General features: G+C 46.5%; 3 pseudogenes across 3 annotated transcripts; 1 reads left to right on the top strand and 2 right to left on the bottom strand.

Moving 5' to 3' along the window:
- The first annotated feature begins 1,991 nt into the window (after positions 1-1,991).
- On the top strand, positions 1,992-17,082 carry LOC144738200 (uncharacterized; annotated as a pseudogene). The gene is made up of 2 exons (XR_013589170.1): positions 1,992-3,448; positions 15,413-17,082. The product of XR_013589170.1 is annotated as an uncharacterized LOC144738200 (transcript).
- Positions 17,083-33,701: 16,619 nt separating this feature from the next.
- On the bottom strand, positions 33,702-101,852 carry LOC144738225 (uncharacterized; annotated as a pseudogene). Its single transcript, XR_013589185.1, has 5 exons — positions 101,790-101,852; positions 101,253-101,456; positions 73,231-73,412; positions 48,664-50,185; positions 33,702-34,599 (listed from the first exon to the last, which is right to left on the bottom strand). The product of XR_013589185.1 is annotated as an uncharacterized LOC144738225 (transcript).
- Positions 92,946-139,944, bottom strand: LOC144738197 (uncharacterized; annotated as a pseudogene). The gene is made up of 4 exons (XR_013589169.1): positions 134,006-139,944; positions 132,056-133,062; positions 117,011-117,485; positions 92,946-94,799 (listed from the first exon to the last, which is right to left on the bottom strand). The product of XR_013589169.1 is annotated as an uncharacterized LOC144738197 (transcript).
- Positions 139,945-144,179: the final 4,235 nt, after the last annotated feature.

Raw genomic sequence — 144,179 nt, 5'->3', positions numbered from 1 at the left:
GGGTTGTCTCACGGGGTCCCAGAGGCTCCCTCGTCCCCCCCCCCCCTCACCTCCTCCTCTGGAAGAAGACTTACAATGGTGCTATCCCGTCCGAGCCGTCGGAATTCCACACGCTCGCGAGCAAATCTCTCACACACACACACGTGCGCGTGCTCGGCAAGGGTGTTAAATGGGGGATATGGACAGTTCGCATCTGGCTGACACCCCGTTGTGCTTGTCAGATACTGCTAATTTAGTTTATTGGGAATACAGTACAGTACTTATTTCAATTGTGATGTATATTTTATATGCCGTTTACCTAACCCCATTATTTAGGTAAGGCTTAAATATTAAATATCGGCACTTTCCAAGAATGTAACCTCCGTGCTATTCAAGGGGCTGCTGTATTTTCTGTCCATCAACTATAGCACAGGAGTACGGATTTTCAGCAGCAACTAGATCTCTGCTTTCTTGGTGTAATTACGGCCTATAGTACCATAAAGAAGCTTGGGGTTTTGGATTGTTTTTTTGTTTTCGATGTCTCTGCCTCTGCTCACATTCGATGAGGATTTTTATGATTTTAGGCAGGCCCATCTAAAGCTGTGTGACCAGGAGTCAGGGCCCTTTCCTGTTCAATTTGGCTTGTGGCCGAAATTCCCTCTGGCCTCATGCATTACATTACGTAGCATTTTCAAATAATGATGTGTTTTGAGAAGCTCACAATGGCCCTATAAAAAAAGTTGCATTTCATAGAGTAATTATGATACGCTAATCGGTGCCTGGTTATAGTCAAGGGATTATCCCCTGCTGGTCAACCATGTTACGCATGTTGATGATCTGGTCATGGCTACTCAATGATTGAGTTGGAGAATCGTGTTCTGTACTTGGAGAATTCCATGACGAAATGGGGCCTTGCATATGTTCTACAAAAAGATCACCTCCCTGGGAAAATCTTGACTTAAAGTTTTCGTAACTGCAGGAATTAATATTCTTTGGGTCTTTCGGTTAAGTGACGTGACTTAACCGAATGACCCAATGAACACCTCCCTGGGAATTTAATGTCATACAACACTGCACCTACTCAGCTCTCCATGAATAATCAGGTCGTTCTACACGTGGTGGAGGAGCTCCTATACCTGGTTAATGTGTTCACGACCAGCTTTGGTTTGGCATCCAAAGTCTCACTTCAAATTGGTCTAGCAGCATTATTTCATTAGGCTCTGTAACACTATGTGGAAGCTGCCTGGACTTTTTTACATACAATGCTGTGAGTGTCCATCGCCAAGGTCTAGTCCATTGCAAAGGTCTCCTAAAAAAAACAGGCAATAGTCTACATCATAGACTGCCAATACACTCACCGAGGTTAAGAACCAGGCTACAGTCTACATTATAGACTGCCAGTACGCTCACCAAGGCTAAGAACCAGGCTACAGTCTACATTAGTCGTTTTTTTTTTATTCTATTCACTTTATTTGTTTTATTATTTTCTATCTACGTGACTTTACCGAAATAACCAAAGAATATGAATTCCCGCTGTCACTAAAGTTTTAAGTCAAGATTTTCCCAGGGAGGTGATCTTTTTGTAGAACATATGCAAGGCCCCATTTCGTTATGGAATTCAACAGGTACAGAACAAGATTTTATAAGAATGTAAATGGTCAGGAAATTAACACTGCACATATGCAGCTGAAGTTATATCTGTTCATCCTCGCATTCAAGCTCATTTGAGCCTGGCTTCACACCTCTAAGTTGCAAATGAACATTAATGTATACATTTCTGCATAATGCAAATAATATTCTTTTCAACAGCCTTTGCTATGTTAGCTAATTTTTCTTAAATAAATATTCCTGTCGTAGCTAGACAACCAAAATTGTGTGCTTGGAGTTTTTGGTAAACATTCATTTTGAAGACACTAGGGTGTCCAGGCATATTTATGACCATTTGCCCTCTCATTGTGTGCCTTAACAGCCCTTGTGATGGATTGGGGAATCTCTTTCACTATATGATGAAAATATGAATATGTATAGATGTGTAAGTCATGTGTGACTGTGTTTATATGCATTCCTCTGTGCCTCAATACTCACATAGATGGTGTGGACATGCTTTTCTGTCTGCAGCTGACCCTCGCTCTGCAGAATTGGCCTGATGGAGCAAAGGCACTCAGCGCAGCTCAGTACAAGAAGGAAACAATGCGACCAGCATGTAAACATCACGGATCGTACTGGAAAATTGACACAGCACCAGAGAACACACACAGGAGAGATGCCCTTCAAGTGCAGTGTGTGTGAGAAGGCATTTTCAGATGCATCTTCTCTTAAACAACACCAGAAAACACACACAGGAGAGAAACCTTTCAAGTGCACTGTGTGTGAGAAGGCGTTTGCAAAGTCATCAAATCTTTAGACTCACCAGAGAACACACACAGGAGATAAGGCCTTCAAGTGCAGTGTGTGTGGGAAGGCATTTTTTGATTCATCTACTCTTAAACAACACCAGAGAACACACACAGGAAAGAAACCTTTCAAGTGCACTGTGTGTGAGAAGGCATTTGCACGGTCACCACATCTTCAAAGACACCAGAGAGCACACACAGGAGAGAAACATTTCAAGTGCACTGTGTGTGGGAAGGCGTTTGCACAGTCATCACATCTTCAAAGACACCAGAGAACACACACAGGAGAGAAACCCTTCAAGTGCACTGTGTGTGAGAAGGCATTTTCATGGTCATCATATCTTCAGACCCACCAGAGAACACACACAGTAGACAAACCCTGCAAGTGCAGTGTGTGTGGGAAGGCATTTTTTAATTCATCTACTCTTAAACAACACCAGAGAACACACACAGGAGAGATGCCCTTCAAGTGCAGTGTGTGTGGGAAGGCATTGTTTTATTCATCTACTCTTAAACAACACCAGAGAACACACACAGGAGAGATGCCCTTCAAGTGCAGTGTGTGTGAGAAGGCATTTTCAGATTCATCCACTCTTAAACAACACCAGAGAACACACACAGGAGATAAACCTTTTAAGTGCACTCTGTGTGGGAAGGCGTTTGCAAAGTCATCAAATCTTCAGACCCACCAGATAATACACACAGGAGATCAACCCTTCAAGTGCAGTGTGTGTGGGAAGGCATTTTTGTATTCATCTACTCTTAAACAACACCAGAGAACACACACAGGAGATAACCCTTTTAAATGCACTCTGTGTGGGAAGGCGTATGCAAAGTCATCATATCTTCAGACCCATCAGAGAATACACACAGGAGATAAACCCTTCAAGTGCAGTGTGTGTGGGAAGGTATTTTCAGATTCATCTACTCTTAAACAACACCAGAGAACACACACAGGAAAGAAACCTTTCAAGTGCACTGTGTGTGAGAAGGCGTTTGCAAAGTCATCAATTCTTAAATCACACCAGAGAACACACACAGGAGAGAAACCTTTCAAGTGTACTCTGTGTGGGAAGGTGTTTGCAAAGTCATCAAATCTTGAAAAACACCAGAGAACACACACGCATCAGAAAATCCACAAGAAGTGTAATCTGAAATCAGCTTGTGAAAGTCAAAGTGCTGCAATGACCCCATTGTTCATGAAACAAGAACCAGAAGACAACCCCAGCCTGGACACTTTGAAAGGTTTCAAGGTGAAATATGAAGAGGCGAAGGTGAAATGTGAAGAAGTAACAGTGAAGAGCGTAGAAGTGAAGGTTAAATTTGAAGATGATTCAACTCCAAAATGGGACCTTCACATAGATGGAGGCAGTGTGAAGCAGGAACTAAATTCTGACTGAGGCAAAACGCGGCAACTCCCAGGAGTATGTGGATGTGGAGGTGTGGGTGGACTTCTTAGACAATACAAAGTCAAATGGAGACCAGGTAGATGTGCAAGCTTCAGACAAATATGCTCCAATGGATGCACCTCTGTCACAGGCCTTTCTAATGAATATAATGTGAAGTTGAACACTCAATTTCTAGGTTCAAACTGCAGTGTAAGAGTGGCCAGTATTTGTGAACCTGTGGGTTGGGGCGATCTCTAACCAGGAGTGACTCAAGTGTTTTGTATCATATCTCATCTTAGACACTCGATGGGTGCCCATAATGGGCATCTGCCCCTGTTTGTCTCAATTTGACCGTTCACTGGCCTGCATGTGTATATGAGTTTGTAAGTCCAGGGCGATGATTGATATGCCAGTCGTATTTGAACCTTGAACCTCTGCAACAAATAGAGAATGTACTACTTGGCTTCCCTCTATGAGAGTGCTGCACATATAGGCCTAATCTCGTCAGATCAACTTCTAAATACGTTGCAACATGACGCAGTACATTTCAGTATAGTAATAAAATGTTGCCAATGTGCCCTTTGATTATTTTGAATCATAATTGAAAGAATACCTGTCTGATTTTGTACGTACATACAACATTTTGTGTATTAATGTCAAACATGGAATATGTGATGTCAGGACAAAGTATCTGTTTTGGTGATAACCTGTACAAAAACTCACGTGAGAGCTCTTATTTTTGTGATACGGGTCAAAGGGTATTTTTATGAATCAGGACGCATCTGACTGGGGCAACTCATTGTCTTTGAAATCGGGAGCATAGTCGGATCATTCATCAGTTAAGGTATGCCACTTACAAGTTACGTATAGGAGATACATTCTCCACAAGAACACGAATTATTATTTTGTATTACGTATACATTTTGTCGAACTGAGACTTGAAATGGACCTTGCCGATGAACATCAGTTGAAGCAAGCCGGACTGTTGAGACATTGTACACCAAAACCAGTCCACAAGTGGCTTGTACTGAACACATGTGTAGTGCCATAAGAGGGGAGGGGCTGCTGGGGGCTCTGGGATCCTAGGCAGATAAGCCCTCGGCGCCAAGCACTAGGATCCCAGGCACCCCAAACAGTTAAGCCCCTTGGCGCCACCAACGGGCGGGCTGTGCGTGCTCTGTGGGATATCTGGGGGCGCACACAACCCCACCCCTCGTTGGGGATGAGGCATAAAAGGGCAGCTCCCTGGCCGATCGGGGCCAGTTGCAGCTCAAGACCCAAGACCAGCCAGCTTAGGACCCTGGACCCCCTCGTCCCTCTTGTCCTTGTAAGGGCCGGGACGCTGTGAGGGCCAGTGGTGGGACTCTGGGACTCCCGGCTCTACGTCCTTGTAAGGGCGAGTTCCGAGGAAGCCAGAGTCCAGACCCGCACCTTGGCTAGGTCGGGTCAATTAGCCTCCCCTAGGATAATTGCAGCCGGAGGACTCCAGAGCGTAGCCAGAGTAGTGTATCTAGGCTGTGTACCTAGGCTGTAGCAGAGTATCAGGACTGTTGGAGTGTTGTAATAAAGAAGATACCTCTACAAGTGTCTCCGGAACCCATTACACATGCATTCCTAAAAGGCCGTGGTATTCATAGTTTGTGTAAAACATTCCTTTGTTTCGTGTAGAAAATGTTCAATGAAAGATGTCTGCCGATCTGTTTTTTTGCAAGGAGGTACTTTAAAGAGGACATTTGAAGGCATCGTGGATTTTTGTTACAGATTTGTATTCTAGCCTAGGTTTTATTGAATTTTAACTTCTATTTAAATAAAACTTTAGATATATCTGTCTGCATTGATATCCCACCTTGTTTACCACATGTTTACTTAAATATGTAGACGCTCCCTCTGAAGACGTCACCTCAAATTAACGAGTGGGTTACGTCAGGGCCTCCCCCTCTCTCTGGCTTGTGATGTCACCAAGAGCAGAACTCGCCTCCACGGAATCTTAACGACTGCACTGTCTTGGAATGCATTTACACAGTAATCAAATCTTCACAACTGCCAGGGAACACACATTAAAAACCACTTAATGTACACTTGGAAGGCCTTTTGAATTGTCTTGAAACTGAAACACGCGTAAGGAGGTCTACAAGGAGCAGAGTCTGAGATTGACCTGTGAAATTTGAAGTTCCATAAGCCCATCTTTTGTGATTCAAGGACCCAATACAAATGGCAGCTGGGAAACGTCACCATTCGTGAAGGTGACCTGTGAAGGCTCTAGGGTTTGACTTCCCGGTCGCTAATGGAGCCCGAGACGAATCACAGCCATTTGTGGATGTGGAGGTTTTGGAGGACTTTTCGGACAAGGTCGAGTAGAAGCAGACAGCATGTGTGACCATTAGTGTTGGGTTGACCTGTAACCAAAAGCACGAGACATGGTTTCCAAATGTTTATTTCAATTGTTTAGTTTTTTGTTGATGTGGAATACAGTACTTATTTCAATTGTGATGTAAATTTTAGTTGACGTTTACCTAACGCCATTACTTGGGTAAGACTTAAGTATTGAATATCGCGTTTTTAGCAGTCTCGCAGAACTTTCCAAGAACGTAACCTCCGATATTCAAGGGGCGGCTCTATTTTCTGTCGATCGAGTACAGCAGAGTAGTACGGATTTTCACCAGAAACTAGATCTCTGCTTTCTTGATGTAATTAAGGCCTATGGTACCATAAAGAGGCTTGATGCTTTGGGTTCCTTGATTTCGATGTCTCTGCCTCTGCTCACATTCGTTGAGGATTTTTATGATTTTGGGCAGGCCCATCTAAAGGTGCGTGACCAGGAGTTGGGGCCATTTCCTGTTCAACTCGGCTTGTGACAGAAATTCACTCTGGCCCATTGCATTAAATTACATAGCATCGTCAATAATTATGTAGTTTGAGAAGCTCACAATGGCCATATAAATAAATTGCATTCGTTACGGTTACAATAATACGCTTATCGATGACTGGTTATAGTTAAGGGATCATTCCCTGCTGGTAAGCCCTGTTGCATCTGCTGATCTGGTAATGGCTACTCAATGAGATGGAGTTAGGGAATCTTGTTCTGATGCCTGGATACTTCCATCATGAAATGCGGCCTTGCATATGTTCCACAAAAATAAATCACCTGCTTGGGAATCCATGTCATACAACACTGCACCTGCTCCGCTCTCCATTAATAGTCAGGCAGTTCTTCAAGTGGCGGATAAGTTCCCATACCTGGCTCATGTGTCGAGCAGCATTATTTTTTTAGACTGTGCAACACTGTGGAAGCTGACTGGACTTTTGCTGCATACAGAGTTGTGAGTCCATCGCCAAGATCAAGTCCATCTGAGACCATCCCTCTCCCTGCCATACTGGCATCACACCCGCCCCTCACCCTTCGTTCTGCAGATGGCGGGCGCACTGGAGGGTGCCACGTAGCCATTTCAGGCTAGGCCAGACCAGGATACGTGGATCACCCGGCCACAAGGTGCTTGTTGGCGAACACAACCCTTGGGCCGGGCCCCAGGGATGATATTGTGATGCCACAGCGGCGACGCCGCTCTGCCGGCGCCACACCCGCGATGCCCACACCACGGAGCGGCCTGGCCGACGCTGCTCTTCCCTCACCACCCCCCACATGAACACACGCACACACCCCCACCTGGAGCCTCGTGGGAAAGTCACCTGGCCTACAGGTTTTCACCCAGGAGCCCTCGTGGGGAACCTTCACGGTTTCCTGGGGCCAGGGGATTGGCCGAGGCTTCCCCGAGATTAAATGGCACTGCGGCGCCATGAATTAACGTGAAATTACACGGTCATGACGAGGCTACTCAGAAACCAGCACGATATCAGGTACGCCTGAGGCCGTTCCACATTAGTCGGACGAACCAGCTGGTTGGGATCGACCTACAGGGGCCATTTCCGCGATCCCGCCGGGGTAACCAGTATATCCTCGTAGCGGTGGAGTACTTCACACGCTATCCCATGGCGGTGGCCATCCCCGGCGGCCCTTGTGGTCGCCCAGGAATTTGTGGAGCACTACGTACTTAAACATGGGATCCCCGAACGAGTCATTACCGACCAAGGTAGTGAGTTCGAGGCAGAGCTGTTTCTGGTGCTGTGCCGGGAGTTCAGAATCCAGAAGGACCGAATCACGGCATACCACCCCCAGGCGAACCGTATGGTGGAGCGTTTGAACCAGACCACCAACCAGCAGGACTGGGACGAACACCTCCCTAATGTCCTGTTCCCCTATGCCACCACAGTACACACGTCGATGGGACAGACCCCGTTCTTAATTATGTTTGGCCGTGAGTTTCTTCTACCCGCAGATTTGCTGTTCGGCGTTCCCCCACCACAACCGGAGCAAGGGAGCCGCCCCGTGGAGCACTTGATGGAGACTCTACGAGGGGCCGTGCCTACCCGCAAGGGGAGGCCGCGCATCGGTGGCAGGAGCAGGGCGCCCGACCCCGTATGGAGCCCCCCTTCTTTTCGGAAGTCTCTAAGGCGTGGCTGCACACCCCTCGCCTCGGGGCGGGACAGGTGGGGAAACTAACGACCTACTGGCGCGGACCCTGGACCGTGGTGCGGCAGATTTCCCCCTGGACGGTGCTGATCCAGGGTGGGGAGAGGGGCCGAAAGATAGTGGTCAACGTCCGCCGATTAAAACTATGGAAGGCAGCCCCGGCGAGGGAGGACCCCGCCATTTGGGTGCCCCGAAATCCTGTTGTCCCCACACCCCTCGTGCTCGGGGGCCTCGCACGCTACATGGGCCCCGCAAGGCCCTGGCCCGGCCGGGTGATGGCGGGGGCGACGGCCCCTAAACCCTTCGGCCTCTGAGTTTGTTCCCCAGCCCACAGGTGCCGAGGGACAAAAGGAGCCACTGGAGTGGAGAAGGAGACCACCGCGGGAACCCCCGAGGACGGAGCCACCACTCCCGAGGCCAGCCATGAAGGCCGGGCGAGTCCCAAGGACCCCGCGGCGCTACCTCGTGGGGGCAGCCCAGGCGAGGTGCTCCAGTCAACCCGGGACGGGGACAGGCACCTCGGGGGGCTATGTGATGCCACAGTGGCGAAGCCGCTCTGCCGGCGCCGCACCCGCGATGCCCACCCCACGGAGCGGCCTGGCCGACGCTGCTCTTCCCACCTGGAGCCTCGCGGGAAAGTCACCTGGCCTACATGTTTTCACCCAGGAGCCCTCCTCGTGGGGAACCTCCACGGTGTCCTGGGGCCAGGGAATTGACCGAGGCTTCCCCGAGGTTAAATGGCACTGTGGCGCCGTGAATTAACGTGAAATTACACGGTCATGACGAGGCTACTCAGCCACCTCGGTTAAGACAAACAACACAGACGGGTTAGCAGGCAGGTAGGGGGCGGAGCCACGAACAGCGGAAAACCACAGAAAGCATCTGATTGAAATGGTGGCTGATTTGTATAGCATATGTTAATGATCCACGTGCAATGTATGTGTATGTAAGACTTTATCTATGTGAGGAGTGGTGGCGCAGTTATATCACTGCATTATGAATTCAACAATTAGAGTTTGATAATCGTCGACAGCAAACATCATTAATAAGTGAAAGTTGAACTTATTATGGACTTCTATGTTGATTGATCCTCAATTAATTACATGGTGAAGTGAGGAAACATTAATACTGAATACTGAGCAGATGAAGGCGGCCAGACATGGTTCTGGACACACCATCACATTTTTACCATGCCAGTGTGTGAGAGTGTCAAGTTTGTATCTGTTGTAAAGTATATTAACTCCATTGAACACGCAGGTTAAATCAAAACAATTGTTTATTTCTGTTTTCTTCGGGAACTTTTTCTAAGAATGAATAAAGTCAAGAAATTAACACAGCACATTTCCAGCTGAAGTTAGATCTGTTCATCAAAGCATTCAAACAATTCTGAGCCTCGCTTCACGCCTCTAAGTTGCGATTTAACATTAATACAAATAGTATTATGTTCAACATCCTTTGCTATGTTTGCTGAATTTTTGTTATAAATATTCTCTTTGTAGCCAGACAGCCAAAATTGTGTGCTTGGAGTTTTGGTTTGACATAAATTTTGAAGATACTAGGGTTTACAGGCATATGTATGACCATTAGCCCTCTCATTGTGTGCCTTAACAGCCCGTGTGATGAATTTGGGAATCTTTTTTACTATATCATGAATATATGAAAAAGTATAGACGTGTAAGTCATGTGTGACTGTGTATATTGCACTTCCTCTGCAGAATTGGTCTGATGGAGGAAAGGCACTCAGCGCAGCTCGGTACAAGGAAACAGCACGGATTGTACTGGAAATTTGACACAGCACCAGGGAACTCACACAGGAGAGAACCCCTTCATGTGCACTGTGTGTGAGAAGAAATTAGCATGTTTATCAGTTCTTCAGAGCCACCAGAGAACACACCGAAAAATTGCCCTTCAAGTGCAGTGCGTGTGGCAAAGCATTTTCAGTTTCATCTGCTCTTAATAAACACCAGAGAACACACACAGGAGAGAAACCCTTCAAGTGCAATCTTAGACGTGGTTTAGTTGTAATATATTGAAGGTGGAGGGCTTACCAGCCCCTCACACCCATCCAGAGCCCCCATTTAGCTGATGTGGTAGCTACGAATGCCCCGAGGGGAAAGGCTAATCGGAATTGGTCCTCCCCCCACAGCACTGTCCACAGTTACAAGAACAACAACCGCCATTCGCCACTAAGTGGCGGTGACGTCACCATGGCGTTTGTGCCAGGCCATGTGCACGGGATAGACCCAGGTGCCATGGGTCTACTGACTCAGTTGACTGGCCAATGCACCACCTGTACCCCCGACTGTGCAACACACAGTGTACACGCACACACACAAGTGTGTACACATACACATTGCATACACAGTGTACACACACACAGTGTACACACACAATAATGTTCACGTTGTTGTTGAGCTCACGCACCCAAGGGGTCTCTGTTCAAGAGAGGCAACAATATAAATGTAATCTAAATAAACTTAAACTCTAACTCTGATCTCGTTCTCTGACGTCACCACTCATTAACTTGGCGTGAGACGCCAGGGAGAGCTGTTCCCTGCTAGTGACGTCATGTCACCAAGGTATTTAACCCCCCAACCCCCCCCTCTACCGCGCTTTTGAGCGTGACGTCACGTCTAGTTGGTCACTGTCGATTTCGGTTCCAGTAAAAATCCTTTTTTGCTAAAAGCCACGCCCAGTCACTGGCGGTTCATTAACATAATTTATTCAGGAATACCGTCGCTAGTTCATTGCAACGGGTTTACCAGCCAAGCCCAATCACCCCACATGGGCCCGGCTTATTAACATAAATTATTCAATTACACCGCTGTTTGTTGGGGGAGGGGATTGTGTGATGAACTCCGCTAGTGACGTCATGTCACCTCCTGCTGCCGCGTGACGTCACGATATATCCGGAAGCTGCTGCACCGCGCGCGCTCACTGAGATCCGAGGTGAGAAGTTCACATCGTGGTTGTTGTTGTCGTTGTGGTTGTTGTTGTCGTGGTTGTTGTTGTTTACCCAGGTAGAGCCTCGCTCCTCTCGTAGGGATATCAATTGAGTAGCAGCGAGTATGGAATCGATGTCCATGTTGGAACATTACAACGCGGGGCCTAGCCATGCGGGGCCTTGCCTCCTGCCCTCGCCTGATTGCATTTGCTTTAATTCTCTGCTTAAGTTTTATTTGTTTTCATCTGGCTCACTACTTTGGAACTTTGTTTCTTTTAAATATTTCGACAGTTTTTTTTTTTTATCTTACCAGGCCAAGCCCACTTCAGCTGCTATACCGCTCTTGTTTTCAGAAGCGACCAGCCCACAACAAAGTGGCTTATCAACGTGTGGAAATGTCTGTCGGTCAAATACTCTAAACGCGTGGTGATGTTGACTCTTAATGTGGAGGGGAAAACCGGAGGAAAATCCACGCGACCACGGGGAGCGAGAGAGACACGCAAACTGCCAATATACAGGAGGGGTCGCGATCGAAACCACCACCTCCTGTAAACCAGGAGAGGCAGTTAACATCTCCCAGCCACCATGGTGCACACTCGAGTACATGACCACAATGAGTCTCAGCACTCTAATTCAGGAGCGTTCTGCCGAGTTGGTTTTGCTGATGCACCCTTTAGACCGATGGACAACTATTTTTATGATAATTATTTTTTTACCCTTTTATCTGGCAACAAAACTGACACCTTTTTTACGAGGAGTCATGTTTGCATAGACCACAATACCTGTAGTGTCATTGATTTTTCTCCACATTTAGAAACATGCATTTTGAGAATTTGGCTGCAAAACATTTCCATATTATAACAAAGTAAGTTGAGCTATCATTTGTGTCCAGGTCGATTCTGAAAAAGAGCTATGCAGCTCAGATGGCCTCACCTGGTAAAATAAAAAAAGTGTACTGTGTTTGAGGGTTTTCCAATTTAACTTCTTATTTAGCAATTAAAGATTATTTTTCAGGAGGGTCTTGCATTGGACTGTTTGACCACCACCAAATATATTTTGAGTTTAGGTTTGGGAGAAAAACGGAAAACCCAGTGGAACACCAATGCTGACGGTGACGGCCGACGCCAGGATAGCGGCCACAGGCTCGAAGCGAGGGCAACCCGGCTCTTGTCCCAAGAAAGGAATCCGCTCCCCGCTGCCCTCCACGGTGGCGCATCGCTGGCGGGGCTGCACGCTGAGCCCCAACTTTCCCAGGAGGTCGGTACCTGCAATACACTCGTGGCATAACACGCTTGACACGTATAACTCCTGGTTACACACCGGGTGTCCGAGGCGACCCTTAAGGGTGACCCTCCCCAGCAGTCCTATCCCACTTCCACTTGCAGTGTGCAGCGCACGATCCGGGGCCTGTCGGCGGCTCACGTCAACCCCGACCACGCTGCAATGTGTTGCACTCACGAGTGACGTTACCGCCCCCCGTGTCCAGCAGAATCCGGGTACGCCGCCTGTTCACCTGCCCTTCCACGAGTGACGTGGCCCCCATTATTCCTGCCACCAGTTCCCGCAGCCAGTCACCCGCAGTCATCTGGCGCACTTTTGGCATCATCTGGTCCAACCCATGTGAGACTAGGCTCTAAGGAAAGCCGTCTCAGGTGTGGACCAATCAACTTCAAGGATAGTGCACATGACTCATTGTAAAAAGGTGTCAGTTTTGTTGCCAGATAGAAGGGTAAAAAACCAATTATCATATTTTTACTGGCAAATGAGGTTCCCATAGTGTGGTAGTTGTTGTTTACCCAGGTAGAGCCTCGATCCTTCTCTGTCTTGTAGGGAAGCCGCTTTGGATTGCACCACTCTTCGATTTCACATTAACATGCTAATTTATTACATTAACATCACTAGCCCCGGCCACTTCTTTATGACCCTTGGGCTACACCCATTAGCAGCAGCGGGGTGTTGGAGTGTGCAGGTGTTACAGGTGTTGAAGGTGAACAGGTAAGCTAAAAATTGTGTGAAAAACATAATAACTTACCCTTGAGTACGCGTGGAATTTTTGATGTGTGTATGTTTCAAAGTGTTGGTGCAATTGGTTCTAAAAAAAACACAAAGTCTGCTTTATTTATATACAGTTATACTCATCTTGGAATGTTTTGTATACGGTTTCTCCACATTTATTTCAGTAATTTAGTTTCTTGGGAATACAGTACAGTACTTATTTAAATTGTGATGTATATTTTATATGCCGTTTACCTAACCGCATTTTTTAGGTAAGGCTTAAATATCGGCATTTTAGCTTTCGCACGGCACTTTCCAAGAATGTAACCTCCGCGCTATTCAAGGGGCTGCTGTATTTTTTGTCCATCAGCTATAGCACAGGAGTACGGATTTTCAGCAGAAACTAGATCTCTGCTTTCTTGGTGTAATTATGGCCTATAGTACCATAAAGAGGCTTGGGGTTTTGGATTATTTTTTTGTTTTCGATATCTCTGCCTCTGCTCACATTCGTTGAGGATTTTAAGATTTTTTTGGCTGGCCCATCTAAAGCTGCGTGACCAGGAGTCGGATCCCTTTCCTGTTCAATTTGGCTTGTGGCCGAAATTGCCTCTGGCCCCATGCATTACATTACATAGCATTTTCAAATAATGATGTATTTTGAGAAGCTCACAATGGGCCTATAAAAAAATGCATTTCATACAGTAACAATGATACGCTAATCGATACCTGGTTATAGTCAAGGGATCGTCCCCTGCTGGTCAACCATGTTACGCATGTTGATGATCTGGTCATGGCTACTCAATGATATTGAGTTGGAGAATCGTGTTCTGTACCTGGAGAATTCCATGACGAAATGGGGTCTTGCATATGTTCTACAAAAAGATCACCTCCCTGGGAAAATCTTGACCAAAAGCTTTCGTAACTGCAGGAATTCATATTCTTTGGGTCTTTCGATTAAGTGACGTGACTTTACCGAAAGACCCAAAGAACACCTCCCTGGGAATTTAATGTCATACAACACTGCACCTGCTCAGCTGACCATACATAATCAGGTCGTTCTACACGTGGTGGAGGAGCTCCTATACCTGGTTAATGTGTTCATGACCAGCTCTGGTCTGGCATCCAAAGTCTCACTTCGAATTAGTCTAGCAGCATTCTTTCATTAGGCTCTGTAACACTATGTGGAAGCTGCCTGGACTTTTTTACATACAAAGCTGTGAGTGTCCATCGCCAAGGTCTAGTCCATTGCAAAGGTCTCGTCAAAAAACAGGCAATTGTCTACATTATAGACTGCCAATAAACTCACCGAGGTTAAGAACCAGGCTACAGTCTACATTAGTCTTTTTTTTCTTCTATTGACTTTATTTGTATTATTATTTTCTATGTACGTGAATTTACCGAAATAACCAAAGAATATGAATTCCCGCTATCACAAAAGTTTTAAGTCAAGATTTTCCCATTGAGGTGATATTTTTGTAGAACATATGCAAGGCCCCATTTCGTCATGGAATTCAACAGGTACAGAACAAGATTTTATAAGAATGGATACAGTCAGGAAATTAACACTGCACATATGCAGCTGAAGTTAGATCTGTTCATCCTCGCATTCAAGCTCATCTGAGCCTGGCTTCACACCTCTAAGTTGCAAATGAACATTAATTTATACATTTCTGCATAATACAAATAATATTCTTTTCAACAGCCTTTCCTATGTTAGCTAATTTTTCTTAAATAAATATTCCTGTCGTAGCTAGACAACCGAAATTGTGTGCTTGGAGTTTTTGGTAAACATTCATTTTGAAAACACTAGGGTGTCCAGGCATGTTTATGCCCATTTGCCCTCTCATTGTGTGCCTTAACAGCCCGTGTGATGAATTGGGGAATCTCTTTCACTATATCATGAAAATATGAATATGTATAGACGTGTAAGTCATGTGTGACTGTGTATATATGCATTCCTCTTTGCCTCATACTCACATAGATGGTGTGGATATGTTTTTCTGTCTGCAGCTCACGCTTGTTCTGCAGAATTGGCCTGATGGAGCAAAGGCACTCAGCGCAGCTCGGTACAAGAAGGAAACAATGCGACCAGAATGCAAACACCATGGATCGTACTGGAAACTTGACACAGCACCAGAAAACACACAAAGGGGAGATACCCTTCAAGTTCAGTGTGTGTGAGAAGGCATTTTCAGATTCATCTACTCTTAAACAACACCAGAGAACACACACAGGAGAGAAACCTTTCAAGTGCACTGTGTGTGGGAAGGCGTTTGCAAAGTCATCAACTCTTCAGACCCACCAGAGAACACACACAGGATATAAACCCTTCATTTGCAGTGTGTGTGGGAAGGCATTTTCAGATTCATCTACTCTTAAAAATCACCAGAGAACACACACAGGAGAGAAACCTTTTAAGTGCACTATGTGTGGGAAGGCGTTTGCACAGTCATCAAATCTTCAGACCCACCAGAGAACACACACAGGAGAGAAACCTTTCAAGTGCAGTGTGTGTGGGAAGTCATTTGCACAGTCACCACATCTTCAAAGACACCAGAGAACACACACGGGAGAGAAACCCTTCAAGTGCAGTTTGTGTGATAAGGCATTTCCAGGTTCATCTACTCTTAAAAATCACCATAGAACACACACAGGAGAGAAACCCTTCAAGTGCAGTGTGTGTGGGAAAGAATTTTCAGATTCATCTACTCTTAAACAACACCAGAGAACACACACAGGAGAGAAACCCTTCAAGTGCACTCGGTGTGGGAAGGCGTTTGCACAGTCATCAATTCTTCACACCCACCAGAAAACACACACAAGAGAGAAACCCTTCAAGTGCAGTGTTTGTGGGAAAGCGTTTGCACAGTCATCAAATCTTAAAAAACACCAGAGAACACACAAGCATCAGAAAAACCACAAGAAGTGTATTCTGAAATCAGCTTGTGAAAGCCAAAGTGCTGCAATGACCCCATTGTTCATGAAACAAGAAGACAATCCCAGCCTGGACACTTTGAAAGGTATCAAGGTGAAATATGAAGAGGCGAAGGTGAAATGTGAAGAAGTAACAGTGAGGAGCGTAGAAGTGAAGGTTAAATTTGAAGATGATTCAACTCCAAAATTGGACCTTCACATAGATGGAGGCAGTGTGAAGCAGGAACTAAATTCTGACTGTGTGGCAGAGCGAGGCAACTCCCAGGAGTTTGTGGATGTGGAGGTGTGGGTGGGCTTCTTAGACAATACAACGTCAAATGGAGACCAGGTAGATGTGCAAGCTTCAGACAATTAAGCTCCAATGGATGCACCTTTGTCACAGGCCTTTCTAATGAATATAATGTGAAGTTGAACACTCAATTTCTAGGTTCAAACTGCAGTGTAAGAGTGGCCAGTATTTGTGGATCTGTGGGTTGGGTCGTTCTCGAATCCGGAGCGACTCATGTGTTTTCTAACATGTCATCTTAAACACTCGAAGGGTGCCCATAATGGGCATCTGCCCCTGTGTGCCACAAGGTGACCGTTTACTGGCCTGTATGTGGATATGAGTTTGTAAGTCTGGGACGATGATTGATATGCCAGTCGGATTTGAACCTTGAACCTCTGCAACAAATAGAGAATGTACTACTACTTGGCTTCCCTCTATAAGAATGCTGCACATATAGGCCTAATCTTGTCAGAGATCAACTTATAAATACGTTGTAATGTGATGCAGTACATTTCATTATAGTAATAACATGTTGCCAATGTGCCTTTTGATTATTTTGAATCATAATTGAAAGAATGCTTGTCTGTTTCTGTACGTACATGCAACATTTTGTGTATTAATGTCAAACATGGAATATGTGATGTCAGGACAAAGTGTCTGTTTTGGTGGTAACCTTTACAAAAGCTCACGTGAGAGCTGTTATTTTTGTGATGCGGGTCAAAGGGTATTTTTGTGAATCAGGAAGCATCTGACTGGTGCAACTCATTGTCTTTGAAATCGGAAGCATGGATCATTCATCTAACCTATAAGACTAATTTTTCGTCTGTCTCTGTCCGTCCGTCCGTCTGCGTACGCTCGCGGGGGATATGGCTCACGGACCGTGGGGTTTGTCGAGACGTTTTTTTTGCCGGGAGGCACGCCCCGAGCCCCACGGTGGGAATAGGCATTTCCGTTTTTCGTCCCTAAACTTTAAAGCGATTTAATTATCGATTTAGTGCGATTTCTCTTAATTTATTTATTTAGCACGCCGTTGCGCATGCGCGAGACGCTGACCGAGGGTTGCCCCTGGCAACGGGCAGCGCGCCGTCACTGCAGGGTGGACGCCATTTCTCACTCGCGTTAAAAATATGCGCACACATTTACACGCGACGCTGAGGTAAATACATCAAAGTTTCACGTCCTCTTCTCCTCCCACCCCAATGTGTGCAATTACTATTATAGGGTCGGTAGATGATAAAATTATAGAGATTAGACTTATTCTAGTGCGGGGGGAGGGGGGGTAGCGGCCCAGCCCCCAGCCTCGCCCGACTGGGCAATCTAGGCGAGGCCGAAGGCTCTGCACGGGACTAGGCCTCGACACCCCACACTTGTTAGAGTCGATATACCCAGCGTTGCCCGGGGGAAAAATACATTTAAAAACTTCTGAAAACTTTAAAACATAACAGAGCAATGAAAATAAAACTCAGTAAATTAAAATAAACCCGAGCGCGCCAAGAATCGATTCTTTAAATATAGACTGTACAAATAGTTATTAAGCTGGGTGAGTGTACTGGCAGTCAGGAATGTAGACTATAGCCTGGTTATTAAGCAAAGTGAGTGTACTGGCAGTCTATAATGCAGACTGTCGCCTGGTTATTAAGCTGGGTGAGTGTACTGGCAGTCTATAATGCAGACTGTAGCCTGGTTATTAAGTAAAGTAGCAGGTACCACCACAGTCAGTATGCACTGCTGTAATCATAGCAGGTGCCACCACAGTATGCACTGCTGTCATCATAGCAGGTACCACCACCACAGTACTGCTGTGATCATAGCAGGTACCACCACAGTCGGTATGTACTGCTGTCATACCAAGTACCACCACAGTCGGTATGTACTGCTGTCATAGCAGGTATCACTACAGTATGTACTTCTGTCATAGCATGTACCACCACCACAGTATGTACTGCTGTCATCAAAGCAGGTAACACCACAGTATGCACTGCTGTAATCATGGCAGGTTCCACCACCACAGTATGCACTGCTGTGATCATAGCAGGTCGCCACCACAGCAGTATGCACTGCTGTATTCATAGCCTGTACCACCACAGTCGGTATGCACTGCTGTCGTGAAAGCAGGTACCACAGTCAGTATGCACAGCTGTAGTCATAGGATACCACCACAATCAGTATCCACTGCTGTAATCATAGCAGGTACCACCATAGTCAATATGCACTGCTGTAGTCATAGCAGGTGCCATCACTGTCAGTATGCACTGCTGTAGTGATAGTAGATACTGCTATCGAGTTGGTAGATACTGCTATATAGAGTTAGTAGATACTAAAACAGTCAGTATATACCACTAGTCAGTCAATACTTCTACAGTCAGTATATACTACTATACAGTCAGTACATACTAGTACGGTGAGTAGCTATTAGAGTCCATAGATACTACTATAGAGTGAGTAGATCTTGCTATAGAGTTAGTAGTTACTACTATAGTCAGTGGATACTACTATAGTCAGTGGATACTACTATACAGTTGTTACTACTATAGAGTCGGTAGATGCTACTGTAGGCCCAGTAGATACTACTACGGTCAGTCGTTACTACAATCAGTAAATAATACTCCAGTCAGTAGCTACTACTGGCTCAGTAGATACTACTGTACAGTCAGTAGATACAACTACAGAGTCAATAGATACGACTTCCTCTGTTGTATGTAGGGTGGTGTAAATATAAATTTTGAGGGGGGTGTCCACAATTTTTGGAAACCTTTTACATCAACTATTTACCCCACAATTTCTACAACTTTTTGGACTTTTGCAAGCTTCTTATAATTTTGTTGGTGGAGAAATGTACAAACGGCCCAGCGGGCTTTCACAATACCTTAGTATCTGTGTGTGTATATGTAAGGTTTTTAAGAGACAACAAACTCCGTGATAAGAAGGCTCAGCGAATCGAGTCTCTCACCTTTCTGAAGAGATGCCGCGACTCTAAGGTAATACCAATCGCATTTACTCTAACCTCTGCTGCTGTAACTCATTCCACAAGTAGTGACTAATCCCATATCTGCATTTCCATAAATATGCTAAATTCCTCTTGATATGCAAATTCCTTTGTCAAGGCACTCTTCCCCCTCCAACCCAGCTTAAATATACGCTGCCAAGCCTGGTGGTGTTCATTCAGACGCTGTTTTTCCGACAGACCTGTTCTTCACCTGAGGACGGCTGCTTGCGTTGTGGCCGAAACGTCGTGAGAATTCCCTACTACGTGACTTTACCGAAAGAACCAAGAAGATGAATCCCTGCAGTCACGAAAGCTTTATATCGAAATTTTTAAGAGAAGTTTTTAAAGATATTTTTCGCCCGGGCAACGCCGGGTACTTACCGCTAGTACCTAATAAATGAAACTGAAAGCTTAAAAACATATTCTGGAACAAGCGTCGTGGGGACGTCACCGCCACTTCGTGGTGAATGGCGGTTGTTGTCTTCTTGCGGCTTCCGAGGTGCTGCGTTCCTTGTAACGAAAATACCTCAGGTCCCCAGCAGGGGCGCTCTCGGCTGCTTCGTCAGTCTCTCTCCGAGCTGAGGTGCTTGCCGAGTCGGCACGCTGGTCACTCGTGCTGGCAGGTGTTGTATGTGTCGGGTTATGAAATTTTGATGGAAATTAATGAAAATTAATAATTTTGCGAAAAATGCGCAAATCGCATTAATTATGTTAATGTGTGTATTAACATGCATAAATTATGATAATGCGTGTAATGATATGCATAAATTATGATGGTGTGAGTAATTGTATGCATAAATTATGATAATCGCGGAGATAATCGTAGTAATTTATGCGGATGCTTGCGATGATGTTAATGTGAGCAGTTGTGGTAATTAGGCTCAGCTTCGTTTATCCAGAGTTATGTCAATCCGGATAACACGATGATCAATGATTAAACGTTTACCGATTATCCTAGTGTGTGTTATGATATTTAGGTCTCCATTTTCATATCTCATCACAGGATACAGTTATCAAGAATAAGATGGTTTTGCATGGACTTGGAAAGAAGCACTCGAACAGTTGGTGTTAAGCAATTTTATTCTAACAAGCATGTGACATTCTATCATGCAGGTCGAACATGCGTCAATAATTCATGATTAACCAAACCCCTATGCATTTTCGATATTGTGCATTCGACTAATATGGATAACTAAAATTCTTATGCAATTACGAGATTAAGCATTGACTAAAATGAATGAATAAACACTTATGCATTTACTAAATTGAATAACTCAAAAACTCTTATGCATTTAACGAACTGAATGACTAAAGAAAAAAAAACCTAACAACCAGGCATCTCATTAGTTCGTTTTGGTATCGATCACAATCGGCGACTGGCCGAGTTTGAAACCAAGCATGACACACTTCATTTTGCGGTAAGAAAAAGCACTTATTGTATCCCAGAGGCGAAAGTATATGTCAATAGATTCGTCGGCAAGTGTGAAATCCTTTTAACGGAAGGTTGGAGTCAATGGTGGGTGCGGCGTGTTGCGGGAGAGCGAATTTGGCTCGGTTTTAATTAATTCTTCCGCGAGACTCTAAGACAAAGAAAACTGGTTTGACAAGATTTTCTCTCTTTGTGCACGGTCGATTCGCAATGAGGATTTCGAGGGTTTTAGTTTGCATCGACGAATCTATTGGTCGTTTATGCGATAAGAGAAACAAAAAAAAGGCAAGAAAAAAACTTCACCCTCTTATAACCGACGGATTCTTAATTACTCAGAGGGCCACGATTCCTTACGGCCAGCTGGTGTTCAAACTTTATAATTAGTCTTCTGATGATTGTCTAGGGTTGGTCCCATTGTGAGAGAGGTGGATTGTCTCTTGGATAAATTCTTGCATGCCCCGCGGGAAGTAGGTGTGTGCGTGTGTGTGTATGTGCTTCCTAGAGGTTGTGAGTGGGGGAGGTGATACGACCCTGGTTCGCAGATTCCTCTCGCCCGTGCGGGTTGCAGCCGCGACTTTCTCCGCAGGGAGGTGAGCGGCGGCGCTTGGCGGCGCTTGGCGGCCCTCGGTAGCTGACGGCGCGGTGGCGCGTTCTTTGTAGCTGACGGCGCGGTGTCGCGCTCTCGGTAGCTGACGGCGCGGTGGCTCGCTCTTTCTCTCCACTGCTGGATGACGAGTCGGTTCTCGTTGGTTGTCGCTCTGGCGATGAACGATGCTTTCGTTCGTTGCTGGTATTGACGTTGGGTTGAAGTTGTTGGCTCGAGAGTGATAGCTGGAATCTCCGTCCGTTTCACTCGCAGCTCGGCGGCTCAGTGTAGTAATTCTTCTTAGGTGGTGCAGACCTCAGCTTGTCAATGCACGTCGCTACCCCGCGAACCTCGTCATTTTGGATGACGGAAGAGCTCCTTCGTTGTTGGCGACGAGATGAGATGGGGGGCCTGAGCCCCGGTGAGAGAGATGGAGGCCTGAGCCCCGGTGAGGATCTGTTTGGTGGGGCCCGTGGCCCGGACGAAGTGTGATGGGGCCAGAGGCCCTGACGATCTGTGATGGGGCCAGAGGCCCTGACGATCTGTGATGGGGCCAGAGGTCCTGACGATCTGATGGTGGGGCCCGTGGCCCAGACGATCTTAGTTGAATGGATTTTTTTCCGGCTTATATTGAGAAAAATCCCCTCCGTTTCCCGAGTTGTTCAAAGTCTGTCATAAAACCTTCCTGTGTGTGACCATCTGCATCCGTGTGTGTGTCCGTCCGTGTGTTTCGCGTGCGTGTTTGTCCGTGTGTTTATTAGCTTTGAAGACACAGCTGTTGTCGTTCTGGAAGGGGGGGGGGGGGGCTCGTGACGGCGCCAACGAAGTTATACATTAGCCAGACCGATGATTCGCGTCGAGTTATATATATATATAAAGAGATATTCGAATCCATGTTTTTGTTACTGAATAATATTTGTCGCGAAAACCTACGCGTTAAGCGAGCTTAATTATTTCCTCCCTCGCTCGGGGATCATATCTTTTGTCTCACATAGCTTAAGTTGTTTTGGTTTGGAAGTTGAAATGCGACTTATTCCATTATGCCCCAGTTATGCCGAAACCGTGTTCCCGATGTTTCATCGTGACCCGATCTCTCATGGAGATGTTATTCCTTGCGTGTGCAATTTTTGCTGTCCGTGTTGTGGGAAGACAAAGACGGTTGTTTGCAGTGTGGAAGCACCCGGCGCATGCTTTTATTTATTTATTTTCTGAGAACGTGTTAATTTCCTTTGAGCCATTGCCCGGGAGTTTTATTGGTGTCATTCCCCGGCTTTGTGCCTGTGTGTGGAGATCCTCTCGGAAAGAAAAAGATGGCCGTGATTACCCTCTTTCATGCCCTCTTTCCTTTGAAATGAGGTGTGCGCACATCTGTGTTAGTGTGTGGGGGCGTGTCCGTTCTCACGTTGCCCCGTGTCTATTAAAAAAACGATATTATCTATGTTGGCAGAATAATTCTTAAAAAAATATTAATTTTAAAATTAAAAAGGGGGGCATATACACAACAGTCCGCCCTTTTGAAAATTATCAGGGGTCGATTTGGCCACTGGCGAATTTTCAAACAAAGTAATGCCCCCTTTTTATGTCATGCATCCCATCAGCCGCCCTTACTCTCGGCGGTTATTTCTTACAACGCGCGTGCACGTATTACAATCTTAATCTGGTTACATCTGAATTAGCAAAGGAAATAACAACCGTTAACATCGATATTGCGTTACATTGGTTCTCGTACATCATAATTCCGACGAATATTCATTTTTGTTTTTGCTTAACATGGTTACATTTGAATTAAGCAAGGAAAATAACAACACGTTAAAACATCGATATCATCAGTTACATGGTTCCCATACATCATAACTCCGACGAACTTCATCTTTGTTTTTGTTAAATCCTGGGAAACGCTAGGTAGCGGTTTCGAACGCATTTATGCGTTACCTTCCTCATGTTGCCTGGTTTACCACTTATCACTTTGATAATTCGATCACGGTTTTCGGGTTTGTTTTTGTAATTTCCTCTCTCACTCTCTCGCGTCGTGGGAGTGTGTGGTGAAAAATTGTGCTGTACATAATCAGAATTCGTGCACACAACCCACTTTGACACTTGGTTCGTGTCATTCGCTCTCTCTGCGATTACATGCACATTTGCCGAGTTTGTGTGTCGATTTAATTCTGTCCCTCGTAATGTTGCCCTCTTTGTTTTTACGAGTGTGTTAGATTTTAACACCATTCCCGATATGTCATGAACATTCGTCTCCATTTTAGCACTCCGATCCACATACATTTTGGTTTCCCTTGGATATTTTCCATTCAAAGGCTCACGCCTGCGCTCCTCAGGGCGTGTCTCTGTGTTCTCTCTTTGTACTGTCCGATCACGCTTCAATGCAACCCTGTCCTTGTATTCGATCCGCGCGTCATTTACAGGAGCACTGTCCGCGTTTTTGCCCGCCCTGTCACTTGCAGCCTGCCTGTATTTCTCATTGAGCTCCGGGTTTAATACCTCGGCGGGTGGGGCGCGTGTTGGCCGCTCGCTCGCGCTCACTGTGGGTTGTTTATCATGTATTTGGACCGCATTCTGTGTTATTCCTCTATTCCCTCCTGGTATAGCCGGTGGAGGAATTGGTCGGAATTGGATCGATTGTGTTTGACCTCCCATCCTACGATTCTTCTGCATGTTCGCATCCATACCTCCGCGGTTTGTGTAACACCTTCCCGCTAGGTGGTTATCTTGCCATCTCTGTGCGTAATTTGAACCTTGCGTGTGTCGTGGGATGGGGTGTTGATATGGTTCTGTTCTGAACCTCTCCCTCCTACGATTCTCGTACATTTTTGGCCCAGTGTTTTTCCCATTTGGGTGCCAAATTTTTTTTGGATTGTTACTTCGCCATCTCTGTGGGTAATTTTGACCTAGTGTGTGTCGTGGCATGGGGTGTTGGTATGGTTCTGTTCTGAACCTCCCCCTCCTGCGATTCCTCTGAATGTTCGGCTTTGTGCCGCTCTCATTCTCGTGCCAACCTCTCTCTGGTTTATTTTGCCACAGGTACGTGTGTGTTTGCTCTTCTAGGCATTGTGGGACTGTTCGGTGATTTTTATTCCTCTCCGAGAGGCTGGGTTCCTTATCCCTCTCCCTGTGTTCTGGATCCGAATTCTGATTCTTAGCTCTGTATAACCATGCCATGTACGCCTTGCTCTCTATGCGGCGTAAGGATGCGGTTTCTAGATTCAAAACCATTCTCACCCTTTCTGTAATCTCTGGGCTCAAGGATTCAAAAAACATAATTTTGAACATTTTATCTCCTTCGTGGTATTGATTCACATCGCCTGCGTAATACGCTCTTTTAAATTGTACGAGGTAGTCACGTGGATCTTGGTCCATGCCCTGGGTCATCGATTTTACAGCATAAAACCCTTCAGTGAGTGTCGAATATTCTCCAAACTTCCGAATCACTGCCAGGCTCAGTTGTTTAAAATCATTTCTAACCTTGTGTGGTAGTGACTTTACCCATGGAATAGAATCTTTATGTAAGCTTCGTTTCAACAAACTCGCTTTTTCATCCCGTCTCATCAGCCCTCTAATCATTGCCTCCTCTTCCACTGTCGCGATATGTGTGTGGATATCCATAGTCTTATTGTGGGGGTCAAAATCGGGAATTCTGACTAGAGCCTTGTCCATCAATTTAAGGGTTTTACTGTTGAATAAGTATTCCGAAAGTTGATCGCCGTCAGCGTCATCATCAAACAAGTTATCATCAGGCAATCTGTCACTTTTATCTGTTCTGTGTGGGGCGTGATTAAGCGGTGTGCATTTTCTGTGTGCGCGCCCAGTGCCGTGTCGCTCGTGTTGCCATTTCCCTTCAGTTTTTGCCTCTGCCCTTAGTGGAGCACGTCCTGTCGACTTTACTTTAACATTTTGCTTCCCTCTATCTGTGAAGTTGTCAATCTCACATGTTTTTGTTTGCATATGGATCTCTCCATCCCTTCTCTCGAATTGTGAGGGTTTCTGTTTGTCAAGGATTTTTTGTTCGATATCCATAATTTTTTTGCGATTAGTCCCTGGACTCTGTCCACGTACACAAGAGTGTGATTTACTGTTACTTCCATATTTATTCTGTGGATCAACGTCTGTGAGTTTCGCTGGTGTCGCGAGCACTGATTTCTCCTCCCTTACGATGGTGTGAGGACATTTTTCCTCGTTTATTAGAGACGATTTCTCTCCTGTTTCCTTTCCGAATTTTCCTTCATTCCACAATCCCTGTCTGTATGCCTGTGTGAAAAGGAATGAGTCCTGTCCTGCCTTCTCTGCAGCTTTTGCATCGTGTTCGCCTTCGTTACATTTTATCCAGTCAATTAGTTTCCCCCGAGGTGTGTTCGTGTTATCGATACAGCTCCCTTCCCATATGTCTCTCTGACTGTACTGCTTTGTAACAGATTGGTCGGTACGTTTTAATACGAGCTCCCCGTATCCCGTAACCCATTCAAAAATTATTCTTAATCCTAGCATCTTAGGTATGGCAAGAGTTACTTTGACAATTCCTTTTAGAGTGCATATAAAACAATTATCTCACAGAGTGTAGTCAGTTTGACTCGAGCTATTGTTATTTTCCGATTCAGAGTGCGTACCTCTAACACCATTTATCACAGGATGCAATCGGTTTGATACGATATTATCTTAATTCCACTGTCTCTGTTTCAACCTGCTATTCTGGGTTTTAACCTTAGAGGGCGTTTTTTTTGTTTTACGCCCGTTTACAATCACAATGCAATGTTTGGTCACGATATTCTGGTTAACACGAAGTGATTCATTCCATCATCCATGCAAAACACTGTCTGTGAGAGATCACGGACGTGCCACCCATTATGTTGTATGTGTCGGGTTATGAAATTTTGATGGAAATTAATGAAAATTAATAATTTTGCGAAAAATGCGCAAATCGCATTAATTATGTTAATGCGTGTATTAACATGCATAAATTATGATAATGCGTGTAATGATATGCATAAATTATGATGGTGTGAGTAATTGTATGCATACATTATGATAATCGCGGAGATAATCGTAGTAATTTATGCGGATGTTAATGTGAGCAGTTGTGGTAATTAGGCTCAGCTTCGTTTATCCAGAGTTATGTCAATCCGGATAACACGATGATCAATGATTAAACGTTTACCGATTATCCTAGTGTGTGTTATGATATTTAGGTCTCCATTTTCATATCTCATCACAGGATACAGTTATCAAGAATAAGATGGTTTTGCATGGACTTGGAAAGAAGCACTCGAACAGTTGGTGTTAAGCAATTTTATTCTAACAAGCATGTGACATTCTATCATGCAGGTCGAACATGCGTCAATAATTCATGAATAACCAAACCCCTATGCATTTTCGATATTGTGCATTCGACTAATATGGATAACTAAAATTCTTATGCAATTACGAGATTAAGCATTGACTAAAATGAATGAATAAACACTTATGCATTTACTAAATTGAATAACTCAAAAACTCTTATGCATTTAACGAACTGAATGACTAAAGAAAAAAAAACCTCCTAACAACCAGGCATCTCATTAGTTCGTTTTGGTATCGATCACAATCGGCGACTGGCCGAGTTTGAAACCAAGCATGACACACTTCATTTTGCGGTAAGAAAAAGCACTTATTGTATCCCAGAGGCAAAAGTATATGTCAATAGATTCGTCGGCAAGTGTGAAATCCTTTTAACGGAAGGTTGGAGTCAATGGTGGGTGCGGCGTGTTGCGGGAGAGCGAATTTGGCTCGGTTTTAATTAATTCTTCCGTGAGACTCTAAGACAAAGAAAACTGGTTTGACAAGATTTTCTCTCTTTGTGCACGGTCGATTCGCAATGAGGATTTCGAGGGTTTTAGTTTGCATCAACGAATCTATTGGTCGTTTATGCGATAAGAGAAACAAAAAAAAGGCAAGAAAAAAACTTCACCCTCTTATAACCGACGGATTCTTAATTACTCAGAGGGCCACGATTCCTTACGGCCAGCTGGTGTTCAAACTTTATAATTAGTCTTCTGATGATTGTCTAGGGTTGGTCCCATTGTGAGAGAGGTGGATTGTCTCTTGGATAAATTCTTGCATGCCCCGCGGGAAGTAGGTGTGTGCGTGTGTGTGTATGTGCTTCCTGGAGGTTGTGAGTGGGGGAGGTGATACGACCCTGGTTCGCAGATTCCTCTCGCCCGTGCGGGTTGCAGCCGCGACTTTCTCCGCAGGGAGGTGAGCGGCGGCGCTTGGCGGCGCTTGGCGGCCCTCGGTAGCTGACGGCACGGTGGCGCGTTCTTTGTAGCTGACGGCGCGGTGTCGCGCTCTCGGTAGCTGACGGCGCGGTGGCTCGCTCTTTCTCTCCACTGCTGGATGACGAGTCGGTTCTCGTTGGTTGTCGCTCTGGCGATGAACGATGCTTTCGTTCGTTGCTGGTATTGACGTTGGGTTGAAGTTGTTGGCTCGAGAGTGATAGCTGGAATCTCCGTCCGTTTCACTCGCAGCTTGGCGGCTCAGTGTAGTAATTCTTCTTAGGTGGTGCAGACCTCAGCTTGTCAATGCACGTCGCTACCCTGCGAACCTCGTCATTTTGGATGACGGAAGAGCTCCTTCGTTGTTGGCGACGAGATGAGATGGGGGGCCTGAGCCCCGGTGAGAGAGATGGAGGCCTGAGCCCCGGTGAGGATCTGTTTGGTGGGGCCCGTGGCCCGGACGAAGTGTGATGGGGCCAGAGGCCCTGACGATCTGTGATGGGGCCAGAGGCCCTGACGATCTGTGATGGGGCCAGAGGCCCTGACGATCTGATGGTGGGGCCCGTGGCCCAGACGATCTTAGTTGAATGGATTTTTTTCCGGCTTATATTGAGAAAAATCCCCTCTGTTTCCCGAGTTGTTCAAAGTCTGTCATAAAACCTTCCTGTGTGTGACCATCTGCATCCGTGTGTGTGTCCGTCCGTGTGTTTCGCGTGCGTGTTTGTCCGTGTGTTTATTAGCTTTGAAGACACAGCTGTTGTCGTTCTGGAAGGGGGGGGGGGCTCGTGACGGCGCCAACGAAGTTATACATTAGCCAGACCGATGATTCGCGTCGAGTTATATATATATATAAAGAGATATTCGAATCCATGTTTTTGCTACTGAATAATATTTGTCGCGAAAACCTACGCGTTAAGCGAGCTTAATTATTTCCTCCCTCGCTCGGGGATCATATCTTTTGTCTCACATAGCTTAAGTTGTTTTGGTTTGGAAGTTGAAATGCGACTTATTCCATTATGCCCCAGTTATGCCGAAACCGTGTTCCCGATGTTTCATCGTGACCCGATCTCTCATGGAGATGTTATTCCTTGCGTGTGCAATTTTTGCTGTCCGTGTTGTGGGAAGACAAAGACGGTTGTTTGCAGTGTGGAAGCACCCGGCGCATGCTTTTATTTATTTATTTTCTGAGAACGTGTTAATTTCCTTTGAGCCATTGCCCGGGAGTTTTATTGGTGTCATTCCCCGGCTTTGTGCCTGTGTGTGGAGATCCTCTCGGAAAGAAAAAGATGGCCGTGATTACCCTCTTTCATGCCCTCTTTCCTTTGAAATGAGGTGTGCGCACATCTGTGTTAGTGTGTGGGGGCGTGTCCGTTCTCACGTTGCCCCGTGTCTATTAAAAAAACGATATTATCTATGTTGGCAGAATAATTCTTTAAAAAATATTAATTTTAAAATTAAAAAGGGGGGCATATACACAACACAGGGATGATGGGTCCGGCTCCGTCTGCGTCGATGTGCGCGATCATCCCGTCACCAGAAACCACTCGCACCAGACACTGTTGATCCTTGCAGACTGTGGAGCGAGTTGGAGAGACAGCGCCCGTCGTCTCCCCCCCCTCTTCAAGAGAGTCCTCTTCCAGTTGTTTGTACGACTCGTGCTGCACAGAGGACACGCTACAAATCAAGTTACTGTATATCGTTCCGTGTCAGTTTCTGATCCGACCCTCAACTAAACTTCGCCTGTCGGTTGCGATTTCAAGGGGCACTTGCACCAGTTTTCCCTCAAAGGGTTGACTTTGATCTGAGCACAATCCGAACGATTGTCACTCTATGATCAGGTTTGCTGTACAGAACGATCTCGCCACCGGGAATAGTAATGCTTGGCACTCTTCCCCACGTCTGTATTGCAATACTGCGAGCACCAGCCATGGCTGGCAGCCTCAATGACGCAACAAAAAAACTCTCCGTGATGCGTGGCTTCTGACGATGCAGAGCTCCCTATCAATTTGCCAGTCATGAGGGCAATCCCCGGTGCCGACCACTTACAGTACTTCTTTCATATGGCATTGTGAAAAGCAAGTTTTTATTTTAAATGATCGTCATGAATGAATGCATAGGTTTCTTATCCAGTCCAATGATGTGGTTGATGCAGTGTGAATTTTAGCGATACCGCCAGGATGTGCATGGATGGAGCATTCATCGGTGATGTGCTTGATGGTTTGGACTTCTCCAGTCGTAGTTGGGTGTTTCGTTGAGCAGTGCTGATTTCTATTCTTGCATTCTTGCTTATATATATTTTCCACCTGTTGTATATATTCGGTCTGAAAAATTATAAAAATGTAAAAAATGAAATGAAATTTTTTAAAAACTGTAATGTTCCCGAAATTATGCTAATTTATTTAATCATGAAAATGTTGCATGTATGCTAATTAGGTAGGTGTAATTGTATTCAGTTATGCAAGTGTATGTAATTATGCTAATGAATTCAAATATTATCATTAGCTTCTGCTTTGTTGTCTAGGGTTGTATTATCACTGGTCAACAAAAAACACGTTTTTTTCTGGCCTGGACTTTTGCAGCTGTTCTAGACTAATTTCAGGGTGCTGATTCCAAATCTGATCTCAGATTTGCTCTATCACATCTGATTTTATGCTATCGGCATACCCCATTTTCATTGATTTTACCCGAAATTAACTGTCACATATGATTGCAAGTTGTTGCGAGTCAGTGACTGCTTTAGTGTTAAAATATGGTGCTGTATTTTTAGGATAGTGTGTTTATAATAAATGTATGTAGATATCCACATTTATTTAATATTTTTCTTATGCAGTTTTTATTGAAAATGCAATATTTGATATCTCAAAAACCTGATGTGATAGACACAAACTGATGTCAGATTTGGAATCAGCGCCCCAAAATTACCTTAAGACCATTGGAATACCTTATGCCAGAAAAAGTGTTGACCAGTGAATTATCAATCAGGATAATACAATGATTCTCACTTTAACTTTTACTGATTATGTCTTAGTGTGTTATATCAGGTCTCAAAATTCAGATCTCTCCGCAGGATATAGTTCTTATAATTAATATTATTATGCATGGACTTAGGAAGGCACCACTCAGACTCTTCTGTGTTAAGCAACTTTAATCTCTAAAAAACACGTAACATTCTAATATGTGAACTCTTATGCAAGGAATGCCAACACAGTACTCCTGGAGATGTCCTCATTGAACCGTACATTTAACCCTCAATAATTATGTTTGTCAAACTGGGTAACAGAACAATTGGCTCATTCTTCAGAATAAGGTGATCATACACAGCGACAGGAAATTAATGTGACAATATTCATACGAACAGTAATAAAGAAACATGTGCCTAAGCAAAGGTAGACCTCAATGAATTCATTTTTTAGATTATGCAATTAACGCAATGCCTTGGAACAATGGTGTGCGGTAGTGTGCTTGCTTGTCTAACAAATGTGCATTAATTGGCTAAGGGCTTTAATACATTCGCCGGCAAGATTATGTGATGAAAAGAAAGCTTTTAACACAATTGTATCCCTGTTTGTGTGTATTCGTTTTGGGCAGCGTTCCCCACAATTCCATCACGGGTTGGAAGTGTTTAACATTTTTTGCATCAGACTTGCAGTCGCTGTCAAAAAGGGGCGCTGTGGCCTTTGAAGTCGGGAAGTCGTGACCTATTGTGCAAGGGTGTGCTTGCTGTCACCATGTATTCCGTCCTCGCATCACGGGTTGGAAGTAAAAAAAAAAATATTATTTACAGTGAGGGAAAAAAGTATTTGATCCCCTGCTGATTTTGTACGTTTGCCCACTGACAAAGAAATGATCAGTCTATAATTTTAATGGTAGGTTAATTTGGAGAGACAGAATAGCAACAAAATCCAGAAAAACGCATGTCAAAAATGTTATAAATTGATATAGATACAGTAATCCCTCGCCACTTCGTGGTTCAAGTTTCGCGGCCTCAGTGCATCGCGGATTTTTCAAAAATATTCATCGAAAAAAATTCAAAAATACCGCCATACCGGCAGCCGTATTGCGGAAAGCAGCGTTGTTTCATCGTGATGCGCGAGAGAAACAGTTTCCCAGGATGCCAGACAAAGAGAGAAACTCTCTCAGAGGCTTTGTACATACCCACGGGCACTCAGACAAGGCATGTGATTGGTTCCCGGCGCGAGATCGACGAATGAGAGCACGGGTGGATGTATCCCGTGAGCTGGTTGGCTGCGCATCATCGTTGTCATTGTCGTCGTCGTCATTACTGGAGTCAAGTCTCAAGATATTACTGTCATTGGTGAGTGTAGAACACCATAATACGTATCGTATGAGAGAGAGAGTGAATGTATAATATTAAGGTTTTATAATTAAATAGATTTAAGTAAAATATATATATAAAGTATAAATATACATATTTTAAACATTCTGGTACCCACACACACATATACGGAAATTCCTAGGGGGCCAATCCTACTTCGCGGATTTTCACCTATCGCGAGGGGTTCCGGTCGCCATTAACCGCGATAAACGAGGGATTACTGTATACCCAACCCACAGGTCTGCAAATACTGCCCCCTCTTACTCTGCAGGTTGAACCTAAGAATTGAGTGTTCAACTTCACATTCTTTCATTAAAGGCCTGTGACAAAGGTGAATCTACTGGGGCTTCATTGTCTCAAGCTTACACATCTACCGGGTCTTCATTTGACTTTGTTTTGTCTAAGAAGTCCACCCACACCTCCACTTCCACAAATTCCTGGGAGGTTCCTCGCTCTGCCTCACAGTCAGAATTCTCCTCCTGCTTCACGTTGCCTCCATCGATGTGAAGGTCCGATTTTGGAGTTGAATCTTCATCTTCACATTTTACCTTCACATCTTCGCTCTTCACCATCACATCTTCACATTTTCCCTTCACTTCTTCTCTCTCCACTATTGCCTCTTCACATTTCACCTTGATACATTTCATAGTGTCCAAGCTGGAATGTACTTCTGGTTCTTTTTTCAGGAGGGTTGGGCTCATTGCAGCACTTTGACTTTCACAAGTAGATTTCAGACTACACTCCTTGGGGATCTTCTGATGCCTGTGTGTTCTCTGGTGTCGATGAAGAACTGATGACTGTGCAAATGCCTTCTCACAGACAATGCACTTGAAGGGTTTCTCTCCTGTGTGTTCTCTGGTGGATCTGAAGACGTGATGACCATGCAAATGCCTTCTTACAGACAGTGCACTTGAAGGGTTTCTCTCCCGTGTGCGTTCTCTGGTGTTTATTAAGATGTGATGAATCTGCAAAGGGCTTCCTGCACAGAGTGCACTTGAAGGGTTTCTCTCCTGTGTGTGTTCCCTGGTGTATTTTAAGATTTGATTCATCTAAAAATGCCTTTCCACACACACTGCACTTGAAGGGTTTCTCTCCTGTGTGTGTTCTCTGGTGCCTTTGAAGATATGATGACCGTGTGAACGCCTTTCCGCACACAGTGCACTTGAAGGGATTCTCTCCTGTGTGTGTTCTCTGGTGCCGTTTAAGATGAGATGAACCTGAAAATACCTTCCCACACAAACTGGACTTAAAACGTTTTTCTCCCGTGTGTGTTCTCTGGTGGATCTGAAAACTTGATGACCATGCAAATGCTTTTTCACAGACAGTGCACTTGAAGGGTTTCTCTCCTGTGTGTGTTCTCTGGTGAATCTGAAGACCTGATGACCATGCAAATGCCTTTTCACAGACAGTGCACTTGAAGGGTTTCTCTCCTGTGTGCGTTCTCTGGTGTTTTTTAAGATGTGATGAATCTGCAAAGAGCTTCCTGCACAGAGTGCACCTGGAGGGTTTCTCTCCTGTGTGTGTTCTCTGGTGTTTTTTAAAACAAAATGAACTTGAAAATGTCTTCTCACACAAACTGCACTTGAAATGTTTCTCTCCCGTGTGTGTTCTCTGGTGGATCTTCAGATCAGATGAACTTGAAAATTCCTTCCCACACACACTGCTCTTGAAAAGTGTCTCTCCTGTGTGTATTTTCTGATGTCTTTTAAGAACAGATGAATCTGAAAATGCCTTCTCACACACAGTGCACTTGAAATGTTTCTCTCCTGTGTGTGTTCTATGGTGTTTTCTAAGATTTGATGACTGTGCAAATGCCTTCTCACACACTGCACTTGACGGGTTTCTCTCCTGTGTGTGTTCTCTGGTGGATCTGAAGAACTGATGAATCTGCAAATGCCTTCTCACAGACTGTGCACTTGAAAGGTTTCTCTCTCGTGTGTGTTCTCTGGTGTGTTTTAAGGGCGAATGAATGTGAAAAGTCCTTCCCACACACATTACACCTGAAGGGTTTCTCTCCCGTGTGTGTTCTCTGGTGTTTTTTAAGAACAGATGAATCTGAAAATGCCTTCCCACACACACTACATATGAAGGGTTTCTCTCCAGTGTGTGTCCTCTGGTGTTTTTTTAAGAACAGATGAATCTGAAAATGCCTTCCCACACACACTACAACTGAAGGGTTTCTCTCCAGTGTGTGTTCTCCGGTGTTTTTCAAGAACTGATGACCATGCAAATGCCTTCTCACACACAGTGCACTTGAAGGGTCCATCTCCTGTATGTTTTCTCTGGTGCTTATGCAGAATTGATGACCGTGAAAACGCCTTCCCACACACAGTGCACCCGAAGGGTTTCTCTCCTGTGTGTGTTCTCTGGTGTATTATAAGATATGATGACTCTGTAAATGCCTTCTCACACATAGTGCACTTGAAGAGTTTCTCTCCTGTGTGCGTTCTCTGGTGTTTTTAAAGATATGATGACACTGTAAATGCCTTCTCACACACAGTGCACTTGAAGGGTTTCTCTCCTGTTTGAGTTATCTGGTGCCGTGTCACACTTCCAGTACAATCCATGCTGTTTGCATCCTGGTCCTATTGTCTTTTTGTACCGGGCTGCGCTGAGTGCCTTTGCTCCATCACACCAAATCTGATGAAGCGTAAAAAGCGTCAGCTGCAGACAGAAAAAATATCCACACCATCTATGTCAGTATCGAGGCACAGAGGAATAAATATATATATATATATACATAGTCACACATGACTTACACGTCTATATTTATTCATATATTCAAGATATTCCCCAATCCATCACACGGGCTGTTAAGGCACACAATGAGAGGGCAAATGGTTATAAATATGCCTGGAGGCCCTAGTATCTTCAAAATAAATATTAACCCAAAACACCAAACAGACAATTTCGGCTGCCTGGCTACAAAAGCAATATTTATTATAGTAAAATTCAGCTAACATAGCAAAGGCTGTTGAAAATATTACTATTTGTATTACGCAGGAATGCATAAATTAATGTTCAATCACAACTTGGGGTGTGAAGCCTGGCTCAGATTTGCTTGAATGCTTGGATGAACAGATCTAACTTTAGCAGCATATATGCTGTGTTGATTTCCTGACTGTTTCCATTCTTACAAAAAGTTCCAGAGGAAAACTAAAATAAGCTATTGTTTTGATTTAACCTCCATGTTCAATAGTTAATATACTTTACTGCAAATACAAACTTGACACTGTCACACACTGGCATTGTAAAAAGGTGGTGGTGTCCAGAACCATGCCTGGCCACCTTGATCTGCTCAGTAGTAATGCTTCCTCACTTCATCATGTAATTAATTTAAGATCAATCAACATAGCAGAGGACCACAATAAGTTCAGCTTTCACTTATCAATCGTGTTTGCTGTCGGCGATAGTCAAACTAATTGTTGAATTCATAATGCAGTGAAATAACTGCGCCACAGCTCCCCACAAAGATAAACTCTTAAATACACATTTCACATGGATCATTACATCTTACCTATACAAGTCAGTTTTTGTTTGTTTTTCTGTCCATCTGTCTGTATACGAAACTTGTGACGGATTTGACTCACGAACTGTGGAGTTTTGTTTAAAAAAAAGTACCCGTGTACCATGCGATAAGCCCCGTGGTGAGCCAGCGCTAATCGTATTTTGCATCCGTGAACGTTAAAGTAGTTAAATTAACAATTTAGTATAAGAATAGGTTTTCCCATTTTTTTCTGGCAACAAAACGGGTGTTAAGATGTTCAAACACCAAACTTAAACCTTTTTCAAGGAATCATTTCTGCATAAACACGATATATATTTGTGGTTAAAATGCAAAAAAAACATGCTCTGATAGTATGTGCATTGTCATAATAATAGGGTTGTTCCCCTTTTATCTGGCAACAAAACCGAAACCTTTTTACAAGGAGTCATGTCTGCATTAACCACAATACTTGCAGTCAAAATGCAAAAAAAAAACACTGATAATATATGCATTGTCCTTGAAACTGATTGGTCCACACCAGAGACAGCTTTCTTTAGAGCCTCGTCTCAATTGGAAGACCAGATGACGCCAAAAGGCGTACAGCTCAAAGACAATGCACTATCAAAGTAATGAGGGCTCAGGGTAAGCATCTACATCATTAGACCTCCTTTGCCAGTACCAAAATATAATAATAGGGTTGTTCCCCTTTTTTTCTGGCAACAAAACTGAAACCATTTTACAAGGATTCATGTCTGCATTAACCACAATATTTGCAGTCAAAATGCTAAAAAGAAATCACGGATACTATATGCATTGTCCTTGAAACTGATTGGTCTACACCAGAGACAGCTTTCTTTCGATCCTAGTCTCAAACAGTGTTAGACCAGAGGACGCCAAAAGGTGAAGGAGGTCCCATGGTATAACAATTTAGTACTATTAATGATTATATTACTACGCTGAGCGCTCGCCAAAGCACACACCTGCGCATGCGCGAGGCCGGGGCCCCTGCATGGGACTAGGCCTTACCACGGCACTGTTAAGTACTATATTCTTGGTTCTTTCGGTACAGTCACGTAGATAGAAAAATCTTAATAAAAAAAGAAGTTAATTAAAATCGAAATAGTAAAAATAAAAAGAAACACTAATGTAGGCCTGGTTCTTAATCGGAGTTAAGTGTACTGGCAGTCTATATTGTAGACTATGTTTAGGGACAGCCTAGCTCTAATCTCAGAGAGAATAAGATTGCTCCGATTTTAACTTGATAATTTAGACAAGACTCTCTTACAATCACACTTAGCATTAACAGATAAAATGTCCACATCTGATTGGGACCATGTAGATAACATGACAGTTTCTTCAGCTACTTTAATGCAAACTAAACGTAAAGTTAACTTGATTGCTAAATTCAATCTCCTGTCAAAATGAAGCCCAAGCCACACATTAAAAAGTCAGATGTTAACAAGATTTGTATAAATCAGAGTAACAGCCCAATTTCTGACAGCCTAAAATCGGTACTAGCTAAAGGGTTGAATTTCACAGTCTCCCCTAAACACATCCCAGTGTGTGACATCATTGCCCAGGTCGACATAGCCCTCAAAGGTTTGGGACACATCCCGGCAGACGATGCAAGATTTGAAATCGCTGCTATCCTCAAAGACGCTAAGAAACCCTTTAGCAACATCAGCAAGGACGAGCGTTTTGAACTCGCTCAATTAAAAAAGAGAGGTGACATTGTTATCCTCTCAGCCGACAAAGGCAATACCACTGTCATCCTGGATAAAACCACTTACAACAACACAATTCAGGACCTTCTTAATGATGGCAGCTATACCAAAATCAAGAGATCCCACCAACTGCCTAGCCACGAAAACCAACAATATCATCACTAATCCGACTTCTCTAATCAAACCGACCAAGCAGCTCTCTCTAAAACCTTCGGCTGCTAGACCACCCAGATTTGATGGCCTTACAAAAATCCACAAAGTATCGTCTTCACCATTAACTCACCCACCCACAAACTGCCCCGATTTCTGTCTGAGACCCTGCTTCCTTTCATGGGCACGACCACCTTAGCTGTATTTAACTCAGCTCACTTGGTTTCACTAATCAAGGACATCTCACTGTCTCCCGATGATTTGCTTGCCAGTTTCGATGTAGACTCCCTGTTCACCAAGGTACCTGTACCTGACACCATTGCAATCATTGAAGACTTGGTCCAACAGTGACTGAATCCAGATGTACCAACTTTGGTAAGGCACTGCCTTACCAACACTTACTTCACCTGGAATGGTACATTCTACAAACTAAATGAGGGTACCCCAATGGGTTCTCCCTTACTACTACAGCCAGGACACACTGCTTTAGAGTTAGTATAGCTACTAATACAGCCAGTACACACTGCTATAGAGTTAGTCTAGCTACTACTACAGCCAGTACACGCTGCTAAAAAGTATAGTAGCTATACTAACTCTATAGCAGTGTGTACTGGCCGTAGTAGTAGCCATATTAACGCTCAACCACATCAATTCCAAACACCCATCTATCAAATTCACCATAGAAGTGGAAAATGATGGCAAGCTACCATTCCTGGATGTTGTGATCGAGAAGAGACCTGGTGGCTCGTTGGGACACTGTATACAGGAAAGCCATCCACATGGATGCCTATCTAAAGCCTGACTCCCACCACCGTCCAGCCCAGAAGAATTCCCTCATCAAAACACTACACCATAGTGCCCGGCCCGTTGCATCTCCGACCAGCGCCACCTAGCTAGTGAGCTGGAGCACGTACACCAAGCCCTCAGGATGAATGGATATTCTGACACTACAATCCGCAAAGCTGTCTCCCCAGCCATGGGGAGACAACGATCTTAGGATCCAATCAAAACCATCACTTTGCCATACATAGCAGGGGTTACCAAAAATATTTCCAAAAATCGTAAACCAACACAAGATCAAGGTTTGTTTCAAAACAGTACACAAAATCCGTGATTTGATCCCATCTAGTAGTAGGTTTTTACCCTTTTAAACTGGTACAAAACTGACACCTTTATACAAGGCATCATGTTTGCAATAACCACAACACAAGTAGTCAAAAATGCAAACAAAAAGAAGCAACTCTGATGATAATAATATGCACTGTCCTTGAAGTTGATTGGTCCATACCCGAGACGGCTTTCTTTAGAGCCTAGTCCCCATTGGTGTTGGACCAGATGACACCAATACTCTGATATTGCACTGCGTTTGAGTTGTACGCCTTCTGGTGTCATCTGGTCCAACACCAATGGGGACTAGGCTCTAAAGAAAGCCGTCTCGGGTGTGGACCAATCAACTTCAAGGACAGTGCATATTATTATCATTATCAGAGTTGCTTCTTTTTGTTTGCATTTTTGACTACTTGTGTTGTGGTTATTGCAAACATGATGCCTTGTATAAAGGTGTCAGTTTTGTACCAGTTTAAAAGGGTAAAAACCTACTACTATATTTTGCCACTGGTAAAAGAGATCTCATAGTGTAAATTGATCCCATCTGTGAAGGATGTGATTCCTGACATGCAATACTCTCGTGTCTACAAACTAAGTTGTGGCTGCGGCAGCAGTTACATTGGGGAAACGAAACGACATGTCTCGGACCGTGTTCGTGAACACAAGGCAGATCTGAAACACGGTAGGATCAATACCTCTGCCATTGCTGATCATTGTTTTAACGCTGTGGGCTCACACGAAATCGATTTTTCCAAGACGAAGGTACTCTGCAAACCCACCGGCCATCATCAAAGATTTGTTCATGAAGCCATCTAGATATATAAACACAGACACAACTTCAACTGAGAAGATGGGTACAAACTGAGCAATCATTGGAAGGACGTTATTCGCCAAGTAAAGTCTTAACTGACTGTGATGTTTCCATCCTACCTGCCTATGTGAGTTGTTATTTCCGACTCTGTGTCTCTCTCTCTCTCTGTGTCTCTCTCTCACCATGTGTACCTCTTGCTCTTAAGGGTTTTTTGTTCCTGTTGCCGGGCTCTCTGACAATGACATGCTAATCTTCTCATTGGCACACCCCCGGTGGCTGGGCCGTCTCACATTGACATGCTAGTCTCTCACATTTACATTTATGTACAAATTCCTTCTCTAGCTCCGCCCACTTATCCTTGGGTTGGGCCCACCAAAATCCTATGTAAACTCTTGTTGCAGCAGCTCTTTCTCCTACGTCAGCAGTCGTCCTGCTGTTTGTTTCACACCTGATGACAGTTGCTTGAGTTGTGATCGAAACGTCGTGATCTATTATTTTTTCTACCTACGTGAATTTACCGAAAGAACCAAAGAGTATGGATTCCTGCAGTCACGAAAGCTTAAAATCAAGATTAGACTATAGCAATGGTTATTAAGTTGGTTGAGTGTACTGGCAGTCTATAATGTCGCCTGGTTCTTAACCTCGGTGAGTGTACTGGCAGTCTATAATGTAGACTGTAGCAATGGTTATTAAGCTGGGTGAGTGTACTGGCAGTCTATAATGTAGACTAGCATCATTCTTAACCTTGGTGAGCGTACTGGCAGTCGATAATGTAGACTGTAGCCTGGTTCCTAACCTCGGTGAGTGTACTGGCACTCTATAATGTAGTCTGTAGCCTGCTCATTAAGTTTGGTGAGTGTACTGGCAGTCTATAATGTGGATTGTAGCAATGGTTAAGCTGGGTGAGTGTACTGGCAGTCTATAATGTGGACTGTAGCCTGGTTCTTAACCTCGATTAGTGCACTGGCAGTCCATAATGTAGACTGTAGCAATGGTTATTAAGCTGGGTGAGTGTACTGGCAGTCTATAATGTAGACTAGCATTATTCTTAACCTCGGTGAGTGTACTGGCACTCTATAATGTAGGCTGTAGCCTGCTTATTAAGTTTGGTGAGTGTACTGGCAGTCTATAATGTAGACTGTAGCAATGGTTATTCAGCTGAGCGAGTGTACTGGCAGTCTATAGACTTATTCTTAGTTATTAATAACCATTTCTATAGTCTACATCATAGACTGCCAGTACACTCACAAAACTTAATAACCAGGCTACAGTTTACATTAATGGTTATTTTTATTCACGTTATTATTCACTTTATTTGTATTCTTATTTTTCTATCTACATGACTCAACGAAAGAAACAAAGATTACTATTATAGAGTTAGTATAGCTACTACTACAGCCAGTACCCACTTCTATAGAGTTAGTATAGACACTACTACAGCCAGTACACACTGCTATGAAGTTAGAATAGCTACGACTACAGCCAGTACACACTGCTATATAGTATAGCTACTACTACAGCCAGCACACACTGATATGGAGTTTGTATATCTACTACAACAGCCAGTACACACTGCTATATAGTATAGCTACGACTACAGCCAGTACACACTGCTATAGAGTTAGTATAGCTACACAAAGTGTAGTATAGCTATACTTTGTTGTGGGCAGGTCGCTTCTGAAAACAAGAGCGGTATAGCAGCTGAAGTGGGCTTGACCTGGTAAGATAAAAAAACTGTAGAAATATTTAAAAGAAACAAAGTTTCAAAGTAGTGAGCCAGATGAAGACAAATTAAACTTAAGCAGAGAATTAAAGCAAATCCAATCAGGCGAGGGCAGGAGGCAAGGCCCCGCATGGGTAGGCCCCGCGTTGTAATGTTCCAACCTGGACATCGATTCCATCCTCGCTGCTACTCAATTGATATCCCTACGAGAGGAGCGAGGCTCTACCTGGGTAAACAACAACAACAACCACCACGACAACAACAACCACGATGTGAACTTCTCACCTCGGATCTCAGTGAGCGCGCGCGATGATCGGCAGCTTCCTGGTGTCTCGTGACGTCACGCGGCAGCACGAGGTGACATGACGTCACTAGCGGAGTACACCTCCCCATCACACCGATGAGGTAATGCAGTGGTGACGTCAGAGAGCGGGGTTAGAGTTTAAGTTCATTAAGATCCCTATTCCATTGATCCCTCTAGTGAACATTTACACTTTGGGTGCGTGAGCTCAACAACGTGAACATTGTGTGTACAAACTGTGTATACAGTGTGTGTGTGTACAAACTGTGTAAACGGTGTGTGGGGCCGACCATAAATGACGTCACGCAACTGTGGAGGGGACGGTCAGACATTTGTGACGATTTGTGACGATGGGGGGGGGTGTGATAAATGTGACGTCACATCAAAATGCTCAACTTAAATATAGACAACACGTTCGACTTAATTAAATAGACTTTTTAATAAATGTTTTCTATTACAACATCAGAGTGTAGCGCCACATTAAATACGCACTACAATGATAATAGTTTAAAGCGATTTGAAGCATGTTTTTTGGGGGGAGGGTGAGCAGAGCTTTGTGACGTCATATTTGAGGGGGGGGTCTGACTTTTTGTGACGTCGTGTGACGAAGGGGGGGGGGGTCACAATCGTCCAAAATCGCGTGACGTCATTTATGGACGGCCTCTGTATACAAACTGTGTACACACACACTGTGCGCGCGCGCACACAATGTGTGTGTACACTGTTGGCACAGTAGGGGGCACAGGTGGTGCATCGGCCAGTCATCTCAGTTGAACCATGGCACCTGAGTCTGCCCTGTGACTTCCTGCCGGCGGGAGTTCGACACTTGACCTGGCCTTAACGTGCACATAGCCTGGCGCAAGCGCCATGGTGACATCACCACCACGTATTGGCGAATTACATTAATTGTTTTTGTTAGTGTGTTTGTGTATACAGTGTATGTGCAGACTGTGTGTACGCTGTATATACATTGTGTGTACACAATACGTCTACCCTGCGTATGTGGACAGTGTGTGGGTGGTCCGAATCAGTCGGGCGGCATTATCTTTTCATCAGCTCTGCAATGCTGTGTGGAAGCTACCTGGCCTGTCGCTCTGCATGAAGCTTTGGGTCTTCTCGGCAACAGTCATGCCCTCCGTTCTCTAGGCATGTGAAACGTGGACCCCCTCTAAATGGAACATCTGCGCTGGTTAGAAACACTGGCTGGCATGCCTACACTCAGATTGAGGGAAGCCAAGTGGTAGAGCATTCTCTATTTATTGCAGAGGTTCAAGGTTCAAATCCGACAGGCACCCCTGGCTACTCCAGTAACATAAACCAAAATATGCACCGTCTGCTTAAAGAGTGGATGTAAAACATACTATTCGGTCATTCAAAACACATAGGTCTTTGCATGTTGGTGTCATTGTCAAAATTTTGGAAATTCCAAAATATTATCCAGAAATTGCACAACTGAAATTACACATCAATTATCGCCCCTGACTGACAGACTCATGCCCACATGCAGACTGGTGCTGGGCCACCTTATGCCACACAGAGGCAGCTGCCACTTATGGGTGCTCTTCGAGTGTTTGTGATGAGATATGATACAAAACTCCGAATTGCTGAGGCAATTAAGCAAGTTTAATGCGTAGGCTTTCGCGACCAATATCATCTATAAGATTTTTTTTGGGTTAGATCGCGTAAATATAAATGTGCTCTCTCTAGTCGTCTAGCCTAGCCTAAACACAATTCTGACCGTGTAACACCAATGGCGCTGACCGAGACAGCCAACAACTATCCGGCCGTGCAATATCTAGCGAAGACGGCATTGACGAAGGTGGCGAAGATGACAGCCACGACGAGATGAGCCCACTCCCAAAACTGACAGCCATGAGCTCCCACTCTCAGCTGCTTTTATGCTACCCAGTAGGGCCTGACTCCGCCCTGGCTGCGCTTCCCTTCTCGAACCCACTAGCAGGTTCCAGGAGCTTCCAGATGGAGTCTTCCATGATCCTTGCCCCAGTTTTTCTGCCCTGCCGACTAACCCGTGTATATGCTCACTGGCGTGTGTACTATTTGTCCACCGCAGTTGCCGTTGCTGGATAACAGTCAGCGTTATTACACTACACTAGTACAGCACACCGGTGTGTTGGAGAACAAATCGCGAAGTGGAAGGTTTCACCAAACATTGAAATTAACGCGATCTAATTATGGGCTCCATATGAATGCAAATATTATCATAATATAGTGAATGCTTGGGAGCTTATTGGCTCTTACTCCTGGTTAGAGATCTACCCAACCCATAGGTCCACAAATACTGGCTGCTGTTACTCTGCAGGATAAACTTAGGAATTGAGTGTTCAACTTCTCATTATTTCATAAAAGACCTGTGACAAAGGTGAATCTATTGGAGCTTCATTGTCTCAAGCTTACACATCTACGGGGTCTCCATTTGACTTTGTATTGCCTAAGAAGTCCAGCCACACCTCCACTTCCACAAACTGCTGGGATTTGCCTCGCTCTGCATCAGTCAGAATTCTCCTCCTGCTACACGTTGCCCCCATCAATGTGAAGGTCCGATTTTGGAGTTGAATCTTAATCTTCATACCGTCAATTCTTCGGTCTTAATTCTAGATTTGAAGCTTTCGTGACTGCAATGATTCATATTCTCAGGTTTTTTCGGTAAAGTCACGTAGGTAAAAACATTAAAATTAATGAAAGTAAAATAAAACAAAACAAAATAAAATTCACGACGTTTCGGAGGCAACACAAGTCTCCGTCATCAGGTGGGACCGTCACAGCCGAATTAGCTGCATCAAGTGAAGCAATGATTCAAGATGTAATCCCTTATAAGCAAGTTGAAGGGAGGTGGAGAGGGGGGGGGGGGAGAGCTTATCAGGCTGTGGTAGCCAATGAATGGAAACGTATCGGGAGGGAGGAGGAGCGGTGATCAAAGACTGCACGCAGTGCTCAACACAATGAATGGAGACGTGTCGGGACGGAGGGCGAGCGGCGATCAAAGACTGCACGCAGTGCTCAACACAATGAATGGAGACGCGCCGGGACGGAGGGCGAGCGGTGATCAAAGACATCACGTAGTGCTCAACACAATGAATGGAAACGTGGCGAGCGGTGATCAAAGAACAATGAAGAGATTACTGTTAAACACTGTGGATGTTAACACTCGGTGAAGTAAATTAAAATAGTGCCTGTCAGATAAGATGGTCCAAAAAGTGTAATTAAGTCTTTTTTGCGTGGTTAATAACATCTTTCCAGTGATTACTGAGTTTGTACCCATCATCACGGTTGAAATTATGTCTGTGTTTGTATACGAAGCCATACAAATATACAAACACAGACATAATTTCAACCGTGATGATGGGTACAAACTCAGTAATCACTGGAAAGATGTTATTAACCACGCAAAAAAGACTTAATTACACTTTTTGGACCATCTTATCTGACAGGCACTATTTTAATTTACTTCACCGAGTGTTAACATCCACAGTGTTTAACAGTAATCTCTTCATTGTTCTTTGATCACCGCTCGCCACGTTTCCATTCATTGTGTTGAGCACTACGTGATGTCTTTGATCACCGCTCGCCCTCCGTCCCGGCGCGTCTCCATTCATTGTGTTGAGCACTGCGTGCAGTCTTTGATCACCGCTCCTCCTCCCTCCCGATACGTTTCCATTCATTGGCTACCACAGCCTGATAAGCTCTCCCCCCCCCCTCTCCACCTCCCTTCAACTTGCTTATAAGGGATTACATCTTGAATCATTGCTTCACTTGATGCAGCTAATTCGGCTGTGACGGTCCCACCTGATGACGGAGACTTGTGTTGCCTCCGAAACGTCGTGAATTTTATTTTGTTTTGTTTTATTTTACTTTCATTAATTTTAATGTTTTTACCTACGTGACTTTACCGAAAAAACCTGAGAATATTCTTCGGTCTTCACTGCCGCATCTTCACATTTCACCTTCGCCTCTTCAAATTTCACCTTGATACATTTTAAAGTGTCCAAGCTGGGATTTTCTTGTAGTTCTTATCATTAAGGATGGGCGCCTTGCAGCACTTTTGACTTTCACAAGCCGATTTTAGACTCTGCTCCTTGGGAATCTTCTGATGCCTGTGTTCTCTGGTGATTTTCAAGAGCAGGTGAACCTGAAAATGCCTTCCCACACACACTGCACATGAAGGGTTTCTCCCGTGTTTGTTCTCTGGTGGATCTGAAGAACTGATGACCGTACAAATGCCTTTTCACAGACAGTACTTTCTTTGGTGTTCTTTTAGTCTTATTAAATAATCTCAAACACAACTGTCGGCAGTGGCAGAGCATACTTGTCAAAGACACTCAATTGATTTTGATAACGTTGAAGTGTTGTGTAAAACGAATTATTACTGGCCAAGACTAATTAGATAATCCATTGAAATTGAGCGAAATACAAGTAACTTTAATCGCTCTAACAGCTACAGGCTTAGTGCGGCCTGGAAGCATATTATTTTAAAAAGTATATATTACAATTCCCATTCCTTATAGGGGAAACAAATAGCAATTAACAACAATTGAATGATTACCAATCTCCTTATACGTATGTAGTGCCGTAAATGGGCCAAACTTACCGGCAGTGGTAGACGAGATCCATCTGCAAGTGTGCCCCGTACCGCCACACCTCGATGGGTAAAAGAACATTAAAGGGGACCTCCCCAGTCGATCGGGACCAGTCACAGCTCAAGACCCAAGACCAGCCAGCTTAGGACTCTGGACCCCCTCGCCCCGCTTGTCCTTGTAAGGGCCGGCACGCTGTGCGGGCAGTGGTGGGACTCTGGGACTTCTGGCTCTACGTCCTTGTAAGGGCGAGTTCGGAGGAAGCCAGAGTCGAGACCCGCACCTTGGCTGGGTCGGGTCAGGTAGCCTCCCCTAGGGTAATTGTAGCCGGAGGACCCGAGAGCGTAGCCAGAGTAGGCTGTGTTCCTAGGTTGTAACAGAGGACTGTTGGAGTGTGGTATCGTAATAAAGAAGTTACGTCTACAAGTGTCTCCGGAACCCATTACACATAAAAGGCAAAGTTGTGATTATGTGTGTCTGTTCAAAATGTTTAGCGTACTTCCCGATATGCAACAAACTTGCCATGTGGGTACTTTCCAGACTGTACACACTTTTTTTGGGGGGGAGAGAGCATATATTTTTTGCACGGTGAGCTGTGACATCAAATCTGTCATGTGACCCGCGCATGTGGAAGCGTAACGCATTGTAGTGTAGTGGTTAGCGCGCTGCGCTACGAACCTGGCGATCAGAGTTTGATTCCCGCTCACGGCCACTACCGGTGACGATAATTTGAACCGGTCCTGGGCCTCCCCTAGGTCGACTCAGCCTCAAACGAGTAACTGGTATGGTGTGTGAACATCGCCACTGGGGAGACAAAGGCGGCCAGGCGTAGTGAATCCAAGTCCCGGGCGAAGCCAGGTAGTAAAGCTAGTCAATTATATAATTACAATACCCTCCCTGTCTCGAATCACTGCACCAGATTGAGCTAAAAGATGACGTCACCCTGTTGCTCCATTTAAGACCGGGAGCGAGTGGAGGGCCTCACCATTCTGGCAAATTGCCCGATGATGCTGGATGTAATTACCAGCGAAATGTTGTACTAAAAATGTTAAATGATGTTGATTCACTCAACACACCGGTGGTGGGCTAAAGTAGTGAACTATTTGTCTTGGTAAAAAACGCGACATATTTTTTTTACTGTTTGTCAGTGTCGGGTGGTGGAGGGTTACGACACATTTGACTAATATTGGTCGCGAAAGCCTACGTGTTAAACTGACCATGTACTGTGTTAGCTACTGGAAGACAAAGGCGGTTGGGCGAGGCTCTGATCCCGTGGAATACATATTATCTTGGTCGTTTGATTGACATATTTCGCATTATCTCTTCCGAATGACCCTAGGTCTAATACTTTCATAATTACTTGGTTCGTGCTTAACCAAGATTTGTGGTATACCATAGTTGTTACCAAGGATATTACGAGGGTTTAATTAATATTTGTTCCCAGTCTGTATTGCCAGGGATCCGTGCTTCTTATTCTCAAGTTATATTTTGATATCATGAGGCTTAAGATATAGCTAAGCTTCAAACCTTACTGTTGTATTTTAAAAAACCCCAGTTAACTCGTAATGATTAACTGCCCTTGGGTGAATTTCGCTGTCCAAGGGAGGTTCATGACCCCTGCTGTTTTCGTCTTTTGTTTTATTGTGGGGGTTTTCCTTTATGGCGGCCTTCTCTTGAAGTCAACTGGGGATTTCCCGCATAATCTCATTAGCCCCCCCACCCCCCTTGGGTTTGCCATTTTTTATCACATTTTATGACTTCCCAAACAGGCTTATGAGTAATTATCCTCCAGCTGTCTTTTGCGTGGCAAGGCATGAGGCAGGGGGGGAGACTCACCCTTTCCGTGCCCCAGCACTACATCCCGATCAAAATTATTACAAAACAGTAGAAAAAATAGAAAAAAATCACTCAATATAATTTTATGGAAAAGGCATATATACAACATGTTCTTCGAGTGTTTGTGATGAGATGATACAAAACTGAGTTGCTGAGGCGATTAAGCAAGCACCATATAAATGCAAAAATTATTATAACATAGCATAACATGAGAATGCTTCGGAGTTTATTGGCTCTGGCTCCTGGTTAGAGATCTACCCAACCCACAGGTCTGCAAATACTGGCTGCTCTTACTCTGCAGGTTGAACCTAGGAATTGAGTGTGCAACTTCACGTTATTTTTGTAATAAAAGACTCGACCACGGTATCTGGCTTGGTGTCCTTTATTCGGGTTCGTCTACTTTTCCCACACGGCTCCTTCCCTCTGAGACCCTTCGCTCGGCGCCGACGCTGCTGTCGCTCCCGTAGCCGCTAGCAGCCTCGCTGCTGACCTCCTTGCGCAGCCTCTCCGGCTGCCCTTGCTGCAGCTCCACCACTGCTCTCCCTCTCCGAGCAGTCCCACTGCTGCCTCTTCGTGCAGCCTCGCTGGCTGCGCTCGCTGCAGCCTCGCCGCTGCTCCCTGGGTTGGTCACCGCTGGCCGACGGTGCCAATCCCCTCTCCGAGCGTGTGTGGCGATCTCGCCACTCCTCCCAGCCTTCGCCCTGCGTGGCCTCACCCTAGTCCAGTCTCCAACAACCTCCCTTCCTCTTCCGGTTTCTCCCCTTAAGACCCGAACCCCTCTCCCACGTGACGTAACTCCTCCCCCCCGTGACGTCACATCCGGAAGGTCGCTTACGCCCGCATTACATTTTAATTAAAGGCCTGTGACAAAAGTGCATTTATTGGAGCTTCATTGTCTCAAGCTTACACATCTACCGGGTCTCCATTTGACTTTGTATTGTCTAAGAAGTCCACCCACACCTCCACTTCCACAAACTCCTGGGAGTTGCCTCGCTCTGCCTCACAGTCAGAATTCTCCTCTTGCTTCACGTTGCCTCCATCGATGTGAAGGTCCAATTTTGGAGTTGAATCTTCATCTTCACATTTTACCATCGCTTCTTTGCTCTTCACCATCACTTCTTCACATTTCACCTCTTCAAAATCCACCTTGATACATTTCATTGCGTCCAAGCTGGAATTAAATTCTGGTTCTTTTTTCAGCAGGGATGGGCTCATTGCAGCACTTGGACTTACACAAGCCGATTTCAGACTCCCCTCCTTGGGAATCTTCTGATGCCTGTGTGTTCTCTGGTGTCTTTGAAGATTTGATAACGTTGCAAATGCCTTTTCACACACAGTGCACTTGAAGGGTTTCTCTCCTGTGTGCGTTCTCTGGTGTATTTTAAGATGTGATGACCCTGTAAATGCCTTCTCACACACAGTGCAATTGAAGAGGTTCTTTCCTGTGTGCGTTCTCTGGTGTGTTGTTAGATGTGATGATCGTACAAATGTCTTGTCACACACAGTGCACTTGAAGGGTTTCTCTCCTGTATGCGTTCTCTGGTGGTCATGAAGATCTGATGACCGTGCAAATGCACTTCCACATACAGTGCACTTGAAGGGTTTCTCTCCTGTGTGTGTTCTCTGGTGTATTTTAAGACTTGATGACTGTGCAAATGCCTTCTCACACATAGTGCACTTGAAGGGTTTATCTCCTGTGTGCATTCTCTGGTGTATTTTAAGACTTGATGACTGTGCAAATGCCTTCTCACACACAGTGCACTTGAAGGGTTTCTCTCCTGTGTGCGTTCTCTGGTGGTCGTGAAGATCTGATGACCATGCAAATGCACTTCCACACACAGTGCACTTAAAGGGTTTCTCTCCTGTGTGCGTTCTCTGGTGCGTTTTTAGATATGATGACTGTGCAAATGCCTTCTCACACACAGTGCACTTGAAGGGTTTATCTCCTGTGTGCGTTCTCTGGTGGTCATGAAGATTTGATAACGTTGCAAATGCGCTTCCACACACAGTGCACATGAAGGGTTTCTCCCCTGTGTGCGTTCTCTGGTGTGTTTTTAGATGTGATGACTCTGTAAATGCCTTCTCACACACAGTGCACTTGAAGGGTTTCTCCCCTGTGTGTGTTCTCTGGTGGCTTTGAAGATTTGATGGCTGTGCAAATGCCTTCTCACACATAGTGCACTTGAAGGGTTTCTCTCCTGTGTGCGTTCTCTGGTGACTCTGAAGATGTGATGACTTTGCAAATGCCTTCTCACACACAGTGCACTTGAATGGTTTCTCTCCTGTGTGAGTTCTCTGGTGCTGTGTCAAACTTCCAGTACGATCCGTGCTGTTTGCATACTGGTCGCATTGTTTCCTTCTTGTACCGAGCTGAGCCGAGTCCCTTTGCTCCATCAGACCAATTTTGGAGAGGAAGAGTCAGAGGAAGCGACAGCTGCAGACAGAAAAACACATCCACACCATCTACGTCAGTATCAAGGCACAGATGAATGCATATATACACAGTCACACATGACTTAAACATCTATTTTCATGATATAGTGAAAATAATTCCCCAATTCATCACGCGGGCTGTTAAGGCACACAATGAGAGGGCCAATGGTCATAAATATGCCTGGACACCCTAGTGTCTTCAAAATGAATGTTTACCAAAAACTCCAAGCACACAATTTCGGTTGTCTAGCTACGACAAGAATATTTATTTAAGAAAAATTAGCTAACATAGCAAAGGCTGTTGAAAAGAATATTATTTGTATTATGCAGAAATGTATAAATTAATGTTCATTTGCAACTTAGAGGTGTGAAGCCAGGCTCAGATGAGCTTGAATGCGAGGATGAACAGATATAACTTCAGCTGCATATGTGCAGTGTTAATTTCCTGACTGTTTCCATTCTTATAAAATCTTGTTCGGTACCTGTTGAATTCCATGACGAAATGGGGCCTTGCATATGTTCTACAAAAAGATCACCTCAATGGGAAAATCTTGACTTAAAACTTGTGATAGCGGGAATTCATATTCTTTGGTTATTTCGGTAAAGTCACGTAGATAGAATATAATAATACGAATAAAGTGAATAGAAGAAAAAAACGACTAATGTAGACTGTAGCTTGATTCTTAACCTCGGTGAGCGTACTGGCAGTCTATAATGTAGACTATTGCTTGTTTTTTTGACGAGACCTTTGCAATGGACTAGACCTTTGCAATGGACTAGACCTTGGCGATGGACACTCACAGCTTTGTATGTAAAAAAGTCCAGGCAGCTTCCACATAGTGTTACAGAGCCTAATGAAAGAATGCTGCTAGACTAATTTGAAGTGAGACTTTGGATGTCAAACCAGAGCTGGTCGTGAACACATTAACCAGGTAGAGGAGCTCCTCAACCATGTGTAGAACAACCTGATTATTCATGGAGAGCTGAGCAGGTGCAATGCTGTATGACATTAAATTCCCAGGGAGGTGTTCTTTGGGTCTTTCGGTAAAGTCACGTCACTTAACCGAAAGACCCAAAGAATATGAATTCCTGCAGTTACGAAAGCTTTAAGTCAAGATTATCCCAGGGAAGTAATCTTTTTGTAGAACATATGCAAGGCCCCATTTCGTCATGGAATTCTCCAAGTACAGAACACGATTCTCCAACTCAATATCATTGAGTAGCCATGACCAGACATTCAACATGCGTAACATGGTTGACCAGCAGGGGACAATCCCTTGACTATAACCAGGCATCGATTAGCGTATCATTTTCTCAGGTTTTTTCGGTAAAGTCACGTAGGTAAAAACATTAAAATTAATAAAAGTAAAATAAAATAAAAATCACGACGTTTCGGAGGCAACACAAGCTTCCGTCTTCAGGTGGAACCGTCACAGCCATGACAGCTGTATCAAGTAAATGAGAGATTGCAGGAGCTACCACTCCGTTTATATAATGGTTGGAGAGGGGGGAAGGGCCAAGTACAGCACACTTTTTATTCATATGGTAAGGTGAGGCTTATGGTTTGTGACAACTAAACATGGTGAACATGGTAAACATGGTACACCTGTAATAGTTGTCTGTCAAATAATAAATAAGATTGGTCAAATAAGTGTAGTTAAATCTTTTTTGCATGGTTAATCACATCTTTCCAATGATTACTCAGTTTATAACCATCATCACGGTTGAAATGATGTCTGTGTTTGTATATTTGTATGGCTTCATGTACAAACCTTTGATGGTAGCCAGGAGGTTTGCAGAGAACCTTGGTCTCGGAAAAGACAATTTCATGAGAGCCCACCGAGTTGTAGCAATGATCGGCAACGGCCGAAGAATCAGTTCTGCCGTGTTTCAGATCTGACTTGTGCTCGCGGACACGATCAGAAACATGACGTTTCGTTTCTCCAATGTAGCAATCACCACAAATGCAACTCAATTTGTAGGCTCCAGGATACTGTAAGTCAGGAACGACATCCTTCACAGATGGAATCAGATCACGGATTTTATGCACTGTACTGAATCGGACTTGGATCTTATGTTTGTTTAGAATTTTGGAGATCTTTTTGGTCACGCCTGCTATGTATGGTAACGTGATAGTTTTGGTCGGAGTTTCAAGTGGCTGTTTCTGTGTAGTGGGAGAAACAGCTTGGCGGATAGTGCGGTCAGAGCATCCGTTCATCCTAAGGGCCCGATGTGCATGTCATAATTCACCGGCCAGGTGGTGTTGGTCAGAAATGCCATGGGCTCTGTGGTATAGCGTTTTGATGAGAGAATTCTTTTGAGATGGGTGGTGGTGGGAATCCAGTTTCAAGTAGGAATCTGTGTGGGTGGCTTTCCTGTAGACAGAATGTCCCAAGGATCCGTCAGGCCTCCTCTCAAACAGAATATCCAAGAATGGTAGTTTACTGTCTTTCTCCACTTCCATGGGGAATCTGATGGATGGGTGTCTAGAATTGATGTGGTCCAAGAAGTGGTTCAATGCTGGGAGGCCATGTGGCCAGATGACGAAAGTGTCATCCACATACCTCTTTCACAGGGAAGGACGCAGGGTGGATGTCTGGATGGCGTCCGATTCAAACTTTTCCATGAACATGTTGGCTATAACTGGTGACAAGGGGGAGCCCATAGGGGCACCCTCATTCTGTTTGTAGAAGGTGCCATTCCAGGTAAAATAGGTGTTGGTGAGGCAATGCCTAACCAGCGCAGGTACATCAGAATTCAATCCATGTTGGACTAAGTCCTCAATTATTGTTAGGGTGTCCGGTACTGGGACTTTGGTAAACAAAGATACTACATCAAAGCTGACGAGGATGTCATCAGGAGATAGTACCATGTCCTTAACCATAGAGACTAATTGGGTTGAGTTGAGTACTGCCGAAGAGGTCTTGCCTGTGAAGGGGAGCAGAGTATCTGATAGAAAACGGGCTAGTTTGTACGTAGGAGAGTTTATCGTCGACACGATGGGTCGTAGCGGGGTGCCTTCTTTATGGATTTTTTGGGAAGACCATAGAGTCTGGGAGGTCTAGCCGCCAAAGGTTTTAGAGAGGGACGTTTGCTTGGTTCGATTAGGGAAGTCGAACTCGTGATGATACTGTTGGTTTTTGTCGTTAGACAAGACTCTCTTACAAACACCAAAAAGATCTCCAAAATTCTAAACAAACATAAGATCCAAGTCCGATTCAGTACAGTGCATAAAATCCGTGATCTGATTACATCTGTGAAGGATGTCGTTCCTGACTTACAGTCTCCTGGAGCCTACAAATTGAGTTGCATTTGTGGTGATTGCTACATTGGAGAAACGAAACGTCATGTTTCTGATCGTGTCCGCGAGCACAAGTCAGATCTGAAACACGGCAGAACTGATTCTTCGGCCGTTGCCGATCATTGCTACAACTCGGTGGGCTCTCATGAAATTGTCTTTTCCGAGACCAAGGTTCTCTGCAAACCTCCTGGCTACCATCAAAGGTTTGTACATGAAGCCATACAAATATACAAACACAGACATCATTTCAACCGTGATGATGGTTACAAACTGAGTAATCATTGGAAAGATGTGATTAACCATGCAAAAAAGATTTAACTACACTTATTTGACCCATATTATTTATTATTTGACAGACAACTATTACAGGTGTACCATGTTTACCATGTTCACCATGTTTAGTTGTCACAAACCATAACAAAGGCTCACCCTCTTAAGCCTCACCTTACCATATGAATAAAAAGTGTGCTGTACTTGGCCCTTCCCCCCTCTCCAACCATTATATAAACGGAGTGGTAGCTCCTGCAATCTCTCATTTACTTGATACAGCTGTCGTGGCTGTGACGGTTCCACCTGAAGACGGAAGCTTGTGTTGCCTCCGAAACGTCGTGATTTTTATTTTATTTTACTTTTATTAATTTTAATGTTTTTACCTACGTGACTTTACCGAAAAAACCTAAGAATATGAATCCTTGCAGTCACGAAAGCTTCAAATCTAGAATAAGCGTATCATTGTTACTGTATGAAATGAAATTTTTTATAGGGCCATTGTGAGCTTCTCAAAACACATCATTATTTGAAAATGCTACGTAATGTAATGCATGGGGCCAGAGAGAATTTCGGCCACAAGCCAAATTGAACAGGAAAGGGCCCTGACTCCTGGTCACGCAGCTTTAGATGGGCCTGCCTAAATCATAAAAATACTCAACGAATGTGAACAGAGGCAGAGACATCGAAAGCAAAAAAACAATCCAAAACCCCAAGCCTCTTTATGGCACTATAGGCCGTAATTACACCAAAAAAGCAGAGATCTAGTTCCTGCTGAAAATCCGTACTCCTGTGCTATAGCTGATGGACAGAAAATACAGCAGCCCCTTGAATAGCGCGGAGGTTACATTCTTGGAAAGTGCCGATATTTAATATTTAAGCCTTACCTAAATAATGGGGTTAGGTAAACGGCATATAAAATATACATCACAATTGAAATAAGTACTGTACTGTATTCCCAATAAACTAAATTACTAAAATAAATGTGGAGAAACCGTATACAAAAAATTCCAAGATGAGTATAAATGTATATAAATAAAGCAGACTTACTGTGTTTTTTTGAGAACCAAATTGCGCTAACACAATGAAACATACACACATCAAAAATTCCATGCGTACTCAAGGTTAAGTTATTATGTTTTTCACACAATTTTTAGCTTACCTGTTCACCTTCAACACCTGTAACACCTGCACACTCCAACACCCCGCTGCTGCTATATTTTTCTCATTTACCACATTATCCTTACATATTATCAGGCCTGCATCTTTGCCACAAAATTCATTAACTTCCGGCTCCTTACTGTCCTTTCTACTGTTGTGTATATGCCCCCTTTTTATTTTTTTTAAATATTATTTGTTAATATTTTTTTTTAGAATTATTCTGCCAACATATAAAATATCGTTTTTTTTAATAGACACGGGGCAACGTGAGAACGGACACGCCCCCACACTCCCACAGATGTGCGCACACCTCATTTCAAAGGAAAGAGGGCATGAAAGAAGGGTAATCAAGATCATAAAAACTCCCCGAATTTCACACAGGAGGAACAAGGGAGGGGGGAATGGCAGGCGGGGGGTTGGAATGACACCCTCTCGAAAAAAAAGCCGTGCAGGGCCGGGCACCACGGATGAATATATAATTATATTCTTAACAAAGGAAACAACATTGACGATAAAAAAACACAGACGGGTTTTGAACCATGTTAGATAAACAATTACCAACTTAGCCATGAAGAGTAAGCAAACAGTATCCATCCTTACTCCAATTGGAAAACAGACTACAGTCTACACCAGAGTCGCGATTCATCAATTGTTAATTAAATACGGACATTACTTACCTTAAATAATTTCTACGCGGCCGGGCCGAAGCACCAAAGAATAATTATGACTTGAGTCACCCCAAAACAAAATTCCTAGACGGGATACCAAATTAAATAATCACGAAGTCAAATAATAAGTACGGAATTAAAGAAGAAGAGGAATCAAGGGCGGATAAGGCTCTCAAAATTAACCAAACACAACACCCATGGGAAGCGAGCAACACGACCGTCTTTGTCTTTCCGAGAGGATCTCCATACGCAGGCACAAAAGCGAGGAAATTACACCCATAAAGGGGGCAATGGCTCAAAGGAAATTAACACGCTCTCGGAAATAAATAAATAAGCGCATGCGCCGGGTGCTTCCACCGTGGAAACAACCGTCTTTGTCTTCCCACAACACGGACAGCAAAAATTGCACACGCAAGGAAGTAACATTTCCATGAGAGATCGGGTCACGATGAAACATCGGGAACACGGTTTCGGCATAACTGGGGCATAATGGAAATAAGTCGCATTTCAACTTCCAAACCAAAACAACTTAAGCTGTGTGAGACAAAAGATATGATCCCGAGCAAGGGAGGGAATAATTAAGCTCGCTTAACGCGTAGGTTTTCGCGACAAATATTATTCAGTAACAAAAACATGGATTCGAATATTTATTTATATATATATATATAACTCGACGCGAATCATCGGTCTGGCTAATGGATAACTTCGGTGGCGCCGTCACGAGGCCCCCACCCCCCCCCCTTCCAGAACGACACACAGCTGTGTCTTCAAAGCTAATAAACACACGGACAAACACGCACGCGAAACACACGGACGGACACGCACACGACACACACACACACGGATGCAGATGGTCCCACCCACAGGAAGGTTTCATGACAGACTTTGAACAACTCGGGAAACTGAGTGGATTTTCTCAATATAAGCCGAAGGAAAATCCATTCAACACAGATCGTCAGGGCCTCTGGCCCCATCACAGATCTCCAGGGCTTCGGGCTCCAACTCTTCTCGTCACCGCCAACGAAGAAGCTTTTCGTTATCCAGAAGGACGAGGTTCGCGGGGTGCCGAGGCGCATCGCCTGACCCAAACGAGTACACGAGACTCAACCCCCTTGCCGTGTCACCACGCCGAGGTGCATCGCCTGCCGCACACGAGTGTACGAGCCCAGCTCCCTTGCCGTGCCACCACGCCGAGGTGCATCGCCTGCCGCACACGAGTGTACGAGCCCAGCTCCCGTGCCGTGTCGCCACGCCGAGGTGCATCGCCTGACCACGCAAACGAGCGCGGCCGCGCCGTCAATCATCGTACGGGGTCAGCCGAGGGCGGAGTCTGCAGCAGCTGATCACCGCAACCGCGACAAGGAGGGCCCTTCTCTGAAAGTCGTTCGTACCCACAACTTCCCCCACCAATAGACCCACACACACGCACGCATCGACGCCCCACTCACCTGTGAGACTATCCTATCTAGTTCACCCTTACCATCGTATCAACCCTAGTCAATTATCAGAAGACTGATTATCAACCACATGAACCATTAGCTGGCCATGAGGAATCGTGGCCCATCCAGTGATTAAGAGTCCGTCGGTTATAAGAGTGAGGTTGTTTTCCGTGCCTTTCCCTCATTCCGCTCATCACATAGGCGATCAATAGACTCGTCGAGGCAAACTCAACCTCCCGAAATCCTCATTACGAATCGACCGTGCACAAAGAGAGAAAATCTTGTCAAACCAGTTTTCTTTGTCAGAGAATCTCGCCGAAGAATTAATTAAAACAGAGCCAGATCCGCTCGCCACACACACACGCCCTCCCCCACCATTATATCAAACAATCCGTTAAAAGGATTTTATACTTGCCGACGAATCTATTGACATATACTTTCGCCTCTGGGATACAATAAGTGCTTTTTATTACCGCAAAATGAAGTGTGTCATGCTTGGTTTCAAACTCGGCCAGTCGCCGATTGTGATCGATACCAAAACGAACTAATGAGATGCCTGGTGGAAAGGTAGAGGTTACCATTGTTAGGAGGGTTTTTAGTCATTCAGTTCGTTAAAAGCCTCATGTCGCCAATGCATAAGTGTTTATTCATTCATTTTAGTCAAATGCATAATCTCGTAATTGCATAAGAATTTTAGTTATTCATATTAGTCGAATGCATAATATAGTTAAATGCATAAGAGGTTTGAGTTATTCAATTTAGTTAAATGCATAGTTTCGCCAATGCATAAGTGTTTATTCATTCATTTTAGTCAAATGCATAATCTCGTAATTGCATAAGAATTTTAGTTATTCATATTAGTCGAATGCATAATATAGTTAAATGCATAAGAGGTTTGAGTTATTCAATTTAGTTAAATGCATAGTTTCGCCAATGCATAAGTGTTTATTCATTCATTTTAGTCAAATGCATAATCTCGTAATTGCATAAGAATTTTAGTTATTCATATTAGTCGAATGCATAATATAGTTAAATGCATAAGAGGTTTGAGTTATTCAATTTAGTTAAATGCATAGTTTCGCAAATGCATAAGTGTTTATTCATTCATTTTAGTCAAATGCATAATCTCGTAATTGCATACGAATTTTAGTTATTCATATTAGTCGAATGCATAATATAGTTAAATGCATAAGAGGTTTGAGTTATTCAATTTAGTTAAATGCATAGTTTGGCAAATGCATAAGTGTTTATTCATTCATTTTAGTCAAATGCATAATCTCGTAATTGCATAATAATTTTAGTTATTCATATTAGTCGAATGCATAATATCGCAAATGCATAAGAGTTTGGTTATTCAATTTAGTTAAATGCATAGTATTTTTAGTTATCCATGTTCGTTAATTGCATAATCTTGCTCAGGAATTATTGACGCATGTTTGACCTGCATGATAGAATGTCACGTGCTTGTTAGAATAAAATTGTTATCACAGAAGCGTATCGAGTGTTCATTCCAAGTCCATGCAAAACTATCTTATTCTTGATAACTGTATCCTGTGATGAGATATGAAAATGGAGACCTAAAATATCATAACACACACTAGGATAATCGGTAAACGTTAAATCGATGATAATCGTGTTATCCTGATTGATATAACACTGGATAAACGAAGCTGAGCCTAATTATCATAACTGCACACATTAACATAATCGCAAGCATCCGCATAAATTACTACGATTATCTCCGCGATTATCATAATTTATGCATATAATTACACACATTATCATAATTTACGCATATTAACTCACACATTAACATAATTAATGCGATTTGCGCATTTTTCGGAAAATTATTAATTTTTATTATTTTCATCAAAATTTCATAACCCGACACATACAACATAATGGGTGGCACGTCCGGGATCTCTCACAGACAGTGTTTTGCATGGATGATGGAATGAACCACTACGTGTTAACCAGAATATCGTGACCGAACATTGCATGGTGATTGTAAACGGGCGTCAAACAACGCCCTCTAAGGTTAAAACCCAGAATAGCAGGTTGAAACAGAGACAGTGGAATTAAGATAATATCGCATCAAACCGATTGCATCCTGTGATCAATTGTGTTAGAGATACGCACTCTGAATCGGAAAATAACAGAATAACGCGAGTCAAACTGACTACATTTTCTGATACAATTGGTTTATAAGTACTCTGAAAAGGAATGTCAGGGCAGCTGACGCCACACGAGAAATGTTAAGGCTAAGATAAATTCTCGAGTCCACGAAAACGGAATCCGACTCACAAGGTCCTAAGACTGGCACCCAAATGAGTGACCCCAATAACGGGGATCAGCCCTCCCGAGGGACGATGGACTCACTAGAGGAAGATTATCGGGAAATTGTGCTGCAACGCACAGGCCGGACTGCCACAGAGCAGGATAAGCATAGAGACGTATGGGAAGGGAGCTGTATCGACGACATTAAGATACACCGGGCAATACTTCTGAAGGATTTGATAAAATGTGCCAAAAGTGAACATGATGTGAAAATTGCGGAAATAGCAAGATTAGACTCGTATCTCCTCCGACAAACAGACCGAGAAAGAGCCTGGAATGAGGAAAGATATGAAAGGGAAAAAATTGAAAGACGGAGCGTGCAAAACGAGGTAGAACACCTCCAAGCCCTCCTGGATGAGCAGGCACACTACCTAGAGACATTGGCAAAAACCACAAATGTTGACACACAGCACACAAGCGGGATCACCAGCCTGTCGCACTTCGACCCACGGGGGTGCAATCCTGGGACAGATCACACAAAATGTATGGGTATCGATCAAAATATCCGTCACAAAGAATACCCCTCACAATTCGAGAGAAGGGAGGGAGAGACACAGACAAAACAAATTGAGACTGACGACCCCGAAGCTGGAGGGAAAGGAAAAATAAAAAAAAAATTGGCAGGATATGCAGTACAAATAAAAACAGAAAAAAAGGAACACGAGCAACACGAAGACAGGGATCACTCACCACAAAGACGCACACTGCGCAAATATGACCAACCGGGTAGTGCAGACAGCTCGCCAGAAACACACTCGACACGTACACACGACCAACGTAGAACCAACCACAGAGATCACTCACCACAAAGACGCACGCTGCGCAAATATGACCAACCGGGTAGTGCAGACAGCTCGCCAGAAACACACGCGACGCGTACACACGACCGACGTAGAACCAACCACAGAGATCACTCACCACAAAGACGCACACTGCGCAAATATGACCAACCGGGTAGTGCAGACAGCTCGCCAGAAACACACGCGACGCGCACACACGACCGACGTAGAACCACCAACAGGGATCACTCGCGAGAGGGACACGCACAACGCAAGCATGACCAACCAGATAGTGCAGACAGCTCACCAGAGAGACACATGCCACGCAAAACCCACAAAAAAAAACCGACCCGCACCACAGATGACAGCCACAGTGATTACGACAGTCACGACGCACGACACCAACATAAATCAAATACCAGGCTAGGACATCGGAACATAAGCGCCTCGCCGAACAGACACCACACCCATGGTGGACGGCGTGAAGGCCGAGCTCAAAAACGCTCACCACACAGGCATGAATCAAGAAGACCACGCACGCCAACACAGAGACACGGGTCACGAGACCAACATAAGAAACACAGGAACAAGCCAAGAGACAGACACAACTCGTCAGATAAAGCGAAACCACGACACAGACAAAGGAAACGCGATAGCAGTGATAGCAGAGACGACTCGAGTGAGCACTCCTCGGAAACCGACGCCACCGATGATGACCAACACTCTTTCAACAGTAAAACCCTCAAGCTAATGGACAAAGCGCTCGTGAGGATTCCCTATTTTGATCCACAGAACAAGAATCGAGATATACACATTCACATCGCTATTGTAAGACAGGAGGCTAAGATCCGGGGTCTGGGTAAGTCAGAAGAAAAAGCATGCTTATTGTCAAGAAGCTTACATGAACATGCCAGACCATGGGTAGCCTCCTTGCCACACAGAGTCAAGAACGATTTCAAACAATTAAGCCAGGCAGTAATTAAAAGATTTGGGGAATATTCCACTCTATCTGAAGGGTTGAACGCGGCAAAACTAATGACACAACGTGCAGACGAAGACCCACGAGATTATCTCCTCCGACTCAAGAGAGCATATTACGCAGGCGATGTAGACAACGCCCAGGAAGAAGGGAAAATATTAAAAGTGATGTTCTTCCAATCACTGAGGCCAGAAATCATGAGAATAGTAGGAATGATGTTAGACCCCGAAACGGCCTCCCTACGCCAGATAGAAAGCAAGGCCCACACGGCCTGGGTGAACGGCCGGAGGACAACCAACATAGTCAAAACACATATCGTCACCAAGGATGAAAAACGCCTCCACCTAGAAGGAAGCGAACCCCCTGAAAACAACAGCAGCATCACACGGGACGAACATGGAAAACCCCAGGAGAGGGCGCCAAACCAACAAGGACCAACACCCACCGGCCAACCACTGAACAATGGATCTAGGGACGAGGCAAGAGTAAGCTGGCACCCGCGACATAAGCGAATCCTGGAACAACCACGGGGGGTGGAGAGCGAACGATGGACCGCCCACACCCCGGGGAGGCCGACGCCCACCAAACCAATTACCATACCGCCTCCCACTGCCGTCTCCACTAGCCATAGAGCATAGACCACCACCAACCAACTGGAATCGATATGCTCACCACATCCGGATGGAAAGGGAACCCCTAGAGAATAAGAAGACTCCCATGCAAACAGCAAAGGCAAGGACATCAACAGAACACACACAGGAAGAGGACGCATTCAACGCAAATATAGCCCAAGTGAATATCAGAAGCTCAAGAAACCCCGAAGCAGTCACTGAGGTGATACCCGAGGGTAGAGGCCACCATCTGGGAGAACTAATTCCTGTAGGACCGGGCGGACGAGTCCACCTGGAAGTAAGACTGCAAGACACTCTGACCAGCCAGGGCCTGTGTGATACCGGAGCAGAAATATCAATGATTTCCGATCACCTATTTGGTGAACTCCAGACTGCCCTCCAGCGGAAAAATGAAGCACTACAGATGATGCCAAGTAAACTGACCTACTCAGGATGCGAAGGGACCCACATGCGACCTTTGGGCAAAGTCATGATGAAGCTCACGTTCAACGGGATAAACATGAACCATCCACTATATGTCGTACAATACCCAGGAAAAGAGCTGATTATCGGGATCTAACTACTGAATCGGCTAAAACCCATTGTGAACCTTGGGTCCCGACAAATCTGGGCACAATCAATACCGGAATGGCATAGAGATCCAGAGGACGAAGAAGAAGAACGAAGCCCCACAGGAACCCAAGTGCTAGCACAAGAACTCAACGACCTACCACCGACAATCAAAGACAAAAACAGAATTCCGGCTGAAATACGTACCACTCAACTGATAACCAACGAACGGGGAAAGAACCTTGAGGAAGCCAACCTACGGCCGGTTTTTCCGAAGGACCATCACTCCAGAGAGTATCGACAGCCCACTAGTGGCCATACGGGTGAACAGGAAACAAAGGGAGAGCCCAAGGGCAAGAGCTCATTCCCTTCGAGTGAAGCAACGGTGATCCAACCACCACTAACGCAAGGAAAACACCAAACTGAGCCGCCCGAAACCATGAAGGCCCTGGATCCAAACCAAGAGAAAAGAGTCCTCACAATAGAAGAACAAATAGAACGACAAATTGAAGCTGCAGAAGCCCTAGAGAACGACACTCAACGAGACGAGCTACGACAACTGCTCCAAAAATACAACTCCCTGTTCTCCGAAGACTCCTATGATTGTGGCAAAACCGACCTACATGTGGTATCCATTCCCACACTAGAGGGAGCACCAGCGGTATACGTGAAACAATACAAGATTCCACTGGCCGCCTATGAATCGATCCAAGAAACCCTGGAGAACCTACTCAAAAAGAACATAATCCGGGAATGCAACTCGACCTACAACTCGCCCATTTGGCCAGTACTAAAACCCACGGGAAAATGGAGACTCACCATCGACTACCGGCAACTCAATAAAACAGTTCCCCTATCTCGATGGCCAATGGCAGAAATCGACCACGGTCTCAACCAAATAAAAGGCGCAAAGGTACTCACCACAATGGACCTAGCAAATGGCTTCTGGACCATGCCAGTAAAAGAAACCGATCAATACAAGTTGGCCTTCACCTTCGACGGAATACAGTATACTTGGAATCGCTGCCCGTTCGGATACTCGAACTCACCTGCAGACTTCAACATATTCCTACACAAGGCGATGGGCGACGCAAAAGAGCGAGGCACCATCGTCTACGTCGACGACATACTAGTCAAGGACTCCTCATGGCAAGAACATCTCAAGAGCCTCCAACATACCCTTGAACAATTAAAAGAAGCAGGAGCAAAAATCTCGATACAAAAAGGGCAGTGGGCACGGAAAAGGGTTGACTATCTTGGATTTCAGATTGGCACTGAGGGATTGCTACCCCAAACCAACAGAATTGAAGCCCTCCTCGCACTCAAGTCGCCCAACACAGTCACGACCCTCCGGAGTTTCTTGGGAATCTGCAACTACCTCCGACACTTCGTGGACGACTATGCAGGGATCACTCGACCCTTAGTCAAACTACTACAAAAGGACGAGCCATGGGAGTGGGGACCAGAACAGGAAGCTGCAGAAAAAGAATTGAAACAACAGATCACAAGAGCATCCTGCCTAGCCTATCCCGAGAAAGGGAAGGAATACTACCTCGAGACTGCCTACTCAGACCACAGTATCAGCTCAGTACTGTACCAGAGACCAGAGGCAGAGAAACAAATTATTGCCTATGCCAGTAAAGCACTCCGGGGAGTAGAGACAAAGTTCTCCGAATGTGAGAAGGCAATATTCGGAAACATCTGGGCTATACAACATTTTCGGAACTTGTTGAATGGGGAAAAGATCATCTTGGAAACAAATCATGAATCCTTGGCGTATCTCAACAGCAAGAAGATTCGGGAGGGGCGCGTGACCAGCAGCCGAATAGCCAATTGGGCACTGACCCTCCAAGGTTTACCAATCACAGTAAAATACGCGAAAAATAAGAAAAGCCCAGTAGCCCAAGGACTTGCCGATCTACATGATTGCACCCTAGAGACAGTAGGAGCACATGACGTAGGGATACCTCCCGAGGACAGCCAGCACCTCCCCTTTGACAAAGAAACATGTGCCAACATACCAAGGGTGTACATCGATGGATGTGCCAAAATGAAAGAAAACAAGCTCCACGCTGGAGCAGGAATCATGTGGGAATCCGGACCACTCACAGGTATCCAAGAGGGGTTCCAGCTGGGACCGAAGTCAAACCAGTATGCAGAACTGGCTGGGGTACACATTGCCCTCCAAATGGCAGCCGATAACAAGATACAGACCATGGTGGTGTGCACCGATTCTGACTACGTACAATACAGCTTCCTAAAACACCTACCCATATGGAGGAGAAATGGCATGAAGAACCATAGGAATAGACCGATCCACCATCGGGAACTGTTCGAGGCCATAGACACTATGATCCAACAGAACGACATGAAGATATTTTGGAGGAAAGTAAAAGGGCACTCCAAGATACCAGGACAGGAGAAGGCGGGGAATGACAGAGCAGACGCCCTAGCAAAACTAGGAAGCCTGGAAGGCACCCCATGGAAGCTAGAAGACCAACCCAAACCTAACAGACTAGAAGAGGCGACGAACTCGGACTCTGTCGTTATAGGGTTGGTCACAAGAAGCGGAAAGAACTCAGCAGAAACCGGGACCAGAGCTCACTTGAGCAATACACAACCTCCAGAAGACCTGATCAGGATGCAACAAGAGGACGAAACAATAAAGACACTAGCCGACCATATCCAGGATCCGACAGGAAAACCAATCATGACAGACAACCTGGACAACAACAAGGAACTCGAGACCATGCATAACCAAGTCAGAAGATTTTCAATGTGGAAAGTGCTACTGGTATACACAAACGAAAAAGACGGAAACACCAGATGGGTAGTTCCTTCGCAATATCGGAACACAATGCTACAACACGCCCACGATGAACCATGTAACGGACATCGGTGCGAGATGAACACAGGACAGATGTTGCGACAGGTGGCCTACTGGCCCCGAATGGGTGAAGACGTACACAAGCATGTGTCCAACTGCCTCGTGTGTTGCAAATACCAGCCAACGAACTCACAACACCGAGCACCCCTACAGAAAAGGGGAACAGACTTCCCTTGGTCTAACCTACAAATTGACTGGATAGGACCTGTCAACAGATCAACCAAAGGAAACAAATACATGCTGACTGTAACCTGTGCCTTTTCCAAGTGGGTGGAGTGCTTACCAGCCCCCAACAACACCGCGGAGACGACAGCTACCCTACTGGTCAACCAGATATTCAGTAGATGGGGCCTACCGTCAACCATCGATTCCGACAAAGGAAGCCACTTCACAGCCGATGTAATTGCAGAAGTGTGGAAGACATTGGGAGTAAAAAGACAACTACATGTCGCATACCACCCACAATCCTCAGGACAGGTGGAAAGAGCCAACAGGACCATTGTGAGCCTCCTAAAAAAATATGTGTCCACTACCGGACGCGACTGGGACACAAAACTACCCCTAGTATTGATGGCCATTAGAGCCACCCCCAACCGGGCGACAGGCAGGACACCCTTCGAGATCATGACCGGAAGACAGATGACCCTTCCAGTACACCTGCTATACGTTCCAGCGGAGGACGAGGCCACGACGGCAATAACACCGACGGAATACATAACCAGATTGAACAGCCACCTACAGAACACGTTCGCGATGGTCAGAGACAAATTGCAAGCCGAGGCTCAAGGGAGCAAAGCATACTACGACCAAAAAGCTAGCCATGCAGAATATCAGCTAGGAGATCAGGTGTTGTACCTCAATTACGAGAAAAGAAAACAAAAATGCAGGAAATTCCTCCCTTCCTGACAAAATATCCCCAGTCGTGTACCAATTAAAAATTACAAAGACAGGGAGGGAGCAGCAATACAAGTGGGTACACATCAACCAAATCAAGTTGTACCCTGTGCAGATGGAACCAGGGAAGTAAATGTAACGGTACAAAAAAAGGGGGGAAGAAACTAAGGAGTGGGGATATCACATTAAAACAACGTATAAATGTTTTCCAGGAAATGGCAGCCCTCCTACTCACGCTCCTGCTAACGTGCATCACCAAGCTAGAAGGCAGCCAAGACCTACTCAAGCCAGGACCAGAATCCGGGGTGATGCTGAGAGATTCTTCCGGTTTCCTAGTAACTGAAACGAAAACAGTAACCCAACAAGTCTATGTTACATTAGACCCTGCCATGGCAGTAGAGAGACATTTCGGGAAGTTACCATCCTCGGCCACCGCAGAAACCCGAGTTTGGTACCATGGCTTCCTAAAATACAGCGAACTGAATATCAGAACGATCCTGGAGCAATTACAGAGAACCATGATACTTCCCCCCGCCACGTTCAACACCACACGGACCAAGAGATCGATCGGCCTGGGAGTGGCCTTCGGAGTCCTGTCCGGCTTTAGCTCCTTAATCACATTAGGAGTATCTATATCCAACGCCGTGAAAATTGGACACCTCACGCAAGGCATCGAAAACCTACAACTCGATATGCTGCAAATCCGCCAACAAATCCGTCACCAAGAAAAAAACTTAATCGAAATGGGTTCCACCCTTAGAGACACCATAGTTCTGGTCAACCTACATTCAGCCATGTTGAACTTAACCATCCAAGAACTGGGGGGTACACTCCGAGACCTATATGACGACGAAAATCTTCGACAACCAATCCAATGGGTAATCCAAGACTTGTTGCGTAGCATCAGCGGAAGCATCAGTGATCTAATCCAAGGTCAAATTCCCTCGTATCTGGTAACTCCAACGCTGATACAAAACGTGCTACAAACAGCCTCCCTAGAAAGAATCAGTCCAACACAAGTACAAATTGCATTTAACATGGGTACAGCCACACCTATATATGTGAACCCCCAAACCAGACAACTGGCGTTCCTGTTAAACTTGCCACTAGTCAAACCCGAACAGGTATACCGATTACGAACAGTATTAAACGTGGGTACATGGAGAAATGACATTTACTCCAAAATGGAGACACCCTCCGTAATAGCCTACCAAGAAGAAAGCCCCCTTAAATACCTAGTACCCGACCTAACCATGTGCCAAATAATGAAAGACGTCCATTGGCTCTGTCCAGGCAAACCCTTCCTAATCAATACAGCTGAAATAATGTGCGGCCTGGCGACCCAAAGCCTCAGAGAGACCTGCAAGTTCAAACTAAGTAAACCTAAAGAAAGAACCGAAACAGTGGCCATGATAGCTGATGCCCAGTGGCTAGTCAGCACGCCTCTGGATACAGCAACCATTTCCACCGATCGACATTCCGTTACCATGAAAGTTCCGATACCAAGCCCTGTCGTGCTAGTCACGGTACCAAAAGGAACATTCGTACACATAGGGGATAAAGTACTATATAATCTGGACAAAGGCCTACATCAAGCAGATGTAGAAACAGTAAACATATTCAGGAGCCACAAGTTTGAAATAAGCAACGCCCTGTCGAACCTATTAAACAGTAAAGAATTCCACACCGTGAGACTAGCCATCAGCGATTCAGAAATTAACGTAACTGACCTCACCTGGGCAACCGATGAATCCGGACACCAGCGGAATCAACAGATGGGACTGGGAATCACCGGAGCAACTGGAATGATCATACTAGCCATGGCTATCCTAACCCTAGCATACCACGTATCCAAGATGAATGCCAAGCTTAAAAGACTAGTCGCAGGCACAAAGCACATACCGTTCGAGCCCAGGAACAAAGGAGGAATCAAGGCCTAAAAACGAGGAAAAGGGGGGGCATGTCAACTGACAGAAGCCACAGTAACCGCAAACCCATACGAAACATAACCAGTAGAATGTACCTTTTTCTTTTTTTCTCTTTACTCTTCTTTGCTTATTTCAAATGTAACCAGGTTAAGATTGTAATACGTGCACGCGCGTCGTAAGAAATAACCGCCGAGAGTAAGGGCGGCTGATGGGATTCATGACAAAAAAAGGGGCATTACTTTGTTTGAAAATTCGCCAGTGGCCAAATCGACCCCTGATAATTTTCAAAAGGGCGGACTGTTGTGTATATGCCCCCTTTTTATTTTTTTTAAATATTATTTGTTAATATGTTTTTTTAGAATTATTCTGCCAACATATAAAATATCGTTTTTTTTAACAGACACGGGGCAACGTGAGAACGGACACGCCCCCACACTCCCACAGATGTGTGCACACCTCATTTCAAAGGAAAGAGGGCATGAAAGAAGGGTAATCAAGATCATAAAAACTCCCCGAATTTCACACAGGAGGAACAAGGGAGGGGGGAATGGCAGGCGGGGGGTTGGAATGACACCCTCTCGAAAAAAAAGCCGTGCAGGGCCGGGCACCACGGATGAATATATAATTATATTCTTAACAAAGGAAACAACATTGACGATAAAAAAACACAGACGGGTTTTGAACCATGTTAGATAAACAATTACCAACTTAGCCATGAAGAGTAAGCAAACAGTATCCATCCTTACTCCAATTGGAAAACAGACTACAGTCTACACCAGAGTCGCGATTCATCAATTGTTAATTAAATACGGACATTACTTACCTTAAATAATTTCTACGCGGCCGGGCCGAAGCACCAAAGAATAATTATGACTTGAGTCACCCCAAAACAAAATTCCTAGACGGGATACCAAATTAAATAATCACGAAGTCAAATAATAAGTACGGAATTAAAGAAGAAGAGGAATCAAGGGCGGATAAGGCTCTCAAAATTAACCAAACACAACACCCATGGGAAGCGAGCAACACGACCGTCTTTGTCTTTCCGAGAGGATCTCCACACGCAGGCACAAAAGCGAGGAAATTACACCCATAAAGGGGGCAATGGCTCAAAGGAAATTAACACGCTCTCGGAAATAAATAAATAAGCGCATGCGCCGGGTGCATCCACAGTGGAAACAACCGTCTTTGTCTTCCCACAACACGGACAGCAAAAATTGCACACGCAAGGAAATAACATTTCCATGAGAGATCGGGTCACGATGAAACATCGGGAACACGGTTTCGGCATAACTGGGGCATAATGGAAATAAGTCGCATTTCAACTTCCAAACCAAAACAACTTAAGCTGTGTGAGACAAAAGATATGATCCCGAGCAAGGGAGGGAATAATTAAGCTCGCTTAACGCGTAGGTTTTCGCGACAAATATTATTCAGTAACAAAAACATGGATTCGAATATTTCTTTTATATATATATAACTCGACGCGAATCATCGGTCTGGCTAATGGATAACTTCGGTGGCGCCGTCACGAGGCCCCCACCCCCCCCCTTCCAGAACGACACACAGCTGTGTCTTCAAAGCTAATAAACACACGGACAAACACGCACGCGAAACACACGGACGGACACGCACACGACACACACACACACGGATGCAGATGGTCCCACCCACAGGAAGGTTTCATGACAGACTTTGAACAACTCGGGAAACTGAGTGGATTTTCTCAATATAAGCCGAAGGAAAATCCATTCAACACAGATCGTCAGGGCCTCTGGCCCCATCACATATCTCCAGGGCTTCGGCTCCAACTCTTCTCGTCGCCGCCAACGAAGAAGCTTTTCGTCATCCAGAAGGACGAGGTTCGCGGGGTGCCGAGGCGCATCGCCTGACCCAAACGAGTACACGAGACTCAACCCCCTTGCCGTGTCACCACGCCGAGGTGCATCGCCTGCCGCACACGAGTGTACGAGCCCAGCTCCCGTGCCGTGTCGCCACGCCGAGGTGCATCGCCTGCCGCACACGAGTGTACGAGCCCAGCTCCCTTGCCGTGTCACCACGCCGAGGTGCATCGCCTGCCGCACACGAGTGTACGAGCCCAGCTCCCTTGCCGTGCCACCACGCCGAGGTGCATCGCCTGCCGCACACGAGTGTATGAGCCCAGCTCCCGTGCCGTGTCGCCACGCCGAGGTGCATCGCCTGACCACGCAAACGAGCGCGGCCGCGCCGTCAATCATCGTACGGGGTCAGCCGAGGGCGGAGTCTGCAGCAGCTGATCACCGCAACCGCGACAAGGAGGGCCCTTCTCCGAAAGTCGTTCGTACCCACAACTTCCCCCACCAATAAACCCACACACACGCACGCATCGACGCCCCACTCACCTGTGAGACTATCCTATCTAGTTCACCCTTACCATCGTATCAACCCTAGTCAATTATCAGAAGACTGATTATCAACCACATGAACCATTAGCTGGCCATGAGGAATCGTGGCCCATCGAGTGATTAAGAGTCCGTCGGTTATAAGAGTGAGGTTGTTTTCCGTGCCTTTCCCTCATTCCGCTCATCACATAGGCGATCAATAGACTCGTCGAGGCAAACTCAACCTCCCGAAATCCTCATTACGAATCGACCGTGCACAAAGAGAGAAAATCTTGTCAAACCAGTTTTCTTTGTCAGAGAATCTCGCCGAAGAATTAATTAAAACAGAGCCAGATCCGCTCGGCACACACACACGCCCTCCCCCACCATTATATCAAACAATCCGTTAAAAGGATTTTATACTTGCCGACGAATCTATTGACATATACTTTCGCCTCTGGGATACAATAAGTGCTTTTTATTACCGCAAAATGAAGTGTGTCAGGCTTGGTTTCAAACTCAGCCAGTCGCCGATTGTGATCGATACCAAAACGAACTAATGAGATGCCTGGTGGAAAGGTAGAGGTTACCATTGCTAGGAGGGTTTTTAGTCATTCAGTTCGTTAAAAGCCTCATGTCGCCAATGCATAAGTGTTTATTCATTCATTTTAGTCAAATGCATAATCTCGTAATTGCATAAGAATTTTAGTTATCCATATTAGTCGAATGCACAATATCGAAAATGCATAGGGGTTTGGTTAATCATGAATTATTGACGCATGTTCGACCTGCATGATAGAATGTCACATGCTTGTTAGAATAAAATTGCTTAACACCAACTGTTCGAGTGCTTCTTTCCAAGTCCATGCAAAACCATCTTATTCTTGATAACTGTATCCTGTGATGAGATATGAAAATGGAGACCTAAATATCATAACACACACTAGGATAATCGGTAAACGTTAAATCGATGATAATCGTGTTATCCTGATTGATATAACACTGGATAAACGAAGCTGAGCCTAATTATCATAACTGCACACATTAACATAATCGCAAGCATCCGCATAAATTACTACGATTATCTCCGCGATTATCATAATTTATGCATATAGTTACACGCATTATCATAATTTATGCATATTAACTCACACATTAACATAATTAATGCGATTTGCGCATTTTTCGGAAAATTATTAATTTTTATTATTTTCATCAAAATTTCATAACCCGACACATACAACACTACACACGCACGGCTCACCTCTAATATACTGCAATATTTTATCATGGGACCTTTGCCAGTACCAAAATATGAGAATAGATTTTCCCCATTTTTCTGGCAACAAAACAGGTGTTAAGATGTTAAAACACCAAACTGAAACCTTTTACAAGCAATCATGTGTGCATTAACTACAATACTTGTGGTCAGAATGCAAACAAAAACACTGATAGAAAATGCATGGTCTGCTGCTGAGGCAGACTGTTGTAAAAGGTTTGAAATGGGTGTAGCCCAAGGGTCATAAAGAAGTGGCCGGGGCTAGTGATGTTAATGTAATAAATTAGCATGTTAATGTGAAATCGAAGAGTAGTGCAATCCAAAGCGGCCTCCCTACAAGACAGAGAAGGAGCGAGACTCTACCTGGGTAAACAACAACTACCACCACGACAACAATAAGCACGATGTGAACTTCTCACTTCGGATCTCAGCGAGCGCGCACGAAAATAAATCACGCTTGCTAACACAGAGCGCACGCCTGGGATACACTGCCGAGATCATCGATGACCTTGCCGCCGAGAAAGTTCAGCAGCATCTGACAAGCACAACGGGGTGGCAGCCAGATGCGAACTGCCCATATCCCCCATTTAACAACCTTGCCGAGCACGCGCACGTGTGTGTGTGAGGGATTTGCTCGCGAGCGTGCGGAATTCCGACGGCTGGGACGGGATAGCACCATTGCAAGTATTCTTCCAGAGGAGGAGGTGAGGGGGGGGGGTACGAGGGAGCCTCCGGGATCCCGTGAGACAACCCCAGGATGGGTGGCAGGGATACAGACCGGCATAGGAGATTTCACAGGCCATGAGACCCAAGTACGCGAGGAGGTAACCCAAGTATGCGGGGAGGTGACCCAAGTACACCTGAATGTGACCAAGCTGCAGTCCACAGCGGAGATAGTCCAATCCGAGGTGGGAGGGCTACGCTCCATGGTCGGGGGGCTAACCAGGCGAGTATCTCAATAGGAGGCAGAACTCGAACAAATGCGCACTGGGAGGGTAAGGGGGAGTGGACAAGGGGCCTCTTATGGAGCCACCGCCCTTCCCCGTGCATGCTATCTATGCAACCAATGGGGGCATCTCGTGAAAAACTGTCCCCAGATCGCCCGCGCGAGAGAAGCACCAGGGTTAAACACCAAGGCCTCCCTAAAGAGGGGACCACAGAGGGGTGCAATCGACGTGGTCCCAACACAAATAAACTGTCGTGATAATGGTGAGCGAGTGACCCCCACGCAGATGCCGACAACAACACCCCAGAATGCGGCGACTGCGGGTGACTGGCTGCGGGAGCTGGTGGCAGGAATAATGGGGGCCACGTCGCTCGTGGAAGGGCAGGTGAACAGGTGGCGTAACCAGATTATGCTGGACACGGGGGCGGTCACGTCACTTGTGAGTGCAACACACTGCAGTGTGGTCGGGGTTGACGTGAGCTGCCTACAGGCCCCGGATCGTGCGCTGCAAACTGAAAGTGGAAGTGGGATGGGACTGCTGGGGAGGGTCACCCTTAAGGGTCGCCTCGGACACCAGGTGTGTAACCAGGAGTTATACGTGTCGAGCGTGTTATGCCACGAGTGTATTGCAGGTACCGACCTCCTAGAAAAGTTGAGGCTCAACGTGCAGCCCCGCCGGCGATGCGCCACCGTGGAGGGCAGCGGGGAGCGGATTCCTTTCTTGGGACAAGAGCCGGGTTGCCCTCGCTTCGAGCCCGTGGCCGCTATCCTGGCGTCGGCCGTCACTGGTGTTCCACTGGGTTTTCCGTTTTTCTCCCAAACCTAAACTCAAAATATATTTGGTGGTGGTCAAACAGTCCAATGCAGAACCCTCCTGAAACATAATTTTTAACTGCTAAATAAGAAATTAAATTGGAAAACCCTCAAACACAGTACACTATTTTTATTTTACCAGGTGAGGCCATCTGAGCTGCATAGCTCTTTTTCAGAATCGACCTGGACACAAATGATAGCTCAACTTAGTGGGTTATAATATGGAAATGTTTTGCAGCAAAATTCTCAAAATGCATGTTTCTAAATGTGGAGAAAAATCAATGCCACTACAGGGAGAGAGAGAAAAAATAAAAAATGTAAACTGCAATTATAAATGCGTCAGGGTTGGAATCGAACCCACGACATTCTGCATACCATGTGAGGTAGTTAACATCTTGCCACCCTAGTACAATATATCACACAAATAAATTACAGTGAAACTTTGGATTGCGAGCATAATTCGTTCCGGAAACGTGCTCGTAATCCAAAGCACTCGTATATCAAAGCGAATTTCCCCATAAGAAATAATGGAAACTCAGATGATTCGTTCCACAACCCAAAAATACTGTATTCATATAAAAATGATTAATACAAAATACCTTTTTATATTTTTATTTAATATAAAGTAATCAAATTTATTAATTACATTTAATCGTGGCTGGTGTGAGGGAAACGAGAGAGAGGAGAGAAGGAGGGTTATTGTGTAGGACGAATTTCACTTGCAGTACAGTTACTAAAGAACAGTCACTACACTTGGACACAAAATAAAAAAATGCTTTACGCACACACACGTGGTCACAACACTATACTGTAGTAAACAGCATACGCTCGCACGGATGGTGACTATACGAGTGAGGCACGCCGACCGAGACCGAGCATGGGAGATGATTACCCACAATCCCGCAGCGAGAGAGAGAGCGAGAGAAGAACCATTGGCTCAGTTGTGTATACCGAGCCAATGGTGTATACTGTACGTACTGCTCGTTTTGCAAGACATCGCTCGTTTATAAAATTATTATTTATTTAAAAAATTTGCTCGTCTTGCAAAACACTCGCAGACCAAGTTGTTACTCGCAATCCAAGGTTTCACTGTACAATGAACACACTGACTCCCTCTCCCTGTACACACTCTACACGCGTGATTCACTCTCAAGCAGAGGTCGCAACCAGGTACCCGATACCCGTACCCTACCCGATACCCGGCTACCCGTACCCAGCTGGGTACGGGTAGCCGTTTGCCACCCTGGTGCGGCCGGGTACGGGTAGGCCGTGAGTCACTGCTGAGTAACCGTTTGTCACTCATTTCGGGTAGGGTACGGGTAGGGAACGGGTACCCGTACCCGGCCGGGTACGGGTATCCATTTGCGACCCTGGTGCGGCCGGGTACGGGAAACGGGTAAGGAATCAAAACCCGTTTGCGACCTCTGCTCTCAAGCACTCGCCCCAACTACTCTCTCCGGTCTGCTCTTGGTGACATTACCCGCCAGACAGAGGGGGAGGCGCTGACTCTGAGGGTGACGTCACCGCGCAACACGACCGCTCCCCATACGACACACACGGGGTACACTCACACAGAGTAGAGTACACTCACACAGAGTATTCTAACACACGGAGTACACTCGCACACAGAGTAGAGTACATTCACACAGAGTACTCTAACACAGAATAAACTGGCACACACACACACAGTACAGTCCACTCACACAGAGTACTCTAACACACGGAGTACACTCGCACACACACACAGAGTAGAGTACATTCACACAGAGTATTCTAACACACCGAGTACTCGCACACATGGGGTAAACTCACACACACAGAGTACACAGACGCACGGGTTAATCATACACACAGTACACTCGCACACACGGAGTACACTCACACACGCAGAGTACACACGCAGAGTGCACTCACACGCAGAGTGCACTCACACACGTAGAGTACGCTTGTGGAGTACACTCACATTATTTTTTTCTTAGGGTCCTTCGATTTTTTCCCTCCACATTTAGTAACATGCATTTAGATTATTTGGCTGCTATAATCTTCCACGTTTAAAGCCATTTCGTTGAGCTATCATCTATGGCCAGGTGGCTTCTGACAAAATATCTAATAGCTCTGTGAGCTTTGGTTGGTAATATAAAAAATAGTTTACATCATTGGAACCTCATTTGCCAGTAAAAAATATAATTGTTTTTTTTACCCTTTTATCTGGCAACAAAACTGACACATTCTTTACGAGGAGTCATGTTTGCATAGACCACAATACCTGCAGTCATAATGAAAAAAAAAACATAACTCTGATAATGTATGCACTGTCCTTGAAGTTGATTGGTCCACACCCGAGACAGCTTACCTTAGAGCCTAGTCTCACATGGTGTTGGACCAGATTACGCCAAAAGGCGCACAACTCAAAGACAATGCACTATCAGAAAGAGAGAGAGAGACTAGGCTCTAAGGAAAGCTGTTTCGGGTGTGGACCAATCAACTTCAAGGACAGTGCATACATTATCAGAGTTATGTTTTTTTTCATTATGACTGCAGGTATTGTGGTCTATGCAAAAATGACTCCTCGTAAAGAAGGTGTCAGTTTTGTTGCCAGATAAAAGGGTAAAAAAAACAATTATAAAAATAGTTGTTCATCGGTCTAAAGGGTGCATCAGCAAAACCAACTCGGCAGAACGCTCCTGAATTAGAGTGCTGAGACTCATTGTGGTCATGTACTCGAGTGTGCACCATGGTGGCTGGGAGATGTTAACTGCCTCTCCTGATTACAGGAGGTGGTGGGTTCGATCGTGACCCCTCCTGTATATTTGGAGTTTGCGTGTCTCTCTCTCCCCGTGGTCGCGTGGATTTTCCTCCGGATCCTCAGGGTTTTCCCCTCCACATTTAGAGTCAACATCACCACGCGTTTAGAGTATTTGACCGACATACATTTCCACACGTTTATAAGCCACTTTGTTCTGGACTGGTAGCTTCAGAAAACAAGAGCGGTATAGCAGCTGAAGTGGGCTTGGCCTTGGTAGGATAAAAAAAAAACTGTAGAAATAATTAAAATAAACAAAGTTTGAAAGTAGTGAGCCAGGTGAAGACAAATTAAACTTAAGCAGATAATTAAAACAAATGCAATCAGGCGAGGGCAGGAGGCAAGGCCCCGAATTGGTAGGCCCCGCGTTGTAATGTTCCAACCTGGACATCGATTCCATACTCGCTGCTACTCAATTGATATCTCTACGAGAGAGGAGCGAGGCTCTGCCTGGGTAAACAACAACCACCACAACAACAACCACGATGTGAACTTCTCACCTCAGATCTCAGTGAGCGCGCGCGCGGATCAACAGCTTCCTGGTCTCGTGACGTCACGCGGCAGCAGGTGACATGACGTCACTAGCGGTGTACACCTCCCCCTCACGCCGATGAGGTAATGCAGTGGTGACGTCAGAGAGCGGGGTTAGAGTTTAAGTTTATTAAGATTCCTATTCCATTGATCCCTCTATTGAACATTGACCCTTTGGGTGCGTGAGCTCAACAACGTGAACATTGTGTGTACAAACTGTGTATACAGTGTGTGTGGGACCGTCCATAAATAACGTCACGCAACTGGGGAGGGGACGGTCAGACATTTGTGACGAAGATGTGACGATGGGGGGGTATAAATGTGACGTCACATCAAAGTGCGCAACTTAAATAAATATAGACAACACGTTCTACTTAATTTAACACGTAGCAGGCTTTCGCGACCAATATTATTCATAATATAGGTTTTTGGGTCAGATCGCGTTATTCATAGCCAATCTGTACATGGAGAACTTTGAAACAAGAGCACTTGCCTCGAGTACATTAAAACCATCCTTTTGATTTAGATATGTCGGATGACACTTTGGTTGTCTGGCCACATGGTAAAGACGCACTTAATGATTTTCTAAATCATCTCAATGCACAAAACCCGGCTATCCAGTTCACCATGGAAATGCAGGTAAATAACAGACTCCCGATCCTAGATATTTTGCTGGGACATGGTCTTAATGGCAAAATAACACAGCGTTTACCGAAAGCAAACGCACACTGATGCCTATCTGAATGCAGACTCACATCACCCAGCTCAGAAATCCTCTCTTGTCACAACACTCATACATCGGGCTAAAACAGTGTCAGATGGTGAGAGTCTAGTGAGAGAGATGAAACATGTTAAAGAAGCACTAAGACAGAATTGCTACAATAATGCTCAAATTAACAGAGCACTGAAGGCCAAATCACGAACGCAAAGCAACACTGCTGAAAGCGATAAGATTGTTCAAACAATCAAAATACCATACATCTCAGGAGTAACTGACAAATTAGCCCAGGTTTTGCAAAAACAAAACATTAAAGTGAGATTTGGTACAGTGCACAAAGTCAAAAACAGGTGTCTGGCATATTCTTAGGTTTTTTCGGTAAAGTCACGTAGGTAAAACATCAAAATTAATGAAAATAAAATAAAATAAAAAGAAAAATCACGACGTTTCGGAGGCAACACAAGTCTCCGTCATCAGGTGGGACCGTCACAGCCGAATTAGCTGCATCAAGTGAGGCAATGATTCAAGAAGTAATCCCTTATAAGCAAGTTGAAGGGGGGAGGAGAGGGGTGGGGCTCATCAGAATGTGGTAGCCAATGAATGGAACGTATCGGGAGGGAGGGGGGCGGGGCTCAAAGACAGCACGGAGTGCTAAGTACAACGCATCGGGAGGGGGAGGGCCAAAACAATGGACGACGGCTTGGACGCGGTTGCCGCTGCACACGCCAACACAATGGACAGAGAGGGGGGAGGGGAGGTCTGATACACATGATAGACAAAAGAACGAAAATGCCCATGTTTATACCAATGCTGGCTGAACAATGAAGAGAGCACTGCCAAAAAAATATAACTGGGGATGTTAACACTCGGTAAAGTAAAGTAAAATAGTGCCTGTCAGATAAGATGGTCCAAAAAAGTGTAATTAAGTCTTTTTTGCGTGGTTGATAACATCTTTCCAATGATTACTAAGTTTGTACCCATCATCAAGGTTGAAATTATGTCTGTGTTTGTATATTTGTATGGCTTCGTGTACAAACCTTTGATGGTAGCCGGGAGGTTTGCAGAGAACCTTGGTCTCGGAAAAGACAATTTCATGAGAGCCCACCGAGTTGTAGCAATGATCGGCAACGGCAGAAGAATCAGTTCTGCCGTGTTTCAGATCTGACTTGTGCTCGCGGACACGATCAGAAACATGACGTTTCGTTTCTCCAATGTAGCAATCACCACAAATGCAACTCAATTTGTAGACTCCAGGATACTGTAAGTCAGGAACGACATCCTTCACAGATGGAATCAGATCACGGATTTTATGCACTGTACTGAATCGGACTTGGATCTTATGTTTGTTTAGAATTTTGGAGATCTTTTTGGTCACGCCTGCTATGTATGGTAACGTGATGGTTTTGGTCGGAGTTTCAAGTGGCTGTTTCTGTGTGGTGGGAGAGACAGCTTGGTGGATAGTACGGTCAGAGTATCCGTTCATCCTGAGGGCCCGATGTACATGTCTTAATTCACCGGTCAGGTGGTGTTTGTCAGAAATGCCATGGGCTCTGTGGTATAGCGTTTTGATGAGAGAATTCTTTTGAGATGGGTGGTGGTGGGAATCCGGTTTCAAGTAGGAATCTGTGTGGGTGGCTTTCCTGTAGACAGAATGTCCCAAGGATCCGTCAGGCCTCCTCTCAAACAGAATATCCAAGAATGGTAGTTTACCGTCTTTCTCCACTTCCATGGTGAATCTGATGGATGGGTGTCTAGAATTGATGTGGTCCAAGAAGTGGTTCAATGCTGGGAGGCCATGTGGCCAGATGACGAAAGTGTCATCCACATACCTCTTCCACAGGGAAGGACGCAGGGTAGATGTCTGGATGGCGTCTGATTCAAACTTTTCCATGAACATGTTGGCTATAACTGGTGACAAAGGGGAGCCCATAGGGGTACCCTCATTCTGTTTGTAGAAGGTGCCATTCCAGGTAAAATAGGTGTTGGTGAGGCAATGCCTAACCAGCGCAGGTGCATCAGAATTCAATCCATGTTGGACTAAGTCCTCAATTATTGTTAGGGTGTCCGGTACTGGGACTTTGGTAAACAAAGATACTACATCAAAGCTCACGAGGATGTCATCAGGAGATAGTACCATGTCCTTAACCATAGAGACTAATTGGGTTGAGTTGAGTACTGCCGAAGAGGTCTTGCCTGTGAAAGGGAGCAGAGTATCTGATAGAAAACGGGCTAGTTTGTACGTAGGAGAGTTTATCGTCGACACAATGGGTCGTAGCGGAGTGCCTTCCTTATGGATTTTGGGAAGACCATAGAGTCTGGGAGGTCTTGCCGCCGATGGTTTTAGAGAGGGACGTTTGCTTGGTTCGATTAGGGAAGTCGAACTCGTGATGATACTGTTGGTTTTCGTCGTTAGGCTTTTAGTGGGATCGTTTTTAATTTTGGAGTAACTCCCATCATTAAGAAGGTCCAGGATTTTGTTGTTGTATGAATCTTTATCCATGATGACCGTGGCATTGCCCTTGTCTGCCGAGAGGATGACTATATCATCTCTCTTTTTTAGGTCCGCGAGTTCAGAGCGTTCGTTTTTGCTGATGTTACTAGTGGGTTTCTTAGCATTCTTAAGAATAGTAGCTATTTCAGCTCTTGCTACATCCGCATGGATGTGTCCTATGCCTCTGAGGGCTACATCAATCTGAGAAATCATATCCTCTACTGGTATATATTTAGGGGTGACAGCGAAATTTAGTCCTTTGGCCAGTACCGTTTTTAGAGTGTCAGAAATTGGGATGTTACTCTGATTAATCACGGTCTTGTTAACATCCAGCTTTGCGATGTGTGGCTCTGGTTTCTTCTTAGATAGGAGGTTGAATAACCTGATGTTGGCTACCAACAACAAGGCAACTCCTATGACTAATTGGGAATGGGACGCAAGCGTAGGATTGATCACCCTGTCGCTGGCCGCCTTTGGGGAGGGTGTATAGTATGAAAGGCCGAAACACCCTAGGAACCAAAGGGTCCCTACTGACGATGCGCTCCCCAAATTTCACCAGGCTCACTGTTCATGAACTCTTGGAAGTGCTTGCACAAAGGATAGTAACATCTCATCCTGTGTTCTTTGGAATATAAATCAAAATTAAAAACGATCCCACTAAAAGCCTAACGACGAAAACCAACAGTATCATCACGAGTTCGACTTTCCTAATCGAACCAAGCAAACGTCCCTCTCTAAAACCATCGGCGGCAAGACCTCCCAGACTCTATGGTCTTCCCAAAATCCATAAGGAAGGCACCCCGCTACGACCCATTGTGTCGACGATAAACTCTCCTACGTACAAACTAGCCCGTTTTCTATCAGATACTCTGCTCCCTTTCACAGGCAAGACCTCTTCGGCAGTACTCAACTCAACCCAATTAGTCTCTATGGTTAAGGACATGGTACTATCTCCTGATGACATCCTCGTGAGCTTTGACGTAGTATCTTTGTTTACCAAAGTCCCAGTACCAGACACCCTAACAATAATTGAGGACTTAGTCCAACATGGATTGAATTCTGATGCACCTGCGCTGGTTAGGCATTGCCTCACCAACACCTATTTTACCTGGAATGGCACCTTCTACAAACAGAATGAGGGTACCCCTATGGGCTCCCCTTTGTCACCAGTTATAGCCAACATGTTCATGGAAAAGTTTGAATCAGACGCCATCCAGACATCTACCCTGCGTCCTTCCCTGTGGAAGAGGTATGTGGATGACACTTTCGTCATCTGGCCACATGGCCTCCCAGCATTGAACCACTTCTTGGACCACATCAATTCTAGACACCTATCCATCAGATTCACCATGGAAGTGGAGAAAGACGGTAAACTACCATTCTTGGATATTCTGTTTGAGAGGAGGCCTGACGGATCCTTGGGACATTCTGTCTACAGGAAAGCCACCCACACAGATTCCTACTTGAAACCGGATTCCCACCACCACCCATCTCAAAAAAATTCTCTCATCAAAACGCTATACCACAGAGCCCATGGCATTTCTGACAAACACCACCTGACCGGTGAATTAAGACATGTACATTGGGCCCTCAGGATGAACGGATACTCTGACCGTACTATCCGCCAAGCTGTCTCTCCCACCACACAGAAACAGCCACTTGAAACTCCGACCAAAACCATCACGTTACCATACATAGCAGGCGTGACCAAAAAGATCTCCAAAATTCTAAACAAACATAAGATCCAAGTCCGATTCAGTACAGTGCATAAAATCCGTGATCTGATTCCATCTGTGAAGGATGTCGTTCCTGACTTACAGTATCCTGGAGTCTACAAATTAAGTTGCATTTGTGGTGATTGCTACATTGGAGAAACGAAACGTCATGTTTCTGATCGTGTCCGCGAGCACAAGTCAGATCTGAAACACGGCAGAACTGATTCTTCTGCCGTTGCCGATCATTGCTACAACTCGGTGGGCTCTCATGAAATTGTCTTTTCCGAGACCAAGGTTCTCTGCAAACCTCCCGGCTACCATCAAAGGTTTGTACACGAAGCCATACAAATATACAAACACAGACATAATTTCAACCGTGATGATGGGTACAAACTTAGTAATCATTGGAAAGATGTTATCAACCACGCAAAAAAGACTTAATTACACTTTTTTGGACCATCTTATCTGACAGGCACTATTTTACTTTACTTTACCGAGTGTTAACATCCCCAGTTATATTTTTTTGGCAGTGCTCTCTTCATTGTTCAGCCAGCATTGGTATAAACATGGGCATTTTCGTTCTTTTGTCTATCATGTGTATCAGACCTCCCCTCCCCCCTCTCTGTCCATTGTGTTGGCGTGTGCAGCGGCAACCGCGTCCAAGCCGTCGTCCATTGTTTTGGCCCCCCCCCCTCCCCTTCGCGTTGTACTTAGCACTCCGTGCTGTCTTTGAGCCCCGCCCCCCTCCCTCCCGATACGTTCCATTCATTGGCTACCACATTCTGATGAGCACCCCCCCTCTCCTCCCCCCTTCAACTTGCTTATAAGGGATTACTTCTTGAATCATTGCCTCACTTGATGCAGCTAATTCGGCTGTGACGGTCCCACCTGATGACGGAGACTTGTGTTGCCTCCGAAACGTCGTGATTTTTGTTTTTATTTTATTTTATTTTCATTAATTTTGATGTTTTACCTACGTGACTTTACCGAAAAAACCTAAGAATATGATTCCTTGCAGTCACGAAAGCTTCAAATCTAAAATTAGGTATCTGGCACTAAAGACGAATTGCCTAAATTATCAACATAAGGTGTATATCGGATTATTTGTTTGTGGCAGATGCTATACTGGACAGACGGGACATAACATCAGCGTAAAATTAAAAGAACACCAAAAAAATATTAAATTATCCCAAACACAACTGTCGGCAGTGGCAGAGCAGGCTTGTCAACAAGGACACTCAATTGATTTTGATAACGTTGAAGTGTTGTGTAAAACCAATTATTACTGGCCAAGACTAATTAGAGAATCCATTGAAATTGAGAGAAACAGAAATAACTTAAATCGCTCTGACAGCTACAGGCTTAGTGCGGCCTGGAAGCGTATTATTATATAAATACAATTACAATTCCTTATAAGGGAAACAAATACCATAGAATAACAATTGAATGATTACCAATCTATATAATTACAATACCATCCCCCTCTTTGCCTCGAATCACTGCACCAGATTGAATTGAATTAAATGATGACGTCACCCTGATGCTGCTCTATTTAAGACCGGAAGCAACAGGAGAGATTCACCATTCTTGCCCGATGAAGCTGATTGTAATTATCAGCGAAACGTCGTACTCAAATTTGAAAAAATGCTGTTGATTCTCTCGTCAGCACACCGGTGGGCTAAAAAAGTGAATTATTTTGTCCTTTGAAAAATGTGACACATTTTTTACTGTTTGGCCGTGTCGGGTGGTGGAGGGTTACGACACATTTATAAATAACGCGATCTGACCCAAAAACCTATATTACGTTCTATTTAATTAAATATACTTTTTTATAAATGTTTTCTCCTACAACATCAGAGTGTAGCACCATATTAAATACGCACTGCAATGACAATAGTTTAAAGCGATTTGAAGCATGTTTATTGGGGGGAGGGTGGGCAGAGCTTTGTGACGTCATATTTGAGGGGGGGGGGGGTCTGACTTTTCGTGACGTCGTGTGACGAAAGGGGGGGGGGGTCAAAATCGTTTAAAATGGCGTAACGTCATTTATTGACGGCCCCTGTATACAAACTGTGTACACACACACGGTGTTCGCGCGCACACACCGTGTGTGTGTACACTGTTGGCACAGTAGGGGGCACAGGTGGTGCATCGGACAGTCATCTCAGTTTAACCATGGCACCTGAGTCTGCCCTGTGACCTCCTGCCGGCGGGAGTTCGACACTTCACCTGGCCTTAACGTGCACATAGCCTGACACAAGCGCCATGGTGACGTCACCACCACGTATTGGCGAATGGCAGTCGTTTTTGTTAGTGTGTTTGTGTATACAGTGTATGTGCAGACTTTGTGTAAGCTGTATATACATTGTGTGTACACAATACGTCTACACTGCGTATGTGTACAGTGTGTGGGTGGTCCGAATCAGTCGGGCGGCATTATCTTTTCATCAGCTCTGCAATGCTGTGTGGAAGCTATCTGGCCTATCGCTCCACATGAAGCTCCGGATCTTCTCGGCAACAGTCATGCCCTCCGTTCGATAGGCATGTGAAACGTGGACCGCTCTAAATGGAACATTTGCGCTGGTTAGAAACACTGGCTGGCATGCCTACACTCAGATTGAGGGAAGCCAAGTGGTAGCTTATTCTCTATTTATTGCAGAGGTTCAAGGTTCAAATCCGACAGGCACCCCTGACTACTCCAGTAACATCAACCAAAATATGCACCGTCTGCTTAAAGAGTGGATGTAAAACATACTATTGTGTCATTCAAAACACATAGGTCTTTGCATGTTGGTGTCATTGTCAAAATTGAGGAAATTCCAAATATTATCCAGAAATTGCACAACTGAGATTACACATTAATTATCGCCCCTGACTGACAGACTCATGTCCACATGCAGGCTGGTGCTGGGCCACCTTATGCCACACAGAGGCAGCTGCCACTTAGGGGTGCTCTTCGAGTGTTTGTAATGAGATGTGGAACAAAACTCCGAATTGCTGATGCAATTAAGCAAGTTTAACGTGTAGGCTTTCGCGACCAATATCATCTATAAGATTTTTTTGGGGTTAGATGGCGTAAATATAAATGCGCTCTCTCTAGTCGTCTAGCCTAGCCTAAACACAACCCTGACGGTGTAACACCGATGGCGCTGACCGAGACAGCCAACAACTATCCGGCCGCACAATATCTAGCGAAGATAACAGCGAAGACGATACTAGCCCACTCCCAGAACCGGCAGCGCTGACCTCCCACTCTCAGCTGCTTTTATTGTACCCAGCTCGGCCTGGCTGCGGCCTGGCTCCGCCCTGGTCGCGCCTTTCTTCTTCAACCCTCTAGCAGGTTCCAGGGGCTTCCAGATAGGGTCTTCCATGACCCTTGCCCCAGTTCCTCCGCCCTGCCGACACACTCGTGTATATGCTCACCGGTGTGTGTACTGTTTGTCCACAGCAGTTGCCGTTGCAACTGCAACTGGTGGACAGGCAGAGCAACCCAAACCCCGAGGAACACCACCAACACGAAAAAACAATTTACCCAAAAAAAAACCTTGGTTGCAACACTTCCCGCGACCATACAGCACAACCGCAGCGTCTCCCACGAATCATAACCATGTAGCACAACCCCGGCGCCCCCCGCGGACCGCCAACAAAAAGGACAACCCGTGGCACCCCCCCCCCCCACAAACCGCCAACACGCAGCGCAACTGCGGCATGGGCAAGAACCCCATCATGGACCGCATAACCATGACGCCCCAACCCCCCCCCCCCCCCCCACGAGAGCTGATAACACAAGCCAAACAATATACACAACCAACCCGAATCCCACCTTACAAGGGAGAGTCTGCCTTTACCAGAACATAGCTCACGTGAGCCGGTCCTTGACACTGGTCACCCTCGCCTTGGCAGGGTTTTGCATTCCTTGGGATTCCGAGGAATGGGAACAAAAAACAATGGCCTAAGGGCACGGCCCATCCCTGAAATCCGCAGTAACATCTAATCAGATCCAGCCCCTGACACTTTGCACACGGCAGTCACGGAAAGCATCAGAGACTCGGATCCGGTGGAGCTTGGGAAAATGTTGCCGGCAGGTCGGAGTGCTACGGTGGCGCTACCTGCACCCTGCTGACACCCCGGCATTCTATGGCGATGTGGCTTGGCTGACCACACCTGAAACACTTGGCCGTGGAACCCCAGGGTGGAGGGGGCTTCGCCGGTTGCCAACCCACCCGCGAGGGCCTTCTCCCGTGCGTCCCCAGGCCGCACACCACAGCCACCATGTCCTCCTCCCGCCACGGCCAAGCCTCCACTTTGGGCCAATGCTGGCGGGCCTCGTGGCCCTGAATTTCCCGGGCCACCTTCAAAGACGTGATCCCCGAGCCTTCCTCTGAAGGGCAGGACGATCCCCGACTCCCGCGCCAGCAGTCTTTCCACCGCCAAGGAGTCGAGCGCCATCTCACCCATCTGGGGATACACAGTCTGCCCCAGCACCAGTAGCGCCTCCCGGAAAGTGAAGGGTGTCTCGGCTTCCCCTCGCTTCCACTGGAGAAATCTCGTGCGGGAATCACACGGGAGGCCAAAAATATCCCCTTGCAGCACCATTAACTCCGCCGCCCCTCCAGCGCTGTCCCGCGTTCGTCGCAAAATAGCGCCCGCCAGCCATGCCAAGCCCTCCACGGGCAAAATGGCACCCACCACATGCGCGGTCTCCGGCCCAGGCTCTTCCGCTCTCCCACAGAGACGGGGATCGCCGTCAGGGTCCCCTCGTGACTCCTTTACACGCCGTTGGCTGTGGCGCGACTCCCACACTTCCCCGCGCTCCCCTCAACACGGTGGTCCTCGGCCATGCCGCGTGTTCGGCGCATGACCGCAGAGGATCGGGCTACTCTCTCGCCAATTTTCCGCCACTCACCCGCCGATCCGCAGCCGCTCACTCTCTGCCAATGGGCTTCGTAACCGGGTTCCCGTTGCTACCGGAGGGATTAATGTTTCGCCATTCCCATCCTCCGATGACACTATAGGTGGGTTCTTTCTTCACCCCACTCCTAACACCAGTTGTAGTGTCATCATTGCGGGAGACAAGATTTCTAAGGGGGCACCTTTATTAATACTTTCACAGGTTTGCCATCGCACTCCCTCGTCGTCAAACCTAGCATAAACACAACCCTGAGCATGTAACACCAATGGCGCTGACCGAGACAGCCAACAACTACCCGGCCGTGCAATATCTAGCGAAGACGGCATTCATAAAGGCGGCGAAGATGACAGCCACGACGAGATGAGCCCACTCCCAAAACTGACAGCCCTGAGCTCCCACTCTCAGCTGCTTTTATGCTACCCAGTGCGGCCTGGCTCCGCCCTGGCCACCTTTTCGAACCCACTAGCAGATTCCAGGAGCTTCCAGATGGAGTCTTCCGTGACCCTTGCCCCAGTTCTTCTGCCCTGCCGACACACCCGTGTATATGCTCACTAGCGTGTATACTATTTGTCAACCGCAGTTGCCGTTGCTGGACAACAGTCGGCGTTATTACACTACACTAGTACAGCACACCGGTGTGTTGGAGAACAAATCGCGTAGTGGCGGGTTTCACCAAACATTGAAATTAACGCGATCTAATTATGGGCAATTAAGCTCCACATGAAAGCAAATATTATCATAATATAGTGAATGCTTGAGAGCTTATTGGCTCTTACTCCTGGTTAGAGATCTACCCAACCCATAGGTCCACAAATACTGGCTGCTCTTACTCTGCAGGTTGATCCTAGGAATTGAGTGTTCAACTTGTCATTATTTCATAAAAGACCTGTGACAAATCTATTGGAGCTTCATTGTCTCAAGCTTACACATCTACCGGGTCTCCATTTGACTTTGTATTTTTTAAGAAGTCGAGCCACACCTCCACTTCCACAAACTGCTGGGAGTTGCTTCGCTGTGCCTGACATTCAGAATTCTCCTCCTGCTTCACGTTGCCTCCATCGATGTGAAGGTCCGATTTTGGAGTTGAATCTTCATTTTCATATTTTACCATCACTTCTTTGCTCTTCACTGCCGCATCTTCACATTTCACCTTCGCCTCTTCAAATTTCACCTTCATACATTTGAAAGTGTCCAAGCTGGGATTTTCTTGTAGTTCTTATCATTAAGGATGGGCGCCTTGCAGCACTTTTGACTTTCACAAGCCGATTTTAGACTCTGCTCCTTGGGGATCTTCTGATGCCTGTGTTCTCTGGTGATTTTTAAGAGCAGGTGAACCTGGAAATGCCTTCCCACACACACTGCACATGAAGGGTTTCTCCCGTGTGTGTTCTCTGGTGGATCTGAAGAACTGATGACCGTGCGAATGCCTTTTCAGACAGTACTTTCTTTGGTGTTCTTTTAGTCTTATTAAATAATCTCAAACACAACTTTCGGCAGTGGCAGAGCATGCTTGTCAAGGACACTCAATTGATTTTGATAACGTTGAAGTGTTGTGTAAAACTAATTATTACTGGCCAAGACTAATTAGATAATCCATTGAAATTGAGCGAAATACAAATAACTTTAATCGCTCTGACAGCTACAGGCTGTGCGGCCTGGAAGCATATTATTTAAAATTATATATTACAATTCCCATTCCTTATAGGGGAAACAAATAGCAATGAACAATTGAATGATTACCAATCTCCTTATACGTATGTAGTGCCGTAGATGGGCCACACTTACCGGCAGTGGTAGACGAGGTCCATCTGCAAGTAGGCCTCGGCAAGGTAAGGTAAATTACCTTTATTACCGGGTAACAGGGTAAAGGCTTCGACATGCCAAGGGGTAAGGTAAAGAGTAGGGTAAAGGTAGCTCAGAAGAATTACCCGGTAGGGTAAGGGTAGCGCGAATAATTACCCGGTAAATACAGTACCTTGTTTACCGCTAAAAGTTCCGTGGCGCAGTGACGCAGTCCGTGGTCTCCATTTTAAAGTGATGGCGGACCACATGGAGACGGTCCACGTTCTTGAGGTCGAGGTACTAGAGGACGAGGATGCCAGCAACGACTTTTTTGGGGTTGCTATGAACAGCAATCGAAAGAGGCAGCGGTATGCGTTCCCGTGGGAGCACACACACGATTGGATGGAGGGTGATCCGCATGCACAGCAAGGGAAGCGGCAGTGCGTGTACTGCCGCAAGTGGTTTTCCACCCACACGAACGCGTCGGGCTGGAAAGCCCACCTCAAGAAGCACAACGTGCTCGCCCCAGGCAGCGAGATCGGGACGTCGGCGTCGGCGAGCCGCCTAATACAGCAAACGCTGAGCCGGCCAGCAATCCCGGATCGCCTCCTGGTAAAGTTTGAGAACGCGGTGGTGGATTTTGTTATCCAAGGTGCAATCTCTTTGCGAGCCGCCGGCAGCGACAAGTTCAAGACCTTGGTCAACACATTGACGCAGGGATACGAGGGCCCATCGACCCGCACCATCATTCGCAGGATTGTCGAGCATCACGCCATCATGCTGCCCATCGTCGGGGCGTTCTTTTCCAACCTGGACGTCGCCATCTCGCTCACCATCGACGGGTGGTTGAACCGCAACCTGAAGGGATTTTGGATGGTCACGGTGCACTGGATCGACAGCAAATCTGGTGCGTCAAAATCCATACTGCTGACAATCCTCGATGTGCAGTCCAGAAGGGGTGTCGGCAAGCGCATTGGGGCCGCTCTGTTTGAGCACCTCCAAAGCATCGGGCACAATATCTTGACCAAGCTGCTCGCTGTCACCAGCGACAATGGCTCCGATGCGAACAGTGCTGTCAAGACGTTGTTCGCCCTGGTCAACTTGGACGCCGGATATGAGCAGTTGAGGGCTTGCCACCATATTCGATGTGCGGATCATTCCGTCCAGATCGGTGTCGTCCAAGTTCTAAAACTGATCAAGTCAACAAATGCCGAACTGCGCATCGCGCAGTTCGGCATTTGTCAGGTGCAGCAAGGTCGTCCGGCAGTCGTACCGCCGCGAGGCTGAGGTGCAGCAAGGTCGTCCGGCAGTCGTACCGCCGCGAGGCTGAGATCGCCAAGCTCGCCAGCAAGGAGCCGACGCACCAGGACTCGCCGACCAGGTGGCATTCGACGTTTTACATGGGCGACGACGCCATCAAGAAGCGTGTCCCATTGGACATTATCATGGCGCGCTTCCAGGATGTGATTAGTGTTGGTGCTTTATCTGAATTGCAGTGGGCAAACATCGAGGGCGTGACAGCATTCCTGCGAATGCCGCGCCAGGTCATGGTCTCGTTGTCGGCGGACCACAAGTCGACATTGGATCTCGTGCCGGTGACGATGGAGCACCTCGTCCATCATTGCGATCAAGGTGAAGCCGCCCTTAGAGCGATCGATGAGCCCTTGACTGCGACGGGGATGAAAGCCGAACTGGTGCGGTACCACCACATACTGGTTCAGGAACCCGCCATTGTGGCATCCTACTTGAATCCACAGCTGCCGAAAACGACAGACCAAGACGAGCTGGCTACACTGAAGGCCACAATCCGCTCTGTCCTGCAGCATCGCTACTCGGACGTGCTCACGATCTCGCCGACGGCAGTTGCTGCCCATATGGAGGAGCGGTCGCTGTTCAGCACCCTGTTCAGCAACGTCGGCAACTCCATAGACGACGGCGATGAAGTCGATCGTTTTCTGAGCATGGGCGTCACGACCGCCAGCGCCTTCATTGACGTAATGCAGTGGTGGTTTCTCCGCAAAGAGCTGCTCCCCGCCCACTACAAGATGGCCTGCGACTACTTTGGAGCGCCGGCGACGTCAACTCCCTGTGAACGCGCGAATAGCGGAGCCGAGCGGGAGTTCACATGCGTTCGCCAGTCGTTGTCTGCGACGCTCTTCATAAAGTCCATGTGCTTGCGCTCATGGATCACAGCCAGCTGCCTGAAGGTTCCGTCCAACTGGGCTGGAGCGGCACAGGATCTTATTGCCTGTCGTCCGTCCGAGGATGATGGCAATGACGAACTTGATCAGGTTGTTGATGAGATCGCCATCGACCAAGATGACTGGGACGAGGAGGTTATGGAGGACGGTGTCGTCGACAGCCTAATCGCCCGATTCGAGAGTATTCTATATGAATAAAGCGCTCTAACTAGTATTTATCGTTATAAATCTTTTCCATGTTTTTTACCCCAGTAATTACCCTGTAATCGGGAAATTTGTATGGGATAGGGGTAAAAGGTAAGGTAAAGGTAGGCTCGTTCTTTTCTACCTTTTACCTTACCTGCTAAAGGGTAAAAGGTAGGGTAGCACGATTGTATTGTGGTAAGGTAAAAGGTAGGGTAAAGTTTGTTGTTTTTTTTACCGTTTAACTTTTACCTTACCTTGCCGAGGCCTATCTGCAAGGGTGCCCCGTACCGCCAAAGGGGGGGGGGGGGGCTGCAGGGGATCTACGATCCCACGCAACGCCACCCCTCGATGGGCAAAGGGGCATTAAAGGGGACCTCCCCAGCCGATCGGGACCAGTCGCAGCTCAAGACCCAAGACCAGCCAGCTTAGGACCCTGGGCCCCCTCGCCCCGATTGTCCTTGTAAGGGCCGGAACACGGTGCGGGCCAGTGGTGGCACTCTGGGACTCCCGGCTCTACGTCCTTGTAAGGCCGAGTTCCGAGGAAGCCAGAGTCGAGACCCGCACCTTGGCTGGGTCGGGTCAGGTAGCCTCCCCTAGGGTAATTGTAGCCGGAGGACCCGAGAGCGTAGCCAGAGTAGGCTGTGTCCCTAGGCTGTGTCGCTAGGCTGTGTCCCTAGGATGTGCCCCTAGGCTGTAACAGAGGACTGTTGGAGTGTGGTATCGTAATAATGAAGTTACCTCCACAAGTGTCTCCGGAACTCATTACACATAAAAGGCAAAGTTGTGATAATGTGTCTGTTCAATATGTTTAGCGTACTTCCCGACATGCAACAAACTTGCCATGTGGGTACTTTCCAGACTGTACACACTTTTGTTTTGGGGGGGGGGGGGGAGCATATATTTTTTGCACGGTGAGCTGTGACGTCAAATCTGTCATGTGACCCGCGCATGTGGAAGCGTAACGCATTGTAGTGTAGTGGTTAGCCCGCTGCGCTACGAACCCGGCGACCAGAGTTAAATTCCCGCTCACGGCCACTACCGGTGACGATTATTTGAACCGGTCCTGGGCCTCCCCTAGGTCGACTCAGCCTCAAACGAGTAACTGGTATGGTGTGTGAACATCACCACTGGGGAGACAAAGGCGGCCAGGCGTGGTGAATCCAAGTCACGGACGAATCCGGGTAGTAAAGCTAGTCAATTATATAATTACAATACCCTCCCCGTCTCCGCCTCCAATCACTGCACCAGATTGAGCTGTTGCTCCATTTAAGACCGGGAGCGAGTGGAGGGCCTCACCATTCTGGCAAATTGCCCAATTATGTTGCATGTAATTACCAGCGAAACGTTATACTCAAAATTTTAAATGATGTGGAATCACTCTTCAACACACCAGTGGGCTAAAGTAGTGAACTATTTGTCTTGGTAAACACGACACATTTTTTACTGTTTGGCAGTGTAGGGTGGTGGAGGGTTACGACACATTTGACTAATATTGGTCGCGAAAGCCTACGTGTTAAACTGACCATGTACTGTGTTAGCTACTGGAAGACAAAGGCGGTTGGCGAGGCTCTGATCCCGTGGAATACATATTATCTTGGTCGTGTGTGAATGACATATTTCGCATTCTCTTCTGAATGACCCTAGGTCTAATACTTTCATAATTACTTGGTTCATGCTTAACCAAAATTTGTGGTATACCATAGTTGTTACCAAGGATATTACGTGGGTTTAATTAACATTTGTTCCCAGTCTGTATTGCCAGGGATCCGTGCTTCTTATTCTCAAGTTATATTTTGATATCCTGAGGTTGAAGATATAGCTAAGCTTCAAACCTTACTGTTGTATTTTTAAAAACCCCAGTTAACTCGTAATGATTAACTGCCCTTGGGTGAATTTCGCTGTCCAAGGGAGGTTCATGACCCCTGCTGTTTTCGTCTTTTGTTTTATTGTGGGGTTTTTCCTTTATGGCAGCCTTCTCTTGAAGTCAACTGGGGATTTCCCGCAGAATGTCATTAGCCCTCCCCCCTTGGGTTTGCCATTTTTTATCACATTTTATGACTTCCCAAAGAGGCTTGTGAGTAATTATCCTCCAGCTGTCTTTTGCGTGGCAAGGCAGGAGGCAGGGGGGTGTGATTCACCCTTTCCATGCCACAGCACTACATCACGACCAAAATTATTACAAAACAGTAGAAAAAAATCACTCAATGTAATTTTATGGAAAAGGCATATATACAACATGCTCTACGAGTGTTTGTGATGAGATGATACGGAAAAACTGAGTTGCTGAGGCGATTAAGCAAGCACCATATAAATGCTAAAATTATTATAACATAGTATAACATAGAAAATGCTTGGGAGCTTATTGGCTCTGGCTCCTGGTTAGAGATCTACCCAACCCACAGGTCCGCAAATACTGGCTGCTCTTACTCTGCAGGTTGAACCTAGGAATTGAGTGTGCAACTTGACGTTATTTTAATAAAAGGCCTGTGACAAAGGTGAATCTATTGGAGCTTCATTGTATCAAGCTTACACATCTACCAGGTCTCCATTTGACTTTGTATTGTCTAAGAAGTCTACCCACACCTCCACTTCCACAAACTCCTGGGAGTTGCCTCGCTCTGCCTCACAGTCAGAATTCTCCTCCTGCTTCACGTTGCCTCCATCGATGTGAAGGTCCGATTTTGGAGTTGAATCTTTATCTTCACATTTTACCATCGCTTCTTCGCTCTTCACAATCACTTCTTCACATTTCACATCTTCAAAATCCACCTTGATACATTTTATTGCGTCCAAGCTGGAATTAAATTCTGGTTCTTTTTTCAGCAGGGATGGGCTCATTGCAGCACTAGGACTTACACAAGCCGATTTCAGACTCCGCTCCTTGGGGATCTTCTGATGCCTGTGTGTTCTCTGGAGTCTTTGAAGATGTGATGACCATGCAAATGCCTTCCTACACACAGTGCACTTGAAGGGTTTCTCCCTTGTGTGCTTTCTCTGGTAATAATGAAGATTTGATGACTTTGCAAATGCCTTCCCACACATAGTGCACTTGCAGGGTTTCTCTCCTGTGTGTATTCTCCGGTGTCTTTTAAGATTTGATGAATGTGCAAATGCGCTTCCACACACAGTGCACTTGAAGGGTTTCTCTCCTGTGTGTGTTCTTTCGTGGTCGTGAAGACGTGATGACTCTGTAAATGCCTTCTCACACATAGTGCACTTGAAAGGTTTTTCTCCTGTGTGTGTTCTCTGGTGACTCTGAAGATTTGATGACATTGCAAATGCCTTCTCACACAGAGTGCACTTGAAGGGTTTCTGTCCTGTGTGTGTTCTTTCGTGGTCGTGAACACGTGATGACTCTGTAAATGCCTTCTCACACACAGTGCACTTGAAGGGTTTCTCTCCTGTGTGCATTCTCTGGTGTGTTTTTAGATGCGATGACTGTGCAAATGCCTTCTCACACATAGTGCACTTGAAGGGTTTAGCTCTTGTGTGCGTTTTCTGGTGTCTTTGAAGATTTGATAACGTTGCAAATGCCTTCTCACACACAGTGCATTTGAAGGGGTTCTCTCCTGTGTGCGTTCTCTGGTGTGTTTTTAGATGTGATCACTGTGCAAATGCCTTCTCACACACAATGCACTTGAAGGGTTTATCTCCTGTGTGTGTTCTCTGGTGGCTCTGAAGATTTGATAACGTTGCAAATGCGCTTCCACACACAGTGCACTTGAAGGGTTTCTCCCCTGTGTGCATTCTCTGGTGTGTTTTTAGATGTGATGACTGTGCAAATGCCTTCTCACACAGAGTGCACTTGAAGAGTTTAGCTCCCGTGTGCGTTCTCTGGTGTTTTTTTAGATGTGATGAATCTGTAAATGCCTTCTCACACATAGTGCACTTGAAGGGTTTATCTCCTGTGTGCGTTCTCTGGTGACTCTGAAGATTTGATGACTTTGCAAATGCCTTCTCACACACAGTGCACTTGAAAGGTTTCTCCCCTGTGTGCCTTCTCTGGTGTTTTTTAAGATGTGATGACTCTGTAAATGCCTTCTCACACATGGTGCAACTGAAGGGTTTCTCTCCCCTGTGTGTTATCTGGTGTCGTTTCAGAGGAGATGAACCTGAAAATACCTTTACACACAAACTGCACCTGAATGGTTTTTCTCCTGTGTGCGTTCTCTGGTGACTCTGAAGATGTGATGACTTTGCAAATGCTTTCTCACACACAGTACACTTGAATGGTTTCTCTCCTGTGTGAGTTCTCTGGTGCTGTGTCAAACTCCCCTACGATCCTTGCTGTTTGCATGCTGGTCGCATTGTTTCCTTCTTGTACCGAGCTGCGCCGAGTCCCTTTGCTCCATCAGACCAATTCTGCTGAGGAAGAGTCAGAGGAAGCATCAGCTGCAGACAGAAAAACATAGCCACACCATCTACGTCAGTATCAAGGCACAGAGGAATGCACATATACACAGTCACACATGACTTACACATCTATACTTATTCATATATTCATGATATAGTGAAAATAATTCCCCAAATCATCACGCAGGCTGTTAAGGCACACAATGAGAGGGCCAATGGTCATAAATATGCCTGGACACCCTAGTGTCTTCAAAATGAATGTTTACCAAAAACTCCAAGCACACAATTTCGGTTTGTCTAGCTACGACAGGAATATTTATTTAAGAAAAATTAGCTAACATAGCAAGGGCTGTTGAAAAGAATATTGGTTGTATTATGCAGAAATGTATAAATTAATGTTCATTTGCAACTTAGAGGTGTGAAGCCAGGCTCAGATGAGCTTGAATGCGAGGATGAACAGATCTAACTTCAGCTGCATATGTGCAGTGTTAATTTCCTGACTGTTTCCATTCTTATAAAATCTTGTTCTGTACCTGTTTAATTCCATGACGAAATGGGGCCTTGCATATGTTCTACAAAAAGATCACCTCCCTGGGAAAATCTTGACTTAAAACTTCATATTCTTTGGTTATTTCGTCACGTAGATAGAAAATAATAATACAAATAAAGTGAATAGAAGAAAAAAAACGACTAATGTAGACTGTAGCCTGGTTCTTAACCTCGGTTAGTGTATTGACAGTCTATAATGTAGACTATTGCCTGTTTTTTTGACGAGACCTTTGCAATGGACTAGACCTTGGCGACGGACACTCACAGCTTTGTGAAAGAATGCTGCTAGACTAATTTGAAGTGAGACTTTGGATGCCAAACCAGAGCTGGTCGTGAACACATTAACCAGGTATAGGAGCTCCTTCACCACGTGTAGAACGACCTGATTATTCATGGGGAGCTGAGCAGGTGCAGTGTTGTATGACATTACATTCCCAGGGAGGTGTTCTTTGGGTCTTTCGATAAAGTCACATCACTTAACCGAAAGACCCAAAGAATATGAATTCCTGCAGTTACGAAAGCTTTAAGTCAAGATTTTCCCAGGGAGGTGATCTTTTTGTAAAACAAATGCAAGGCCCCATTTCGTCATGGAATTCTCCAGGTACAGAACACGATTCTCCAACTCAATATCATTGAGTAGCCATGACCAGATCATCAAAATGCGTAACATGGTTGACCAGCAGGGGACAATCCCTTGACTATAACCAGGCATCGAATAGCGTATCATTGTTACTGTATGAAATGCATTTTTTATAGGGCCATTGTGAGCTTCTCAAAATACATCATTATTTGAAAATGCTACGTAATGTAATGCATGCGGCCAGGGGGAATTTCGGCCACAAGCCAAATTGAACAGGAAAGGGATCCGACTCCTGGTCACGCAGCTTTAGATGGGCCAGCCAAAAAAATCTTAAAATCCTCAACGAATGTGAGCAGAGGCAGAGATATCGAAAACAAAAAATAATCCAAAACCCCAAGCCTCTTTATGGTACTATAGGCCGTAATTACACCAAGAAAGCAGAGATCTAGTTTCTGATGAAAATCCGTACTCCTGTGCTATAGCTGATGGACAGAAAATACAGCAGCCCCTTGAATAGCGCGGAGGTTACATTCTTGGAAAGTGCCGATATTTAATATTTAAGCCTTACCTAAATAATGGGGTTAGGTAAACGGCATATAAAATATACATCACAATTGAAATAAGTACTGTACTGTATTCCCAATAAACTAAATTACTGAAATAAATGTGGAGAAACAGTATACAAAACATTCCAAGATGAGTATAATGTATATAAATAAAGCCGACTTTCTGTGTTTTTTTGAGAACCAAATTGCGCCAACACTATGAAACATACACACATCAAAAATTCCATGCATACTCAAGGGTAAGTTATTATGTTTTTCACAAATTTTTTGCTTACCTGTTCACCTTCAACACCTGTAACACCTGCACACTCCAACACCCCGCTGCTGCTATATTTTTTCTCATTTACCACATTATCCTTACATATTATCAGGCCTGCATTTTTGCCACAAAAGTCATTCACTTCCGGCTCCTTACTGTCCTCTCTGCACACGCACGGCTCACCTCTAATATACTGCAATATTTCATCATGGAACCTTTGCCAGTACCAAAATATGATAATAGGTTTTCCCCGTTTTTCTGGCAACAAAACAGGTGTTAAGATGTTAAAACACCAAACTGAAACCTTTTACAAGGAATCATGTGTGCATTAACCACAATACTTGTGGTCAGAATGCAAAAAAAACCACTCTGATAGAAAATGCATGGTCTGCTGCTGAGGCAGACTGTTGTAAAAGGTTTGAAATGGGTGTAGCCCAAGGGTCATAAAGAAGTGGCCAGGGGCTAGTGATGTTAATGTAATAAATTAGCATGTTAATGTGAAATCGAAGAGTGGTGCAATCCAAAGCGGCCTCCCTACAAGACAGAGAAGGATCGAGGCTCTACCTGGGTAAACAACAACTACCACCACGACAACAATAACCACGATGTGAACTTCTCACTTCGGATCTCAGTGAGAGCGCACCAAAATAAATCACGCTTGCTAACACAGAGCGCACGCCTGGGATACACTGCCGAGATCATCGATGACCTCGCCACCGAGAAAGTTCAGCAGTATCTGACAAGCACAACGGGGTGACAGCCAGATGCGAACTGCCCATATCCCCCATCTAACACCCTTGCCGAGCAAGCGCACGTGTGTGTGTGAGGGATTTACTCGCGAGCGTGCGGAATTCCAACGGCTGGGACGGGATAGCACCATTGCAAGTCGTCTTCCAGAGGAGGAGGTGAGGGGGGGGGGCGAGGGAGCCTCCAGGACCCCGTGAAACAACCCCAGGATGGGTGGCAGGGATACAGACCGGCATAGGAGATATCACAGGCCATGAGACCCAAGTACGCGAGGAGGTAACCCAAGTATGCGGGGAGGTGACCCAAGTACACCTGAATGTGACCAAGCTGCAGTCCACAGCGGAGATAGTCCAATCCGAGGTGGGAGGGCTACGCTCCATGGTCGGGGGGCTAACCAGGCGAGTATCTCAATAAGAGGCAGAACTCGAACAAATGCGCACTGGGAGGGTAAGGGGGAGTGGGCAAGGGGCCTCTTATGGAGACACCGCCCTTCCCCGTGCGTGCTATCTATGCAACCAATGGGGGCATCTCGTGAGAGACTGTCCCCAGATCGCCCGCGCGAGAGAAGCACCAGGGTTAAACACCAAGGCCTCCCTAAAGAGGGAACCACAGAGGGGTGCAATCGACGTGGTCCCAACACAAATAAACTGTCATGATAATGGTGAGCGATTGACCCCCACGCAGATGCCGACAACAACACCTCAGAATGCGGCGACTGCGGGTGACTGGCTGCGGGAGCTGGTGGCAGGAATAATGGGGGCCACGTCGCTCGTGGAAGGGCAGGTGAACAGGCGGCGTATCCGGATTCTGCTGGACACGGGGGGTGGAAACGTCACTCGTGAGTGCAACACACTGCAGCGTGGTCGGGGTTGACGTGAGCCGCCTACAGGCCTCGGATCGTGCGCTGCACACTGCAAGTGAAACTGGGATGGGACTGCTGGGGAGGGTCACCCTTAAGGGTCGCCTCGGACACCAGGTGTGTAACCAGGAGTTATATGTGTCGAACGTGTTATGCCACGAGTGTATTGCAGGTACCGACCTCCTGGAAAAGTTGGGGCTCAGCGTGCAGCCCCGCCGGCAATGCGCCACCGTGGAGGGCAGCGGGGAGCGGATTCCTTTCTTGGGACAAGAGCCGGGTTTGCTCTCGCTTCGAGCCCGTGGCCGCTATCCTGGCGTCGGCCGTCACCGTCGGCATTGGTGTTCCACTGGGTTTTCCGTTTTTCTCCCAAACCTAAACTCAAAACATATTTGGTGGTGGTCAAACAGTCCAATGCAGGACCCTCCTGAAACATAATCTTTAACTGCTAAATAAGAAATTAAATTGGAAAACCCTCAAACACAGTACACTATTACTATTTTACCAGGTGAGGCCCACTGAGCTGCATAGCTTTTTCAGAATCGACCTGGACACACTGGACACAAATAATAGCTCAACTTAGTGGCTTATAATATGGAAATGTTTTGCAGCAAAATTCTCAAAATTCATGTTTCTAAATGTGGAGAAAAAGCAATGCCACTACGGGGAGAGAGAGAAAAAATAAAAAATGTAAACTGCAATTATAAATGCGTCAGGGTTGGAATCGAACCAACGACATTCTGCATACCATGTGAGGTAGTTAACATATTGTCACCCTAGTACAATATATCACACACAAACAAATTACAGTGAAACCTTACATTGCGAGCATAATTCGTTCCGGAAACGTGCTCGTAATCCAAAGCACTCGTATATCAAAGCGAATTTCCCCATAAGAAATCATGGAAACTCAGATGATTCGTTCCACAACCCAAAATTACTGTATTCATCTAAAATGATTAATACAAAATACCTTTTTATATTTTTATTCAATATAAAGTAATCAAATTTATTAATTACATTTAATCGTGGCTGGTGTGAGGGAGACGAAAGAGGAGAGGAGGAGGGTTATTGTGTAGGACGAATTTCACTTGCAGTACAGTTACTAAAGAACAGTCACTACACTTGGACACAAAATAATAAAATGCTTTACGCACACACACGTGGTCACAGCACTATACTGTAGTAAACAGTATACGCTCGCACGGATGTTGACTATACGAGTGAGGCACGCTGACCGAGACCGAGCATGGGAGATGATCACCCACAATCCCGCAGCGAGAGAGAGAGAAGAACAATTGGCTCAGTTGTGTATACTGAGCCAATGGTGTATACTGTACGTACTGCTCGTTTTGCAAGACATCGCTCGTTTATCAAATTATTATTTATTTAAAAAAAATTGCTCGTCTTGCAAAACACTCGCAGACCAAGTTGTTACTCGCAATCCAAGGTTTAACTGTACAATGAACACACTGACTCCCTCTCCCTGTACACACTCTACACGCGTGACTCACTCTCAAGCACCCGCCCCAAGCGCACCTCTCAGCTGCTGTCCCCAACTCTTCTCTCCGGTCTGCTCTTGGTGACGTCACCCGCCAGACAGAGGGGGAGGAGCCGACTGAGGGTGACGTCACGGCGCAACACGACCGCTCCCCACACGACACACACGGGGTACACTCACAGAGTACTCTAACACACGGAGTACACTCGCACACACGTGGTAATCTCAAGCACGCAGAGTACACTCACGCACGTAGAGTACGCTTGCGGAGTACACGAACACAAATGAGTACTCACTCACAGTATTTGTTTTTCTTAGGGTACTTCGATTTTTTCCCTCCACATTTAGTAACATGCATTTAGATTATTCGGCTGCTATAATCTTCCACGTGATAAGCCATTTCGTTGAGCTATCATCTATGGCCAGGTGGCTTCTGACAAAAGATCGAACAGCTCTGTGAGCTTTGGTTGGTAATATAAAAATAGTTTACACCATTAGAACCTCATTTGCCAGTAAAAAATATCATCATTGTTTTTTTTACCCTTTTATCTGGCAACAAAACTGACACCTTTTTTTGAGTCATGTTTGCCTAGACCACAATACCTGCAGTCATAATGAAAACAAAAAACATAACTCTGATAATGTATGCACTGTCCTTGAAGTTGATTGGTCCACACCCGAGACAGCTTTCCTTAGAGCCTAGTCTCACATGGTGTTGGACCAGATGACGCCAAAAGGCGCACAACTCAAAGACAATGTACCATCAGAGAGAAACTAGGCTCTAAGGAAAGCTGTCTCGGGTGTGGACCAATCAACTTCAAGGACAGTGCATACATTATCAAAGTTATGTTTTTTGTTTGCATTAGGACTGCAGGTATTGTGGTCTATGCAAACATGACTCCTCGTAAAAAAGGTGTCAGTTTTGTTGCCAGATAAAAGGGTAAAAAAACAATTATCATAAAAATAGTTGTTCATCGGTCTAAAGGGTGCATCAGCAAAACCAACTCGGCAGAACGCTCCTGAATTAGAGTGCTGAGACTCATTGTTGTAATGTACTCGAGTGTGCACCATGGTGGCTGGGAGATGTTAACTGCCTCACCTGGTTTACAGGAGGTGGTGGGTTCGATCGCGACCCCTCCTGTATATTTGGAGTTTGCGTGTCTCTCTCTCTCCCCGTGGTCGCGTGGATTTTCCTCCGGTTTGTCCCTCCACATTAAGAGTCAACATCACCACGCGTTTAGAGTATTTGACCGACAGACATTTCCACACGTTGATAAGCCACTTTGTTGTGGGCAGGTCGCTTCTGAAAACAAGAGCGGTATAGCAGCTGAAGTGGGCTTGGCCTGGTAAGAGCAAAAAAACTGTAGAAATATTTAAAAGAAAAAAAAATTCAAAGTAGTGAGCCAGATGAAGACAAATTAAACTTCAGCAGAGAATTAAAGCAAATGCGATCAGGCGAGGGCAGGAGACAAGGCACCCTCATGGCTAGGCCCCGCGTTGTAATGTTCCAACCTGGACATCGATTCCATCCTCGCTGCTACTCAATTGATATCCCTACGAGAGGAGCGAGGCTCTACCTGGGTAAACAACAACAACAACCACCACAACAACAACAACCACGATGTGAACTTCTCACCTCGGATCTCAGTGAGCGCGGGCGATGATCGGCAGCTTCCTGGTGTCTCGTGACGTCACGCGGCAGCATGACGTCACTAGCGGAGTACACCCCCCCATCACGCCGATGAGGTAATGCAGTGGTGACGTCAGAGAGCGGGGTTAGAGTTTAAGTTCATTAAGATTCCTATTCCATTGATCCCTCTGTAGTGTTGTACAGACGGACTCTTCAACGTCTTTTGTAGCACACACTTTTATTCGTCTTATGAACACAGTCCCTATGCACTGAGGGGTATTCGGTCCCCTCACCCGTTACACTCAGAACGTACAAGCCTCCGCACCCTACAGGCTACTTAATATCCCGCTCTTCCAATGTCCTCTGACTGGACCTAAGGGATGTCTCCCCGACCACTGGTTACTCTGAACCCTAGCCCTTATAAGGGCTGGAGGGCTTGGTCCAGGGTCCTAGGCTTCTTCCGCCGTCTTGGGTCTTCGTGTAGTCGAACTCCCCGAGAGCTCTGAGCGCTCTGGCTTTATACTTGTTCGTGGCCGGGTTGTCCAATCCCCGGCCACCTTGTGGAACCCTGTGATTGGTCGTTACCAATCTGCTTTAGGATCCCAATTCACCCTATCTGACCCTGACCGTTAGGTTGCGCGGGAAAACCTTGTTTACGGTCAGCTCTCACAACTTGTGAGACCCTGACCGTTAGTTTGAGCGGGAAAACCTTGTCAACGATTAGCTCTCCCAGTTTGTGAACATGGAGTGGGTAACTCTACTACATCACCTTCCCCTTCGGAAGCCTCAGCCGTCCCGGCTGTTACAAGCAGAAAATCCCCATCAATGAATCAAAGTGTGTGTGCCACAACCAACCAGAACAAGAACACCCAACAAGAACAGGAACACCCACTATAAATACCCCCCCCATCAACAACGCAACATATGTACCTGGTCAGAACCAATCACAAATAACGACATTCACGACGCACAACGCATGCAGCATTCAGCTGCCGCAAAAAAAAAAATGGGCAATCAAGAAAACCGACGCGATCTAGCCCGTGTGTATTTCGCGGGCCCGTCGTAGGGAATGGGTGCCCTTTTTCGGGCTGCAGGCTGACCAGACATCCTGGCAAAAATGTCAGCAGGGGCAGGAGGCCTCTCTGCGGAGACCCTTGGAGCAGACGGGTCGGGCAGCCTGGCAAACATGTTGGGCGGGTCAGGCATTCTGGCAAACATGTTGGGTGGGTCAGAAGGTCCCTTTGCAGAGACTCTTGGTGTAGACGGGTCAGGCATCCTGGCAAACATGTTAGGTGGGTCGGGCATCCTGGCAAACATGTTGGGTGGGCCCAGAGGCCTTTTTGCAGAGACTCGTGGCTCGCCCGGCTCCCTCAGTCCCGCATCATCTGCGGGAGGAATGACACGTCTGCGCTGTGGGTTAGGGGCTAACGGGGCGACATCCTGCTCGTTGGGCATATCACACGCTCGGCCCTCGTGTTTTGAGTGTGACGCAGAGCCGCGCGGAGCAACAAATGGCTTCAGACGAGAGGGGTGCACGAACCAGCGACGTCGTCCCCAACGGATTTTAACACATTGAGGGCGCATTACCTGGACCACCTCAATCGGACCCCGCCATGGTTTAAGGAGTTTAGCCGATGTGGACACCGGCACCTGGGGGAAATGAAGCCACGCCATATCACCTGGAGCCCACTGATGCACGGACGTGTGAGAGGCTTGCAACCTTGAATTAGTCCGCTGGCGGGAGGCGGAATTTTCGATCGCCGCATCACGAGCCTCAGACAGCTTTTGTAGGTTGAACCGCAAATGGTCAGTGAGCTTCGATGACCGTGGAAGCTGCTCTATCCCAAGCCGTACGTCAGCGGGGGGAATGGCCTCCCTGCCATACATTAGGAAAAATGGGGAGAACCCTGTCGCTGAATGTGGCGCCATGCGGTAAGCAGCGAGGACCCCTGGGATCTGCAGGTCCCAGTCTACGTGAGATTCGTCAACCTGATGGCATAGCATAGAGGTGAGGGTTCTATGCAACCGCTCCACCATGCCATCTGTTTGGGGGTGATAGGGCGAAGTGCGCACCTTCTTAGTGCCCAACAGGCGGCATACCTCACTCAGCAGGGTACTTGAAAAATTTCTTCCCTGATCGGTCAGCAACCGTTCTGGAGCGCCCTTGTCCAGCACATAGCCTTGAACAAAGGCGTCCACCACGGCTGCTGCCGACTGGTTGGGGAGGGCCCAGGCCATAGGCCACCGTGTAAAATACTCCACCCCAACCAGAAGGTACTTGTTACCACGAGGCGTTGTAGGGAAAGGCCCCAAAATGTCGAGAGCAACCAGCTCGTTCACACGGGATACCGTGATGGGCTGCAGCGGTGGGCATGCCGGCTTCGCTGGAGGTTTACGTTGCGCACATTGGGTGCAGCCCGTTAAAATATCAGTTACATCGCGAAGCATGCCCGGCCAGTAAAATTGTAATCCTAGCAACCCAATGGTTTTATGCACACCCAGGTGCGACAAACGCTCGTGTGCCACGCACACAGCTGAACACCGCAAAGCCGATGGCACAACAATCTTTTACTGGCAAGAATCAGCATCCCAATGCATGAGCAGACCGCGGCGCATGGCAAAAGAGTTCGATTTACTTGAACGTGCGGACAAATCACATGCGCGACGACGCAAAGGCAACAATGACGCATCGTTCATTTGGTGCTGACCCCATTCGTCCAACGTTATCCCCAGCAAGTCGTCACTTGCTGGCGGATTTTCGTGGTCCGCACCCGGCGCAGGATCGGAAGGAAGGGCAGCAGAAACCGTTTCAGGAGGTGCAACCGGGCATATTATTTGCGGTTTGCACCGGCCAGAACCCGTGAAACAGGCGCATTGTTCTGACGGGAGGCGAGATAGCGCGTCCGCATTACTGTGCTGTGTACCCTTACGGTAAATCACCATAAAATTGTAGTCCTGGAGGACTTCAAGCCATCGGGAGAGCTGGCCAGACGGTTGGTCAATGCGCAAAGCGTATTGTAACGCAGAGTGATCGGAGCGCACGGTAAACTGTTGACCGTACAGGTATGGCCTGTATTGTTGTATAAAGTAAACAATGGCCAGCAGCTCGCGTCGGGTTACACAATAACGTTGCTCTGCAGGGGGAAAAACCCTGCTTCCATAGGCAACCACCCTCTCAACGCCATCAACGATTTGGGACAGCACCCCGCCGATCCCGGTGTTACTGGCATCTGTGTCCAGAATAAACGGCTTTGCGAAATCGGGGTAAGCCAGGGGCGGTGCTGCTACAAGAGCGTTCCGTAAGGAGTCAAATGCGGCCTGTTCCATGTCTCTCCAATGAAATTTCAGCCCTTTCGCTGTAAGAGCGTGTAGTGGCTTGGCGATTGTAGCGAAACCAGCTACAAAGCGTCGGTAGTACGACGAGAACCCGATAAAACTGCGAACATCCCCAGCAGAGGTGGGGGTAGGCCATTGGCTGACACATTTAGTCTTTTCAGGGTCTGTGGAAATACCCGAGCGGCTGACTATGTGGCCTAGATAGCACACAGACTCCCGCAGAAGGTGGCACTTCTGCGTTTTGAATTTGAGGTCCGCAGCTTGCATTTTCTCGAAAACGGCGCGCAACCGTTCAATGTGATCGTTGAACGTGCGGCCAAAGACGATAACGTCATCAAGATAGATAAGGTATGAGTCCCACTGGAGCCCAGCGAGGACCAGTTCCATGAGCCTCTGAAACGTCGCTGGAGCCGAGTGGAGCCCCATGGGCAATCTATTAAACTCGAAAAGGCCCTGTGGTGTCCGAAAAGCAGTCTTTGGCTTTGACGCTTCGTCGAGGGGGAGTTGCCAAAACCCTGACAGAAGGTCCAAAGTGGAAAAATAACGCGCCCCTGCCAGAGCATCCAATGACTCATCCATACGTGGAAGAGGATATGCGTCAGCCACGGATATTTTATTAAGGTGCCGAAAATCTACACAGAATCGAAGACTGCCATCGTGCTTTTTGACCAGCACTATCGGAGCACTCCAGGGGCTGTTGGAAGGAAAAATGATATCAGCCGCCAGCATGTCGTCAACTGCCCATTTAACATGCTGTTTCTCCGCAGGGCTGAGCCGAAACGGGTTTTGGCGGATAGGGGCAGCGTCACCAGTGTCAATGTGGTGACGCAGCAGCTTGGTGCAGCCAATATCAAATTGTGATTTGCTGAACACATCCGAGAATTCCCGCAAAAGAGCTCGCAATTTACTCTGCTGTGACACGGATAAATCGCCGGCATCCGCGCAAAGAGCGTCAATCCATCCCTCGTCTACGTTATGAGGGCGAGGCTGCTGACTGTTCGCTACGTGTCCAACAACCCCAGTCCCCAGGGGCGCCACTGTCGCATGAGCGAGCACTGTCCCCTGTGGAATGACGGTGTCGGACAAACCGACATTCAAAACTTGCATAAATGGCTTCCTGTCGCCTGCTACAAGAGTCTGTGCGCCCACCAACGATAGGCTCTTAACTGCTTTGTTGGAGGGTCCCAATAAAATGCCATTTACTGAGGCGGTGGGAGTGAGCGGTTCTCTTTAACCGCAAGGGTACGAGCATTTGTGCCCCTGGCGGAATGCGTACGGCGCAAGCCGCAAAAGCCTGTACGGAGGCATTTTCCGTCCGTGAATGCGTGGTTGCGGGTTAAAATGCCATCCGCCGGCCCGACGGAAGTTCAATACATCCCTGATCGATAAGGATTTTAACGGGCATTTTGGCAAGAAAATCGGTTCCCAGAAGGCATTGCACCGCCAGGGAAGAAGATACAAAAACAGGGCCGGCCAATTTAATATCACCAATGGCAATTTGCGCCCGAATTTGCCCGAGAATCCCTAGCGAACTTCCATTTGCGGCAAAAAACGGAACGGAAACCTTTTCCAATGAACGACATCGCACGGGCAGTATGTTGTAAATTAACTCGGAGATGATAGTATCGACAAGCACGCGCACTTCTACCCCCTCGATCGAACCAACAACCACCGAGGAACCCGCCGTCGCTACAACCACTCTATGGGCCAGCTCAGACCACTGCCCGGGTCGTAGTGGTCGCGAAAAGTCGCCCGAACGCCTCGCGTCATACGCCGTATTTCGAGCGAAGTCAATGGTGTGTTGTGGTGTTTATGAGGACCGAGCGTGAGGGGTGGCGCGACTCGCCTGGTTATGCTGCGCCGCTCTGGAAGCTCTGTAGTCCCGGTCTCGGGATCCGGAGAAGCGGCGGCGAAGTGCACGGCAGTCGGAAGAAACGTGGCCTCGGCGGCCACAGTTGAAGCACGTCACGTCGCCGCAGGGGAAAGACCGTCCCCGCTCCCGGTCGTCGCGGCGTCCGATGCGATCCGGTGATCGCTGGAGCGTTGTGCTGAACGTCGAGAAGACTCGATCTGGAGAGCGCGCGTTGTCCCTGCTGGCAGGCCCCACTGTCATAGCTGATGCGGTGATGGTCTCGTCCTGGTCGAGCATCAGGTGAGCATGAATGCTCCGGGCAGCTCGCAGTGAGCACATATCTTCATCATCCACAGCCTGGATGACAAGGCGCAGTCCCCTCGCCATCTCCAACAGCTTCTGTAGGACGAGTGCGTCGATAGCCTCATCGTCCTTGCGGGGGTAAGCCGCTCTTGCCATAGCGAGTAGCGCGGTGCGGAACGCCAATGGCGACTCCCTTGGCTTGCACCGTCTCTCGTAGAACTGGTGGCGTGTGGCGGAAGGAGGTCCGTAGACATCAGACAGCCGCTGAAGTGCTGCTTGTAGTGTCGCCCTTTGTCGCTTGGGAATGGAGATGAGTGCAGCGAGAGAGTCATCGTCCAAGGTGGCTGGCAGTGCACGAAGTGCTTGTGCATCCGACCAGCCCACCATCTCCTGGTGGCTGAGGAAGCGACGTTGAAATGGCGCCCAGTCGCCCCCTGTGGACGAGAATTCGCGAAAGACAGACAGTCGTTGCTGTAGAGCAGCTGTGTCGTCGTCTTCGTCAAGGTCGGACTCGGCTCCAAACGCGGCGATCGCTTGGCGTCGCAGCCGTGATGACGCGGTGTTGCTGGAGGGTCCTGCAGAGGCAGCGTCGCTCTCTGATGACGCGGTGTGTCGTGATTGGCCCCCGGAGGTCCCAGCATGCACTTGGCTTCCGCCTCCGGCGGAACCCCGTGACCCATCGGCGGGAAAGACGACCTCTTCCGGGTTTGCGATGGCGGAGACGTTCGCTGTCAGCCGTTCCTCTCCGCCCGCAGCCCCCAGGGTAAGTTGCTCCAGGATGGCTGCTGCAGCATGCAGCAGCTGGGCGAGACGGGCGTGAGCAGCCTGGGTGCCGTCGTTCGCGGCGGTCGGCTGCACTGCTGGTGGTGGGACGGCTGGAGACACGCCAGCGTCTTCAGCGCCGCCCTCAGCACCCACGGGTGAGTCGGAGCTTGCATCGTCGGGACTTCGCGTGCGGTTCGTTCGTCTTGTTTCCATCTTCTGACACCAATGTAGTGCTGTACAGACGGACTCTTCAACGTCTTTTGTAGCACACACTTTTATTCGTCTTATGAACACAGTCCCTATGCACTGAGGGGTATTCGGTCCCCTCACCCGTTACACTCAGAACATACAAGCCTCCGCACCCTACAGGCTACTTAATATCCCGCTCTTCCAATGTCCTCTGACTGGACCTAAGGGATGTCTCCCCGACCACTGGTTACTCTGAACCCGAGCCCTTATAAGGGCTGGAGGGCTTGGTCCAGGGTCCTAGGCTTCTTCCGCCGTCTTGGGTCTTCGTGTAGTCGAACTCCCCGAGAGCTCTGAGTGCTCTCGCTTTATACTTGTTCGTGGCCGGGTTGTCCAATCCCCGGCCACCTTGTGGAACCCTGTGATTGGTCGTTCCCAATCTGCTTTAGGATCCTAATTCACCCTATCTGACCCTGACCGTTAGGTCGCGCGGGAAAACCTTGTTTACGGTCAGCTCTCACAACTTGTGAGACCCTGACCGTTAGTTTGAGCGGGAAAACCTTGTCAACGATTAGCTCTCCCAGTTTGTGAACATGGAGTGGGTAACTCTACTACACCTCTATTGAACATTGACCCTTTGGGTGCGTGAGCTCAACAACGTGAACATTGTGTGTACAAACTGTGTATGCAGTGTGTGTGTACAAACTGTGTAAATGACGTCACGCAACTGGGGAGGGGACGGTCAGACATTTGTGACGATGTGTGACGATGGGGGGGTGTGATAAATGTGACGTCACATCAAAATGCGCAACTTAAATGAATATAGACAACACGTTCTTCTTGATTAAATATACATTTAATGTTTTCTCCTACAACGTCAGAGTGTAGCGCCACATTAAATACGCAATTTGAAGCATGTTTTTTGGGGGGAGGGTGGGCAGAGCTTTGTGACGTCATATTTGAGGGGGGTTCTGACTTTTTGTGACGTCGTGTGACGAAGGGGGGGGGGGTCAAAATCGTCCAAAATCGCGTGACGTCATTTATGGACGGCCCCTGTATACAAACTGTGTACACACACACGGTGTGCGCGCGCGCACACAATGTGTGTGTACACTGTTGGCACAGTAGGAGGCACAGGTGGTGCATCGGCCAGTCATCTCAGTTGAACCATGGCACCTGAGTCTGCCCTGTGACCTCCTGCCGGCGGGAGTTCGACACTTCACGTGGCCTTAACGTGCACATAGCCTGGCACAAGCGCCATGGGGACATCACCACCACGTATTGGCGAATGGCAGTTATTGTTTTTGTTAGTGTATTTGTGTATACAGTGTATGTGCAGACTGTGTGTACGCTGTATATACATTGTGTGTACACAATACGTCTACCCTGCGGATGTGGACAGTGTGTGGGTGATCCGAATCTGTCGGGCGGCATTATCTTTCCATCAGCTCTGCAATGCTGTGTGGAAGCTACCTAGCCTGTCGCTCCGCATGAAGCTCCGGGTTTTCTCGGCAACAGTCATGCCCTCCGTTCTCTAGGCATGTGAAATGTGGACCCCTCTAAATGGAACATCTGCGTAGAACCACTGGTTGGCATGCCAACACTCAGATTGAGGGAAGCCAAGTGGTAGCGCATTCTCTATTTATTGCAGAGGTTCAAGGTTCAAATCCGACAGGCACCCCTGGCTACTCCAGTAACCTCAACCAAAATATGCACCGTCTGCTTAAAGAGTGGATGTAAAACATATTGTGTTATTCAAAACACATTGGTCTTTGCATGTTGGTGTCATTGTCAAAATTTGGGAAATTCCAAATGTCCAAAAATTGCACAACTGAGATTACACATTAATTATCGCCCGACTGACTGACAGACTCATATCCACATGCAGGCTGGTGCTGGGCCACCTTATGCCACACAGAGGCAGCTGCCACTTAGGGGTGCTCTTCGAGTGTTTGTGATGAGATATGATACAAAACTTTGAATTGCTGAGGCAATTAAGAAAGTTTAACACGTAGGCTTTTGCAACCAATATCATCCATAAGATATTCATAGTCTTAGGTTTTTTCGGTAAAGTCACGTAGGTAAAAATGTTACATTAATAAAAGTAAAATAACAAATTTAAATCACGATGTTTCGGAGGCAACACAAGCTTCCGTCTTCCGGTGGAACCGTCACAGCACGACAGCTGTATCAAGTAAATGAGAGATTACAAGAGATACCACTCCGTATATATAATGGTTGAGGGGGGGGGAAGGGCCAGGAACGGCCCACTTTTAATTATTATGGTAAGGTGCGGCTTGAGACTACGGCTAGACTGTATAACAAATGACTGAGCCTTTATTATGGTGAGGTGCGGCTTGAGACTACGGCTAGCCTACATAACAAAATGCTGCAAATGAGACCGAGCCTCTGCCATGTAGATGGTAAAAGCACAAAAAGCAGGTCAGGAAGAAACAGCCTCCTGCTATGTTGTTTGGTGGGTAAAACTTATAGCAGGAAACCAGTGTGTGAAAAAAGAAGCTAAACCTGGTAAAACAAAACTGGCTGTCTATCAGTAACCTGTACAGTAACTCAAGAATAGTTGTCTGTCAAATAAGATGGTCCAAATAAGTGTAGTTAAATCTGTTTTGCATGGTTAATCACATCTTTCCAATGATTACTCAGTTTGTAACCATCATCACGGTTGAAATTATGTCGGTTTGTATATTTGTATGGCTTCGTGTACAAACCTTTGATGGTAGCCAGGAGGTTTGCAGAGCACCTTGGTCTCGGAAAAGACAATTTCATGAGAGCCCACAGAGTTGTAGCAATGATCGGCAACGGCCGAAGAATCAGTTCTGCTGTGTTTCAGATCTGACTTGTGCTCGCGGACACGATCAGAGACATGACGTTTCGTTTCTCCAATGTAGCAATCACCACAACTGCAACTCAGTTTGTAGACTCCAGGATACTGTAAGTCAGGAACGACATCCTTCACAGACTTTACCGATAAAACCTAAGAATATGAATCCTTGCAGTCACGAAAGCTTCAAATCTAGAATCATGCATAAGATTTTTTTTGGGTTAGATCGCGTAAATATAAATGCGCTCTCTCTAGTCGTCTAGCCTAGCCTAAACACAACCCTGCCCGTGTAGCACCGATGGCGCTGACCGAGACAGCCAACAACTATCCGGCCGCACAATATCTAGCAAAGATGACAGCGACGACGACACGAGCCCACTTCCAGAACCGGCAGCGCTGAGCTCCCGCTCTCAACTGCTTTTATTGTACCCAGCGTGGCCTGGCTCTGCATTGGTCGCACCTTTCTTCTCGAACCCTCTAGCAGGTTCCAGGGGCTTCCAGATAGGGTCTTCCATGACCCTTGCCCCAGTTTCTCCACCCTGCCGACACATTCGTGTATATGCTCACCGGCGTGTGTATTATTTGTCCACCGCAGTTGCCGTTGCAACTGCAACTGGGGGACAGGCAGAGCAACCCCAACCCAGAGGAACACCATCAACACGAAAAAACAATTTACCCCAAAAAAAAAACCTTGGTTGCAACACAACCGCAGTGTATCCCACAAACCATAACCACGTAGTGCAACTCCGGCGCCCCCCGCGGACCGCCAACAAAAAGGACAACCCGTGGCACCCCCCCACAAGCCGCCAACACGCAGCGCAACTGCGGCATGGGCAAGAACCCCATCAGGGACCACATAACCGTGACGCCCCCCCCCCCCCCACGAGAGCCGATAACACAAGCCAAACAATATACACAACCCCCCCAAATCCGACCTTACAAGGGAGAGTCCGCCTTTACCAGAACATAGCTCACGTGAGCCGGTCCTCGACACTGGTTACCCCCGCCTTGGCAGGGTTTGCATTCCTTGAGATTCCGAGGAATGGGAACCAAAAAACAATGGCCGAAGGGCACGGCCCTTTCCTGAAATCCGCAGTAGCATCTAATCAGATCCAGCCCCTGACACTTTGCACACGGCAGTCACGGAAAGCATCAGAGACTTGGATCCGGTGCAGCTTGGGAAAATGTTGCCGGCAGGTCGGAGTGCTACGGTGGTGCTGCCGGCACCCTGCTGACACCCCGGCATTCTATCGCGATGTGGCTCGGCTGACCACACCTGAAACACTTGGCCGTGGGACCCCAGGGCGGAGGGGGCTTCCCCGGTTGCCAACCCACCCGTGGGGGCCTTCTCCCGTGCGTCCCCAGGCCGCACACCACAGCCACCATGTCCTCCTCCTGCCACGGCCAAGCCTCCACTTTGGGCCAATGCTGGCGGGCCTCGTGGCCCTGAATTTCCCGGGCCACCTTCAAGGACGTGATCCCCGAGCCTTCCTCCGAAGGGTAGGACGATCCCCGACTCCCGACGCCAGCAGTCTTTCCACCGCCAAGGAGTCGAGCGCCATCTCACCCGTCTGGAGGAATGCGGTCTGCCCCAGCACCAGCAGCGCCTCCCGGAAAGTGAAAGGTTTCTCGGCTTCCCCTCGCTTCCACTGGAGAAATCTCGGGCGGGCATCACACGGGAGGCCAAAAATATCCCCTTGCAGCGCCTTTAACTCCGCCGCCCCTCCAGCGCTGTCCCGCGCTCTTCACAAAATAGCGCCTGCCAGCCATGCCAAGCCCACTACGGGCAAAATGGCACCCACCACATGTGCGGTCTCCGGCCCAGGATCCTCCGCTCTCCCACAGAGATGGGGATCGCCGTTAGGGTCCCCTCGTGACTCTTTTACACCCCGCTGGCTGTGGAGTGACTCCCGCACTTCCCCGCGCTCCCCTCAACATGGTGGTCCTCGGCCATGCCGCGTGTTCGGCGCATGACCACGGAGGATCGGGCTCCTCTCTCGCCAATTTTCCGCCAATCTCCTGCCGATCCGCAGCCGCTCTCTCTCCGCCAATGGGCTTCATAACCGGGTTCCCGTGGCTGCTGGAGGGATGAATGTTTCGCCATTCCCATCCTCCAATGACACTATAGGTGGGTTCTTTCTTCACCCCACTCCTAACACCAGTTGTAGTGTCATCGTTGCGGGAGACAAGGTTTCTAAGGGGGCACCTTTATTAATACCTTCACAGGTTTGCCATCGTACTACCTCGTCGTCAAACCTAGCATAAACACAACCCTGACCATGTAACACCAATGGCGCTGACCGAGACAACCAACAACTATCCGGCCGTGCAATATCTAGCGAAGACGGCATTGACGAAGGCGGCGAAGATGACAGCCATGACGAGATGAGTCCACTCCCAAAACTGACAGCCCTCAGCTCCCACTCTCAGCTGCTTTCATGCTACCCAGTACGGCCTAGCTTCGTCCTGGCCGCGCTTCCCTTCTCGAACCCACTAGCAGGTTCCAGGAGCTTCCAGATGGAGTCTTCCATGACCCTTGCCCCAGTTTTTCTGCCCTGCCGACTAACCCGTGTATATGCTCACTGGCGTGTGTACTATTTGTCCACCGCTGTTGCCGTTGCTGGACAACAGTCGGAGTTATTACACTACACTAGTACAGCACACCAGTGTGCTGGAGAACAAATCGCGTAGTGGCGGGTTTCACCAAACATTGAAATTAACGCAATCTAATTATGGGCATCTTCTTGGTTTTTTCGGTAAAGTCACGTAGAAGGGAAGTAATAAAATAATAAAAATAAAACATAATAAAATAATTCTCACGACGTTTTGGCCACAACGCAAGCAGCTGTCCTCAGGTGAAAACCAGGTCTATCGAGGCGACAGCGTCTGAATAAAACAGCACCATGCTTGGAGCATATATGTAAGCTGGGTTGGAAGGGGGGGAAAGGGCGCCTTGACAAAAGAATTTGCATATCAAGAGGAATTTAGCATATTTATGGGAAATGCAGGTATGTGATTAGTACTACTTATGCCCGTGCATTATGCAGGATTAGCAGCATCAAAGGGAGGGGATATGGGAAATGCAGGTATGTGATTAGCACTACTTATGCTCGTGCATTATGCAGGATTAGCAGCATCAAAGGGAGGGTATAGGGGTAGCATTAATAAAGGGAAGGAGTGTTAATAGTATGTAGCTGCAGTAACTAAAACCACCACGTAAACAACTAAAGTATAAACTACATAGTATCATCAGTATACTAAATATACTCTACAATAAGCTGAGTTACTAACAGTAAGTAATACATTACAATTCTACGTCGTAAAAAATATAATATGCTTCCATCTAAACTTTATTCTCTTACATCACACGAGTCTACACCATACTATATACTGCCATAGACAAACCCAACGTTAAATTACATACTGTATTGCTATAAAACCACTTTATACATTGTAATATTACACTATGTATTATTCTACCCACCCTAATGTATATCAGACTGCTGTATATTCACTATAGAATTACGATACTATATATTACTTTGTACATTGTATTAAGCATATACATTTTATACTATTTGTCATTATACACTGTACCATTGACCATCGTGTGAAAAATACTAAGAGGAAGCAATGAAATATGTCAATGGGAGAGTAGGGAGAGGAAACTTGCAGCGGAGCAAAGAATCCATTCCCTGCGGAGAATACAATGCCAGTGAGTGGAACGCGGTCTGAAAGTCCCAGTAAACATGAACACAATCAGTTAAGATCCGAAATGGTTTATTACGTCCTTCCAATGATTGCTAAGCCAGAATCCATCTTCTCGGTTGAAATTGTCTCTGTGTTTGTATATGTGGATCGCCTCATGAACGAATCTCTCATGGTAGCCAGATGGCTTGCAGAGAACCTCTGTCTTGGAGAAGTCAATATCATGTGAGCCCACTGAATTGTAACAGTGATCTGCCACGGCTGAGGTGTTTGTCCTACAGTGTTTCAAGTCTGCTTAATGTTCACGGATGCGGTCCGAGACACGTCGTTTGGTTTCTCCAATCTAACTGCTACCACAGAGGCAACTTAGTTTGTAGACGCCAGGGTACTGTATGTCTGGAACCACATATTTTACAGACGGGACCAGATCACGAATTTTATGTACTGTGTTGAATCGAACCTGGATCTTGTGTTTATCAGGATTTTGGAGATCTTTTTTGTGACCCCAGCAATCTAGGGTAAGGTGATGGTCTCGAAAGGCTCCTCAACAGGATCCTTCTTGATGGTTGGAGTGATGGCTTTGCGGATTGTGTAGTTGGAGTAACCATTAGCCTTAAGAGCTTGGCGTACGTGTTTGAGTTCACTGGCAATGTGTTCCTGGTCGGATATGCATTGGGCTCTATGGTATAGAGTCTTGATGAGGGAATTCTTCTGGGATGGTGGTGGGAATCCGGTTTTAGGTAAGCATCCGTTTGGTGGCTTTCCTGTAGACAAAGTGGCTCATTGAACCATCAGGTCTCCTTTTAATTAGGACATCCAAAAAGGGTAGCTTGCCATCTTTTTCGACTTCCATGGTGAATCTGATGGCTGGGTGTATGGAATTGATGTGGTCGAGAAGTTGGTCTAGAGCAGGCCGGCCATGTGGCCAGATGACAAAAGTGTCATCTACGTACCTCTTCCATAAGGTCGGGCGTAGAGTGGCAGTTTAGATGGCGTCAGTCTCAAATTTCTCAAATTTCTGCATGAAAACGTTGGCTACTACCGGAGATAGGGGTGCCCTCAGTTTGCTTGTAGAAAGTTCCATTCCCCGACCTTATGGAAGAGGTACGTAGATGACAAAACAATAGAAAAAAAATCAATCAATGTAATTTTATGGAAAAGGCATACATACAACATGCTCTTCGAGTGTTTGTGATGAGATGATACGAAACAACTGAGTTGCTGAGGCGATTAAGCAAGCACCATATAAATGCTAAAATTATTATAACATAATAAAACATAGAAAATGCTTCGGAGCTTATTGGCTCTGGCTCCTGGTTAGAGATCTACCCTACCCACAGGTCCGCAAATACTGGCTGCTCTTACTTTGCAGGTTGAACCTAGGAATTGAGTGTGCAACTTAACGTTATTTTAATAAAAGGCCTGTGACAAAGGTGAATCTATTGGAGCTTCATGAAGCTTACACATCTACCGGGTCTCCATTTGACTTTGTATTGTCTAAGAAGTCCACCCACACCTCCACTTCCACAAACTCCTGGGAGTTGCCTCGCTCTGCCTCACAGTCAGAATTCTCCTCCTGCTTCATGTCGCCTCCATCGATGTGAAGGTCCGATTTTAGAGTTGAATCTTCATCTTCACATTTTACCATCGCTTCATAGCTCTTCACGATCACTTTCTTCACATTTCACCTCTTCAAAATCCACCTTGATACATTTCATTGCGTCCAAGCTGGAATTAAATTCTGGTTCTTTTTTCAGCAGGGATGGGTTCATTGCAGCACTTGGACTTACACAAGCCGATTTCAGACTCCGCTCCTTGGGGATCTTCTGATGCCTGTGTGTTCTCTGGTGTCGATGAAGAACTGATGACTGTGCAAATGCCTTCTCACAGACATTGCACTTGAAGGGTTTCTCTCCTGTGTGCGTTCTCTGGTGTGTTTTTAGATGTGATGACTCTGTAAATGCCTTCTCACACAGAGTGCACTTGAAGAGTTTAGCTCCCGTGTGCGTTCTCTGGTGGCTCTGAAGATTTGATAACGCTGCAAATGCCTTCTCACACACAGTGCACTTGAAGGGTTTAGCTCCTGTGTGCTTTCTCTGGTGGCTCTGAAGATTTGATAACGTTGCAAATGCCTTCTCACACACACTGCACTTGAAGACGTTATTTCCTGTGTGCGTTCTCTGGTGTGTTTTTAGATGTGATGACCGTGCAAATGTCTTCTCACGCAGAGTGCACTTGAAGGGTTTAGCTCCCGTGTGCGTTCTCTGGTGGCTCTGAAGATTTGATAACGTTGCAAATGCCTTCTCACACACAGTGCACTTGAAGGGTTTATCTCCTGTGTGTGTTCTCTGGTGGCACTGAAGATTTGATAACGTTGCAAATGCCTTCTCACACACACTGCACTTGAAGGGTTTCTCTCCTGTGTGTATTCTCTGGTGTATTTTAATATTTGATGACTGTGCAAATTCCTTCTCACACACAGTGCACTTGAAGGGTTTCTCTCCTGTGTGTGTTCTCTGGTGTATTTTAAGATCTGATGACCATGCAAATGCACTTCCACACACAGTGCACTTGAAGGGGATCTCTCCTGTGTGCATTCTCTGGTGTGTTTTCAGATGTGATGACTGTGCAAATGCCTTCTCACACACAGTGCACTTGAAGGGGTTCTCTCCTGTGTGCGTTCTCTGGTGTATTTTAAGAAGTGATGACTCTGTAAATGCCTTCTCACACATGGTGCACCTGAAGGGTTTCTCTTCCGTGTGTGTACTTGGGTGTGTTTGAAGATATGATGGCTTTGCAAATGCTTTATCGCACAAAAGGCTCCTGAAGGGTTTCTCTCCCCTGTGTGTTATCTGGTGTCGTTTCAGAGGAGATGAACCTGAAAATACCTTTACACACAAACTGTACTTGAAAAGTTTCTCTTCCATGTGTGTTCTCTGGTGGATCTGAAGAGTTGATGACCGTGCATATGCCTTGTCACAACACAGTGCACTTGAATGTTTTTTCTCCTGTGCGAGTTCTCTGGTGCTGTGTCAAACTTCCAGTACGATCCGTGCTGTTTGCATACTGGTCGAATTGTTTCCTTCTTGTACCGAGCTGCGCCGAGTTCCTTTGCTCCATCAGACCAATTCTGCAGAGGAAGAGTCAGAGGAAGCGTCAGCTGCAGACAGAAAAACATATCCACACCATCTATGTCAGTATCAAGGCACAGAGGAATGCACATATATACAGTCACATATGACTTACACATCTATACTTATTCATATATTCATGATACTTTATAGTGAAAATAATTCCCCAATTCATCACGTGGGCTGTTAAAGGCACACAATGAGAGGGCCAATGGTCATAAATAGGCCTGGATGCTCTAGTATCTTCAAAATTAATGTTTACCCAAAACTCAATGCACAAAATTTCGGCTGTCTAGCTATGAAAGGAATATTTAAGAAAAATTCAGCTATAATAGCAAAGTGTGTTGAAAATAATACTATTTGTATTATGCAAAAATGCATAAATGAATGTTCAATCGAAACTTTGAGGTGGAAGCCAGGCTCAGATTTGTTTGAATGCTCGGATGAACAGATCTAACTTCAGCTGCATATGTGCTGAGATATTTTTCTGACTAACAAAAAGTCCCAGAGGAAAACTAAATTAAACGATTGTTTTGATTTAACCTACATGTTCAATAGTTAATATTGATACTGTCACACACCCACATGGTAAAAAGGTGGTGGTGTGTTCAGAACCATGCCTGGCCACCTTCATCTGCTCAGTATTAATGCTTCCTCACACTTCACCATGTAATTAATTCAAGATGAATCAACATAGCAGGGGCCCACAATAAGTTCAGCTTTCACTTACACTATGTAACACGATTTTCGTCCCTGGATGGCTAGTGTCATTTTGTATTGGTTATGCCCACAAACTTTCCTTTTGTGACCAGGACTTTACGTTAAGGAATGACACAAATGCACACATTTTCTCATTGAAAATAGGTACATTTCAAAATATCACTGTCCTGGTCACAAAAGCAAAGTTTGTGGGGAATAATAGCCATTTTCTGTACTCTTGAGGCACAAGCAATTAGAAAATAACACTTACTACGCAGGGACAATTTTTTTTTTACGCAGTGTTATCAATCATGTTTGCTGTCAGCGATAATCAAACTAATTGTTGAGTTCATAATGCAGTGAAATAACTGCGCTACAGCTCCCTATAAAGATAAACTCTTAAATACACATGCATTTCACATGTGTGATAAAACAGGTCGACGACAAGCGACTGTGTCTCCGTCTCTTTATTCTTCATTATGGACAGCTCGCGTTCCGCTCCCCTCAGTCACTCCGCGGCACGTCGCAGACTGACGTCCCACTCCCGCGCGGCTCTCACGCTTCCCCGCTCCCGCGCACCACTGGCCAAAAGCGCGCTGGGAGCTGTCTCCGCGCTGCCACGTGGCCGATGGCTCGAGGAGACTCCCGACGTAGTCCAGCTTCCAGCTCCCACCAACTGACCACGAGCCCCTTCCGGCTCCCCCTTATATCCCATTTCCACATCACCCAGACTCCGCCCTTCGCCACACCCCTTAAGAACCTTCCAGATAATACCCCTCCCTTAACGCCCCCCGGCTCCACCCCCAGACCCTGCCCCCAATACTTCGTGGCGCCTGATTGGCTTAGGGCTGGGGCAGCGAAACCTTACATACGCTCGCATTACACATGGATCATTAACATCTGACCTATAAACGTCATTATTTCTATCTGTGTGTCTGTCTGTGTACAAAACTTGCGAAGGATTTGGTTAAAAAAAAGAACCCAGGTACCACGCCATAAGCCCTGTAAGTGAGCCAGTGCTATTCCATTTTCGCATCCGTCAACTTTACAGTAGTTAAATTTAACACGTAGTGCTAAAGTCACATACATAAAAAAAAACTATTTACAAACTTATTTATAAAAGTTCGCGTGTGCATGGGTACGTCCATGTGGGTGTGTGAGTCCATATATGTGTGTGCGTTGTGTCTGTGCGAGTTCGTGTGTGTGTATGTGATGAGTCAGATGCCTTCTATGACCTCTTGTCACAGGTGCTAGCTCAAGTGGCCCCATGGGATAGAGTCATCTTGTTGGGTGACTTCCATGCCCGAGTTGGTCATGATGCTGGCACCTGGTCTGGAGTGATTGCAAGGCATAGGCCAGATCAGCTCAATAATAACGGTAGGAGGCTGCTCGATTTTTGTGCAGCCCATGGGCTTGTAATTACCAACATGCTGTTCTGGCATCGGCAAATCAACAAAACATCATGGATGCATGCCGGGTCTAAGCAAGAACATCTTCTGGACTACATAGTGACGGAACAGTGGATGCGGGCCCATGTCCTTGACACCAGGATCTACCGTGGGAGCTGATCTGCCCATCGACGTCTCAAGATGGCGGTGGCGTGTGCAGCGGTGTGTGAGTTGTGCTGCGTGAGTGAGTGTGAGCTGTGCATGAGAATGAGCTGCGTGTGAGCTGTGTGTGAGTGTGTGTGAGTGAGCTGTGTGTGTGAGTGAGCTGTGTGTGTGTTTAAATTTTGTTTAAATTGAGATTGGCGGGTGCAGGGGGGTTTAATCGAGACGCCTGCCCTGTGCATTGTGCTGTGAGGAAGGCCCGTTTGCAGACACGTCGCCTCTATATATATATTGCCAAACGTGTTTGCGTTTTTGTCTTGTGCACCACTGCCTAAGCAGCAGCATCACGCAACAGGCTGTTATGCGGCGTGTGTGGCTTACGGTTAAGCGGTGTGTGTGGCTTAACGACGAGTGAGGGAGTGAGGCCTTGCCTGGATTGTGCCGAGGCCTCCCCCTTCACCCCACCCCCCCGCCGATTGGAAGCAGTAGCGCAGCGTGGGGAAGGATAAACTCAACTTAAAAAGATACAGCTAAAGGATAAAGCCTACGTGTTCGACAAACTAAACTTGTTCTTTGTTCTAATGTTCACGCTGTCAACTCGCCGACATCTTCGAGATTTTAACGGAGGCTGCTTGGTTGAGGATTCGAAATAACCACCTCACCACGATCACTGTGGGGGTATCGTGAGTAACCGCAGCAACAACTACTGAAGCTGCAGCTGTGCCACGGGTGGGGCGGAGGCAGCGGCGGCGGCTGCAATCCGTCAGGGCTGACTCGTGGCGGTGGTCACTGCGTGGAGAGATGCCACACGGAGGTTGCGGCCGAGCTCGCGCTCCCCACGCACCCCCCTGCTTGCCTGGATATCCCTGCCGGCGAAGATGCGATGCATAGAGACGCCACCCACACCGAGGTTGCGGCCTAGCTCGCTCCCCTCACACTCCTCTAAACATTCTAGCACACGGGCGAGAAGCCGTGTATGTGTGACGAGTGCGGCAAGACATTTCTCAACGCTCGGCCTACAAGTATATATATGTTTTTCTTTTCGCTTGTGTGTTAAACTGTGTGCAATTCTCCTGCTGTGTATCCTACTGCTGTCCTCCCAGCTATATCTAGTGCCACACTCAACTCTACAAACGGCTACCTGCCTAACTTCGCGTCCATACTTGTTGCTCAATTTTCCACTACACCTGCTAATGAAACAGCTTATAGACACTTCTAACCCTATCTTTGTCCCATTACTTCACCAGTACTCCTTCCAAACTTCATTCTGCTCTTAAAAATATCACCAACTGCGAGCTGCTGCTATTAGTCCAATGTTCGCCGCTCTTCATCCTTTCACAGAAAATACCTGTGCAGACTATTAATTCTACTTTTCTTGTTTCTGGGTGGTATTGAGCTTCATCCTGGCACAAATGTCAAGAACTCATGTAATTCTGTAGATTTTTCTGGCAAAAAAGGTGTCGGTGTTCTACATGTCAACATTAGAGGGCGTGTGATTAAATTAAGTCAACTAAAACTTGAAGTGGCAAATCTGGACCGGGCCATTTTTTGCCTAACAGAAACATTTCTCACTCCTGCCGTTAATGACTTGCAGATTACGATTGACAACTACAACCTTTTTCGGCGTGACTGAGGATCTAACAGAGGTGGAATTGCCATCTATGTTCGTAATGCTATTGCATGTTCACCAGCTCACTCCTTGTTTAAAAAATGTTGCTTTGAAAGTCTGGCTCTCAGAATAACTCTCCCAAATAATCAACAGATATTGGTAGTGTGCTGCTATAGACCGCCTAGTGGGAAGGATGTTGAAGCTACGTCTGCACCGAGAGAGCTTCTTGGGGGCCTCCCTAAAGGTGAAATAGTTTTAGTGGGTGATCTAAATTGGAATTGGCTAAACCCACCGACCGTGGCCACAAATTTTGCAGATGAATTTAGCCTGTTTCAATTAATAAATGTCCCCACAAGACCAAACCTAAAAAATCCGGGACAGCCATCTCTGCTAGACGTCCTATTGACAAATGCCCTTCACAATTTCGCACTGACTTGTGCTCTGGCTAATAACACTCCTTCATATTTGGGGTGAGATCATCAGCCAGACCCAAAGCACCCCCTAAATTGGTTGAGAAGCACTCCGAGAGAAACTTTAGCATTCAGGCATTTACTAATGATGTGCTTCACTCAGATATTGACAAGGTCTGTGATATCCCCAACCTGACTACAGCTTGGGAGACCTTCAGATTACACATTTCTCCAAATTATTAACAAACATGCTCTGTTTGTATAGATTTAAAACTAAAGGCAAATGCCCACCATGGTTTGATCCTTTGATTACTAAGCTTATGAAAACTAGGGACAAGGCTTGGGCATGTGCTCAGAAAATTAATTTGATCAATGACTGGCAAGAATGCAGGATTTTAAGGAATAGATGCGTCAAAAAATTCGGCATGCAAAAAATGCCTACTTTTCCTCCACTCTCCGGGAATCACGTGGAAATGCCAGGATCTCCTGGAAAACAAAAAAATGTATCGAAAAGGCATCCAAAACAGATAATCTGCCCGTTGAGCTTAACCGAAATGGGGAATATTTTTCAGAGCCCAAAAAAATTGTTGACAAATTTAACCTGAATTTTTCTGAAGCTGGTAACCTTTTAAGTAATGTACTGGGAGTCACCCCTGCTCATGCAAATTCCTATACCTCTGTCCAAACATTAAACGAATTTAGTTTCCAGCCAATTCATGAAAGTAATGTTCTGAAACAACGGTCCTACCTCAAAGGGTCCTCCCCTCTAACGGAGCAGATAGTATTCCCGTCTTTGCTCTGCTAACTGTTGGTCACCTAATATATAAACCTATAGCCCATACTTTCAAAGAAGCATCAGTACCTCTAGAATGGAAACATTCCTATGTTCATCCACTTCACAAAGGGAGCCCTAAAGATGTTCCAAATAACTACCGACCTATCTCAAATTTGTCCCCGTTGATGAAAATTTTAGAAAAATTATTGAACTACCAAATTAGCAGTTTCCTGTCCGACAACATCTAAAACAATCTGGGTTCCGAAAAAAATACAGCACCACATCTGCTGCATTAGTAGCCTTATCAATATGTAGTACTGCGCCAGTCTTTTTCTTGACTTATTAAAAGCCTTTGATACAGTCTACCACAACACCCTGCTTAGTAAACTAAGTTGCTTCGGTTTCTCCAAACACGCAGTAGAATGGTTAAAAATGTACCTCTTTTCTCGCACCCAAACTGTATTCACAGATGGTTGAAGGTCAGTGTTAAGATAACAAAAGGGATTCCACAGGGTTCCATCCTTCGGCCCCCTCTTGTTCTCTCTTTATGTCAATGACTTGGGCATTGATAGATCATTCCAGGGTACATATTTTTGCAGATGGCACGATACTGATTACTGCTGGCCGCTCTCTGGATGACGTGATTGCTAAGCTCCAGGGTGATTTCAACAAACTACATCAGCTAGTTGCTCTTAAACTAGTTCTCAATACCTCCAAAACAAAGGTGCTATGCTTCTCACCAGGACTAAAGCAGGAAGTTCTTTTTCCCCAATTACATTCCTTAAATAATGATAAAATAGAGCAAGTCAATATCTATAAGTATCTTGGGGTCATCCTGGATTCAAAACTGAATTTTGAAGATCACATTGATCATATTGGTAAAAAGACAAAAATAAAAATTGGTTTTCTGTATCGACACAAGCACTGCTATGTTCCGTTAGGAATTGATAAAATCTACCATACTGCCTCTACTTGATTACTGTGACATCGTATATAAAACAGCTCCAAGTACTGTACTGAAGAAGCTTGACTCAATTTATCACTCGGCCTTAAGATTTGCATTGAACTGCTCATATAGGACTCACCACTGTGATCTCTACATTGGGTCAAACTTAACATCTCTTAACGTTCGACGGCTTGTGCACCAGATCTTATTTATTCACGATGTACTTACAAAAAAATCTGCAGACTACCTGCTGGTTCTACTCTCTGTTTCGAAGATAAAGTATGTGACCTAAGCTCTTCGCTCTTTTACTAGCTTTACATTCCGTACAAAAACTGGAGGAAGGGCCTTTGCTATTGATGCCCCCAGGGTCTGGAATGCTATTGCCAATAAACTGCAACTTGAATCACTACCTATGAGATCTTCACTCGAAACTGCTCTAGAGAAGTTGTACACCCCTAGTTGCCACTGCTATTCAGTGGCCTAAAATCAAAAGTTTCGCTCCGGATGACCGCTGCAAAGTATGATCTTGTGTTTTGATTTAGTGTGCTGATCTTTAAAGGTGCATTGCACATTTTTGATAATCCTACTTATGGAGTGACTCATGCAGCCAGCTATGGCTTCAGGGTTTGGTGGTACATGTTGTTTATGTCGTTTATTGTGAAATTTCGGTCACAGTTCCTATGATCACTGTTAACATTGTTTTTATGGCTTTATTTTGGTTTTAGAAAAGTTTTTTGGTTTGGCCATGTTTGTTTGTAGTACGGAGTTAAACTGATGGCTTTAATCTAAGTTGTCTTGTGGTTGTTGTTTGACTTGCATCCCACTGGGATTTTTGCACAGTGTCGGTGTACGGTGCTTTTTATGGAAGATTTTGCTATTTTTTCCTGGATGTTTCTGTTTGTGCATAGTCACTTTAAGATGTTTTCTTGTTCATGTTTTTTATTTGTTGCGGTTGCACCCGATTCAAGAGCTGAATGGCTCACAGGGATATACCAAATAAATTAAACTGAAACTGACTTGTCATCTGTAAGATGCGCCTGCCATTCTTCCACTCCAGTGGTGGGTGTACACCCAGGACCCCATTCAAGCCCTTAGTGGCATTCTCAGCTAGCTGATGAAAGTTGCAAGTGAGCAGTAAATCTTCGCTTGCGGCTGGGATTGGCATCATCTCCCACTCATCCTGATGTCGAGGGGAAATGGGCGAGGTTTAGGACTGTGGCTCATGCTGCTGCAATGGCTGCTTTGGGTACACGGTCCAGACCTCCCCAGAGATCCTGGCTGACAGAGGAGGTGTTCAAGCTGCCTGAGAAAAAGCGACAGGCCCACTCTCATCGGCTACAGCATCCCACGTCGGAGAATGAGGAGGCATACCGCAGCCTTCGCTCAGAGGTTTGGAGAGCCGTGAGGCACTGCAAGGATGGGTGGTAGTCGCAGGTTGCTGAGTAGATGGAATCTGCCTCAATGGCCCCCGATCACAATTCGCTCTTTAATTCTATAAAAAAAGAAACCTGCAGCGCCACACCTATTACCATCATTAGGGGAAACAGTGGTGATCAAATCTCCGACCCCCAGGAACAGCTTTGCAGATTTGCTGAGCATTTCTGTGAGGTCCTGGGGGAGGGGACATCCCTCAGCCTGTATAACGTGGGAGAAAGTGGGGATGACCCTGCTGAGGCTGCGGTGCCTCAAATATTGTAAGAAGTCACCCCCTGTGAGTGGCTGGCAGAGGTGCCATCTGTTGAGGAAGTACTGAAGGTGATCCAGAGTCTGAAACCAGGAAAGGCACCGGGCAGAGATGATCTCCCAATCAAAATGCTGAAGGTGGCGTTTGTGCAGACTGCCCTACAGTGAGGAAAAAAAGTATTTGATCCCCTGCTGATTTTGTACGTTTGCCCACTGACAAAAAAATGATCAGTCCATCATTTTAATGGTAGGTTTATTTGAACAGTGAGAGACAGAATAACAACAACAAAATCCAGAAAAACGCACGGCAAAAATTTTATGAATTGATTTGCATTTTAATGAGGGAAATAAGTATTTGACCCCTCTGCAAAACATGACTTAGTACTTGGTGGCAAAACCCTTGTTGGCAATCACAGAGGTCAGACATTTCTTGTAGTTGGCCACCAGGTTTGCACACATCTCACGAGGGATTTTGTCCCACTCCTCTTTGCAGATCTTCTCCAAGTCATTAAGGTTTCGAGGATGATGTTTGGCAACTCGAACCTTCAGCTCCCTCCACAGATGTTCTATGGGATTAAGGTCTGGAGACTGGCTAGGCCACTCCAGGACCTTAATGTGCTTCTTCTTGAGCCACTCCTTTGTTGCCTTGGCCGTGTGTTTTGGGTCATTGTGATGCTGGAATACCCATCCACGACCCATTTTCAATGCCCTGGCTGAGGGAGGGAAGGTTCTCACCCAAGATTTGACGGTACACGGCCCCGTCCATCGTCCCTTTGATGCGGTGAAGTTGTCCTGTCCCCTTAGCAGAAAAACACCCCCAAAGCATAATGTTTCCACCTCCATGTTTGATGGTGGGGATGGTGTTCTTGGGGTCATAGGCAGCATTCCTCCTCCTCGAAACACGGCGAGTTGAGTTGATGCCAAAGAGCTCCATTTTGGTCTCATCTGATCACAACACTTTCACCCAGCTGTCCTCTGAATCATTCAGATGTTCATTGGCAAACCTCAGATGGGCATGTATATGTGCTTTCTTGAGCAGGGGGACCTTTCGGGCGATGCAGGATTTCAGTCCTTCACGGCGTAGTGTGTTACCAACTGTTTTCTTGGTGACTATGGTCCCAGCTGCCTTGAGATCATTGACAAGATCCTCCCGTGTAGTTCTGGGCTGATTCCTCACCGTTCTCATGATCATTGCAATTCCACGAGATGAGATCTTGCATGGAGCCCCAGGCTGAGGAAGATTGAGTTATGTTGTGTTTCTTCCATTTGCGAATAATCGCACCAACTGTTGTCACCTTTTCACCAAGCTGCTTGGCGATGGTCTTGTAGCCCATTCCAGCCTTGTGTAGGTCTACAATCTTGTCCCTGACATCCTTGGAGAGCTCTTTGGTCTTGGCCATGGTGGAGATTTTGGAATCTGATTGATTGATTGCTTCTGTGAACAGGTGTCTTTTATACAGGTAACAAGCTGAGATTAGGAGCACTCCCTTTAAGAGTGTGCTCATCTCAGCTCGTTACCTGTATAAAAACACCTGGGAGCCAGAAATCTTTATGATTGAGAGGGGGTCAAATACTTATTTCCCTCATTAAAATGCAAATCAATTTGTAACATTTTTGAACATGCGTTTTTCTGAAAAAGTTGTTGTTATTCTGTCTCTCACTGTTCAAATAAACCTACCATTAAAACTATAGATTGATAATTTCTTTGTCAGTGGGCAAACGTACAAAATCAGCAGGGTATCAAATACTTTTTTCCCTCACTGTACATGACATCATAACAACAGTCTGGACCACTGAATGGGTTCCGCAGGACTGAAAGGATGCCCTAGTGGTCCCGCTCTTTAAGAAGGGGGACTGCACAGACTGTAACAACTACAGGGGTATCTCACTCCTCAGTGTGCCAGGAAAGGTCCTGGCAAGGATTATTCAACATCGCCTTGCTAGGCACGCCGAGGAGAGGCTTGCAGAGCCCCAATGCGGTTTCAGGAAAGGGCGGTCTCTAGCTTTATTGACCTGGTCAAGGCCTATGATATCATCAGTAGGCCTGGGCTCTGGGTTGTTCTTCGTGATTTCGGAGTCCCTGACCCTCTGCTCACGATCATTAAGGACCTTCATGATGGTGAGCGGGCCCGGGTAAAACTAGAAGAATCACAGTTGTGTTCGTTAGTTTCTGAAAACGCTTGTCCTGGTGAGGGTCGTGGTGGCAGCATGCTGAGTAGGGTGGTCCGGGTCTCTCTTTCCCTGGCGAAAGACTCTAGCTCATCCTGGGGAATTCCAAAGTGTTCCCAGGCCAGCCAAGCAACATAGTCTTGGGCCAGCCCCGGGGTCTTCGCCCAGAGGGACATGTCTGGTAGAGTTCCAGGGGGAGTCTATTGGGGGGCATTCTTACTTATATTCTATATTGATATCACCCATAGAGCCAGGCCCAGGGTTGTGTTCACAAAACAAGCGCCTCGTGGCTGTGTGACCCACGTAACTCAGGCCAACTCGAATTGGCTAAGTGGTGCCATCCTGTGCGTCGAACATCCACAGGATGAAGGGTGAGGTGCGGGTGCGACTTTGCGCTTGTGTAGATTTTTTGTGAACCAAATTGCGCCAACACACCCCAAACTTTCCATGTGTACTCACGGGGGAGTTAGTGTTTTTCGTGCTATTTTTAGCTTACCTGCTCACCTTCAACACCTGTACCACCTGCACACCCCCCCGCTCCTCACCTCCCCCCCTCACTTTATCTTGCCATGTGTTAAAGCCTGGGGCATTCTCACTACTTCCGGTTTGCCACACATGCAAACACATTTTGACATTTCATCTACTACAATTCCACGCACTCACCATAACATAAGTGTCTCCACTGCACTGCTATATTTGTTCTCACAGATCTCCTTGCATGTCTGACAATACTAGACAGGCTCACCAGCATTGCAACAATGTCATCAACACCAAGATGCAAACCCTGCAAGGTGATGATGGCTACCATTTCCTAGTCCGCCAAACTGACCCAGCAACAAGCTTGCCAAAACAACATAAGATTTCCGCCATGGAGGTCTTTGCCTTCAGGATCATGGTATGAAACGGCGGCTTCAATATCTTCTTGAGATGCAAAGAGCTCTTCCACCAATTTGTTGTCGACATGTATGCCAAAATTTAAGCTTCATTCAATTAAACCCATGAGATGGGAAAACATCCAACATTGTCTATCCTGAAGCTCTCCAAGGGCAACGTATTTAAAAGCTGCCCTCATTATTAAACAAACAAGCCCTGCGATTATATAACACAACCGAGGAACCGTTACAAAAAACTGATTTACCGACTTCATTGTTAGAAATCAATTATTCTAACAAAGCCAGCATGGCAAGACATTACTCATGTTTGATAAATATACTTTCAATGATGTTTGTGCGTGAGTGGGGAGCGGTAGTGCAACGCTTAGCATGCTGAGCTATAATCCCAGCGAGCCGATTTATATTTCCACACAGCCAAGCCACAACATTTGGCTATGGCCTGATGAAGCTGGTTGTAATTACTGGTGAAACGTCGTACTCAGATTGTAAATGTTGTGGCTTGGCTCTCCAACACACAATCGGTGTTCTGTACTAGTGACGAATTGGCCATATTCTGTTTACGTGATAAACCCTTACTACTCTTTGGTTCTTTCGGTAAAGTCACGTATAAAAAAAATAATAATAACATACTACGACGTTTCGATTGCAACACAAGCAATCATCATCAGGTATAAAAGAAATAGCAACAAAAATTTAACCAGAAAACTATAGACAGACATATAAGCAGACAGATATCACAAAGATACAGAGAGAGAACACGTATCGGCACAAAGAGAGATCGTTTCTGTGACGAGGCCTTAAATAAAGAGAGGGGGGCGATGGCGGAGAGAGGGAGGGGGCAAAGAAAAAATTAGCATGTCAATGAGTACGACGACGTGTGGTACGGTACACGCAAGCTTGAAAATTACGAAGACGACGCGTGGTACGGTACGCAAGCTTGAAACTTAGGTGAACGGGAGAGAGACACACTAAAATTAAATAACCTAGCAAAATATCGAAATGTAATGTAATGCAACAGAGAGTCGGTCAACACACAATTAACGCATAGCCTGGTTGATTACGTATTTCAAAGATTGCTAAGTTAGAATTTAAGTGTGAAAATTCCAAAGAGAGGACACAGGCAGAGAGAGAAAACAAAAAAACCAGAGAGAGAGAAAAAAAGATAAGCTTAAAACTTCCCCGTAGAAGTGGTTCAATCTTAATTTGGAGCTTTCGTGACTGCAGGGATTACTCTTTGGTTATTTCGGTAAAGTCACGTATAAAGATAAATTAATAAATTAAATAATAGCATACTACGACGTTTCGATTATTGCGGCGGTGTAACTGAATAAATTATGTTAATGACACGTGCCCATGTCCAATGATGCGGCGTGGATGCTCAACCCTTCGCAATGAACTCGCGACGGTATGCATGAATACATTTTGTTAATGAACCAAATGTGAATGAGCGTAGCTTTGCTTAAATAAGGATTTTTACTGGAACGGAAATCGGCAGTGACCAACCAGACGTGACGTCACGCTCAAAAGCGCGCTGGAGGGTTGGGGGGTCGAATACCTTGGTGACATGACGTCACTAGCGAGGCACATCTCCCTCAGGCGTCTCACACCGATGAGATATTGCGGAGTTATGACGTCAAGAGCGGGGGTTTGAGTTTATTTAGATTCCTTTTCCATTGCTCCCTCTCATGAATATTGACCCCTTGGGTGCGTGAGCTCAACAACGTGAACACTATTGTGTGTGTACACATGGTGAGTGTGTATACACTGTGCGTGCGTGTACACTGTGCGTGTGTGTAATCTGTTTGCACAGGAAGGGGCACAGGTGGTGGATCGGGCAGTCATCTCAGTCAGTCGACCCGTGGCACCTGCTGGGTCTGCCCCGTGACCTCCTGCCGGCGGGCGTTCGACACTTCACGTGGCCTTAACGTGCACGTAGCCTGGCACAAGCGGCGCGGTGACATCACCGCCACTTAGTGGCGAATGGCGGTTGTTCTTGTTACTGTGTATACACTGTGTATGTGCAGACTGTGTGTACACTGTGTGTAGATTGTGTGTACACAATACATGTCTACATTGCGTATGTGTGGACACTCTGGGTGGTCCGAATCAGTCGGGCGGCATTATCTTTTCATCAGCTGCCCAATGCTGTGTGGAAGCTACCTGGTCTATCGCTCCGCATGAAGCTCCGGGTCTTCTCGGCAACAGTCATGCCCTCCATTCTATAGGAATGTGAGACGTGGACCCCTCTAAATGGAACATTTGCGTGAGTTAGAAACATTCAGGCTGGCATGCCTACACTCAGATTGAGGGAAGCCAAGTGGTAGCGCATTCTCTATTTATTGCGGAGGTTCAAGGTTCAAATCCGACAGGCACCCGTCTACTCCAGTAATATTAACCAAAATATGCACCATCTGCTTAACAGTGAATGTAAATCAAACTATCGTGACATTCAAAACGCACAAGTCATTGCATGTTGGTGTCATTCTCAAAAATGTGGTTAATTACAAATATTATCTAGAAATGTAATGTAGATTACACATCAATTATCGCCCCCTCGTGACACTCATGCCCACATGGAGGCTGGTGCAGGGCCACCTTATGCCACACATGGCCAGCTGCCACTTGGGGGTGATCTTCCAAGTGTTTGTGATTATTATATTATATAAAACTCCCGAGTTGCTGAGGCGATTAAGCAAGCACCATATAAATGCTAATATTATTATAACATAGTGAATGATTGGGAGCTTATTGGCTCTTGCTGCTGGGTAGATATCTACCAAACCCACAGGTTCACAAATACTGGCCGCTCTTAATCTGCAGATTGAACCGAGGAATTCAGTGTTCAGCTTCACAGTCTTTCATTAAACTATTAAAGGCCTGTGACAAAGGTGAATCTATTGGAGCTTGTCTCAAGCTTACACATCTACAGGGTCTCCATTTGACTTTGTATTGTCTAAGAAGTCCACCCACACCTCCACTTCCACAAACTCCTGGGAGTTGCCTCGCTCTGCCTCACAGTCAGAATTCTCCTCCTGCTTCATGTCGCCTCCATCGATGTGAAGGTCCGATTTTGGAGTTGAATCTTCATCTTCACATTTTACCGTCACATCTGCACTCTTCACTGCCGCCTCTTCACATTTCAACTTCGCCTCTTCAAATTTCACCTTGATACATTTCACAGTGTCCAAGCTGGAATTTACTTCTGGTTCTTGTTTCAGGAGGGATAGGCTCATTGAATCACTTTGACTTTCACAAGTCGATTTCAGACTACACTCCTTGGGGATCTTCTGATGCCTGTGTGTCCTCTGGTGTATATAAAGCTGTGGTGACTGTGCAAACGCCTTCCCGCACAGAGTGCACTTGAAGGGTTTATCTCCTGTGTGTGGTGTCTGGTGTCTTTTAAGATCAGATGAACTTGAAAATGCCTTCCCACACACACTGCACTTGAAGGGTTTCTCTCCTGTGTGCATTCTCTGGTGTTTTTTAAGATGTGATGACTCTGTAAATGCCTTCTCACACATAGTGCACTTGAAGGGTTTCTCTCCTGTGTGTGTTCTCTGGTGTCTCTGAAGAACTGATGACTTTGCAAATGCCTTCGCACACACACTGCACTTGAAGGGTTTCTCTCCTGTGTGTGTTCTCTGGTGTATTTTAAGATAAAATGAACTTGAAAATGCCTTCCCACACACACTGCACCTGAATAGTTTCTCTCCTGTGTGTGTTCTCTGGTGTCTTTGAAGATGTGATGACAGTGCAAACGCCTTCCCGCACAGAGTGCACTTGAAGGGTTTAGCTCCTGTGTGTGTTCTCAGGTGGCTCTGAAGATTTGATGACTGTGCAAATGTCTTCTCACACACACTGCACTTGAAGGGTTTCTCTCCTGTGTGTGTTCTCTGGTGGCTCTGAAGAACTGATGACTGTGCAAATGCCTTCTCACACACACTGCACTTGAAGGGTTTCTCTCCTGTGTGTGTTCTTTGGTGTTTTTGAAGATCTGATGACTTTGCAAAAGCTTTATCACACAAAAGGCACCTGAAGGGTTTCTCTCCTGTGTGTGTTGTCTGGTGTTTTTTAAGATGTGATGACTCTGTAAAGGCCTTCTCACACATAGTGCACTTGAAGGGTTTCTCTCCTGTGTGTGTTCTCTGGTGTCTCTGAAGAACTGATGACTTTGCAAATGCCTTCTCACACACACTGCACTTGAAGGGTTTCTCTCCTGTGTGTGTTCTCAGGTGGCTCTGAAGAACTGATGACCATGCAAATGCCTTCTCACACACAGTGCACTTGAAGGGGTTCTCTCCTGTGTGAGTTATCTGGTGCCGTGTCAAATTTCCAGTACGATCCGTGCTGTTTGCATACTGATCGCATCGTTTCCTTCTTGTACAGAGCTGCGCTGAGTGCCTTAGCTCCATCAGACCAATTCTGCAGAGGAAGCGTCAGAGGAAGCGTCAGCTGTAGACAGAAAAACATATCCACACCATCTACATCAGTATCAAGGCACAGAGGAATGCATATATACAGTCACACATGACTTACACATCTAAATTTATTCATATATTCATGATATAGTGAAAATAATTCCCCAATTCATCATACGGGCTGTTAAGGCACACAATGAGAGGACCAATGGTCATAAATATGCCTGGATGCTCTAGTATCTTCAAAATGAATGTTTACCCAAAACTCCAAGCACACAATTTCGGCTGTCTAGCTACGAAAGGAATATTTATATTAAATTCAGAAAAATTCAGCTAACATAGCAAAGCGTGTTGAAAATAATACTATTTGTATTATGCAGATATGCATAAATTAATGTCCAATCGAAACTTTGAGGTGTGAAGCCAGGCTCAGATTTGTTTGAATGCTCGGATGAACAGATCTAACTTCAGCTACATATGTGCTGAGATATTTTCCTGTTTCCATTCTTATAAAAAGTCCCAGAGGAAAACTAAAATAAACTATTGTTTTGATTTAACCTCCATGTTCAATAGTTATTATACAGGGTGTTTTAAAAAGATTGACCGGATTTGAAATCGCTATATCTCTGCAACCACGAATCACCCATTAATGAAACTCTTAACACTTGAAAGGGCGGGGCATAGAGTTTCAAATGATTACCGCTAGATGCCTCTCTCAGCGCACAAACAGCCCCGAGCCTCAGTCAATCGCAAGATGGCGACCCCGCAACACAAGGCGTTTTGCATTCTGCAGTTCAGCAGACTGAATCCGTAATTGCGGTGCAGCGTGCGTTTCAACGGCGTTTTGGTATTGATCCGCCAATGTCAAAGAGGATTCATCGTTGGTACCGACAATTTGAGGAAACAGGCTGTTTATGTAAGGGGGAGAGCACAGGGCGACCACGCACCTCAAAGGAAAACGTGAGAAGAATTCAAGAGTTTTCTGCGTAGCCCGCACAAGTCCACTCGTCGTGCCAGCTGAGAACTTGCGACTTGTCATACGACTGTCTGGTGTGTAAGGCAACGCTTAATCATGAGGCTATACCGGTTGCAAATGGTACAGACTCTTCGTGCAGGTGACAAAGGAAAGCATGTAGAATTTTGTGATGCGATGTTACAGAACATGGAGGACGACAGCGTCTTACCGAGTTTGATTTTTAGTGAAGCAACGTTTCATCTAAGCGGTAAAGTTAACCGTCACAATGTGCACATATGGGGAGAGAATCCACACGAAACTGTAGAGCATGAGCGTAATTCCACGAAAGTAAACGTGTTTTGTGCTGTTTCTCAAAGAGAGGTTTATGGCCCTTTCTCTTTTGAGGGAAACACAATTACGGGGCAAGCGTATCTCGAAATGCTGCAGAAATGGCTCTTTCCACAACTTGATGAATATTCCGATGACTTCATTTTTCAGCAAGACGGAGCACTGCCACATTGGCACCTGCAGGTTTGACGTTTTCTAAATGACACACTGCCTCAACGTTGGATAGGTCGCACGGGACCCCAGGCCTTGGCGCTACACTCTTGGCCCCCAAGATCCCCAGACATCACACCCTGCGACTTTTTCTTGTGGGGATACGTCAAAGACCGTGTTTTTGTGCCACCATTAGCGACTCATCTGGATAACCTCAATAACAGAATCACGTCAGTGGTGACTTCAGTGGAAAAAGATACTTTGAGAGGCGTTTGGGACAAATTCAACTATCGTCTTGATGTTATCCGTACAGCAGGTGGAGGGCACATAGAGCATTTATAAAATGGGTAGTAAAACTTGATAACTCATTAAACCGTTTGTAACTTTTTGTGTAATTGTAACATGTTGCCATTGTGAAATATATTGATTTTAAATTAGGTCCCTATTTTTGAAACACCCTGTACATTACTGCAAATACAAACTTGACATTGTCACACACTGGCATGGTAAAAAGGTGGTTGTGTGTCCAGAACCATGCCTGGCCACCTTCATCTGCTCAGTGTTAATGCTTTCTCACTTCACCATGTAATGAATTTAAGATCAATGAACATAGCAGAGGCCCACAATAAGTTCAGTTTTCACTTACACTATGTAACACGATTTTTGTCCCTGGAAGGCTCGTGTTATTTTGTTATTGGTTACGCCTAAAAAGTATAGAAAATTGGCTATTATTCCCCACAAACTTTCATTTTGTGACCAGAACTTTATGTGAAGGAATGACACAAATGCACACGTTTTATCATTTAAAATAGGTAAATTTCAAAATATCACTGTCCTGGTCACAAAAGCAAAGTTTGTGGGGAGTAATAGCTATTTTCTGTATTTTTGAGGCATAAGCAATTAAAAAATAACACTTACTACCCAGGGACAACATTTTTTTTTGGTTACGCAGTGTTATCAATCATTTTTGCTGTCGGAAATAATCAAAATAATTGTTGAGTTCATAATGCAGTGAAATAACTGCACGACAGCTCCCCACAAAGTTAAACTCTTAAACACACATGCATTTCATATGAATAATGAATATTTTATGTATAAATGTATTTTTTTGTCTGTGTGTGTGTGTGTGCGCACACTTGCAGGGATTTGGCTCTCAAACGGTGGGGTTTACGTTGAAAAATATAGCCAGGCACCACGCTGTAAGCCCCGCGGTGAGCAAGCTCTTTGATTTAGTGTACTTTTCGTTTATTTATGTATTTAATAGCGCGCTATCGACCATACCAACTCACACGCGTTCGGTGGGGGGGCCTGCCAAGTCACACATGTTCGGTGGGGGTGTGGGTGAAATATGCTTTAGCGTTAAACATGCTATAAAAAAAAACACTAAACACCGAGGTAAATTCTTCACAGTGTGATGTCCCCACCCCTCCACCCCAATGCATGCAGTTACTAATATAGAGTTGGTAGATGCTACTATAGGCCATAGAGATTACTGCACAAAGGGTGGGGGGATCGTGGGTGGAAGGGGTGAGGGCTAGCGGCCCAGCCCCCAGCCTGCCAAGTTGCCATCTCGCCCGGATCGGCAATATCGGTGAGACCGAGGGCTCTGCGCGGGACTAGGCCTCACCACACCCCTCTGTCAGGTTAATACTTTGTGCTATAGAGTCCATATATACTGCTATAGAGTCAGCTAGTACTGTCGTCATAGCAGGTACCATCACAGTCAGTATGCACTACTGTAATCATTGCAGGTACCAACCACCAGTCTGCACTGCTGTAATCATAGCAGGGACCACCACAGTCTGCACTGCTGTAATCATAGCAGGGACCACCATAGTAAGTATGCACTGCTGTAATAATAGCAGTTACCACCACAGTCAGTATGCACTGCTGTAATCATCGCAGGTACCACCACAGTCTGCACTGTTGTAATCATAGCAGGGACCACCACAGTAAGTATGCACTGCTGTATTCATAGCACGTACCACAGTCAGTATGCACTGCTGTAATCATAGCACGTACCACCAGTAAGTATGCACTGCTGTAGTGAAAGCAGGTTCCACCACAATATGCACTGCTGTAATCATAACAGGTACCACCACAGTCGGTATGCACTGCTGTAATCATAGCACGTACCACCAGTCAGTATGTACTGCTGTAGTGAAAGCAGGTTCCACCACAATATGCACTGCTGTAATCATAACAGGTACCACCACAGTCGGTATGCACTGCTGTAATCATAGCACGTACCACCAGTCAGTATGTACTGCTGTAGTGAAAGCATGTTCCACCACAATATGCACTTCTGTTATCATAGCACGTACCACAGTCAGTATGCACTGCTGTAGTGAAAGCAGGTTCCACCACAATATGCACTGCTGTTATCATAGCAGGTACCACCAGTCAGTATGCACTGCTGTAATCATAGCACGTACCACAATCAGTATGCACTGCTGTAATCATAGCAGGTTCCACCAGTCACTATGCACTGCAGTCATGATAGCTGGTTTCGCCACATTCGGTATGCACTGCTGTAGTGAAAGCAGGTACCCACGCGGGGGTAGAAATATTTTTGAGGGGGAGAGGTCGACAATTATCAGAAACCTTATATATCAGCTATTTACCCCCCCACTTTCTATAACTTTTTGGACTTCTGCAAGCCTGATTTGGAGCTTTCGTGACTGCAGGAATTACTCTTTGGTTCTTTCGGTAAAGTCACATAGAAAGAGAACATAATAAATTAAATAATAGCATACGACGTTTCGATTGCAACACAATCAATCATCAGGTACAAACTGAGGAGAAAACAAACCTACGAAGGCTCCAAGTCTCTCATTGACATGCTAATTTATCTACCCCCGCCCTCTATCTCTCTACCCCCCTCTCTCTCTATTTAAGGCCTCGACACAAAGGCATTGTTTCTCTATGTGCCTATGTGTGTCTCTCTCTGTGTGTCTCTGTGTTATCTCTCTCTGCTTATGTGTCTGTCTATGCGTCTCCGTGTCTGTTTTTGTCTCTCTTTCAAATTTTATCAATCTTTGGAAGAACGTAATCAACCAGGTAGGGTGTTGACTGTTTGTTAGCCGACTCTCTTGAGTTGTATTGCATTATATTTCTAAGTTTACTAGGTTTGTTTTCTCATTAATTCGTAATTGATTATGATTGCTTGTTGCAATCTAAACGTCGTATGCTATTATTTTATTTATTATGTTCTATTTCTACGTGACTTTACCGAAAGAACCAAAGAGTAATTTCTGCAAGCCTCTTATAATTTTGTTGGTGGAGAAATGGACAAACGGCCCACCGGGCTTTCACAATAGTTTAGTATCTGTGTATGCATATGTAATGTTTTTAAGAGAAGTTTTGAAATATACTCTTTGGTTCTTTCGGTAAAGTTGCGTAGGTAGAAAAATAAAACAAAATAAATAAGTTTTGAAGTATATTTTTCGCCCGGGCAACGGCGGGTACTTCCTGCTAGTCTTACCTATAAATGTGATTGTTTGTCTGTCTGCGTATCGATATGCGACCAAAAGTTGTGAAGGATTTCGCTTTCCAACTGTTGGGTTTACGTAAAAAAAAATTGCCAGGTACCACGCCATAAGCCCCTTGCTGAGCCAGCGCTATTCCGATTTCGCGTTCGTCACCTTTAAAGTAGTTTAATTAGCGATTACATTTTCATTTATTTATTACACAGCGCGCTCGACCATACCAACTCACACACTTTCGGTGGGGAAGGGGGGGCGGGCCCCTACCAAGTTACACGCGTTTGGTGGAGATGAGGGGAGAATTCTCTTTCGTATGGACATTAAGCAAGGTAACACATACACATATTCACAGCTCCCTTCACACATGTGTCACCATGGCTGTTTACTCATCACAAATTGCCTTTTATAGGTTACACATTAACTAACAGGGATGAACCAATGTTGTTAAAGAATAGCCTTATTCTGGACTCTTGAGGCATAAGCAGCCACGCAATATCACTTACTTTACAGATGGCAAACCAATAAATATACTCAATTACGTCTTCAATTTCGATTTAAAGCTTTCGTGACTGCAGGGATTCATCTTCTTGGTTCTTTCGGTAAAGTCACGTAGAAGGGAAGTAATAAAATAATAAAAATAAAACATAATAAAACAATTCTCACGACGTTTCGGCTACAACGCAAGCAGCCGTCTTCAGGTGAAGAATGAGACACTGCCAAGCTAGGAGCTTATATATAAGCTGAGTTGGAGGTGGAAGAAGAAGAGAGCCTTAACAAAAAAATGTGCATATCAAGAGGAATTTAGCATATTCATGGGAAATGCGTAGGAGGTGGGCGGGGGGGTTTCAAAGTCATATTATGCCCATGCATTATGCAGGATCAGCAGCACCAAAGGGAGGGGGGGGGGTAGCATTAACAAAGGGAGGGCATGTTAATAGTATGTAGAAGCAATGAAACATGTGAATGGGAAAACGGTGGCAGGAGATCCGCAGCGGAGCAAATAATGCATTCCCTGTGGAGAACACAAGATACACAGTTAATGCCAGTGAGTGGACTGCGGTCTGAAAGTCACCATAAACGTGAACAACAATCAGTTAAGATCCGAAGTGGTTTATTACGTCCTTCCAATGATTGCTGAGCCAGAATCCATCTTCTCGGTTGAAATTGTCTCTGTGTTTGTATATGTGGATCGCCTCATGAACGAATCTCTCATGGTAGCCAGATGGCTTGCAGAGAACCTCTGTCTTGGAGAAGTCAATGTCATGTGAACCCACTGAATTTTAACAGTGATCTGCCACGGCTGAGGTGTTTGTCCTACCGTGTTTCAGGTCAGCTTTATGTTCACGGATGCGGTCCGAGACATGTCGTTTGGTTTCTCCAATGTAACTGCTACCACAGAGGCAACTTAGTTTGTAGACGCCAGGGTACTGTATGTCTGGAACCACGTCTTTTACAGACGGAACCAGATCACGGATTTTATGTACTGTGTTGAATCGTACCTGAATCTTGTGTTTTATCAGGATTTTGGAGATCTTTTTTGTGACCCCAGCAATGTAGGGTAAGGTGATGGTTTTGAAAGGCTCCTCAGCAGGATCCTTCTTGACGGTTGGAGTGATGGCCTTGCGGATTGTGTAGTCGGAGTAACCATTAGCCTTAAGAGCTTGGCGTACGTGTTTGAGTTCACTGGCAATGTGTTCCTGGTCGGAGATGCATTGGGCTCGATGGTATAGAGTCTTGATGAGGGAGTTCTTCTGGGATGGATGGTGGTGGGAATCCGGTTTTAGGTAGGCATCCGTATGGGTGGCTTTCCTGTAGACAGAATGGCTCATTGAACCATCAGGTCTCCTTTTAATTAGGACATCCAAAAAGGGTAGCTTGCCATCTTTTTCGACTTCCATGGTGAATCTGATGGCTGGGTGTATGGAATTGATGTGGTCGAGAAATTGGTCTAGAGCAGGCCGGCCATGTGGCCAGATGACAAAAGTGTCATCTACGTACATCTTCCATAAGGTCGGGTGTAGAGTGGCAGTCTGGATGGCGTCAGTCTCAAATTTCTCCATGAAAATGTTGGCTACAACCGGAGATAGGGGGGAGCCCATTGGGGTGCCCTCAGTTTGCTTGTAGAAGGTTCCATTCCAGGTGAAGTATGTATTGGTTAAGCAATGTCTCACCAGGGGGGGGTATCCCAGTATTCAGTCCTTGATGAACCAAGTCTTCAATGATTGCGATGGTGTCAGGCACAGGAACCTTGGTGAACAAGGAAACCACATCAAAACTGACAAGCAGGTCGTCTGGGGACAGGGAAATCCCCTTGATTGTCGATACCAGGTCAGTAGAGTTTTGTACCGCAGAGGTGGTTTTTCCAGTGAAAGGCCGTAGGATTTCAGACAAAAAACGAGCCAGTTTGTAAGTGGGGGAGTTGATAGTAGAGACAATGGGACGAAGAGGTGTATCTTCTTTATGTATCTTTGGCAAGCCGTACAATCTTGGTGGCCTGGCTGCAGAAGGTTTCAACGAGAACTGTTTGGTCTGATCAATTAATGCGGTTGAAGCAGAAATGATGTTGTTGGTTTTGGAGACGAGGCTGTTGGTGGGGTCTCTTTTTATTTTTGTGTAGCTGCCATCGTTGAGTAGTTCTTGGATTTTGGTGTTGTATTCTGTTTTGTCCATGATGACAGTGGCATTGCCTTTGTCGGCTGAGAGGATGACAATGTCATCCCTCTTTTTTAATTGAGCTAATTCAAAACGCTCATCTTTGCTGATGTTACTAGCTGGCATCTTAGCGTTTTTGAGGGTTGCAGAGATTTCAGATCTTGCTACGTCTGCCGCGATGTGACTCAGGCCCTGAGAGCTACATCTACTCTAGCAATGATATCATTAACTGGTATGTGTCTAGGTGTGACTGCAAAGTTTAGTCCTTTAGCTAGAACGGATTTCAGACCTTCAGAAATAGAACTGTTACTGCGATTAATTACGACTTTGTTAACATCTAGCTTTTCAATGTCCGGTTTCTTGTTTGAGAGGCGGTTGAATTTGGAAATCAAGTTGTCCTTACATTTAGTCGACATAGCAGCAGCCGAAGAGGCAGTCATTTTATCTACATGTTCCCCGAAGGCGGAGAGGAGGCTCCAGCAGTGACCCCGGAGCCCGGGACCCCGGTGACGGTCCCCATGGAGACGAGCGGGCCGGAGCGGGAGGATTCGGCTGCGGGGAGTGCCAGCTCACCGCCGCCGCCAGAGACGGAGAGCGTCCCCGCAGCTCTGCTGCGGGGTGGAGGCACGGACGCAGCCAACCGCCCCGCACTCGAGATGGGAGCAACTGTCAACTGCCAACGTTGAAAGCGCCGCCGTTTTCCCAGCGACCGCTCCACCGGAAATGGCCGTCATGTTGGCTGCGACGCAATCCGCGGCGGCCATGTTGGCTCGGGAGCCGTATGCGGCCGCTACTACGGCTGCGACGCGGCGGCCGGCGGACATGGCTGCCATGGCGACCGCGACGCCGCGTCTCTCCACCGACGCGGCCGGGGTTTCTCGGCACGCCGCTCCTGCGGGACCAGCCGCCGGCGACGACGCGGCTCTACATCAAGCTGCGCCCGCCGGGGGGGCCCCGGGTAAGTACGCGCGTGCCGTCCTCGCCGGGCCGCCGGGGTGGGCAGCGGTAGCTGCCGCTGCCCCGTACATCGCCGTGCCGCCGGAATGGGCCGCGGGTGCTGCCATGGCGACCGCGACGCCGCGTCTCTCCACTGACGCGGCCGGGGTTTCTTGGCACGCCGCTCCTGCGGGACCAGCCGCCGGCGACGACGCGGCTCTACATCAAGCTGCGCCCGCCGGGGGGGCCCCGGGTAAGTACGCGCGTGCCGTCCTCGCCAGGCCGCCGGGGTGGGCAGCGGCGGCTGCCGCTGCCCCGTACATCGCCGTGCCGCCGGAATGGGCCGCGGGTGCTGCCGCGGCTCCACCTGTCGCCGCGCTCACGGGGCCGGCCACCGGCGATGCGTCCCTTGTCATGGATGACGCCGCGGCTCCGTGTTATACCGCCGCGTCTTCGGCGTGGCCCGGGGAGGCCGCAACTCCGTGGTGCCTCACTGCGTCGCGAGAGGTTGCCGCGGCTACGGCCGCTGTCCCGCACCTCGCTGCGCCGGTGGGGTGGGCCGCGGGGGCCGCTGCAGGCCTGATTTATACCGCCGCGTCTTCGGCAACGCCGTGGTCCCTCGCCGCGTCGCAGGACGACGCCGTGGCTTCGTACGCCGCCGCTGACAGGTGGGTCGCGAAAGCGCAGGTGCCTTCACACCTCGCTGCATCTACGGCGTGGCCCATGGGGGCCGCAGCACCACCGCACCTTTCCGCGTCTTCGGCGTGGCCCGCGGGAGCCGCAATGCTGCCACCGCCGCACCATGTCGTGTCCGCCGGGTGGCCCGCAGGTGCCGCTTGGCTTCCACACCTCGCGGCGCCGCGCGGCCAATGGCAGCGCCGGTTACCCGACGTTGCGCCGTTTGTCGCGCAAGGGGGCGACTGGTCGGCCTTCCAGGACCGGTTCGACGCGGCATACATGTCGGTCAGCTGGTCCATGGAGGAGGCCTTGCCGGCGCTTCCGACCTGCTTGGACGAAAGGGCTCTGCAGGCCTTCAAGTCCATCCATCCAGCCAATCGGGCTACACTCCCGGCGGCCTATATCCAAATGGCCAACGTTTTTGAGCCGCCGTCCACCGCGCAGCTAAAGTTTTCATTGCGGCAGTGGGAGGAGGGGGAACTGCCGCTGGCCTTCCGCTGCTCGCTCCTGGCCCTGGCACAGGCTGCATACCCTGACCTGTACGGCAGGGCACTTGATTCTATGGCCTTGGGGAAGCTGCTTGACCTGGCAAGGGAGCTAGGAATTGCTCTGTCGATCAACAATGATCGGCAGATCACATCCTTGGCGGTCGCCGAAAACATTCAGGCGCACCTCTCCCTCCGCCAACGGCCTCAGATGGCGGCGTGTGCGGGGGTCCCGGCGCCGGACGGGGGGGTCACCTCTCAGGGGGTGGACACCCTCGCGGCCCTGGCGATGCCCGATCGTCGAGGAAGGGGGGCGGGTGGTCGCCGTCCGGAGCAGCGGGGGCGGCCGGGACCTTCCCGTCCACAGGAGGCGGACACGGTGGCCTGCTTCCGCTGTGGTCAGCGGGGCCACATTGAGCGGGGCTGCCGGAATGCCCCGGAGGCCTTTGGAAAAGGGACTCCACCTTCTCCCAGACCCTCCTTGGCATCGGGTCCGGGGCCCCAGGCGAGTCGCGACGCATCATCTGCGCGGCCGCTCCCTTCACCTCATGCATCTAGCGGGGCTAGGGCCCATCGTCATGGGGTTGTCCTCGAAGGGTCAGGTGCACCATCGTCATCACCCCCTCAATGACCCAGACAGACCCGCCACTGGGATGCGCTTGCGCATAGGATGGTGGCGGCAGCTGCCGGCTCCTCAGCGGTGGCAGGATATGTGCAAGGGGTGCACGTTCGCCTCCTGGTGGATACGGGGGCATCGGCCACCATTATTTCTGAGGCCATTTTTGGGCTGCTACCCCACAGCGTGGGTCCGTTAAGGCCGGTTCGCAGGGCTTGTGTCGCCGCGAACGGCGGCAGTTTGGGCATCTTGGGCCACGTTGTAGCGTCAGTTCGGGTTGACGAGATTGAGTTGGCCGGGCCGATTTTGGTCTCCAGGACCTTAGCAGTGCCATGCCTCTTGGGGACCGACTTTTTGTCTAGGATGCCCATCCGAATTCTCGTTGACCAGGGCTGTGTGGAAATGCCGTCAGGGAGGCGGCTGAAATTCCTACAATCGCCTACCGTCCTGTCTCCCTTGGTCGCCGGTGTACGGGCCTTGAATAAAGTGCCGGTGACCGTACCACCGGCATCACAAATCCTGATACCCCTTAGGTTGCGCAAACCGCTCAATATGGGCTCCACGGAGACGGGTATCCTCCTGTCCCCGTCAAGCTACTTTTCAAGGACGAAGGGGTTGGTGGGCGCCTTGACAGCCGTGTCGGGGGGCCAGGACCTTTTTTTGCAGGTCCTCAATTCGGGACCCTTGCCGGTCGTAGTCCCGGCCGGCGCCGTCCTGGCACACGCGACCCCGGCTCCTCCACCCGAGAGCGCTGCCCCGGATGGAGGGGTCGTGGCGGGCGTGATGCGCACGGGGGACCCCGACGCATCATGGATC

Source organism: Lampetra planeri, chromosome 78 (genome assembly GCF_965212315.1).
Source record: "Lampetra planeri chromosome 78, kcLamPlan1.2.h2, whole genome shotgun sequence".
Taxonomy (NCBI): domain Eukaryota; kingdom Metazoa; phylum Chordata; class Hyperoartia; order Petromyzontiformes; family Petromyzontidae; genus Lampetra; species Lampetra planeri.
Note: the sequence above shows the minus strand (reverse complement) of the source record. Positions and strands in the feature narration are given on the sequence as shown.